General features: G+C 45.7%; 5 protein-coding genes and 1 long non-coding RNA gene across 10 annotated transcripts; 1 reads left to right on the top strand and 5 right to left on the bottom strand.

The window, feature by feature from the left end:
* Positions 1 to 219: 219 nt before the first annotated feature.
* Positions 220 to 19,869, bottom strand: LIF (LIF interleukin 6 family cytokine). The gene is made up of 6 exons (XM_087913463.1): positions 19,852 to 19,869; positions 19,045 to 19,081; positions 18,488 to 18,562; positions 8,880 to 8,969; positions 5,179 to 5,357; positions 220 to 3,865 (listed from the first exon to the last, which is right to left on the bottom strand). The coding sequence occupies exons 1-6, from the start codon at positions 19,867 to 19,869 to the stop codon at positions 3,425 to 3,427; spliced, it is 840 nt and encodes a 279-aa protein (XP_087769589.1). The 3' UTR covers positions 220 to 3,424.
* A 4,988-nt stretch (positions 19,870 to 24,857) lies between these two features.
* LOC113448097 (uncharacterized) lies at positions 24,858 to 31,214 on the bottom strand. The gene is made up of 3 exons (XM_026718676.2): positions 31,178 to 31,214; positions 29,886 to 30,040; positions 24,858 to 28,471 (listed from the first exon to the last, which is right to left on the bottom strand). The coding sequence occupies exons 1-3, from the start codon at positions 31,212 to 31,214 to the stop codon at positions 27,974 to 27,976; spliced, it is 690 nt and encodes a 229-aa protein (XP_026574461.1). The 3' UTR covers positions 24,858 to 27,973.
* Positions 31,215 to 35,645: 4,431 nt separating this feature from the next.
* On the bottom strand, positions 35,646 to 51,266 carry CASTOR1 (cytosolic arginine sensor for mTORC1 subunit 1). 3 transcript variants are annotated; one of them, XM_087913175.1, is made up of 9 exons: positions 51,003 to 51,266; positions 43,758 to 43,828; positions 42,392 to 42,582; positions 41,980 to 42,112; positions 40,906 to 41,029; positions 40,134 to 40,241; positions 38,876 to 38,958; positions 38,296 to 38,390; positions 35,646 to 37,645 (listed from the first exon to the last, which is right to left on the bottom strand). In XM_087913175.1, exons 1-9 carry the CDS (start codon positions 51,113 to 51,115, stop codon positions 37,580 to 37,582), a joined length of 984 nt encoding a protein of 327 aa, XP_087769301.1. In that variant the 5' UTR covers positions 51,116 to 51,266; the 3' UTR covers positions 35,646 to 37,579. The 3 variants fall into 3 exon arrangements, with proteins under 3 accessions (XP_087769301.1, XP_087769303.1, XP_087769302.1); XM_087913177.1 differs by lacking the exon at positions 51,003 to 51,266 and adding an exon at positions 47,289 to 47,701; XM_087913176.1 differs by lacking the exon at positions 51,003 to 51,266 and adding an exon at positions 45,953 to 45,975.
* A 5,574-nt stretch (positions 51,267 to 56,840) lies between these two features.
* On the bottom strand, positions 56,841 to 60,389 carry LOC148124631 (uncharacterized). Its single transcript, XR_015739608.1, has 2 exons — positions 57,638 to 60,389; positions 56,841 to 57,511 (listed from the first exon to the last, which is right to left on the bottom strand). It is a non-coding gene; the product is annotated as an uncharacterized LOC148124631 (long non-coding RNA).
* Positions 60,390 to 61,964: 1,575 nt separating this feature from the next.
* TBC1D10A (TBC1 domain family member 10A) lies at positions 61,965 to 82,485 on the bottom strand. Of its 3 annotated transcripts, XM_087913178.1 has the most exons (10): positions 82,233 to 82,485; positions 71,974 to 72,073; positions 71,449 to 71,556; positions 70,531 to 70,637; positions 68,715 to 68,829; positions 67,851 to 67,916; positions 66,509 to 66,698; positions 65,469 to 65,623; positions 64,187 to 64,281; positions 61,965 to 62,984 (listed from the first exon to the last, which is right to left on the bottom strand). In XM_087913178.1, the coding sequence occupies exons 1-10, from the start codon at positions 82,430 to 82,432 to the stop codon at positions 62,873 to 62,875; spliced, it is 1,248 nt and encodes a 415-aa protein (XP_087769304.1). In that variant the 5' UTR covers positions 82,433 to 82,485; the 3' UTR covers positions 61,965 to 62,872. The 3 variants fall into 3 exon arrangements, with proteins under 3 accessions (XP_087769304.1, XP_026574392.1, XP_087769305.1); XM_026718607.2 differs by having other exon boundaries at positions 61,965 to 64,281; XM_087913179.1 differs by lacking the exons at positions 71,449 to 71,556; positions 71,974 to 72,073; positions 82,233 to 82,485 and adding an exon at positions 71,162 to 71,359 and having other exon boundaries at positions 61,965 to 64,281.
* Positions 82,486 to 87,232: 4,747 nt separating this feature from the next.
* On the top strand, positions 87,233 to 106,505 carry TMEM233 (transmembrane protein 233). Its single transcript, XM_026718665.2, has 3 exons — positions 87,233 to 87,782; positions 96,142 to 96,276; positions 105,068 to 106,505. Exons 1-3 carry the CDS (start codon positions 87,558 to 87,560, stop codon positions 105,077 to 105,079), a joined length of 372 nt encoding a protein of 123 aa, XP_026574450.1. The 5' UTR covers positions 87,233 to 87,557; the 3' UTR covers positions 105,080 to 106,505.
* Positions 106,506 to 106,836: the final 331 nt, after the last annotated feature.

Consider the following 106,836-nt stretch of genomic DNA (forward strand, 5'->3'; position numbering starts at 1 on the left):
CTGTTTAACAACAGAAATTCTGTCCCAATAAAGATTATAAATTGAGATTACCATGTACAGGTAATTTTGGTTTCCAGCTCTGTTTAGCAACCCATTTGAAATGATGAAACATTGAAAAACTAATTTTACATCCGGAGGAGTTCAACTTGGCACAGCGGGGTGGGATGTGGGGGTTATAAATAGGATCTCAGAAGTCAAGAAATGGGTGAGACTGAGAAATCATAACAAGATTCTTTTATTTTTTTTTAAATACAACTTATTTTATAAAATACATATAAAATCCAAAGTATAAAAATATAAAAATGTATGCCATTGAAGCATCCGTAATTTTTCACACAGTCACAAAAAACATTGTGAGAGTTAGCACCAAACAGATCATTGCTTGGCGCTTCTTTCAGTCCAAACTGAAAATCCTGTTGCCTTGGCCCAAATAAATATATTATTAATTATTATTATTATTATTATTAATTATTATTATTATTAATTATTATTATCATCATCATCATGAAGAACAACAAACAACAGTCTTTAGAATATTCTAGTGCGGGAGCTCCCTAAAAGATAAGCCCCAAATTTTGGACAGGACATAAAATACATTCCATTCAAATTCTAAGGCACAATCATGATGCTTTAAGTTTAGGAAGTTGGTTGGAGACCTCTGCCCGTTCTCCTTGTGCTAGCTAGAGGTTGAATCTGACCTGGGTTCCTTCCTATAGATTTTCCTCCTCTCCGTGTCATCTCCAAAACTCCAAAGATGGGATATTTGGGGTGGGGGTTCCTCCATTTTTACAGCTGGCTCTTTCCAAGGAAGCTCTGGTCTTGTCAACCATTGGAAGCAGCCGCCTCAAGGCTGAGATAGAGAGAAGGTTGAAGAAGCTGAAGAATGGGACAGGTAAACCTCCTAGCAAATTAACTCCAGTTGGAGAGAAGGAGTTGGACCAGCAATGGGAGATAAACATTTTTTTTTAAAAAAAAAAATTGAAGTCTTCAAAGGACCCCTTATGATACAGAACTTGGATGGCTCAACCCAACCAAGATGCCACCTTTGAAAGACCTATGCAAATATTTATCTGTTTATATTTATTTTTAAAAAGTAGTCTCTTATCATTTGTCAGGGATATATCCTGAGAAGGTCCCAGGAGAGAACGCTTCAAGCAAACTAAATTCTCAGTAGCGAGAGACTGCAGGTAGCTGTGTCGCCACTACCTGATCAACCATGTCAGTTACGAATCCAGGGGCTACATTCATAGAAGATGCTAAACACAGTTGGGTTTTAAATCTTGGCTATTTGGGGCTTTCTCTGGTGGCCCACCATGCAGTGGGGTTTCAGTTTCAGTCTCAAGTCTTGTGCAAATCTAGAAAAATAGGGTGAATTTGGTCATGAAGGCCAAACATGGTTTGTGAATACATCCAATCTGTAGATTAGAAGATGCTTAAATACATACCCAACCAGTTTGCTGGCCTGCATAAAGGTGAATTGCATGGATTCAATGCATTCATTTTGTTCAGCATCCATCAGTTTGCTCGAAAAGAATACATTTTTCCATTACAGTTTTGTTCTGCGTACATTTTTCTAAGTTTTCCTTTTGAGTTGGGGCTGGGATGAGAATTAGGGTTAGTTGGGATTAATCTATTCCTCAAAAGTTGGAATTATTGCACCTTTTTTCTCCACCTCTTTCTCTCTCTCCCTCCCTATCAATTTTAGTGCACATTTATGCATAGTTTAAAACAAAATTCTTTACATAAAAATTTTCAGAAAAAGCAAGTGGCAAAATACTGAAAGACAAAACCCTCTTCAAACTGGAGAGAAGTCTCGGAATATTGCTTTAAAAAAAAAAGAGCGATAATAAATAATAGTAGAACATTCAAAACATTTTCAATCGTTTCCACAACAGTCCTGTGAGGTAGATCGGCACTGTTATTTATCGTACAAGATTGTGTGGTTGGGAAAGAGAGATCAAAGAAGGCACTTAGTGAATTGGAAACTAAGGCGGTTTGTACCAGGATGTGCCTCATTCATCTCGGCTCCTGGACCAGATATGTAATATTATATTATTATACGTAATATAATTTCCAAATATGCTGGACTCAGGTATCATGGCCGAGTGTCTCTGGAGATTCTCAGTCATCCAGGTCATGGTTGTCTCAAAAGTTCTTTTTCAAGAGGCCACTGGACTTTCTGTTTTTCCTTGAAGATATATCGCTTCTCAGCAAAGTTTACGTTCTGGACAGAGGGGACCGCTGGTTTGAAAGAAAAGTCAAAAAGGCCATCAACATTAAACAGCCTTCTCTCAACAGAGGGGGAAAGGATATGACACCGCCTCTCTCCTGTCCAGCAGTCCCAAGAAGGCTCCACACCCCTTTGCACTACTCAGGTGACCCTGAGGGCACAGGTAAACCTCCAAGTGGCCTCAACAGCTCTCAGAAAGAGTACTAACGACCAGATGGCCAATATAAATCCTTCCATTCTCCCACCATTCAATCAGAACTGAAGGAGCTTCTTGGAGAAGAAGTAAAACGTCTTCAAAGAAAAACGAAGCCCAGCGGCCTCTTGAAAAAGCCCCTTTGGAAGGAAGCTGAGGGCTACAAACTTTACAGTTCGAGAGCAAGGTCATATGAAAAGAGGACAGGGCTTCAAACGGATGTTGGTGATAATCATTTTGGACCCTTGTGGGCATGCTCATTCAGACAGCCCCAGAAGGGTTTTGAACCCCAAATAGTTCAAAAATTTCTTCTCACCTAACACTGAAAAAAATAATCTTTTTAAAGGGATGGATTCTGGCAGCCGAAATACTAGTTTTTCATACTAGCCAGCAGTAAACTATATATGTGATTGTGTGTTTATACACACACACACACACACACACACTCACACCAATATCTCCAATACAGCACAATAAAATAATAACATTAGATATTATCACAAAAATACATCCAATAAACTTATTATTAAACTATTATTAAATTAAGCTAGACATCGACTAAAAAAGGAATAGTCAAATTTCAAAAAATGCCTGAGGCTTTCAGAAGGTTTTTAGCCCTGCAAAAAAGAGCTACTATATTTGTTAAGGTGCTGGACTCTCTGGCTCTTTTTAAAAGAATAAAAAAAAAAAAATAGGAAAGCAGACAGAGAGGTTGAATTTTTTGTGTGTAACACACAGCCCTGAGATACAAATAAATAATCTGGTATTTCCACCTTCATACTGGTTGGAAAATTATTTCAAGGCAAGATAGTGGCCTAAAGATTGAAATTACAGAAGAAGCTCTCTGAATCCAGCAAGATTTCTTCTTCTCTGTATAAAAAGAGAAGATGGGAAGGGAGATCCAGAAGAAAGAGGACGAGTTAGGGATGACGGAGGAGGAAGAGGAAGAGGAGGAGGAGGAGGAGGAGGAGAGGGATCAGGCCAGGGTGGGCAGTTTAGCATCACGTCTGCTTGTGACGACAATGTCCCAAAGCTTGTGCAGCATGGCTGATGACTTTTGTGTATTTCCGGAGTATCTGGCAACCTTTCTGTTTTTTCTCAAAGCTGTCGGTGCTGGAATGGTTGCCGTAGGTCACATCCACGTGGTTGACTTTGTACTTGGAGCAGAGCAGGCACGTGAGATTGGACAGGAGGCCCCCCGTGTTGTTGGTGGTATTTCTGAGTCGCCGTAGCAAGTCTTCTTTGGACTCGACGTCGCCGAGGCTTTCTTGGTCTTTGGTGATATTGTCCAAGGAGGCATTGAAAAAGACAAAGATCTGGTAGAGGTTGATCACCCTCTCCTTGTCACTGAGTGAGCTGACGAAAGGAGGAAACGCCTGGTCAGGCTCACAAAACTCATCCAACTTCTTCTCCTCGGTGAAAGGGTAACCTTGGCTTCTTACCTGCCCCAGAGAAACAAGAGAACCAAATTTAGGGGCATAAACATTCATTTCAGAAGACAAAGCAAAAGAGCCTTCCTTTTACGCCAGAAGTGTCCAATCAGGGCCACTTTAAGACCTGTGGACTTCAACTCCCAGAATTCCCCAGTCAGCGTGATCTTAAAATGGCCACGGTTGGACAACCCCTCCCCCAACATTTACATCCATGTTTGGAGAGTGAAACATGTTGAGAAAGTTCAAAATCCACATGCTACTTTCACACACACACCCCAAAAGAAAAGAAAAGCAGTGACTTCCAATTCCCTTTGGTGCCGTAGAAGAAGGTAATAACCTACAAGAGAGTCATTGAGGCGACTTGGAGGTTTATCTGTGTCCTCAGGGTCGCCTGAGTAGTGCAAATGGGGGTGGGAGCCCTTCAGCAGTTCCAAGAAGACTCCACACCCATTTGCACTCAGGCAACTCTTAGGACACAGATAAACCTTCAGGTGGCCTCAACGACCCTCTAAAAGGATGCAAATGACCAGCTGTCTGCAAGGAACATAAATCTTTCTGTTCCCCACCATCCAGTCGGAGCTTCTTGGATGACATGTGAAATGTCTTGAAATTAAAAACAAGAAAGTCCAGTTCCCTCCTGAAAAAAAGCACCATCGACTTTTGAGGTCCATTGTGGGACTCAGAGTATCTATCCTTCCATTTCGGTGGACAAAATGGCATAAATTTACAACTACCATTCCGGTTAGAGTGGTAAGTCAAGGTCTACTTGTACTTAACAGATAACACATAAACAGAGTTGGAAGGGACCTTGTACGTCATCTAGTCCAACCTGTGCCCAACACCATTTCTGACAGATGGGAGTCCAATCTCTTCTTGAAAGTCTCAAGTGATGACGCTCCCACAACTTCCAAGGGCCAGCTGTTCCACGGGTTGATTGTTCTCACTATCAGAAAGTTTCTCCTTATTTCCAGGTTAAATCTCTCCTTGTTCAGTTTCCATCCATTATTCCTTGTCTGGCCTTCGGGTGCCTTGGAAAATAGCTTGACCCCCTCCTCCTCTCTGGGGCAGCCCCTCAAATATTGGAAGGCTGCTCTCCTGTCTCCCCTGGTCCTTCTCTTCCCTAGACTAGCCAGGCCCAGTTCCTGCAACCGTTCATCGCATGTTTTAGTCTCCAGTCCCCTAATCCTCCTGGTTGCTCTTCTCTGCACTCTTCCTAGAGTCTCAACTTCCTTTTTATAGCGTGTTGACCAAAACTGGATGCAGTACTCTAGGTGTGGCCGTACTAAGGATAACTACTTAGGATAGCAATGGAGATCACTTACATAACTCTCAAATAACACTGGAGCTGACATGTTCAGATGTGACACCAGGCACCGGACTTGATCAAAGACAGGATGCTTGCAAGGCCAAACGTCGTGACACATTGAATTGTTGCTGTTTTGGTGCACAGGTCTCCCAGATGAGAGTCTGCAGTGTGCGATCAGCAGCACGAAGATAACTCCTGTTTTGGAAAACAAAGCAGAGGTGGTGAATTTTAGTAAGAAAATAATAATAAAATAAAAAGCAGGTGAACCTCACAAGCTTTATCTCACTTCATTCTCATTTTCCCCACCTTGATTTTGCCACCGTTTTCGATTTTGTTTGCCTTTGCATTTTTTTTTACTTGTCACATACTTTGTAGAACTGTCAGTACATACAGTTCTAAAGTGAAACCAAATTTTTTTAGTCAGCAAAACTGCCTAGCTAAGGCAGACAGAGAAGCAGCAGCTTTGAACCACAGTTTTCTCCATTGCGCAAAAAAACTGTATGTCAGACATTAATACAATTGAGTGAGTCCAGAAGTATTTCACGAGAAGAGTACTTACACTCCTCTGCTTGCAACAGAATACCCTACACCACCAAGCTTGAGATTTTGGGCTTGGACAACCTTGAACTACGCTGCCTACTTAAGACTTAAGCGTAGTACACAAAATTATCCACTCTAATGGCCTACTAGTCAATGACTACTTCAGCTTCAACCGCAACAATACAAGAGCACACAACAGATACAAACTCAATGTAAACCACTCCAAACTTGATTGCAGGAAGTACGACTTCAGCAACAGAAATGCACTACCTGACTCTGTTGTTATATCCTCAAACCCCACTCCTTTAACCTCAAACTATCCACTATTGATCTCACCCCTTTCCAAAGAGGTCTGTAAGGGGCGTGCATAAGTGCAGAATCATGCCTACTATTCCTGTCCTATTGTCCCCATTTATTCGTACCTATTTCCTGTATTCTTACTCACCTATTATCTTGTAAGCTATTGACAAATCAAATAAATAAATAAACAATATGGAGCACGTATATGTCATCACAATCCTAAAATGGCCCAGTCATGTGACCAATTCAATTCCACCTTTCTTTTTTACCATGGTCATTAAGTGAACACGATGGTTGTAAAGCAAACCCCGCAATAAACGCAACCCTACTGCCAAACACCCAATGTTCATTGATGGAAGCAGCCCGACCGTTGGCATTTTGAACCTAGGTCTTAAGTCCCCCTTTTTTTTTTGGAGATTTGGTCATAACTTTTGCTAAGTTGCTAAGTGCACAGTCATAAATCAAGGACTGCCTCTACCCAATTGCCGACTATCCCTCCCTTTCCACTTGCATTTATCAGCCACTCTGCAAGTACGCAACCAGGCTGAATTAAGACTGAAATGCATTGCTATTAAGGATATGCTGGTTTTGATCCTATGACACCTTTCGTGGGCACGCGTTTTGGCTTGGATCTGATTCAGGATACAAAACTACACAATTACAGAGTTGGAAGAGAGACCTTGAAGGTCTTCTAGTCCACCCCCCACACACACACCCCGCCCTGCTGAAGCCAGAGACCCTATGCCATTTCAGACAAATGTCTGTCCAATTTCTTCTTGAAAACCTCTGTTGATGGAGCAATCACAACTTCTGGAGTGAAGCCTGATCAATTGTTGATTAACTCATTAACAGTTAAACACGTCAACCCTGACAAAACCAGTGAATTGTTCTCACTGTCAGGAAATGTCTCCTTAATTCTAGATTGGAATCTCCCTCTGACTAGCTTCCACCAATTAATTCTTGTCTTCCCTCTGGTGCTGTGGACAGCAAGTCAGTCTCCTATTCTTTGTACCAGTCCTTCAACTTGGCTCAAATATAGAACATAGAATAAAAGAGTTATTAGAATCAAAACCTTTGATTCTAGAACAGAGTTGGAAGGGACCTTGGAGGTCTTCTAGTCTAGCCAACCTCCCCTCGTTCCAGCAGGACAAATAGCTATCCTGTCTCTTCTTAAAAGCCTCCAGGGATAGACCTCCCACATTCTACTCAGACCTGCAGTTCAAATTCGTGTCGAAACAGCTGAGACAGCTCTAAGCATCACATCACTGATTTAATGCATCCAATCGTTTTGACAGACCACCACCAACAAATCAAAGAGGAGATTTAATCGGTTTGCCCTGGAAAAACCACCTCCTAATGGACACTTAGCACAGCTCTAGCCTCCAGCAACCCAGAAAGATGACGAAAAAAAAACAGAGATGGAAGAAGTCCGGAAGAAGAGGAGGTGTCAAAAGAAAAAAAGCAAGATTTATAGAGGACGAAAGAGAAGAGGAAAGAGGCCCCAGCACAGGAAATCTAGCAGAATCCTCAGCCTGGGCACGTCCACGTCAAAAACAGGCACACCTCTTTGGAGAAGAAGAATTGCACAAGACCCAAGGAATTCCGAACACTCAGAGTTGTGATCTAGAGGGGAAAAAAACACACACACAAAAGACTGGGAGAAAGGTTGCGTGGTGATGAAACCCAGGAGCTGGAAACTGCAGCCCAGCAAACGTTACATCACACAGCGCAATTTGGTTGCTTTGCTAAGGCTGCAAATACAAGGAGGGGAACGCAAAGCTGATAGAGCTGGCTGTTTAGTTTGGATCTTAAGGCAAAAATCGAGGGAGGAGCCTTCCCTGGACCCTCAGTCTGCTGAGAGGATGGCCATCGTTCACATTTTGACCATTAAACTTTGAAGTACAGCCCTCCGCTTGGTTCGGAAAGACCTGCTGGCATTGGCTAAAGCGCACAGGCCTGTTCTGTAAAAATAGATACCAAAGTATGCTCCTTCAATTAAAGTTGGCTTCTTTCGTAGCATTTGAAACTCCCCTCCCTCTTTTTTTAATGACCCTGTAATCCCTTAATTCATGGTAGATTTGGGGTGACTGGATGAAACTGAGAATTGACTGGCCAGATGCCCTTCCTGAATCCTACACGGAGTTCACAGCAGATATTTTCTCTTTGCGCCTTTTCTTTCACTTCTTTCATAGCATCGTAGCTAGCAAAATTAGGGAAGCATATAAATCCAATTAATAAATAAAGACCCTAGAGTTGGAAGAGGTCATCAAGTCCAACCTCCTGCTCTAGATGATGATCCAGCTCTGTCCACAACTTCCAGTGAAAGGAAAGGAAGCCGTGACATATTCTACTAGTCGACGGCTCCTAGTAGCCAGCAGTTCTTCCTGACGTCTAATCTGGGTTTGCATCCTTGAGGTTTCATCCCGTTGTTGGTTCCTAGAGTCAAGAAGAAGAAGGCCTGCCCCAAAGCCACCCAACTGGCTTTCTCCTTAAAGGTAACACTTGAACTCCCAACCCTTTCCGATTCTAACCTCTGATGCCTCTACACCAGACCGGCCCTCACCACATCCTTAGTTCTCCCTCCGTTTTCTTTGAAAAGCAACACTTGGTTTAGAAAAACAGCTCTTTGAACAGGGAACGAGGTATTTTCCAGCCAATCAGGAATAGATGAAAATAAAATATAAAACAAAACCTTTGGATTAAATGCCCACGTTTAGCAAAACCAGGTTTGTCCTCATCCGGGGATAAGACAAATAATGTGAAAGTTTGAAATTGGTTAATTCCAGCAGTATACCTTGACAGTGGGTCAACGGCAATCTTAAAACAAAAGTCAAAATTTGGGAAAAAAAATTGGATTCGTTATCTTTCTTTTTTTACCTGCCACGAGGCTTCTCGTTGAAAGTTGCATCCTAGAATGACGTAAGAGGAACAGCAGCTCACAGGAGAGTTCATTCATAAAAGTGATGCCTAGAAAGGAACATCGTGACTGATTATATACCGAATGAGACATGGGAGGGAAGCTGAGATCATTAATTACTTGGGGGGGGGATTTTTCTCTACACACCCCCCTTGCATTTTTTTAAATGCTCAAAAGCACACCACACTTCAAGCTTCATGCTTACATCACGGATGACTCAGCATAGGAAAAAAAGTCCCCCCCACACACAGAGAAACACACACACACACACACACACAAATTTGAACAATCATTTCACAACACCAGTGGGAAAATAGGGGTGACAGATCGCCCCCTGGTGGCTTTGCATGGTTATCCCTTTTATTCGTTAAACATGAAACTCAAGTCAACTGAACATTTAAAGATGTATCACAAATGCCAGGGACTGGTGTTAATGGTTGATACGGGTTGCTTCCAGCGTCCTAGGTATCAACCAAGTATCTTCCTAAAATGTACGATGTTCTGAGTCGCACTTTTTTTTTTTTTTGCAGTTCCAGCTGGTGTAATTGCAGGAAGCTGCAATTTCTTGATGCGTTTTGCAAAATTCTTGGACATGGTACCAAGTGCCCCGATGACAATGGGTACCACTGTTACATGTTTCATCCATAACTGTGTAGTTTTGATGGCCAGGTCATGATATTTTGTGGTTATGATTATGATTATTATAAAATTGTATTCATTAAACATGAAACTCAGTGAAATAATAATATTAATAATAATAATAATAATAGTAATAATAATAATAATTCCATAAGAATACTAATTTCTGTGCAATAAAATGATGGAGAAGGCAGACTATACAAGAACCATTCAGAGGTATAATGCTGCTCCACATTGGAAGTTCTGGGCTACATTTCTTCAATCAGAATAGAGTTGGAAGGTACCTTGGAGGTCTTCTAGTCCAACCCCCTGCTCAGACAAATGACAGTCCAATCTCTTTTTGAAAACCTCCAGTGATGGTGCACCCACACCTTCTGGAGGCAAACTGTTCCACTGCATAATTATTCTCACTTTTGGGTAGATATTATTGACTTATTCCAAAACCAAGGGTTGCAGACCTTGGGGGGGGGGCAGGGGGAGCTTCAAAGAGACCTTGACAATTATTTGAAAGGAAGGATTTTTTTTAAAAAAAGAAGACAGCTGAGGGGCTGATATGAAGAAAATCTCAGGTTTCAAATGGAAAGTTCTTGGAACAGATGATCATTGAGTGGAAGACTACCATATTCACTCTTCTATTTAGATGCAAGGGTAGCAGTTATAAAAAGAATATTCTACACTTGTGTTTCTCAACTCCAACAACTTTAAGACATGTAGATTTCAGCTCCCAGAATTCTCCAGCCAAAACTCTAGAAGTCTTTAGACAACAGCATGATAAATACCACTTCTAATGTAATGAGTCCAGCCAAAAGAACCCCGATTGGCTATTTGCTTTTCTATAACAACTCTTACCTTCCTGGAACAAAAAGTTAGCTTGGTTGGTGCTAAGAATTCCTCCCTCCCTTTCCCTCTCTCTCTTTCTCTCTTTCCCTCTCTCTCTCCCTCCCTCTCTGTCTTTCTTCCTCCGTCTCTGTCTTTCTTTCTCTCTCTGTCTTTCTCTCTTTTCCTCCCTCTCTCCCCCCCCTTTTCTCTGTGTGTCTGTCTCTCTCTTTTTCTCTCTCTCAAAAATTTGTGGCGCTTGTATGTGATGCAATACAGATATTTACAAAAGATGTTTAACTACATTAGATTAGGGGATTCACGGCGCACCCTTTTAGGTATATTTCTTAGCCATTAGTCAGCAGTTCTATATTTACACACAGAGAAAGAAACGGATCACTTTTCTTGAAAATTCATAGCCAGGAGTCTCTCTTCACTTTTTGCTTGTCAAATACGTTTCCAGTCTTAAAACATTCAAGCTGCATTCAGACAACCCACCTAATAAGTCAAGTTAAAGATTTAAAGCTGCAAAATTAACACGAACCAAGTCTAGCATGTGCAACATGCTAGATTTGGTTTGTGTTAAATTTGTTTGGCTGTCATGACCACAGGTAGTCCTTGACTTCTAACCAATCATTGAATGACTGCTCAAAGTTACGACGGGGCTGGAAGAAGTGACTTACAACTGGTCCTTGCACTAATAACGGTGATAGCGCCCTACGACCAGGTGATCAAAATTTGGTCACTTGGCAACCCTCGTGTACATATTTACAATGGCTGTAGATTTTGCCACCAGACTTCCTTGCTTATTCCCAGTTTCTCTTTTTGAAGCTTGGGTTGAAGGTTTGACATAAGCATTTCCTTTCACAACGTTGTTTTTTTATTTTTTCAGAAAAGAACGTCTCAAAATGAGCCATAAATGATTCTACTGAATTATGCGAAAGCTTGAGGTTAAAACGTTTAGATGGAAAACAGTTAAAAAAAAAAAACAAGCTGACCTTTCGGTCAAACTGATAAAGAAAATTATGAATAATTTCAAAATTTTCCCCAAATGTAAATTAGGAAAGGAGGCATCTTGGGTGGATATTGAAGCTGCTTGAAAAAATTCCCTCCACATAGGTGAACGGAAAAAAATGTGAAATTATCTGATGTGTTTTTGAGAAAACTTTCTTGTCTTTTAAAATTAATATATATTTATCAAAATGATGTATGTGTGTGTATGTATGTGTGTGTGAGAGAGAGATTGCAGTTGTGTTTGTAACTGACTTCAGCTTCTCTTTACTTTATAAGCCTGTGAAAGTCGTAAATATGAGGACTGTTTTTTTCATCACCATCATAACTGGGAACAGTCGCTAAATGAGGCAATGTTAAACAAAGCCTACTATAGACAGCAGATAGATAGAGATAGATGATGGATGATGATGATAGAGAGAGTGTGTGCGTGTGTGTTGTGGTTAGCCGGCAGCAGGTGCGGATGGCTGAGGATTCAGATGAGGGGCCAGGACCATCAGGGAGTGGACTGCTGCCTTCAGGGATTGTGGGGGCTGGCAGCAGCAATGAGGAGGTTCCTGAGGAGCCTGTGCCAAGTGCGCATGCACACAGGGTTGCTTGCAGGAAAGGGAGTAAGGCTGCAAGGTAATGGCCCCTCCTTCAACAAGATAAAAGCCAGCTGTGAAACGAATGTACTTTGCAGAAGGCAAAGACGTTTTGAAATTCCAGCCTCGTGGACATTCTAGTATCCTGAGTTTGTATTTGAGGATTCTTATTTTGCAAATTATTTCTTGTCTGTTATCTTTGGGCAAGTCTCACACAGTTTAGCAAGGCTTGTGCTTATCACAGCTAATTATTTTGTAAAAGCATTACAAGGTTTCTGTTCCTTTTGGATGGTGTTTGATTTGTTGGGCGTGTTTCAGAACAGAGAGACAGACAGACAGACAGAGATGAAAGATAATAATGATGGATGGATGGATCCACAGCAAGATCTATTGGATGAGAAGCAAAACATCTTCAGGCAAAAAAACAAGAAAGTCCAGTTGCTTCTTTAAAAAGCCCCTTTGGGACAACCGTGACCTGGATGACAGAAAATCTCCACGGACCACAGCGAATTAATTTCACCACTGAAGTCAACCGTTTCTGGATTCTTTCTTCAAGTTTTAGGAATCCCCCAAGCCGCTCTGTCATAGACAGCGCAATGAGCCATTAACTTTATGACCTTTTCATGTCCAGACAAGGAAAGATGCCAATGGCTTGGGGAGTCAGGAGATGAAGCTGGTTATTTGGCAACAGGACAAACATTGATTCCTCCAGGCCTGCTTCAGGCCGATCCCAACCCAGCCCTCTCCTGTCATCCGTGCACTTCCTCCCCATTTCCTCCTCTTCAGATTCCTTCCTCATCGTTCAGCCATGCAATAACAAAGCAACCGCTTCGGAGAAGCAAACGATGTGTCGGTGCAGAGTCTGTCTGTCTGTCTGTGGGTGTGAGTGAATGTGTAAGAGAAGAAGGAGGAGGAGGAGGAGAAGGAGGAAGGAAGGAATGAAGGAAGGAGAGGGAGGGGGAAATTCTATGGGGAGGAAGGAAGAAATGAAGGAAGGAAGGAATGAAGGAAGGAGAGGGAGGGGGGAATTCTATGGGGAGGAAGGAAGGAAGGAAGGAAGGAAGGAAGGAAGGAAGGAAGGAAGGAAGGAAGGAAGGAAGGAAGGAGGAAGGACAGAAGGAAGGAAGGAAGGAGGAAGGAAGGAAGGAAGGAAGGAAGGAAGGAAGGAAGGAAGGAAGGAAGGAAGGAAGGAGGAAGGACAGAAGGAAGGAAGGAAGGAAGGAAGGAAAGAAGTGAGCGGAGGAGTGGGCAGGAATTCCATGGTGAGAAAGGGAGGGAGGGAAGGAGGGAGGAAGGAATACCATGGTGAGGAAGGAAGGAAGGAAGGAAGGAAGGAAGGAAGGAAGGAAGGAAGGAATTCCATGGTGAAGAAGGAAGGAAATAATTCCATGGTGGGAAGGAAGGAAACGAGGGATTCCAAGGTGAGAAAGGATGGAAGGAAGGGAGAGAGGGAAGAAAGGAGAGTGGGAGGACCAAAAAATTAGGTTACTCAAGTTTAAAAAAATAGTGCATCACTAAAATAAAATCTACAATGATTTAGCTCATCTGCTACCTTTGATGTGTATGTAAAAAACGATGGAAATTCTTATAAACCTCTTCCTTCCTGGTGGTAAATAAGCAGGCAGGATGACCTATTCCTTCACCCAGATGAGCAACTACACTCAAAACTAGAAAACTGGAACTGACACTGAATTCCTTGAAAGTCCAACCACGGTTGCACAAAACCAAACTTTTCCTCTTCCTTGTGGGATCAAGCCAAAGTGGGCGGAGAAATGGATGAAACCCAGAGTGGAATTATGCATATCTCTCTCTCTATCTCTCCCCCTCCCTCTCTCTCCTTTTCCCTTTCTCCCCCTCCCTCTCTCCTTCTCTCTTTCTTCTCTCTCTTTTTTCTGTTTCCCTCCCTTTCTCCCTCTTTCTCTCTCTCCCCCTCCCTCCTTTTCTCTTTCTCCTTCTCCCTCTCCCTCCCTCTCTCTTTTTCTTCTCTCTCTTTTCTCTCCCCCTCCGTTTCTCCCTCTTTCTCTCTCCCCCTCCCTCCCTTTCTCTTTCTCTCTTCCCCCTCCCTCCCTCTTTCTTCTCTCTCTTCTCTCTCTCCCCCTCCCTTTCTCCCTCTTTCTCTCTCATGCCAGGAGCCACACATTCACAAAAAGATTCAGTGGAGAATTGTTCAAGCCCCGAACATCTGGCTGATTCAAAGGAAACATGAGATCAGCGAGAGTGCTGGGGGGCAGCGTAGATCTGTGGCTGCCCGCACAAGCTTTGTTTACCAACCCCTGACCAGAAGAATGATCTAAACTCAGCCCTTTCCCCAAACGGGGGGAAAAGGTAGGAAGGAAAGGAAAAGATTTGCATAAGGCAGGAAGCGGTGTGGGGTGTGGGGGAATAAGAACGCCTGTCTTATCGCAAGCCCTGGGGATGAGCAAGGAAACAAGGATGAGAGGGCCACACCTGGGGCCCCAAGCAGTGACTGCAAAGGCAGCCCTTGACTTAACAGTTGGGAGGGACTTCAGAGGTCATCTAGCCCGACCCCTTGCTCAAGCAGGTGGCCTTTACGGAATAACAGGAGTTGGAAGGGACCTTGGAGGTCTTCTAGTCCAGCCCCCTGCTCAAGCACCACAACGGAGCCAAAAGTTTATGTCGTTAAGTGAGAAATGAAACCATTAACATCTTAGATTAGGGCTTAATCTCTGGGACTCTGCGCATGCTGGCTTGGCCTTAATCCTACAATTGTGGTGCTGGAGGTCTCTTAATATTAAAACATAGCATAATAGAGTGGGAAGAGGCCTGGGAGTTTATTGAACTCGGCAAATGCACAAGTACGAAAGGCCAAACCCCTGTGAAGTGCAGGGAGTTCTCAACGGCCGCATTGAGGCCAAGATTTCTGTTGTTAAGTGAGTTTGCTCCATTTTATGACTTTTCTCACCCCGTTCGTTAAGTGAATCACCATTGTTAAATGAGCTACATGGTCGTTCAGTGAATCTGGCTTTTCCCGTTGACTTTGCTTGTCAGGAGGTCGCAAAAAGAGGATCACAGGGACACCGCGATCGTCATAAATGTGAGCCGGTAGCCGAGCATCCGAATGTAAATCACGTGACCATGGGGGATGCTGCAACGTTCGTTAAGTGTGAAAACCAATCCTAAGTCCCTTTTTTTCCCCTGGTGCCATTGTAACTTCGAATGGCCGTTAAGCAAACTGTTGTAAGTCAAGGAGGGCGACCTGTGATAGCCATGGAAGTAAATACAGGTAGCTCTCGACTTACAACTACTCATTTAGCGACCGTTCAAAGTGACAACGACACCGCAAAAAGGGGACTTGGGACTGATCTTAAACCGTGGTGGGATTCAAATAACTTAACGACCGGTTCTCTGCCCTAATGATTTTTTCCAACAACCAGTTCAGGAAGTTAACAACCGGTTCTCATGAATCAGTGCGAATCGGCTGAATTCCACCACTGATCTTAAAGTTGCCAAGTTTGTAGAGGTTCTCGAACCGGTTCTCCCGGCGCCTCTTGCCTTCCCTTAGCCAAAAAAAAGTTGGCCATTGAGTTTCAGTGACGTCCACCATAGCTCCTCAAACCCTGCTCCCTTGCGCTCCTCGACTTTTTCTCCCACCGTTTTCTTACACCTCCAAACTACTTTGGGGAAAAGCCTGCTGATCCATGGGTGGACTGGATCGATAGAAAACAGCTGCCTGTCAGATAAACCAGAGCAGAATCTACCAGCTGGAGATGAGACCCAATGGTTCGGCAGAGATAAATTCTCTCCTCCACGCCTACAAGGGGATTTGTGGTTGGCCTCATTTGGAAGACCCCGTTGATCCAAGGAGAGCCAGAGCACAGCCGGCATCTGTGTGGTCTCAGCCGGGAGGAAGGGACAACTCTGTGCAGAAGGAGGAGCAATGAAGTCATCAGCTGTCCTGTTATTGACACTCAACTAGATGTCAGAAGGGGAGTGGGGCAAGGTATGTGACCAGTGACCCCACCTTCTCCAAGGGCAGCACTGTTCTTCTTCTTCTTCTTCCGGTTCAAATTAGCCAAAAAAAAGGGGGGAATAATAAAAGAAATTGGAAGGAGGGAGGGAGCGTTATTGGTTATTAGTATACAGTATATAGTTATTAAGATTGTTAGTCTCTGGTCATTGCTTGGATGCTATGAATGCAGGTAAGTCTTGGGGTTGCCACTGAGAGGAAGCCTGCCCATCACAGTCGCAACTACTAATGGTTGTAAGATGGATTGGTTGAGGGGGAAAATTAGGGAGGGAGGGAAAGAGAAAGGGAAGGGAAAGGAAAGGGAAGGGAAAGGAGAAGGAGAAGGAGAAAGGAAAGGAAGGAAAGAAGGAGAAGGAGAAAGGAAGGTAGGAGAAGGGAAAGGAAGGGAGGAAGAAGGCAGGAAGAAGGAAGGAAGAAGAAAAAAAGAGAAAGAAAAGAAAGAAAGAAAGAAAGAAAGAAAGAAAGAAAGAAAGAAAGAAAGAAAGAAAGAAAGAAAGAAAGAAAGAAAGAAAGTCCATTTGATGGTTGAAGCAAGAAGTAATAGATCCTTTCTCTGGGAGGAAGAGATTCTGCTTCAATTTTGAAGAAAGGATTTTTTATTTTTTTTCCACAGAATTAGAAGCACAACACAAACAGCAATTAAGAGCATGGAAGAATCCATGGATCTTTGCAGATTTTCTGAATGTTGAGTGAGCAGGGATGGGTAGACACAATTCCCAAGACCGTATGCTCCATAATCGGAGACCAAGGCAGGAGAAGACCACCTCCCAACTGCCAGAAGTTGGACCCCTGCTGGCAGGGAACGTCTTTCAGAAGATCTCTCCTGCAGTGCAGTCCCTCCTGGGATTGGTTTGGATTCTATATCGTGCGCTTGGGGCAAATGTTTTCTTTCACACTCCACCTGCTAGTAAGGTGAAGCTAACTGCGCCGTTTCCGCAAAAGGCATGAATTAGTACTTGCCCTTGGTGGGCGCTGCATTTTTCAGACTTGGGGGGGGGGGGTTGAACTTCACGAATGGGGGCCCTTGAACAAAAAAAGTGCTCTTCCAATTTTGTGAAATAAAGCCATTTGTACAGAATGACGAACAGTGTCAGGAACTAGGTATGTCTAGCTTAGCAAAGACGAGGGATAGATAATCATCTTCCCAGAACTTGAGAGACTACCACAGAGAAGAGCCTATTCTCCGAGGCAGGACAAAAAATAACGGATGGAAACTAATCAAGGAGAGAAGCAAGTTAGAACTAAGGAGGAATTTCCTGACTGCGAGAACATTTAACCAGTGGAACAACTTGCCTCCTGAAGTTGTGAATGCTCCAACACTGGAAGTTTTTAAGAAGGGATTGGATAACGCTTTGTCTGGAATGGTATAGGGCCTCCTACTTGAGCAGTGGGTTGGACTAGAGGACCTTCAAGATCCCTTCCAACTCTGCTATTGATTGTGTATAAAGACCGGACTCTACCCTGGAGCAGTTGATATCTTGGAGTGAAGCATCTCTGCGCGTCATAGATTTTCGACCAGCTGAAAATCAACACCAGAACACCCACCTTCTCATCTGCCTCCTCACAACCAACACCCGAGCACTCCAGTTCCAAGGAATGGTTGATTCATGGGCCAAAGCGCTTCTTCATCACTCTTGCACACGCCTAAGGAAGATAGCAACTCACTTCTCACTCCTTCCAACCCCTGAAATGCTGAAAACCTTCGGAGGTCTCATTCTGCAGATCCACAGAGACTGTCATCAATGCCACACCGTCAGGTGCCTCGCAACGACAACAGTTCGTATCATCAAGAAAATGTCTTCCTTGCCGCACGGAAAAGAAATAAAACAGCCCTTCTCCCGATCCCATTTTCCAAGAGATTTTGTGCGCATATCCAGTCAGAAAATCTGAGCAGTTGAGAAAAGGAGGAGCTGCCAGGCTGACAAGCCACCGTTCCCCCAATGCATTTAAAAGTCCCTGGGTTCTAGATGCAGAAAGCATTGATGTCCTGAGCAAGCTGAAACTTTATGGGGTGGGGAAGAAAGAGAACTCAAGAGCCAGGAAGTAGGAGTAGAGCAAGAATTTCCAGCATCTCAGGGGCTGCCCCAAAGAAGAGCGAGTCAAGCTCTTCTCCAAAGCACCAGAAGGCAGGACAAGAAGCAACAGATGGAAACTAACCAAGGAGAGAAGCAACCTAGAACTAAGGAGGAATTTCCTGACAGTGAGAACGATTAACCAGTGGAACTGCTAGCCACCAGAAGCAGTGGGTGCTCCATCACTGGATGCATTTCAGAAGAGACTGGACAGAAATGGAATTTCCTGCTTGAGCAGGGGTTGGACTAGAAGACCTCCGAGGTCCCTTCTTCCAACTCAGTTAATTGATTGCTCACCCTGTTACAGGGCTCCAAAGTTGCCTAGCATCAACCTCCCTCCGACTGGGCACGAACCCCAATAAAGCCACCGACAATCGAAACCAAGAATCGAAACCACTCCAAGCCGCCTTTCGTGCGAATAACATTAGCAACGATAACACCAACACATTTCACTGTACCTTTTTTGGAGCTCTCATACTTTGCCACCAAACCCAGGCTTAAGAAACGCCGTTCTTCCACCCCAGTCTGGCCTCCTGGGGACAAGCGGAGAGATGTTATCTTACTGTCATGGTCCTTAATCTAAAACGTTCTCTTGCTTCAAACTTGGATTGGATGCAGAGAATATATTTTTTTTAAATAAAAAAAGAGGAGACACCCGATGAGACTCACTTCCACACCCCAGAATAGCTGGCCACAGCTGTTAAAAAGAAGGCAAGTTTTCTTGCAAAAAAAAAGAAGAAATAATTCTTATTTCCCTGCAGAAGACCATCAACAATCTTCTGGCTGTTTCTTTTCGAAGATTTCCTTTCTCTTGGTGTGACCTTCTGGAGATCCCACTTTGGGGACTGTTGGAGATGTCAAGGCACCAGAGAATGAAACTTCCGTTGTGGGCTCTTCCCCGAGAAAGACTTGGGTAGAGATTCAGGCAGGGGAGCGTCTCCAAGAGCGAATTGGAATTCACGTCCCCTTCAAGAGCTTCAGTCAAGAGTAAAACCTTCTTACCCAAATGACTCACCGTTCAGCTGATCTTGGCTACGCCTGGAGGTTTCATCCTGCAAGAGAGGGGAATAAATGACTGCTTTTATCTCATGATAGCAAGTGAACACCAAGGGGACTGTTTGACTCACCTGCTTGCTCTTCCGTGGATTAAGCAGAGGTCTCTTCCACCCCAAGACAATCCAGCTTTCACCAAGCTAAAAATTCCCCAAAGATTGTCTGTAGGGAATATGGCCAAAAGATAATTTGGAGTAGACCTACCCAACACCAACACCCTTCCAGAAGCTGTGCGTTCCCAATTCAAGCGGAGAGGCCAGTTACTTGAGGTTGATGGCCTTCAACTAGAAGGAACAAGGGATGGGAATGAAAAAGAAGGAAAGGGTTTTAGAAGCCCGGCGGAGCTACAATTTGCGGCTCTCATTCAGCCTCATGTTTTCTGACTCATCCCGTTAGCTAGATAACTCAGTAGTAAACTCCGACAGATGGCGAGTAGTGGTGATGACTACTAGTGGTTTAAGCAGAAGTTAGACCATTCTCTGGCCGGGATGCTTCAATGTGGATTCCTGAACAGGAGGGAGGAGTTGGTGTCTTCTGCAGCAGCTCCTTCCAATACTGTGATTTCAGGATCTTCTTGGATCTTCCCTGCCTCCAGTTGGTGAAGTAGATTGCTACTGGACGCAGATTGAATATCAGAAGATGGGAAAGGTCCGAAGTTCTTGGTTACCAAGAGAAAGACCTTCTTGGGGAGGAAAGATAGGTCAGGGTCAAACTGTGGGGTCCCTCATGCCCTCCGAGCTTGGTGGCTTTCTTGCAGACGTTTCGTTACCCAGCTAGGTAACGTCATCTGTGCAACATAGTCAAGTTTAGATAGATAAGCAAACGAGGTGGCCTTGCAGGCTGTTTTGTTGAGGCAAGGAAATTGCACCCTTTAGTACAGAGATCTCCACTCAAGAGCAACTCATGGCTGGAAACCATCTTCTAGATCTATCTGTGTGGCTTCCCTTGAACCTGATGGAGCATCAGATCACGCTAGCGTATCGGAGATCAATCTCTACTGTTGTCTGAACCTTGACTTTGGTTCTTGCCCTTGGTGACCTCAACAAGGAAGCTTAGCTTTGATGCCTGGATTGGTCTTCCCAATTATTCTTCTGGAATTAAGTCCTGGGCTTCACTTTGAGAGAGAAGACCATGTGCTGTTTTGTGATGGGGATTTGATTTCACTTTCCCGAAGTATCCAGAAACTCCCCTTCCTGTAAATGTGGACAATTTCTTTCTGAAGCAAGCACAGTGAGGGACTTTAATCGCATCTTGAGATAGCAGCCTGTTTTAACAGTGGCATATTTGTCTCCCAAGTGTGCTGGCCTCAGGGGAGGCATTCTTTCCTTACGGTCCTTTTAAAATATGTTAACCTGGGTGCTGTTTGGTATGTTATTCTTATTTTGATGGCCATTATCAGTCCCTGGAGCTATCTCTGCCTCGTTCTCTTTGCTTTTTTCAGGGGTTACCCCAAAGAAGAGGGAGTCAAGCTATTCTCCAAAGCCCCTGAAGGCAGGACAAGAAGCAAGAGGTGGAAACGAACCAAGGAGAGAAGCAACTTGGGACTAAGGAGGGATTCTCTTGACAGTTAGAACAATTAATCAGCGGAACAACCTGCCTCCAGAGGTGGTGGATGCTCCAACACTGGAAGTTTTTAAGAAGAGATTGGATAATCATTTATCTGAAATGGTCTAGGGTTGGTCTCTCGCTTGAGAATGGGGTTGCGCTAGAAGACCTCCAAGGGCCCTTCCAACTCTTATTCTATTCTATTCTATTCTATTCTATTCTATTCTATTCTATTCTATTCTATTCTCTTTTCCCTTCCCCTTCCTTCCTTCCTTCCTTTCTTTATTCTCTTCTCTTCTTCTCTTCTCCTATTTTATTCTCTCTTCCCTTCCCTTCCCTCTTTTTCTTTTCTTTTCTTGTCTTGTCTTCTCTTCGCTTTTCCTATTCTCCTCTACTATATTCTATTTTATTCTAAATTTCTATTCTATTCTATTCTATTCTATTCTATTCCATTCCATTCAATATTTTATTCTCTGTTCTATATTCTATTCTATTCTCTTTTCCCTTCCCCTTCCTTCCTTCCTTCCTTCCTTTATTCTCTTCTCTTCTTCTCTTCTCCTATTTTATTCTCTCTTCCCTTCCCTTCCCTCTTTTTCTTTTCTTTTCTTGTCTTGTCTTCTCTTCTCTTTTCCTATTCTCCTCTACTATATTCTATTTTATTCTAAATTTCTATTCTATTCTATTCTATTCTATTCTATTCTGTTCTGTTCTATTCTATTCTATTCTATTCTATTCTATTCTATTCCATTCCATTCAATATTTTATTCTCTGTTCTATATTCTATTCTATTCTATATTTTATTCTCTGTTCTATATTCTATTCTATTCTATTCAATTCTATATTTTATTCTCTGTTCTATAGTCTATTCTATTCTATTCTATTCTATTCTATTCTATTCTATTCTAAATTTGTTTTTCTCCCGTATCCCAGCGGGAAAAGCCATCCCTTTCAGATGCTTTGAACTACAAGCCCCATAATTGCTCATGGCTCATGCTGATTGAGGTTCCACCCAGGACTACATCTCCCATCATCACTCAGATGGCCAAAGGCTTCCCTTGTCTACCAAGCTCCAGGCTAAAGGGAGGTAAAACTCTAGGATGCCAAAGTCAAAAAGTCACTATTGACTCAGCTGATCGTCCCTTATGGACTGGAGAGCTGGCGCTTGGAGTTCCTACCAGACAGACATTGTTTGGGTCACTAAATTCCATTTCCCACTTCCTCCTTTCAAGAGTTAATCAGCTTGTTTCATTCTTGATTGAGTGTTTTGAGGATTTCCCCTCCTTGCCTCAAGGAGAGGTATTTTCCTTTCGGCATATATAAAAATGTACTGCTAATTTTGAGGTGCCCCCAAACCTTTGACCTTTCCCTCTATCACCAGAGTCAATAGTTAATTTTTAGACTTTGGTTTTCCATACTGGACTGGATGTTCAATATGCTGTGTGGCCCAGTGCAATATGATGTTTTTAGTAACAGATGAACAGAGTTGGAATGGGCCTTGTAGGTCATCTAGTCCAACCCTCCACCCAAACAGGAGACCCTACACCACTTCTGACAGATGGCAGTCCAGTCTCTTCTTGAAAGCCTCGGTAATGAAGCCCCCACAACGTCCGAAGGCACCTTCTATTCCATCGGTTGGTTGGTCTCCCTGTCAGAAAATTCCTCCTTATTTCCAGGCTGAATCTCTCCTTGTTCAGTTTCCACCCATAGTTCCTTGTCTGGCCTTCGGGTGCTTTGGAAAATAACAAACCAAAGATGAATGTCTTTTTCAGAAGTCTCATTCTAGAAAGAAAAAATGCATCAAGTTGCTTCTGGGATCGAACCAAATGTGGATATCAGTTGATTGACGGCAGGTGGAACTCATTTTTTCCAGTTAGAAATGAATGATCAAGGGGAGACTTCTAGATTCATATCTATCTACCCCCTCTCCAGAAAGTGTGATCCCTGGAGATGCGTCAAAACAGACAAGAGGACAACCAAAGTCAAGATACTAGTATCTCTAGACGTGACCCATGGCAAACTGGGGGGGCGGGGGGGATTTCCTGATTACGGTTAATTTGCCCATTCAACCAGAACTTTTACACTTCGTAATGGTTTATATCATTCATTTCACATTCACATTTGTGGGTTCTGTGATGCAGAGCAAACTGGGTGTTTTCCTCCAGGGGAAAAGTAAGACTGAACTAACTCAGTCTGAATTTCTCAGATCTGCAAAAGAATGAAACAAAAAAAAAAAGCCATATCTGCGTTTGCTCTTTGGGGAGAACAGAAGACGCAGGTATCTTAGCCCAGCAGAGAATCGAATTTTGCTCCATCCTTTTCTGCACCCCAGGGGTGTCTCCACACGCATGGCGAGCGCCTGGATCAGATCCCCTCTTCCCACCCGCCCCAAGCTGGGCCGTTCATTTCCTTCACTTTTGTCCAGAGCTGCTAAATTCACCTTTCACCTTCCTTTCTTAGCTGCAAGAAACGGATGAGGTTTGGAAATCGTGACAATGAGAGATATTCCACCAAAGACCATTGTGAAACACGAGTGAATTCATACCAAACGTCTCAATGCCTCTTGACATCACAGGAACTTAGAGAAAGGCGAAACTGAGGCAGAGCCGGGGGGAGGGTAGAGGAAAACATCTTTTTAAAAAACATTTATTGCAGGGAGATTATCTCAAAGTATGCATAGCTATGTTTGCATGCTTTCTTCCTTCCTTCCCGTTCCCTCGGATGTTCTCCCTTTGGCCAAATACTTTTACTAGTCAAGCTGAAAGCTCTTGGCTATCTTGAAAGTTTGAAGCCTTTATTTTGTGTGTGTGTGTGTGTGTGTGTGTGTGTGTTACAGGTGCATATTGTGATCTGCTCAAGAGGAATGCATCGCATCTCCATTCAATGAACATTGCTCTTCCCACAAGGACATCAGGGAAGGGGCGTCAAAAATTGGACAATGGCAACCATCAATCATCAAAGTCTCCTTTCTGTTTTATTTATTAGATCTGTTTATAACACAAAGTTGGAAGGGATCTTGGAGGTCTTCTAGTCCAACTCCCCCCCATTCCAGCACAAGACTATCATTCCAGACAAGTGGCTGTCCAGTCTCTTCTCGAAAGCCTCCAGTGATGAAGCACCCATTACTTATGGAGGCAAGTTATTCCCCTGAAGTTGGGAAGTTTCTCCTTAATTCCAGGTTGCGTCTCTCCTTGGTTAGTTCCCATTTATTGTTTCTTGTCTTGTCTTTTGATTCTTTGGAAAGTAGTTTAACCCCCTCACCTTTGTAGGAGCCCCTCAAATATTGAAAGACTGCTGTCATATCACCCATAGTTCTTCTCTTCCTTAGGCTGGACCTACCCAGTTCCTGCAACCATTTTTATCCTGCCTTATTACTTATATATAACTCAAGCCAGTAAACATACATATAATACACAATACTCCTTCCTCCCCCTGGAGGATTACAGGGAATAACTGCATTATCCTTCCTCATATCAAAGTTTCTACATTTCTCCTTGTCCCTCACTTCCGGTTCTTTGATGATTAGCTGTATCTACAACTATTTCCCCTCCCCTCCAACACCCACCTACATTCCAAGGGCCGGGGCAGTCCCATAATCTCGGTGCTTTAAATTTTAATTCTTTTGCAGCTGGAAGTGCCACATGGCTTGCGGGGTGCGTTCCCAAGGGACTAACACACATGGGATTATTGATGGATCAATTGACATCAGACATGAGCATGACCCACGGTAAAATACAATAAAAGGAGATAAGATAAGATACAATCAGGTAAGATAAAATAGCTACCGTGAGATAAAATGGAATAAAGTACAGGAGGTAAAGATGGAAGAGCAAGATAAAATAGGATGAAGATGAAGAAGAAGAAGAAGAAGAGGAGGAGGAGGAGGAGGAGGAGGAGGAGGAAACAGGAAGAAGAAGATAAAGACTATAAATTAACTCAATTGACTATCAAATATATAAAACCGATATAAAAATGCAAAAATGCAAATGGACATAAAGAATAAAAACCTTCATAATTTCCTTCCTTCCTTCCTCTCTCTTTCTTTCTCCTCTCTCCCTATTTTTCTCTCTCCTTCCTTCCTTCCTTCCATCTATCCACCCATCCATCCATCCTGTTTCAGACAAACGATAAATTATCTCCCCATTTGGGCGAATGAAAGCACTAAAGAACTGATGAAAAAAATGAAACACGCATTGTACACATTTTTTTTTAAAAAAACCACATATTTATGAAAATATCCAAAGGACGATAATTGTATTAGTTAATCAGGAACAGGATACAACTTTTTTCTTTGTTTGCCTAAAAGGATGTTCTTCCCAGCCAAGGAGACCCAGTCCTTGTGAGCATACAATTTTTTCATGCACCAGTTTCTTCTGCCAAAGTCATAAATATGCCAGACAAAATATCTCAGAGCTAAAACAGCCCAGGATAACAGAAGATTAAACAACCCCACCCCACACACAACATCAACAAAACAAAACACATACATCCATATAAATACCAATTGCAACATTTTAAATAGGCTTTTAGGCACGAAGATCTATGAAGTTCAATAAATAATGAAATCATATTATTACACATCTCAGAAAACAGCTGGGCGCAAATGAACTTTCGAAACAACCCATCCAATTTTAGCGGTGAGAGTTGTCTCCCATTTTGGAAAAAGGCAATAAAGAGGCTCTCCAGAACCTTCCTTTTGCTGGAAAAAACAGCAAACCACGACCAGTCTCGCAAAATTCTGTCACTTTATCCCATCTTGGACTTTGTGAGATTCAGCAACGTTGAGACAGGTGGACTTCAACTCCCAGAATTCCCCCAGCCAGCAGGATGTGTGCATTTCAAGAATTTCCAGAAATTGAAAAACCCATATCCCTTGAGTCAAAGTTACGCAACCTCAACAATTGAGGAGGGACGGACTTCAAATCCCAGAATTCCCATGCTGGCTAGGGAATTCTGGGAATGGAAGTCCACTGATCTTAAAGTAGCTCAGGCTGAGATATACCACTAATACTCTATCTCAGTATTTCCCAGAAAGAGGTGTGGATCAACTTCCCCCATCCTGGCTGGGGAATTCTGGGAGTTGAAGGCCACCTATCCGCTGAGATTTTTTTTTCAAGCATTGGCCTCTCTCAATAAAGTTGGTGACAGCTAATCTTGATTAATGGCCACCATCGAGCCCAACGTTTCTGCGGCTGAGTGAGACATTTTGCTAAGTGAATCTGACCCCATTTTATGATTTTTCTTGCCACCCGTTGTTAAGTGAATCACTGCAGTCTTTAAGTTAATAACGTGAAGTTAATAAGCAAATCTGGCTTCCCCATTGGCTTTGTTCACCAGAAGTCCCAAAAGGGGCCATCCGTCATAAATGTGAATCGATTGTCAAGCACCTGGACTTGGATTAGGTGACCACAGGGACGTAAGTGTGAAAACAGTCATAAGTCAGTTCTTTCAGTGCCACTGTAACTTGGAACGGGCACTAAATGAACTGTTGTAGGTCGAGACTACCTGTATGGGTTTTTTAATGTTATTTTGTGTGTGAGGCGGTCTATTTTGTAGGGTGACAGGAAGGCTACAAACCACGAAAGAGAGCATCGACAACAAACAACAACCTTCACACATCACACACCCCTGCACCAACTTCATGCAGGCACATGTTTACCTAGGTCAAGTATGTTTTCACAACACGAATAGCATGATTAGTGTTAATCTTAGTTTGCATTTAGTAACTCGGCTTGTTCGTACAGTACACCGCCTGTTTCCTTCATGGAGAGTCCCTCGTATTGTCTGAACCCACCAAAAAATGGGTAGGTCCAACTATCACATTGTGTGCAACCCTTAAGTGCAACCTTAACACACATTCTAAAAACACATCATCTTCTTCATTTAACGACACAATAATCCCTTGCAGGGTGGGGTCTGGGCAATTGAATGGAGCTAGCAGGGTGTATTAATGGCCAGATGCCCTTCCTGTCACCAACACAGAGTTATATTCAGCAGATATATTCTCATGGCGCCCAGAGAGAGAAATATCTGCCTCTACCTCGGATTGAACTCACAAGCCTACCAATTGTGAGGCAAGAGCTCCACCTCTGGGCCACCACACCACTCCTACTCCGAAAACATGACCTCTTATTCTCTTAACCCAATTGGATGAGAACTGTGGGGTGGGTAGGGGCAGAGCAGGATTTTTCCACCCCAGCAATGGACGGAGGCCTCTTGGGAGCAGAAACGGTCTTTGCAAACAGTGAAAAATCACATGCATCCAATCCAGTTGTGGATCATTGTGAGTTTTGTCGCATCAAGATGTTTAGTCAGGCAGGATCATTTGTTACTGAATCACTGGGGAAAAACGGCCTGGTTCCTACTGAAAACCATTTTTCTGCCACCCTGGGATAACCTTGGAAATGGACATTAACTTGAGTTCTAGTATATTTTTATTATTATTATTATTATTAAAAAGCGGGGAAAAAAAACCCTGCACAAATTCTTCTTGCTAACAAAAACCAGGCAATTCCCAGCCAAAAAAAACAAGCCCAGATAAGCTGGTTCTGTTTTCTTTGCTGGCAAACAAGGAAGAAGACTAGCTTTCAGTACAAGTCCCTTATGGCCCCCTCCCTCTGGGGGTAAGGATTATGAAGGAGGGGCTTGTACGGTGATGTCACTGTGGGGGGCGGAGTTTGTTTTGTCTGGGGTTCCCTAAATTTTAGTCGTTAAAATGCCGAGTCCTGAATCCGCCTTTCCTCGCTTCCAATTGCTACGAGAATGTAACATAGAACGTAGAATCGCAATTGGAAGGGATCTTGGAGGTTCTCAGGGAGAATACTAATGACCAGATGACTGCAAAGAAACGTGACCCTTCGATCACCCCAAACTCCTGCCAGAGAACTGATAAAGCTTCATGGATGAGAAGCGAAACGTCTTCATTTTTTTTCCTCAAGGGAAAAAAGAAAACCCAGTCCAGATGCCTTTTGAAAAAGCACCTTTGAGACAACTATGACTTGGATGGCTGAGAATCTCCACGCTTGGGGGCTCCAGACCCAAATTTCTGTCTCGAAAACCTTCTTCTTTTTCCTGACTCTCTGGGTTGCAGGATCCAAATTCTGGAGGTGTACGCCTCAACCTTTCAGACGATCCCAAAGACAGGCTGGATGAGTGACACCTGTCTGTCATGCTCTACAGCGGGGATCTCCAACCCGCCACAATCCGTGGACCGGACCGGACTGCGACAGGCCAGAAACCAGACCGCACAACCAAACGGAGTTCCGTCTGAAGGAAAAATGAAACCAGGCCTGCCCACCTGTCCACGGAAAAACACCTCTCCACGGAATCGGTCCCCGGACTAGTGAGGTCTACAGCCTCACTACTGACGAGTTATTGGAAAAGGAGCGCTGTGTTTCCCGCTTCTTTTTTTTCTGCCTCTCTGGCCTTTTGCTTTTCACGCTCTGCTTTTGGAAAACCTTGGCTAAACCCCGGATGAACCTGGAGAGATTCCAAAGGACCTGGCAACCTTCTATCTTTTGAGCGAAGGACGAGGAGTTTTGGCTCCTTTCTGAAGGCGCGACGGGGACTGGGCGAAGGCCCCTTCGGCACTGGGCACACTGGATGTTCGAAAGGAGGCCGGATAGCGAGAGGGACACTGTGGCCAGCTGGCGGGGCACCGGCCTCTCTTCCTCCGCCAGCTGATTGTCCAAGGCCTTCAGAGCCCTCTCCAAACGGACCACGACCCCGTAGAGTTCTTGCAGCAGGACCCCCTCCGGTTCCTTGGTGATGTTTCTCCTGGGGAGGAGCCAAGCGACGGGCACCTCGCAAAACTTGCGCAGCTCATCCTGCAGGTCCATGCCAGTCAGCTGGGTGCAAAATCAGAGGGGCGTAAAGTCAAAAAACCGTTGGCCTTCTGAGAAGAGATAATATCGCTGAACGCACAGCCAAAGCGAAACGTAATAAAATAGTATAAAGCCCAGTAGGTAAAGATGGAAGGGTAAGATAAATCAGTATGAGAGAGGAGGAGGAGTGAGGAGGAGAGGGAGAAGAAGAAGAAAGAAGAAAGAAGAGGAGGAGGAGGAAGAGGTGGAGGGGGGAGGAGAAGAAGAAGAAAAAGAAGAAGAGGTGGAAGAGGAGTGGGAAAGGAGGAGGAGGAAGAGGAGGAGAAGAAGAAGAAGAAGAGGGGGGAGGGGGAGGAGAAGAAGAAGAAGAAGAAGAAGAAGAAGAAGAAGAAGAAGAAGAAGAAGAAGAAGAAGAAGAAGAAGAGGAGGAGGAGAAGAAAAAGAAAAAGAAGAGGAGGAGGAGGAGGAGGAGGAGGAGGAGGAGGAGGAGGAAAGGATGTCTCGTGACATCTCTTGAGTCAACAGGCAGGAAGCCCAGCAAGAAGAACATCCCCCAAAGCCATTTCAGCTTGTGATGAAACCATCATTCACCCTTCAGTGTCCTCTGCCTGGAGGGCAACAGCGGAGATTGCTCAACGCACATGAAGGTTACCAACAGGTGGCCTTGCCCTCAGGTGTGAATGTCTGGAATCTGAGCCAGATCTTGGAGTCGAGGAATCCCCTGAAGCTCTTCTGTTTCCTCCAAAACAGCTTCCAAATCAGGGGGTCTCCAACCTTGGCAACTTCAGCAAAGCCGGCTGAGGAATTCTGGGCATTGAAGTCCACAAGGTTGGAGACCCCCGTCCTAGATGGTTGAATGTCCTAAGGACCAGCCCACCAAGAAGGCCTATCTTCTTCCTCCAGTCAAACAATTCTACAGGTGTCCAAGGATATGGCTCTCCTTTACCTCTAGATAAAGTGATATAAAAGTTGTCTAATCCAACCACAGCAACCACACAGGATGTCCTTGACTTACAACCGGTCGTTTAGCCATTTGTAGCATCCCCTGCAATCGTCATAACTATGAACCTGTTGCCAAGAGTCCGAATTTGTATCCACAGGGATGCTGCCGATGGTCATGAGTGTGGAAAAAAGTCCCTTTTATCAGGGCTGGTGTAACTTCGAGAAGTCACAAAAGGAATGGATCATAAGTCAAGGACTAGCTGCTGCAAAGCAGAAAATGGTCAGGCGCAAAGCTTCAAACGAAAACCGCCAGCAGTCCAATAAAAAGAAAAGGAAGGAAGGAAGGAAGGAAGGAAGGAAGGAAGGAAGGAAGGAAGGAAGGAAGAAAGAAAGAAAGAAAGAAAGAAAGAAAGAAAGAAAGAAAGAAAGAAAGAAAGAAAGAAAGAAAGAAAGAAAGAAAGAAAAGAAAGAAAGAAAGAAAGGCAATTTTACTCACGTAAGATTTGTATAATTCTCGAGTTGGTTGTTTCAACCACATGATCTGCAGCCGAATTTTCTGCAGAAATTCTGCATCTGCTGGGCACCTGGGGCAGATGCTGGAGGTGGAATCCACCAGAGTCGGACACAAAAGCCAAAAAATGGATGCCAAGACTGGACAGGAAGGTCGAAAAGGAGAAGAAAACACACTTGTGAGTTGTCATTGCTGAGAACGAAGTGCAATTTGACGCGATTCGCAGGCAGCGGTTTATTTATATGGAATTTGGTTCAACAAAAACTGCCTCGATTTTGAAAATTCACTTCTTTGGAAAGACAGCAATATCCATGCTGCCTTTTGCTGAGACTGAGCTGTTTGGGGCTCTAATATTCGCCTGTGGATGCTTGACTCCCAGAGCAATGAGGAGAAGGGGGTGTTAACACGATTTAAAATATTTTAAATTCATGTTTTGCCCTGAAGTTGCAATGAGGTAAACTGTCATTGTTCATGGATGGTTCTCCTCTTCTGACTAGCACTGTGCTGACTAGCACTGATGATGTTACCTACTTGGGTAATGAAATGTCTGCAAGAAAACAACCAAGTTCAGAAAGTACCAAGGACCCCACAGTTCTCTTTCCTCCTCCTCCTCCTCTTCCTCCTCCTCCTCCTCCCACTGCTGATGTTACCTAGTTGGGTAATGAAACATCTGCAAGAAAACAACCAAGTTCAGAGAGCACCAAGGACCCCACAGTCCTCTTTTCTCCTCCTCCTCCTCCTCCTCCTCCTCCTCCTCCTCCTCCTCCTCCTCCTCCTCCTCCTCCTCCTAGCACTGCTGATGTTACCTAGTTGGATAATGAAAGGAGCCAGGAGTCAAGATAGAACTCAAATGGAACTGAACCGACATGAAATGAAGTCAAATGGAATTAATGATGGTAGGATAATCAAGAAACGTTCTGCCTGGAACGAGTCATAGAATCATAGAGTCCTAGAGTTGGAAGGGACCTTGGAGGTCTTCAGGTCATCTTGAGGTTCGGCTAGTTGCCGCAGTTCAGGTTTTCTAGGTGGGATGCCATATCAACCTCAAAACCTCCAGCCGCTCAAGAGGCCAGCCTGAAGGATTAAAAATGGGTAGTTTCCTCTCTAGCTACGGTTTCTTGGTTCTCCAGGAAACTAATTTTTTGCTGAACACTCATCAACAGGGCAGAACATTGAAGAAAGAGAAGGAGAAAGTGGGGTTCAGGATCGGTCCTGCCGAAGGGCTGTCTCACACATACACACACACACAGAGAAGGAAATGTGGAGTCACCACCTACCGAGATGAACGGCGACCGCTAAAGACTTCTCCACCATTCTTCTGCAGTTGACTGACAAAAGGGGGAACCTTGGTTGCAGTCATCTCTTCGGGTTGGGCGTGGCTCTCCTCGCCCACACACAAAACCCACACTTGCAGACACACTCGAGAAAGAAGAAGCACTCACCAAGGCAGGGCACGAAGGGAAGCGCAACCCAGCCGAGCTTGGCATCAGGTTCCCTGAGGTCAACACGGGTCACAAGAGCAAGAAGCCCATGGTAACAGAGGCCGGATACTTCCCCTTCTGTGGGTGACCAGGGTCTTCGGTCTTGACAGTGATGCAATTGCAACCGTTGTTGACATCAAGGAATCCGAAAGGCTTCTCTCTCTGAAAGACGGATCATGAAATATGGAGAAGGGGAAGAACAGGAACCGTTGGGCAGATGCATTGGAGAAAGATGGAGAGCCAACCAGGTTTTGTTCTTATTGTCTATCGCTTTTTGTTGTTGTTGGCTTGTTTCTATGTGGTTGTGCCACCTAGAATTGTGTTTTTAAGGTGGGTGATCACCTAAAGTCTTTTCAGTGAATAAAGGTAAAGGTTGCCCTTGCACCTACGTGCTAGTTGTTTCTGGCTCTAGGGGGCGCTGCTCACCTCCGTTGCAAAGCCGAAGAGCCAGCGCTGTCCGAAGACGTCTCCGTGGTCATGTGGCCAGCATGATTAACCACCAAAGGCGCACGGAACGCTGTTCCCTTCCCACCAAAGTGGCCCCTATTTTTCTACTTGTATTTTTTTTTACGTGCTTTCGAACTGCTAAGTTGGCAGAAGCTGGGACAAGGAACGGGGGCTCCCTCCGTCACGCGGTGCTAGGGATTCGAACTGCCGAACTGCTGACCTTCTGATCAACAAGCTCAGTGTCTTAGCCACTGAGCCACCACGTCCCTCTTTTCAGTGAAGAGATACATTGAAATTCAGGGTGCCCAACTTGACTTAGACTAGAATAGCTTTGATCACGTGACTCCGTCATAAGTATGAGTCAGTTGCCAAACGTCTAAATTTTGATCACATGACCGTGGGGAGGCGGCAACGGTCGTAAGTGTGAAAAACGGTCGTAAGTCACTTTTTTCAGTGCTGTTGTGACTTTGAATAGTCACTAAATGAACTGTTGTATTTTAGTATATCATATAGCATCCCTGTTTTTAGGTATAGCATACTAGGTGAAGCTAGCAGATGGGCTTTGTCATCCAGGATGCAGGCAGTTTTAAAACATTGCCTCACCCTGACTGTTTTTACTTCACAGAATTATAATCCTCTCCATTTGCAAGGGAGAATTGCAGATTAGAAAATGCCTGTGTACAGATAAAGATTAGATAATCTGTTGACTTCCGTTTCTTTCTTTGTAGTTTCCAAGCCTCAAATATTCTGACCCTTTTACCAACAGGACTGTGTCTGGATATTGCAAATTCACATGAAAATGTCTTTATGCAATGCATAGATGAATGTGTGCTTGAGTGCTTGACCGACTACGATAAATACAGACCAAAATTTACATGTATTTTCAAGTTTTTCAAGTAATGTGATGTTCCGTAAATAATCCCCCCACCCCCCCCCGGCAAATTATTTTTGGAATATTTTGTCATTTTCCTCTTCTGAACTTTCCCCTACTGCCAAAATGCTGCAAAGTATGTTAACCATGAACCCTTATCTGTATTTGAGGATACCAGACCTTCAGCACGACTGTATTTTGAATAGCCTTACAAGTATCTCAGGGCTGAAAGGGACCTGGGAGGTCTTCTAGTCCAACCCCTTGCTCAAAGCAGAAGACTTTATACCACTCGGGGCAAGTGTCCGTGCAGTCTGTTTTTTTGAAACTGTCCAGTGATGGAGCATCCACAACTTCCAGAGGAATAAAATATTTTGAAGCCCAGGACAGAAATTTTGCAATGAAGGGTGGCCTCTGAGCTTGGTTGTTTTCTTGCAGGCCTTTCAAACTAGGTAACATCATCAGTACTAGAAGAGAGGGGTTTTTGCAAAGAAGAGGAGGAGGAGGAAGAAGAAGAATTGTGAAATGTTGGCGCTCTCTGAGCTTGGTTGTTTTTTTGCAGACATTTCATTACCAAACTAGCTAACATCATCAGCAGTAGAAGAGAATGGGGTTTGCAGAGAGGAGGAGGAGGAGGAGGAAGAGGAGGAGGAGGAGGAAGACTGTGGGATCCTTGGTGCTTTCCCAGTTTGGGTAATGAAACATCTGCAAGAAAACGACCAAGCCCAGAGAGTATGTGATATGATAATACATTCCCTTTTTTTTTTTTAAAGGAAAGATCTGCTCTCCATAATTTTTTTAGCTGCTGAGCCATCCGTTAGCCTCCCATTATAGGAGGATATAAGCGTGCAGGTCCTCCTCCCTGTGGGTAAAAATAAACATTATTTTCCTTCCCTTCCTCCCTTCCTCTAAGTCTGCAGATTCAGTTTTGCCAGTACATTCCTTGGAAGAAGATAAGGGAAGGAAAGGAGAACTTTCTACCCAGAACTGGGTATTAAAATAGGAGCTGCGGCTTTACTTAATCTTCGGGCCCTTTTCCTCGATGTCATCACTGCCTCGTGACTCAGTCGAAACACCAAAAGAACAGAAGAAAAAAGACAGAAGGAAGGGACCTCTTGAAGTTCCGGCCAAGATTTCTAATCCATGTGAAATTCAACAGCCAAGAGCCAAAATAATTTCCCAGGGTGCCATCGGCGAAGAAACTGGCAAAGAAGCTTCTCTAGCGAGGACAGGTAATGCCCTGGACTTAAACCCCAGTTCATCGTGTGTCTCTTCAAAGTTACAACGGCCCTTTAAAAAAGGAGCTTTGCACCTCCTCAGGCTCACGTGAATGAAATTCTACGGTGGGGTCTTTGGTGCTCTCTAAGCTGACCCAACCAGGTAAGATTACCAGTGCTAGTAAGGAGCGGAGTTTGCTGTCAGTTTATATTCTAGTGGCTTGCTGGTCTTTTGGGAATTTCTAGAAGCCCGGCAACTCTGACAAATCAGCCATCAACAGACACATAGACATGAACAACATCTATAGATTATGCAAAAGAGACAATTAACCATCCCCAAAGAGAAAAAGACCCCCCCCCTCACCTCTCCATCAGCAATCAGCACCCAGATCAGCTTCGATTAACTCCAAAGTGATATCAGTTATATATACCATCAATCAAGTAAACCCCACCCCAATCAAGAATCTGCCAACGAAGCCAAGAGAAAACAGCTCCACCAAAGAATCTCTAAGGCTGCCCCCACCAGCGCCGACAAGTCAAGCCACCAGAATATAAACTGTCAGCAAACCCCACTCCCTTACTAGCGCTGATGATGTTACCTGGTTGGGTTATGAAACGTCTGCAGGAAAACCAGAAAGCTCAGAAGAGTACCAAGGACCCCTTCATTGCATGCTTGTGCCCTGGGCTCCCCACAAAATATTTTATTCCTCTGCACATAGAAAAAATTAGTATTTCCAGCTTTCCACGGGTGCTTTTATAAAGCAAGAGGCCGTTGTGTATCCCAATTCCTAGCTAGAATTTGGCTCAGTCCAGACACCCCCATTTGTCCACTGGGATTCAAAAACAAGTCTCAGCCCAAACTGGATTGCTTGCAGCATTTCTCCCCGCCCCAAATTTCCAATATTGAAGACTTTTTATACGTGGAAAAAAAAAAACAACCACCAAACCAACCACTCCATCTTTAGGGGTGAACAAAAGAGAAATTACTTATGGGATGAGACACACATTTCTCAATATAAAAGTGGTCTCTAGCTCCCTCTGCTGGTGAAAATATATCAACCCCCTTGTTCCATTCCAGACAAATCTTTGCCAAAACTATCAAAACACGAACTAATATAAAGTAAGAAAAAGAGAGGTGCAAGAAAGGAAAAAGAAAAAAAAATAGAAATAAAAATAAAACGACAAAGTAGCGTGTTGATCTCTCTACAGAAGATAGTTATGTTCACCTCTTGCTGTATACTTATAACATCATTCTTCTATTTTCTGTAATCTGTCCTAATAATCAGAACAATAAATCATAACTTCATTATTTTTTTTTATAGTTAGCTTGATATAAGATAGAACATCCGAGCACCTTTTGAAGTCGCGATGCATTTATGTGGTTTGCAAAAACGCGCTTCAATCCAACTGCTTTATTTAGTTTTTTTAACAGTTGAAAGATTTCCTGCTTGAGTGCGAGAACGGCAAAGCTAAAACAATCCAGGCTACCAGAGGAATTACGGGAATTGAAGTCCAATGCCCTTTGGGTGGTATTATCTTGAGAAGGTCTCCCTATACAGAGAGATGACTTGGGTGTGGTTCAGGAAGGCCTTTTTGTACATCTAACTATCTTAAATACAGCTTTTCCCCCCCTGTTCATCTTTTAAAACACACACAGGCCGGCTTAAGTTTCACAACCCCCCCAAAACAGGTGCTACCAATGCATCAAGCCAAAACTTTGTGCCACAGATGAGAGATACACTGTTTTATTAGATGTTTGGAAAACAAAAAACATGTTTAAAATGACCTTTATTGAGAAAAATTTAAAACTATGCAAAAAACAAACCAACAAATTATACAGAACTTTATAAAGAAACCTGAATCCTAGCCACAGCTAAAAGAAAGGCTTCCATTTGAGGACTGCAGAGAAGGAGCACAACTTCTTAGCCTAGTTTAGCACCAACAAATACAAATTAAGATCAGGGTGGCTACAGGCCACCGATGTGAACAGTGCGCCCTGTGTCTTTCCTGAGCAACTCCACAAATCTATGTTTCAGGCCAGCTTTTGTTGTTCCCAATTTCTTCTCTTCTCTTAAAGAGAAGATGGTTGATGGTCCATGTTGGATCATGACTCTCAACTTTTGCAGAAGGCTCAAGGAACTTTCTAGAAAACCTAAAGTCTGGGAAGGCCCATCAATCTGTAGTGGTGAGAGGACACCTACGAAGGTCACCTTCTACCGATGCTTTTGAGAAGTCAACATTCAACTCAAGTCAACTCAAGGTTACAATCACGGGGACTTGGGCTGGCCGATGGGGTGGACAAACCCTCCCCCCTTTCATAGCAATCTAAGAAAACGGGAGAAGCAGAAAGACTAGGGTTGTTACGCAACGGCCATCCTTCTCTTTCGCGCAGGAGGAGTTTGGGGCGATATCTAAACTCAACCTTCTCACTGGTCCCCAAGAAGAGACCTCACAAGAGGTCCCCAATGGGGTGGGAAGACACCCTGGGTGTCGCCCAACACAAACCAGAGGACGTCTCGACTTCCATCCCACGTTCCGTGCAAATTTGTGAGTTCTTCATCCTTCAGGCCATTGTAATTTCGTACCAGATTAAGGCCGTAGCTTACAAGATTGTTTGTCCTTCAGAAAGGTTAGTCACAAGAAGGCACTTTTAAGGCATGAAGGCTTCAGAAAGGAGGGTGGGGGAGAGAGGGAGCTTTGTCAACCCACGTTTTCTCCCAACCTGTCCCTCCAAAATATTTGACAGCGAATGCTTCAAATCCATTCGTGTTGGTTGTATGTAATACTGCTCACCAACGGCATGAGAACAGAAGGAGGGGAAGTTGCAGGAGCAACCCACCCCCTCCACCAAAAAAAACACTGATTTATCTCCTTTTAGCAGTCATAGAACAAAGGACACTGAGGTCCAAAGTTCTTTCTTTCCTCCTTCTGATCATTCCTCCAGCCCTCCCTACAAACAGCTCCTGTTTTTTTTTTTAAATCCAGTGTTTTCTACTCTTGACATTGTGCACTGAAAAGGGACTGCACTGACTCTAAAGCTAGGGCTGTTTGGTCTCCAAATACGTTGGGGTTATCACCTTCTGAAGACCTTCAATCAATCATCAGGAGAACATTGTTTCTGGAGAACATCATCCTTTCCTTGCGGGGCATGGAATGCAATTCTAATTTAAGTTACATCGTCCCTGTCCCCAAGGACGCTTTTAGAAGTCTCAGAAGATGTGCAAAATTAGAGAGAGAAAGAGAAGAAAACCTCTCCTTCGTGACCAAGAAGCAAGTCCTCATGAATGGCAATTTGTCTCTGAGGGTCTCTCTAGAGACAGCAGATAATCAGGGACCACGAAGACGGCTGAGGAAACCAGGAGAAGCCGTAATACTGAAATCTACCTAGAGAATTCGAACCCCGTTGGTCAGTCTGGAGAATTGGGACAACAAGGCACACGTTTCTCCCCTGGGAGAAATGGAAGGTATCTTCAGGTGAAAAAGTTAGGCATGTCCTCCACACAAATACGAGTCCCCAGAAAGATAATTTGGCTTGCAGAGCAGCTGGGCTGCCCTGTTCTCTCTCTCTCTCTCTCTCGCCAGGAACATCCATGGGGAGTAAGGCTGGACCAGATCCATCAGTTTGGCTTCTGCAACCCACACCTGAGACAAAGGGAGCCCAGGTGGTTATCTCCCAGCCTCCTGGCGTTTCTGGAGCACTTCAATGACCTCGCCAATGCCATCTTCTGGAACCTGGAAGGAATGGCACGGAGAAGGTAAAAAGCTAGTTGCAAGGGCTCAAGCTATTTTTTGCAGGGAGGGAGGGTCGTCTTCAGATGTGTAACCAGTTCAATACTGCTATTAAGAACAACATTCTTGTCTTATTAAATTGGCCGCCATGTTATTCTGGTTGGGGGAAGGGAAGGGAAGGAAGAAGGGAAAGGAAAAGAAGGAAAGGGAAGGAAAGGAAAGGAAAGGAAAGGAAAGGAAAGGAAAGGAAAGGAAAGGAAAGGAAAGGAAAGGGGAAAGGAAAGGAAAGGAAAGGAAAGGGGTTTAATTTACACTCACAGTCACATCTTACATCTCAACACAACTCAGGACGATCAACGTTTGGTCTAATGGTCAAGACACCAAGCTAGAAACCAGGAGGTGGTGAGTTCTAGTCCCACACCCTTACCATGAAAGCCAATAGGTTGAATTTGAGCCAGTCCCTTTTCCTTCGCTCAACCCATTTCCCGGGGTAGTTGTGGGGAAAGGAGGAGGAGGAAGGCGTATTAGGTATGTTCGACACCTCAAGATGTTTATAAACAATAATCAAGGTGAAATAATATAAATTAAAAAAAAAAACCTCGAAACAACAAATGCTTCAAACTCAGGATGTCCTCAGGCCCTTCCTGGCTTACCAAAGCGTGGTCAAAGTTGAAGGTGCTGATGTAATAGGCAGAGATGTCTGCACTGGCCAGTGGTTCAGCGATCTGGGCCACGATCCCACATTCATCTGCAGAAGAGAAGGACCAGGAGAGACAACCACTTAATGTAAGGCCACCCTTCTCAGGTTTTGGAATTTGACCAAACAAGATGATCCTTTCTGGGGGAGAGAAACCCTTTTCCTCTAGGCAGGGCTCTCCAAACTCGGCAACTTTGAAGACTTGTGGACTTCAACTCCCGTGGCTGGCTTGGAGACTCTGCGAGTTGAAGTCCCCAAATTTGGAGGTTGCTGAATTTGGAGGGTCCTGCTCTAGGAGAACACGGGACACCATCTCAGATCCACGAAATCGCTCGTGCTGATGGTTAGAAATGAGAGTTGACTTCTTCCTGGAGATGGAACCCAAGTCAAGTGGACATGGACAATCTGCTCCCAGTGGTGGTCACAAGTCAAGGACTACCAACCCATATTCTGTTTACTTCCAAGGGGAACCTCTGATCTGCAACACCATCCTCATTGATAAAGCGCGGAAGAAAAGAAAGTATAACGCAACTCACCAAAGCCCAAGGGCTGTCCACCAATTCTCACCATCCTCCAGAGTTCTCCTGAGGAACTGGTCAAGAGCAGGTCGCTAGGGAACCTAGGAAAGGAGAGGAAAATCCGACATTTTCTCCACAACGTCACCCATTGGAGCAAAGCTAACCCAGATGGTTGCCGGACTCAACTAAGGAACCTCCAAGATGTCTTCTACTGTCTGCCCTTTCATCAGTGGACCCAGGAGGTTCTCTGCCCAACACCAGTCCTGTATGGATGATGTATGTGCAACTAGGCTCCGTCAGTCACCAAAATGCTGAGTTCAAGTTGACCATTCCAGAGAAAGAGGGTGGTTGTTTTTTTCTATCACTACTTGGGAGGTATCTGGGATTAAATCCTTTTGATATTAAAAAAAAAGAAATTGTATTTTGCTTCTAAATTTACAATTCTGTGAATCAATTTAAGCCAAATCAAATGATTCCGTCTCGCAGTCTTGGCCGCTTAAGTCCTCTCAAACTATAACCGGCCAATCCATCGCGACAGGTCAGGCATCAGACTTCACAAAGATTACTGGAATTCTCACTTATTGTAACGGGCATATAACGACAGAATTTTGAAAATCCAGCAGAATTTTTCTCTCCTGACTCTTACATGAAAGAGAATCAAGATGGGGTAATCTTGAGTTTCTTTCTCACCCTTTTCTCCTTTCCGTGGCTAGGTTGGGTTTATTAACTATTACAGAATAGCACAGGAAAACTGAGCTGGGAGGGAGGTTTGAGGTCTTCTAGTCCATTTCACCTCCCCAAGCAGGAGACCCTGTGCATCCTGGACAAATGGCTGTCCAGTCTCTTCTTGAACACCTCCAGCGATGGGGCTCTCACAACTTTTGGAGGGAAGTCAGTCTATTGATTGATTGTTCTCACTGTCCGGAAATTCCTCCTTAGTTCTGGGTTTATCTCTCCTTGGTTAGTTTCCATTCGTTGTTTCTTGTTCTTCCTTCAGAGGCTTTGGAGAGAGGTTGCCCCCACCACCACTTCTTTGTGGCAGCCCCTCAAATATTGGAACACTGTCAACATTTCACCCTTAGTCCTGTATTCCTCTTTCAAGATTATTTCCATAGACCTCTAAACAAGTCAAATGAGAATCCATCTTTCAACAAATCTATGGAACGTCCCTGCAGGGGTTGCAATTATTGCTCCTGGTGTAAATTACTCCCACTCAGGGGATTGCGTTCCTCTAAGCCACAGCAAAGCACAACACTCCCCTTTGTGTGGCACTCACTTTTTCTTGGTCTCTGCATCCATGACAATGGAGATGTAGCCCTCAATCAGTGAGAAGGCAAAGAAAGTAATGGACTCCTGGTTGTTAGCAGTTCCATCTTTGGGTGGGCTGAAAAAGCCAAAGAAAGAAATGACAACGTCAAATTTTGGACCGTAAATGTCTCCTATTATGGACACATAGGACTTTTCTACTGCTATAAAAGAAAGGACTTGCGGTCCTCCCACATTTGGAGCTTAGATCACACAACCTGATCACAGCAGAAAGATAAGATTAGGAAACATTCTGTAGGAGAAGAAGAGGCTGGGCTGGAAGGCGGCGTAAAAGGCGTCATCAGTTTAGAATCGTTGCGTTGCCACAAAAGAACCCAGTACAGCCCTGGGAATTCCACTGAGCCTTATCTATTGCCAATTTGGCTCTGACCATTAGTTGACCAGAGCCTCAGAGGTAGCAATGATATGGGCAGTCCTTGATTTACAATCATTCATTTTAATGACCATTCAAAGTTACAACGGCACCCAAAAAAGTCAGTTATGGTTGTTTTTCATGCTTACAACTATTGCAGCATCTCCATGGTCATGTGATTAAAAATCCAGGTGCTTGGCAGTGGACTCATATTTATGACTATTGCAATGCCCTGGGGTCACATGATCCCCTTTTGCGGCCTTCTGATAAGCAAAATAATGGAGAAGCTGGATTCACTTCACAACTATTTTACTAACTTAACAGTGCAATGGTTCACTTAACAACTGGGGGGTTGTAAAATGCCACTCACCTGGCTGAATAGAACAGGACATCGATAAGTTTCGTGGCGATGGCTGGCAAGGTTTCGGGGGCGATGCTGAGAATGCAGAATCTGTTTTGAGGAGTCTGAACGGGATGGACTGTGGCGTTGAACTCTGGGAAGCAGAGAGAGAGAGAGAGAGAGAGAGACGCTGTCAGTCTTGCCCCAATCTGATCCCTTAGGAAAGAAAAACCCTCGATTCCAGCTGTTCTGCTAATTAATTGTTCTCACTGTCAGGAAATTCCTCCTTCGTTCTAAGTTGGAGCTCTCTCTTTGTAATTTTCCACCCAGTATGTGATGACCCAGGGCGTGGCACAAAGGCAACACAGTCACATAAGTAAGAAAAGTCTTTTTAATACCTCTAACTTTGCCCCCAATGTCCAATTACCTTCGGCTGTAGAAAAAACTCTCCCCAAAACAGTCTTTAAGTGAAGGAAATTCAGTCCGAAAACAAAGTACATACAAGCTTGTAAATAAAAATCCACACTAACCACTCTGCAGTAATTAACTTGATGGGGCAGGATAAGGAATTGCAGACTTCAAAGGCCAGCAAAACACACACAGTTGGGAGTACCAGATGACGATACCAGATAATTCATGATTTGCTTGCAACAAGTTGCTGTGCGCACTTCTCCCTTTTTAAACACTGTGTTCCCAGGTATGGCTAATGAAGGGAATCAGGGCCCTCTCCTCCCCCGTAAGCCATGCAACCCATGTTGCTCCCTTCTCCATTCCTCACGGCGTGCCCTATGATGAAGAAGGGGTGGGCCTGGGTCTTCCTCTGAACTCCCTCTCCCTTCTTCTACCTCTGCCCTGCTCTGCCCATCTGGACATTGCCCTTCCCCAGTTTCTTCCCCAGCCACCAGAGCCACATTCCCACTCCCTGTCAGCTGCTCAGCCTCCCCCTTGGAATCAGTTTCCGACAGGGGCATGACCCATTACTTTTTGTCCTGCCCTCTGGTGCTTTGGAGCACAAGCCAATCCCTTCTTCTCAGTCTCTCAAATATTAGAAGTACTCAAGGACTAGAATTCATCTGTGTTGGTCTCACCAAGAGAAAATCCCACCTTGCTTTGCCTTGTGGAACCCGTTGCTGATGTCTTCACAGTTTGCAGGGGCCAGTTCTCCATTCTCCTCCTTATAAATTTCAAATTCGCTGGCCAAGGTGTGGATGACCACGGGCAGATCCTTCTCCCGGACCTGAAAGGCAGACCAAAGATCACCCAAATTACAGCATTGCATTGCAGCTTCCATTTTGAACGGCTTCCATTTCTCCTGCTGGAGTACGGGGTTGGACTAGAAGACCTTCAAAGTACCATCCAAACTCTCCGTTATTCCAAATCCTGACTTGATGCTGGTTGGCTAACTGCTCCCTCTCAGTGTCAGCCGTTATCACCTCCCATTTACTTGTTGAACCCAGCCCTTTATCGTACCACGGTAGCCACCCTGGCTCTGGAACCGTCTGCCCCAAAAGCTCACCAAAATAAAATCCGTCTGGTAGGTGGACAGCATTAAGACAGAGACATTATGCTCGGCCAAGGGTGCGATGACAGATTTCGCAATCTTGGTGACTCCTATAGGCTGGTTGAGGGAGGCGCTGCCGTTAGATGAGACGTTGAGCACCAGCCAGGTGGAATCCACCACTTGTAGGTACTCAGAGGCGTGAAGTTCTGGAAGAAATGTGAGAAAACCTCTTGGAGGTCACACTAGAGCATAGAAACATAGGAACAGAAGAAAACCACAGAGTGGGAGATTTTCTAATCCAACCTTCTGTGCAAGGCAGGAGACCTTATATGGTCACCGTAAAATAGCCGCCCAGTCTATTTTTGAAAACCTCCAATAATGGAGCACCCCAACTCCAGGAGGCAAACTATTCACTGATTCATTGTTCTGACTGTCAGGCAATTCCTCCTTAGTTCTAAGTTGCTTCTCTCCTTTATGAGTTTCCACTCGTTGCTTCTTGTCCTGCCTTCTGGTGCTTTGGAGAATAGCTTGACTCCCTCTTCTTTGGGGCAGCCCCTGAGATGCTGGAAGACTGCTATCCTGTCTCCCCTGGTCTTTCTCTTCTTTAAGCTGGGCATACCTAGTTCCCATAGCCTAGTTCCCATAGTCTTGTTATCGTGTTGTTTAACTTCTGTGTAAGCTTGAAGATTTTTTTTAACAATATACAGTATTATATCCTAGTAGTTCTATTATATATCTGCTGTAAAAGAAATTGTCAGAGGCTCCTTCCTCCTTCCCTTCCCTTCCCTTCTTTCCTTCCCTTCTCTTCCCTCCCTCTCTCATCTTTCTTTCCTTTCCTTCTCTTCCCTTTTCTTCCTTCCTTCCTTTCCTTTCCTTCTTCCCTTCCATTATCTCCCCTTCTCTTTCCTCCCTCTCTCTCTCATCTTTCTTCCTTTCCTTTCCTTTCCTTTCCTTTCCTTTCCTTTCCTTTCCTTTCCTTTCCTTTCCTTCCCTTCCCTTCCCTTCCCTTCCTTTCCCTTCCCTTCCCTTCCCTCACCCCTCCCTTCTTTTTCTTAACTCTTAACCCACTGGATGCTGTTCATGTAGTACACCCACAAGTCCCCATTCCAGGTTCCCAGCATGATGACATGTTCCTTCTGATCTGTATCTTTACTCTCTTGCAGTCCCTTTCTCTCCAACCAGTCTGTGCCGCAGGATAGAGAGAGGAAAACGAAACTGTGCCACCTATACCGACCTTAACGGCAGTCGCAAAACTGACGTAAGCAGTGAAGGTAGGAAATAGTCAGAAATCGGCTACAAATTTATTGTTTTCAGTCCTGGCCACAGCGGAACGAGCGGTCAGTAAATGAGGAAAGACCTGCACTCCAAAAGGTGCTCATACCTTTGAAGCCATCTTCATCCACCATGATGGTATAGTCTTCAGGAGTCTCTGTTAAGCTGAAAAACCGACACCTGGGAAAAGAGGAGAGCGTGAAGTCGAGCTTATGAACTGGTTCTGTGAAATTTTCCTCCCTTTGGACAGAAACTGGAAAAAAAAATCACCCTCAACCACCAAGCGCCACTAGGCTCAATTCGGATTAAGGCTCCACCCCAGGATGTTTTTCTGTATCCCTATCCGGGAACTGAGATAGACAGTTTGGTCTAGTGGTTAAGGCACCGGGCCATGACTTAACACTGTAATTCCTGCCTCACTTGGTTGTAAGTCAAGATCTACCTGCATTCTCGTCTAATGCAAATATTTCTGTATCTGTGTATATTCCTAACACGTTTATATCACTGACATTATTTTAAGCTACTGCATTGTCTATAAATGAGTCCCCTATTTTACTATACCACTCTATACAAAGTCTACATCTATAGGCCAACCAATCAAAGGCGGCGAATCCAATCAGGCCCTCATACCATTGAGTGAAATGTGGCAAGTCCTTTGGCCAGAGTAAGTCACCCTTACATTAAAAAAAAATCAAGATCCTTTAAAAGGCTTTGGAGCAGCAAAGCAAATCCCCAGAAGTGTTTAAACTAGGGGTCTCCAATCTTGGCAACTGTGGACTTCAATTCCCAGAATTCCCCAGCGAGCTGAAGTTCACAAGTCTTAAAGTTGCCAAGGTTGGACACCCTTGAATAAAACTCTACATTTTCCTCTCTAAAAGGTGGAGACACCCTGATTTTCAACTATTTAATCATCTTTCTTTCTTTCTTTCTTTCTTTCTTTCTTTCTTTCTTTCTTTCTTTCTTTTTCTTTCTTTCCTTTCTTTCTTTTCTTTTTTCTCTTTTTCTTTCCTCCTTCCCCTCTTTTCTTTTTTCTTTCTTTCTCTCTCTTCTTTCTCTTTCACTTGCACTCTTTTCTTTCTTTCTTTCTTGTTTGTTACTTTCTCTTTTCTTTCTTTTTTTCTTTCTCTTTTCTTTTTTCTCTTTCCTTTCTTTAATTTCTTTTTCTTCCTTCCTTCCTTTCCTCCCGCCCTCTCTGTTTCTTTCTCTTTCTTTCTTTCTTTCTTTCTTTCTTTCTTTCTTTCTTTCTTTCTTTCTTTCTTTCTTTCCTTCTTTCTTTTTCTTTCTTTCTCTCTCTTCCTCTCCCTCCCTCTCTCTCTCATGCAGACACACACAGACACACTCCAGCAAAATATTTCAGGCTACCCCTTCAAGCTTGGGAGAAAAAAAAAATATCCACCGATATTTTTACCCAGGGCCTCTTAAAACAACCAAAAGAAAATGATCCAGCTGCACTCGACCGCAGTCACACAACACAAGCCTGTTTAACCACGACAGGGAGATGCCCTGCCCTTTCAGTCAGACACACAACTTGTTTATTCCCTTGCCAGAGTTTGAGAAAGGGGGGAAAAAAAGATTGTTTGAGCAGACCAAATGGGCCGGAATGAAACGGATTGCTGATTCACGTGCTTGGAGTTGGTGCATGTAATGTCCAGCTCACTGGTGGCAAATCAGCCACAAATGCTGGTGTTTCCCCCCCTCCCCCCCAAAAAAAATTTGGCACCGCAAAAGGATTAAGCCAGATTTTTTGAAACTGTTTCAGGCTTTGATAGATGAGAATATCTGTAGCTCAGCGTTCAACTGTGAGGTCCTTGGTGTTTTCTGAGCTTAGCGGTTTTCTTGCAGACGTTTCATGACCAAACTGAGTAACATCATCAGTGCCATGGGGTTTTAAGGCTCGTTTATCATGCTGCTTTTTAAAACCACGATTTAAAAAAATCTGTTGTTTTTCTACAATTTTTAGCCACCACAGAAAGAACTGTAAATGTAAAGCAAACAACTTTAACCTAGGCAGGGCAGAGCAGAAACCTTAGCCTTTACTAATGAACAGTCCCTAAGTGAATCTGCAACTGTGTTTACGATCTGACTTCAGCTTGGCTGGTTGGGGAATTTGACCATTCGATGATACCCTTTAGCCGGAATGGTATAAGATCGCCTTATACCAGGGGACCAGGGGTTGGACTAGAAGACCTTTTGCGGTCCCTTTCAACCCTATGATTTTTTTAGCTGGCTGGGGAATTCTGGGAGTTGAAGTCCACCCATCTTGAAGTGGCTGAGTTTGAAAAAAAACAGTGAGCTAAATTTAACCAAATCATTTCGCTGGCTGACCAGATTTTGGGAGAAAAAGTCCAACAGGTGAGTTAAAATTCACCAAAGGCAGCCAGCAGAAATCAGGTGAGAAGGAAGGGAAGAGGAAAAGGCAAGGAGGAAGGGAAGAACGACAAAGGGGAATTTAAGGAAAAACAAGAGTGAAGAAATCTCATTAACAAATTACCTGGTTATCCCAGGTGATCGGAATGCCGTATGGGCGGTAAGCAAGCCTCAATATTTTTCTTCCATGTTTGCCAGAAATAAATAAATATATATATATAAAACCCGAACAACCAAAGATCCACATACAAATACCCGCAAGAACCTCAGAAAACATATATATATATATATATATATATATATATATATATATATATATATATATGTATGTATCGATATATATATATAATCAATCACTTTCAGGGTTATGAAAAGTGAAGCCATTTCACATCACCGAGGGGTAAAAAAACAAAATATATATATATTTTTTTCCTGGCTTCATGTTGATTTAAGTCCTGGGCCGTCCCTTTCACTGTACAAAGATTAAGGAAGACTTTTTTTTTTTCCCCTTTATTCTAACAGCCAAACTTTTAGTTTTTCAAATTGGAAACTGTTTCGGACTTGTTTACAGTGCAGCCTTAAGGCTTTTCAAAACAAGAACAGGAATTTGTTGTTTTTCTAGAACGTGTGTAGCTATCGCAGAAAGAAGTGTAAATGTAAAACAAACAAGAAAAGCAACAGCCCTTTGAAATGGAGCGAGGCAAAAGGTGAAAAATGCAAAGTATATTTTGCGGAATTATTTTGTTTTACATCCTACAATTAGACACGTTCTAGGTACCGTTTTGTGCCTCCGCAAAGGCACAATTTCAAACTCTGCTTTTTCAGAGAAAACCCTATATTTTTTTCTTTAAAAACCACTCGGTGGGGGAGGCGATTTGTACCTTTCGGAAGCTGCAGAGTTTAAAGAGTTAAGCAGCCAGATAAGACGCGGAGTAAGTAGCTAAAGGAAGTAGGAAACGGCTTGCAAAGCAGGAATTGGTGGAAAACAATAGGTAGTAATGCCAAGGAACTGTGCTGGAGAAAGACGCCCGTCTAAGAACAAAATAGAAAACAGAATTAGGCCATAAGGACCGCTAGGAAGGAAGTTTGGGAGAAAAAGAGGAAGGCAATTGCACAACTAGCTGACCTGGAAACGGTATCTCTAGTTTAGAAGGACTAGGGGAGACATGATAGCGGTCTTCCAGTATTTGAGGGGCTGCTATAAAGAAGAGGCAGTCAAGCTATTCTCCAAAGCACCAGGAGGCAGGACAAGAAGCAACGGATGGAAACTTACAAAGGAGAGAAGCCAACCTAGAATTAAGAAGAAATTTCCTGGCAGGGAGGCCTATTCACCGGTGGGACTGCTTGCCACAAGAAGTTGTGCGCGCTCCATCACTGGAGGTTTTCAAGAAGAGATTGGACCACCTCTTGTCTGGAATGGTATAGGTTTTCTTGCCTAAGCAGGGGGTTGGACTAGAAGACCTCCAAAGTCCCTTCCAACTCTGTTATTCTGTTTTTGTCTTCTGTTACAAATTTCACACTGATTGCAAATTCTGAGCTGGCGGGCTTCGTTTTTATCTCCAAGGGTGCAAAAGCAACTTGTGAAAGCAGAGAGAAATTGTGAGGCAAACAACCAACAACCTGCTTGGTGCTGATAGGGAGCCAGCTGTGCCCTCCAGATGTCCTGAACAGATGACTCTGAAAGTGCTCTTTCAAAACACACACACACACACACACACACACACACATTAGAAAAGTGAAGAGGGAATTTTCCACTGTCTGAGATTCTTTGCTATGGCGAAGATAAGCAAGGGAAACAATAACGACCTCCGAAAAAGCTTTAGCTAAGCTTAACTGGGATGGAAGCAGAATCCCTCACATCCCTACACAGGTAGTCCTTGACTTATGACAACCGAGCCCTAAACATCCGTTGCTCAGCGAGACGGGCGTTAAGGAAATTTCACCCCATTTTTCCTACCACCGTTGTTAAGTGAATCAATGCACATGTTTATGTTAGCCCCACGGTTGTTAAGCAAATCAGGCTTCCCCATTGACTTTGCTTGTCAGAAGTTTGCAAAATGGGATCGCGTGATTTCCCCCCCCAAAAAAACCTGCAACGGTCATAAATACGAAGCGATAGCCAAAGGTGTGGATTTTGATCCCCTGACTACGGGAATGCTGCAACGGTTGTTAAGTGTGAACAATGGTCTAAGTCAGTGCTGTGGTAGGTTCAAACGGTCACTAAACAAATGGCTGGACGTGGAAAACTACCTGTAGTAACTTGACTACCTGCTAATTCTATAAATGAAGTCAAGTAGCATTTTTATCAGTCGCAACTCTCCCACAAAAATAGAAGCCAGAACTAAGAATTGGAGCATTCGTGGATATAAAAACCCCAACGCTTCTTAATTAAAAGTGGCACAATAATCCAAGGCCGCTTAAAAACAGAGACAGCAACCAACAATCCTTATATTTGCAAAAACAAACAAACAAAAGTTTGAAAGACCAAAACAAATGCCAAAGACAGCAGGAATTTAGCAACAAGTCCCCCCTTTTGAAAACATTTTTAAAATTATTTCTGCAATTCCAAAGACACACACACACCCTGAAAAAAAAGAGCAAAACCTTAAGAAAGAGAGAGAGAGAAAGAGAGAGAGAGGAGAGAGAAGAGATGAGAGGAGAGAGAGGAGGGGGAGAGAGAGAGGAGAGAGAGATGGAGAAGAAAGAGAGGAGTGGGAGGAGAGAGAGAGATGGAGGAGAGAGAAGAGATGAGAAGAGAGAGAGCAGAGAGAGAGGAGACAGAGGGAGAAATGGAGGAGAGAAGAGATATGAGAGAAAGAGAGAGAGAGAGAAAGAGAGAGAGAGAGAGAGAGATGGAGAAGAAAGAGAGGAGGGGAGGAGAGAGAGAGATGGAGGAGAGAGAAGAGATGAGAAGAGAGAGAGCAGAGAGAGAGGAGACAGAGGGAGAAATGGAGGAGAGAAGAGATATGAGAGAAAGAGAGAGAGAGAGAAAGAGAGAGAGAGGAGAGAGAGATGGAGAAGAAAGAGAGGAGGGGGAGGAGAGAGAGAGATGGAGGAGAGAGAAGAGATGAGAAGAGAGAGAGCAGAGAGAGAGAGGAGACAGAGGGAGAAATGGAGGAGAGAAGAGATATGAGAGAAAGAGAGAGAGAGAGGCTGCCAACTCTTGCAAAAATGTGCAGGGGCGGGAAGAATTTAGGAAAAAATAAATTGCTTCAAGAAGGGAAAATAAACATAATTGGCTCCAAAGGGGGGAAAAAATAAATTGCTTCAAGAGAAATCAGCCCTTGGCTGGGGGAGGAGGGGAAAAAAAAAGGGGGGGGGGGAAGAGCTGTTTATTTTCCTTCAAGGCTTTCAAGACCAGCCTTGGGGGCGTCTCGTCCTGGTTATGTCAGGATCGCACCCGGGTGCCCAGAGCCAAAGTAAATATGGCATTTAAAGGGTACGGGAAAGGGAGGGGGAAAGGGATCCTCCTGAGCTAATTGGGGTCCAAGGAGCCCCTTTTCAAGAACTGGGGGAAAGTTTGGCCTCAGCTGTGCCCCCCTCCCCCCCCCAAAAAAACCCACAGGAGCAGTCAAAGCCCAGGTTCACGGGCCTCTTTTAAAAAAAGATTGTGCACCATTTACGGCATTTGGTTTTTGGGGTGGGGAAGCTGCGTTCCTGAATTTATGGGGCCACAACTCCAACCTCCCATCTGGGGACGATGGAAGATGTAGTCCAAGAGCTCTAGAAGAAGCCCAGGTTGGAAGAAAAGATTTTTTAAAGATGTTAAATTTAAAAAGACTGTGCAGAATTTACGGTATTTGGGTTTTGCCTGGGGAGGCTGGTGCAGTCTCCATTCCTGAAATTAAGGGATAGGAACTCCTCGGGGACGATGGGAAATGTAGTCCAAGTGCTCTAGAAGGGCGCAGGTTGGAGGAAATCTTTCTCTTTAAGAAGCACTCTCCCTCCCAGTTCCCAAATGGGTGTAATCTTACACACAACTCCTCTCTCTTTGGCTCAACCCTGCAATTTCTTTACAGATCTGGTAGGCCTCTTCTGGGTTTCTTATCCACACGGGTCGTTTTGAGTTTCCCCTGACTACAAGTCCCATCGTTCCCAGACCAATCCAGCCAGTCGGTCTGCATGGTGAGAGCCTAAGCAAAGCGAAAAAGGAAGCCAGATATTGCGGGAAAGGCCGGGGGACAGGTTCTCACATCACCTGGGCTAAAGTGAGGGCAACCAGGCTGCAATACTCCACAGGATCTCCAGATGGCAGTAGAAAGCGTCTTTGTCGCCATCTACAGGGCTTCTGGAGAACTGCAGTCCGCTTTTTGATGCCCAGAAAGATTTGTGGGCCTCTTCAGAGGCTACCAACAACCACGATATGGCAACAGACACAACTCTGCTCTATCCACCCTCTTGTATACACGCTTGTATGACACTTGTATACCCACCCAGACATGCACCCGTCATGCCTCCATCCTTAATTTGCAAGCACACAGCAGAGAAGTTATTTCCTCCAACCTGCCCCCCATACTGGTCAGAACAACAGAGTTGGCGGGTCCTTAGCCCCCCGCCCCCCAATTCGGAGCACTTGTGCAAACACCAGCTCTGATCCACGCCGGTGGTCACTCCGATAACACTCCCCCTGCACAGCTTCTCCAGCCCACCTTCCGCGACACGCGTGTCAGTGCCTTGCCAACTGCACCAACGCCCGGTGTCTGCCCGGTCTCCCCACCAGACGAGCCGCGGCGACACGCCCGTCTGCGGCGCCCTCCCGAGTGAACCAGCCTGGCTACCCTGACACGCGTGTTTGCGCCTTCCCGACTGCACCAACGTTTGCACGGTCTCTCCTCCACCGGGCTAGCCAACGGCGACACGCGCGTCCGTGCCCGCCGGCGTTGCCCCAACCCCGCCGGCCGCGCGGCCTCTCCAGCCCGCCCCGCCGACACGCGTGTCGGCGCCCTTCTCACGAGCGCGCCCAGGCGGCCCCGCCGCGCCGTCCCACCTGCTGCGCTGGGGCAGGAGCAGCATCTTGAGCAGCGGGTGGGTGTAGAGCCAGAGGCCGCGGCGGGCGAGGCTGAGGACCCGCACGCGAGGCTCCAGGATCCGCAGCTCCATGGCGCAGCCAGCAAGGCCGGCGCTCAGCCCCAGCGCTGGGCTTTACGCAAGCCGGGCCCGCGGCGCCGCCTTCTTCCCCAGGCCCGGCCCGGCCCGGCCCACGGGGTGGAGAGCGCCGGCCCCGACCCACCCCCGGCCCGCCTTCCCCTTTTGCTTTGGCTCGGCTCGGCTCGGGCCGCCTCTGAGCTCGTGCAGAGCGCTGGGGCAACGGCGCGCGCAAGGGGAGCGAGCGGCCCAGGCGCGCCTCTGGGTGTCCTCCGCTTTCCCTTCGCGGGTGCTGAAAGAGAGCCGGGGCTTCTCACGACCCCGCTCGGCCGCCTTGCGGGTTTCGTGGGTTGTTGGCTAAGCAGGTCGGGTGCACCCGCCCTTCGCCTTGAACTTTTAAGCTTTCCTTCCTTCCTTCCTTCCTCCTTTCCTTCCTTTCTTCTTTCCTTCCTCCCTTTCTTTCCTCCCTCCCTCCTTCTTTTCTTTCTTCCTTCATCCCTCCTTTCCTTCCTCCCTGTTTCTTTCCTTCCTCCCTTCTTCTCTCCCTCCTTCTTTCCTTCCTTCTCTCATCTTTCATTTTTTGTTTTTTTTAAAAATCCTTATTTCCTCCCTTTCTCCTAACTTCCCTTTCGTTTCATTCCTTCCTCCCTCCTGTTTTCCTTCCTGTTTTATAATCTCTCAACTTTCAATTTTTTTCTTTTAATCCTCCCTTCCCTTTCCTTCCTTCCTTCTTCCTCTCTCCTTCCTTCCTTCCTGTCATATAATCTTTATCTCTTTCAATTTTTCTCCTGCCTTGCTCTTAATTATATGACAGGAAGGAAGGAAGGAAGGAAGGATTATCTCTTTTAAAAAATTTTTTTTTCTGCCTTGCTCTTAATCCTTCCTTCCTCCTTCCCTCCCTCCCTCCTTTCCTTTCCTTCCTTCTTCCTCCCTCCTGCCTTCCCCTCCTCATCCTCGGTGCCATGCCCACATTTTTCTCCTCTACACGCCTTCAACTCGGGGTGTTTCTAACGTTTTCCGCTGCTCCCTTTGCATGTTCCATGCGGAGAATGTTCTCCTCCTTGTCTCCCGGCCTTTGATGGAAAAGCACAGATAATAGATCCAAAGACAGGCTGATTCGAGTTGCAACGGGCCTGCTCGGTGCCCACAGCAAATGTTTCCGCCACAGCTACGAAGACGCAAGGGGGAGTTTGCGCATAACAGGTCGGTTTTTCTGTTGTGGTTGCCCCCAGCCTGGCCTGGCCCAAAACTTGATTTAAAAAAAAAAAACAGACCTGCAAGAATCAGAATTCCTGGCCAGGTGAATTGAAGCCTGCAACTCCCTTAATGCCTCCGGAAGTTGTGAATAATCCAACACTGGAAGAGTTTTAAGAAGAGATTGGACAACCCTCGGTCTGAAATGGCGTTAGGGCAGAGGTCTCCAAACTTGGCAAGTTTAAGACTTGTGGATTTCAACTCCCAGAATTCCCCAGCCAGTCATGCCTGTTTTTCTCTCTTAATCTCCTAAAGTGGAGAGAGATTGCAGAGGAAGGGATTACAAGAGAGTCAGCTATGCTGGCTGGAGAACCCTGGGAGTTGAAGTCCAACAAGTCTTAAACTTGCCAAGGTTGGAGACGGCTGGATTAAAGTCACCCGTTAAATCCAAACCAAGTAAAGCCACATTCCAGTTTAAGAAAATAAGGGCAAACCAGCCCTGCCAACATGCTTTCCCCCCCCGAAGTCTTTTGCAAACTGCTTCACATCCCCCCCACCCAAAAAAAGCCGTTGGAAGGGCGGCAATGCGCCCGATTTCAGAACTGACATGTCATTTAAAAAGCACACGCATCCGTTAAAATTTTTCCCATGGCAAAAGGGAGGATCACAAGAATCGGAGCAGAGACTGTTGAAAAATCTTCCAAACTGGGGGAAAAAAAAATGAATTTGAGAGCAAGTGTCTATGGAAACCTGTGTAAAGTTGGGCTGCTTTCTTATAACCCATTTCCCTGACATTTTTTCCCCCTAGTTTACAGAACTTTAATAATGGCGTTTATACACTGAAGTGCCCGTTTGATTATTAAGAGGAAAGAAAATAAAAGAGATTTAAAATGCAGACGCCAAATACTGCAAGATAATTTTTTCCCTTCTCTCTCCCACTCATTGCCATGCTTAATGACAAGTAACAACTTACTATTCCAAAATATTTTACCAGGGTCAAGCCAAGTTAAGCCAAGCTTCCCTCTCATTTTCATGCTGGTCTGTTAGGTCCTATAGGTCAGGGGTCTCCAAGGTCGACCACTTTAAGACTTGTGGACTTCAACTCCCAGTTTTGCTGGCTGAGGAATTCTGGGAGTTGAAGTCCACAAGTCTTAAAGTGGCTAAGGTTGGAGACCCCTGAATAGTCCTTGACTTAGAACCATTCATTGAGTGACCGTTGGAAGTTACAGTGGCACTGGAAAAAAAGGGGGGGGGGACTTCAAAAGTGATGTTTTGCACACCTATAATCTTTGCAGGATCTTCAGGGTCACGTAATCAAAATTCTCATCCTTGGCCACTGTCACACATTTACGAACAGTTGAAAAGTCCTGGAATCCGCTTTTGCAATCTTCCGGCAAGCGAAGTTTGGGAGGAGGGAGCCAGATTAATTTAACAGCTGTCTCATTTAACAACGGTAGCAAGGGAAGTCATAGAATGGGACAAAATATATGTATCATCTCTCTTGTGTAGCAACAAATATTTTTTTTCTCAATGGTGGTCGCACAATGAGGACTACCTGTATAATGACTGAGGAATTCTGCTTCCATTGTCCAGGGGAATCACATACTCACCGTTTTGTGGCTTTCTCAGTCAGCTTTCCCCCAAAGTCCATGGGGGAAGCCAGATTCATTTAATGACTGCAAGATTCACTTAATAACTGCAACAAAAAGGGGCATAAAACGAGGTGCATGTCCTTTAATAACTGTCTCAGTAATGCAAATTTTGGGCTCAATTGCAATAGTTAAGTCAAGGACTACCTGTATTAAACACTTTTCTGAACAAAAAATCTCTTCTGAAAAAAACAAAACTTAAATCAGTCTGTCACCCACACAGCTCAGGGTGTCTGCCTCAGAGTTATTTCAAAAGGTATGTCAATTTACAACCCGGAGTAAAGGAGTTGTCTCGTTTCCACAACCCAACAGTGGAAAATTTCAGCCGAATTTTGTGGAAAATTACAGGTAGTTGCAAACTGGGAAACGGATAAAAAAGAAAATAACTCATTGAACGGAGTCTAAATTCCAGCAAATCTAGACTTTAGGCCAATGTTTTTCAATTTGAGCCACTTTAGGAAAGAACTTTAACTCCCAGAATTCCCCAGGCCTGGAAAAAATTAAAATTAAAAAATTAAATTCAAATAAAATTAAATTAAAAATTAAAGTGACCCTTTGAGAAATAGGAGTTTTGTCTATCCTTGATAGACAGATGCTGGATTTATCTCTGTGAGAATTGCAAAGTTTGAGGGAAATTAACATTTGTCTCCAAACCATCTTGGTTGATGAGAGTTTTAGAGAGGAAGGGAGAAGCAAAGGACTTTCCAGCCAGATTTAACTCTGATGTTATGGGGCAGAATTTGTCCCTTTAAGGGGTTTCAACCTTCCTGTTTCCAACTTTCCACCAAACCAAATTATTTAGGATGGTGACAAAAGCCTCTTTGTCACTTTAGAACCTGGGATGGAAAATAACCATTTCTCCTTTTTTTCCATCAGACAAAAACAACCCGAGTTCCAAGAAATTCTCTCTCTCTTTTTTAAGAAAAAAAAAATATATACTTAAAACCTTTGGGCAAATTGGAAGAAGCAATTGTATGAGCTGTTTGCCAGCCTTTTTAAAAAAAATCAGTTCTCTCACCAAAAATTAATTTATTAGTATCATACTATTACTAGTATACCATAAACTATTATTATTTTATACTATTAGGTAAGATATGGATTTCTGGCTGAAAATAAACTAATGTTCCATCTCCCTTTTTGGGGAATGATTTTCTTATACCACTAGTCCTTGATTTACAACAATTCATTGAGTGACCCTTCCAAGTTGGAAAAAAGGGGACTTATTTTTCACACTTACGACCATTGCAGTATCCCTATGGTCACGTGATCAAAATTCAGACGTTTGGCAACTGACTCATATTTATGACGGTTGCAGTGTTCCGTGATCCCCCGTTGCGACGTTCCAGCAAGCCAAGTCAACGAGGAAGCCAGATTAATGACCACGTCACTAAATTAACAACAGAAGCCGTTCCGTTTTAACAACGTGGCCAGAACGTTCATCAAAATGAGGACAGAGCTGTCTCGTTTAGCAACAGAAATACTGGGCTCCACTGTAGCCGTAAGACGAGGCCTACCTGTATCTACCTCCATTCCTAGAAAAGGGTCAAATAAATTCTCCAATCAGGAAACACCAGCCATTTGCAGGTTAATCAACACACCTGGTGCTAGAAAATATTTTGCTAGACTCTCAACCCCAGCCTCCCAATGATTAACCTCAATAGGACTGTTGGAGGAAGACACGTTCTCTGTTATAGTTTGATCAACTATTCAACTCTTGATTTTTTTTTTAAAAAAAACTTCCTTTCTATTGGCATAATTACTAAAGGAATCTCTACTCAGGAGTCACACAAGGCGGACCAAAACGGCCGAGCACAAACTGAATATTATATGACCTGGGAGCTACTGTACGGATGGCTGGAGATTAAAAAGAAAAAGTGAGAAAAAGGGAGCTCGGTGAAATAAAGAATATATGTTAAGATATACAACTGTTAGAAAATAAAACAAATTAAAATGGATTCGATGCATATATAAAGCAATAAGATTGTAAAATAGATACACTGGATATTACTAAACGTCATCAAAAAAGCACAACAAAGAAGGTTCTTCCTGCGCCAACTCGGGAAGCTCAAACTGCTCAAAAGGAGCTGCTGATCCAGTTCTACAGAGGAATGACGGAGTCCGTCATCTGCACCTCTAGAACTGTCTGGCTTGGTTCTGCAATCGGACAGGCACAGACTTCAGAGACTGAAAAAACAATGGCTACCAACCTGCCTTCCATGGAGGACCCGTATACTGCATGAGTCAAAAAGAGGGCTGTGAAAATATCTACAGACCCCTCACATCCTGGACATAAACTGTTTCAACTCCTTCCCTCAAAACGACACTATAGAGCCCTGCACACCAGAACAATTAGACACAAGGACGTTTTTTTCCCAAACGCCATCACTCTGCTAAAAAAATAAATCCCTCAACACTATCCAACTATTTACTAAGTCTGCATTACCATTACTGTTAATCTTCTCGTCACTCCTTATCACCCATCTCCTCCCACTTGCGACTGTATGACTGTAAACCTTGTTGCTTGTATCCTAACTATTTTTACTGTTTCCTAGTATGATTTGATTGCTTCTTGTACCCTATGACTATTATTGTACCTTATGATTCTTGACTCTCAATGAACGTGTCTTTTTTTTTATGTACACTAAGAGCATTTGCACCAAAGACAAATTCCTTGTGTGTCCAGTCACACTTAGCCAATAAAGAATTCTATTCTATTCCATTCCATTCTCCTTCCTTGTCCCCTTCTCTATTCTGTTCTGTTCTGTTCCGTTTTGTTCATTCTGTTCTGTTCCATTCCATTCCTCTTATATGAAAATGTGATTATTGTTATATTGTTATACTGATGAGTATTAATTATAAACTATAAGCACATGAAACATGTACCTAATCGACACACATTTGAAATGAAATGGATTTATTGTATATAAAAAATTAAAAAAAATACAATGGCTTTTATATAGGATTGTTAAAATGGGCATACCTAATATATTATATTTTCATTAGAAGACCCGTTAAGAGGGAGAAATGAATAGTTATAAAGCTGATTATTAATATTGTAAGATTAGAGAATTATGATCAAGGTAATGAATATTGTAAGTTTTGATTGTAATAGCACAGACATATTTGTTCCCAGACGACACACCATTTAATAGAAGATGATATGTTCAAGTTAAAAAATAAACAAACTTATTTTAAGAAATGGCTGAGGTAAGCCACAGACAAACTGAGATCTTTCTCATATTCTCATATTTGCTCTCTGGGGAATTCTGGGAGTTGAAATTCACACATTTCAAAATTGCTGAGTTTATGAGAAACACTGATCTAAACTATCTTCGAGGAAAGGTGGTTTATTAAAAGCTATGCAAGAGGAGAGAAGCTGCCAACATTTAGCCATGCTATTGAAAGAAACCCTTGTTTGAATATTAGATAGAAGAAGGTGTGAATCTGTTTCTTGCTTGTGAGTTTTCCTGGTTAACCACCCTTGGAAACAGGAAAAGAGCCTCCGGGATTGATCTGGTAGGACTTCAGTTGTACCTTTCTGATCTTCATCTGCAGGACAGTTGCTTTTCTACAAAAGATAAAATAAAATGGAGTTTCCTTGGGATGCACCTCCCTGAAGGCCGGCACATCCTTTCCCCTAATCCCTAACCGTTATTAATAACCTCAAGTAGGAGGTTAAACCAGGATGAGTTACTTATTGCTTTTGGATCCGTAGTAACTCTTCTCCTTCTATGATTAACTCGCTCTGCTTTCCAATCGCCCACATCCAGTCAACACAACATCTCAGCTACTGTAGCCCTCCCAATTGTGGCTGGCTTCACAGTTATGGATTTCAGCTCCCATTATCCCCAGCCAGCCCTGGCCAAAAAAAAAGGAGGATTGTAGCAATAGTCCAAGAATCTACCGAAGAACAAGCTGCTTGGCTCAATGTCTATGGAGATGCTTAGCCATCCAGGTCATGGTTGTCCCTAAGGTGCTTTTTCAAAAGGCAGCTGGACTGCCTTGTTTTCCCTTGGAGACTGTACGGGGCAGTGAGACATGTATAGATCTGTGCACTGGAGAGACAAGACAACCACTTCCCAAACACATGGCGCAACATAGGAGACGAAAGCCATGGGGACAAGATTCTGCCTTTGAAAGACAAAAGGCCACTCAGTGGAAGACAACAAAGTCCACATTTTGGACAGAGAGGACCGCTGGTTTGAAAGAAGGGTTCATTGAGGTCATCTATAGGTCAAAATCGAACAGCCTTCTCTCTCTCAAAAGACAGGGAGGGATATGACACCGTCTATCACTATTCAGGTGACCCTGAGGATGCAGGTAAACCTCCAAGTGGCCTCAATGACTCTTAGAAAGAGTACTAACAACCAGATGACCGCAAGGAATATGAATCCTTCCATCCTCCACCATTCAGTCAGAACAGAAGAAGCTTCTTGGATAGGAAGCAAAACATCTTCAAGCAAAACAAAGCCCAGCTGCCTTTTGGGAGGGGAAAAAAAACCACCTAAATTCTGCCTAACTTAACTTTAACTTTCTTTCTTTCACTTTCTCTGACTAATGAAGAAGCTACTTGGATGAGCAGGAGAAACGTCTCAGACCGGTAATAATAATAAGAAAAAAAAAGAGAGAAAAGAACACAGTACAGCTGCCAGGGTTCAAATTTTAAACAACTAACCAGGAACTTTTCCTGAGACACGCCACAAAGCCCATGGGGCAGATTGGACTACAAGCCTTAAATTTTCCCAGTCAGTGGGTGGAAAACCCTGGGAAATTTATGCCTGGGATTGCTTTCCGCAAACGCTGAGTTTTGTCCTTGAGTCCTTGGCGGAAAACCAAAGCCTTGATTGCGCTTGGCGCTAGAGATCCGTGCAGAAACAGACCGACCGACCAGCCCAAATCTCAACAGCGTTTTTTTTTTATCTTCCAAGCAGCCCTCTGATCTGGGGCATTTTGCCAGCCAGCTGCAAAACACAGCCCAGCAACGGAGAGATTGCAATGCCCGAAAAACTAAATACCGCCTAACCAAGGGCAGAATGAGGTTTTCCTACGGCGGAGAGGCGGCTGTAAAAACAAACAACTTGGGATGCTTTTGGGCCAAAGGCTACGGACACCAAACGGAGGGGAAGATAACTCCAAGGCTGCGTGCAGAGACGGTCTTGATCACTGATCGTGCTCAGAGAGAATGGGGCCACTGGGCACGTCATGCCAAGATCAACCACAGCTTTACACAAACACACAACCCACAACGCCCCCCAAAAGCCCAAGGTGTTGGAAGGGTGTAACAGCTAATCCAAGTCCGAGCAATAACACGAAGTCTTAGTGGAATCAGTACTCGGTTGTGGCAATTTAAGGGAGGGAAGAGACTGAATCAGCCCAGAATCAGAATACAGCTGGAAGGGGAGACCTTGGAGGTCTTCTAGTCCAACCCCACTACTGAAGCAGGAGACCCTGGCCTAGACCAGTTCAGACAAGCGGCTGTCCAGTTTCTTCCTAAAAACATCCAGTGATGAAGCATTTTTGAAGGCAAGCTATTCCATTGGTTAATTGTTCTATCACATCATTCCTCCTTAGTTCTAGGTTGCTTCTCTCCTGGATTAATTTTCATCCATTGCTTCTTGTCCTGCCTTGTGGTGCTTTGGAAAATAAATTGACCCCCTCTTCTTTGGGGCAGCCCCTCAAATACTGGAATGCCGCTATTGTGTCCTCCCTAACCCTTCTTCTCTCTAGACTAGCCCAACCCAAATCCTGCAATCGTTTTTCATATGTTTTAGTCTCCAGGCCTTTGATCATCTTAGTTGCTCTTCTTTGCACTTTTCCTCCGCAAAGTCTCAGGATCTTCTTTGTAATGTGGTGATCCAAACTGGATGCAGTATTCCAGATATGGCCTTAAAAAGGCTTTATAAATCAGTGCGAATACTTGACATGTCAGTATCAATAAGCACTTCAAATGCAATTCAGGCAGTCCATGGACTTATGACTTATGACCATGGGGAATGGAACTTCTAAATGAGGAGCTTGTTAAGTGAGTAAGACTAGATTTTACTGTCTTTTCCGCCCCCACAGTCATTAAGTGAATCATATAGTCGTTAAGTGGATCCAGCTTTTCCCATTGGCTTGGCTTGTTGAAAGCCAGCATGGGGGATTCTGGGAGTTGAAGTCTTAAAGTGGCTGAGGTTCAGAAACTATGGTGACTTTTTTGGGCGGTGTGTGTGTATGTGTGTGTGTGTGTGTGTGTGTGTGTGTGCGTTTAAAATTTGTCAGGGTGGCGAGAAGGCATCATCCAAATAAAAATAAAAAATAAATAAAAACAAGAAACGATAAAACAAAAAAAGATAAGATAAAAATTAGATAAATAAAAATGAAATGAAATAAAAAAAACAAAATAAAAAAATAAGAAAAGATAAAACAAAAAATAAAAGATAAAAAAAATTAAAGAGAAGATAAAATCAGATAAATAAAAGTAAAATAATAAAAATAAATAAAAATAAGAAAAGATACATAAGAAATAAAGATAAAATTAAGATAATATAAACAAAAGATAGAGATAAAAATAAAAATTAGACAATTAAAAATACAATAATAAAATGAAATAAAAAATAAGAAGAGGTAAAACAAAAGAAAAAAATAAAGATAAAAAAATTAAAGAGAAGATAAAAGCACTTTGGGGGAGCGTGTCGACGGAGGAATCGCGAATTTGCAAACTTGCTGTCCAGCAGACACCTGTCTCACACACACAAAAGCGGAAAAACACCCATCAGCATTCAAACACCTTCCTGGAAATCCGTCTTATTATAGGCAGCGTCTCACCCTGAAAAATCGGGGTGATTTTAGTTTAACAAATCATTTTTTGGGGGGGTCTCTGTTGGATGAGGGTTTGTTCGTTATGTTCGTTCATGGTTTTGTTCGTTTGTTGTTTCATTCGTTCATTTCTTTTTCTTTGTTCGTTCGTTGGTTGTTTCGTTAGTTTGCTTTTTCTTTCCTTTTCTTCCTTCCTTCCTTTTTTCTTTTTCTCTCTCCCCCTCTTTCTCATCACTTTTTATCTCCTCCCTTTCTCTCTTTCTCCCCCTCTCCCTCCCTCCTTTATTCAGGTCTGTGGATTTCTAGGGTCTAGGATCTATTCTGAAATTGGTTCAATGTGGATCAGGGTAGTAGATCTGTTTGATTGAGTTTTGAGGAAGGGGAGAATCAAGAAAGGGATGAGATTTTCCTTGAAAATATGTTCAGGTACCGGGGAGCAAAATGAAGAGCTGGACTGATTTCAGCTCTATCTTCAAATCCTGTTTCAAGAAACGGATCTTATTTAATCAAAATAAGGGACAGTTCTGAGAACAAGCTTGGATTTTTAGAACAGCTGTTCCCTCGAGCTTATTATTACGTTTTCACTTTTTTTTTTTTAATGTAGGGCACCCAAATTTAGCTGGAGCTGGGTGACCTTTAAATTCTATTAAATAAGTGTATAGTAGCAAGGATGAGCAAGAAAGAAGCACACAGTTTTCTCCTACACTGTGAAATCCACTGAGGAATTGTACTAGTTAATTAGCTAATGATTTAATTGCACTGAAATCTGCAACAGTTGGGAGTTGATTCCGTCCCACTGGTTTCTCACCCACCTCACTGTAGTTTTTCCTCTTTTAGCCATCTTAAAAATAAAGGGAAAAGAAATCGACGTTGGCTCTTGGTTGCATTAGGGTCTCCTGCTTGAGTGAGGGTTGGACTAGAAGACCTCCAAGGTCCCTTTCTTCAGTGGTGTTATAGCTTCAAACACACTAAATGTCAAGAACGGCCTGTATGTGAATTTTGCGATGTGTTCTTTGCTCAGTTATGCCAGCCAAGTTCATTTTTTTCCCCCCTCACAGGGCGACTTTGAGTCTGTGAATTGCTTCTCAGGAAGTGAACTGCAGCACCCCAAAAGGTAACACCCGTTAATTAGAAAAGAGGTTTTTTTGGATCCCTCATTTGGGTCTCCCCCAAAATTGACACCCCCTTTTCCCCCAGCGACCCAGTTTGAATCGCACGCAGGATTGACATAATTCCGGTTTATTTCGCCCTTGTACAAAACAAGTTTCAGCAATTGATTTTAAAAAATAATGATAATCCACATACATGGATCCCACCCATCAGCCATAATCTGGTACAGGAAAAGGAAACGAGAGATTAGCATCCTTGTTCCGTGCCAAATATACACTTTTGTTTCCAACAATATATATTTTTAAAGGGTTCCTTGGTGCCTCCCCCTAACAAACCAAGTTTATGCCACAAAAGGGGAGGGTGAAAAAGAAGGAAACGTCTTCCTGCACCTCCTTAATAAACCACTTAAGCTCCCATCACCGCAACGTTGCTTCCTGCAAAAATTAAAAAGTCTCTGCTTGCTGTCACCTGGGGAATACAGAAGACGGAAAGCCAGACAGCAACAGGCTAAAAATATAAACCCCCAGACATTAGTATTTTGCACGTGGGAACCTGTCATTTTAGGGTAAGTGCCTTAACATCATGGAGAGATGGAGAGATGGAAGCCAAAGGTTAGGAAAATACGTGTAACTCAGTTTTAACTCGGGGGGACGTCGCCTACGACAAAACGAGAGTCAACTCAGTTTGTTGCTGTTTTGGCTGAAGACAGGTGGGACAATAATAATAATAATAAAGGGGATTTTTAGTGTCCTGGAAAACGGAGCTGTTGTTTTTTTTAAAGAGAACAATCACAGCACTGGAATGCAAGAGGAGAAACTGACGTCCCAAAAACCGCTTGCAAAAAAAAAACGTCTACAAAGTTGGGATTTTTTTCCCAGCCAGCATTCCCTTTTGGTCCAGAACCCAGGATGGGGAAATCCAGCATTATCTGGTCCGTACAGCATATGGGTGAATTTGGTCAAGACAAAAAGACAGCGAGGCTACACAGGACAGGGTTTTTCCTTTTTAGCGCGCTGACTTTTTAGCGGGCCGAGGAAGAGAAGCAGCGGTTCGTGTCTTGGGAAAGCGCCGTCCCTGCGCGAGGAAAAACAGTCCGTGGCGAGAGGAAGAAACAGAACAGCCAAGCCACAATTCTTCCTGCGCAATGAGACAGAACGCAGGGAGTTAGGGTCCCCGCGTAACGCCATCCGCTCAACACAGAGCCCCCTCATCGGGGGGCGCTAAGGTGATCGTCCTGTCTGGAGACGCCTTTCCCTGGGAAGCTCCAGGCGGACTAGAGCACCCATCACAGGCTGGGTTGCGACAGAGCGGGTTGTGGGCGGGGGGAGAGAGAGAGAGAAAGAGAGAGAGAGAGAGAGAGAGAGAGAGAGAGGAAGAGGAAGAGGTAGTAGTATCCAAGAGAGAAGCCCGGCCGCTTCTCTGATCAAGGGTGGATCAAGGGTGGAATATACGACTCCAGGGCGTAGACAATTGCACGCACGGGAATTTTGGACACAGCCCCTCCCGGGACAGAATTCAAGAAACATCTTGCCCTTCGGCCCACCGAGGAGGGAGGGCGGGGTCTGAGTTAAGGGGACGGCCTCCATTTATTCCCACCTGAAAACGTGAGCCAACCCACACCTGCAACTGAGTGATCTATAGGTAGCTACGGTTCCTTCCTGTGTTTCTATACCTGAATGATTCCGGCCAACCTAACTTTTCCCCCCAAAACAAGGAGAGGGAGGGGGGGACACCTCAGTGCCCCTCAGCCTCAAGAATGTCTCCCTACCCCCACCACGCCCACCCCCAGAGCAGGGGGCAGGAGAGGCGCTAGCCCTTTCCAGCCAGGGCTGCCGAAGACGTAACGGGATTCCTTCCTTCGGCCACCGGAAGGCCTAATACTTACCCACTTGCCCTTTGACAAAGCTTTCTCCCCTCCTTACAAACCCAGCTGCCGTTTTTTCCTATGAAGGGCGCCTCTGGTTTGTGTGGCCTGGGAGAAAAGGGGGTGGGGGGTGGGGCGGGGTGGGGTGGGGTTGATCTGGAAAGTGCAATTCCCCACCCCTACAGGTAGGTGTCCTCGCTCTCCCGGGAACTAAGGCTCTCCTTGGACTGATGGAAAAGGGAAGAGTCGGGCTCCAGCAAAGATCCGTTTTCTTCGGGGATGGGGCCGTTGGCTTGGTCGCCCACGCTCGCGGGGCCTTGGGGGCTGTCCTTCCGCGACTTGCTCTTGCGGCCCTTGGGGAGGAGGGCGGCACCGGGGGGCAGGATGATGGAAGGAGAGGGCTCCAAGGCTCTGTGGGCATACGGCTCAGAGTCCCTGATAGCCTTGGCGCCGTGGAAGCGGGGAGGGGACTTGCATTGCAGCTCTCCGTGGGTCTCCTTCCACTTCTTCAACTGGATCAGGTGTTCCCGCTCAATGTGGCGCTCTGTCACCGGCAACTCTATGACCTAGGAGGAACAAAAGCATAGGTGGGGGCATCCAAGGGTTTCCCCAAACCTGGACAGACACCAGAAGCACTGAGGCCAACATAGAAATGATCCATCCAACCCCAGCTTCCTTCAGTCTCCCAAAATGGCTCCCATGCCCTATTCTTCTAAGGGTGTAGAATCATAGAATCCTAAGGCTGGAAGGGACCTTGGAGGTCTTCTAGTCCAACCCCCTGCTGAAGCAGGAGATCCTATACCATTTCAGAAAAGTGACTGTCCAGTCTCCTCTTAAAAACCTCCAGCGTTGGGAACATCCACAACTTCTGGTGGCAAACTGTTCCACTGGTTAATTGTTCTCACTCTCAAGAAAATTCCTCCTTAATTCCAAGTTGCTTCTCTCTTGTTTGAAGAAGTTTGGAGAATAAATCAACCTCCAATGTATTAAATTATTGTATTTTAACTTAAAATTATTGTATTTTACCCCTTCTCATTTTAAATTGTTTAGAATTTTATTGGTAATACGTGTTTGAACCTGTCCATTGATATAGTCTATAGGCTAATCTATCCATCTATCTATCCAATCTATCTATTTTATCTATCTATCCACCTACCTACCTACTTCATCTTATCTATCATCTTATCTACCTACCTACCATGTTTCCCCCAAAATAAGACCCTGTCTTTTATTTTGTCACCAAAAAAAAAGGCACCAGGTCTTATTTTCGAGGGACATCACCCACCGACTAACCCCGCTTGTGTGCGTGGCCCCCGGCCTCCTTTTCGCTGTCAGAGGCCTTCAGGAACTACTTCTTCTGTGGCTGGCGAGGCTTTCCTGAAGGCAACTCTGCAGCCGACAACAGAGCTTTGCCACCCTTGCAGAAGAAATGGGCTGGCAAGGCAGGGGTCGGGGGGGTGCGAGGCCTGGCTACAACCGTCCAAAGTTAAGTATAGTAGGGCAGCTCCACCCTCCCACGCCCACCCTAGCTTAATTTTTACTTGTGCACCCGAGTGGGTGGAATCTTAATTAAGGCTTATTTTGGGGGGTAGGGCTTACACTGGGCGCCCGTGTAAAAATCAAGCTAGGACTTACTTTCGGGGTAGGTCGTATTTTTGGGGGAAGCAGAGGGCATACCCTACCCCGGCTGTTTGCGCCTGACGTCTGCCTACAGGAGAGTAGGAGAGTGGCCTCCAGCTGAACTGGTTTTTACCTCTTGCACAAGGAAAGTCTCTTGCATGATTTTGGGGCTCAGGGTTCTCAGCTGTTCCATCGTCTCGTATTGCCCTTGGCAGGATCTCAGCTTCTCCGAGGAACCCAGTGTGTACTTCAGGAGGACCAGACCCACTCGAAAGATGATCTTGACGCCTGGGAGAAGAATTGGGAGGTAATGTTTAAATCCAATCCCTTTGCAGCTAGTCCTCTACCTACAACATGTTCATTTAGTGACCAAAGTTACAACAATGCTGGAAAAAAGGGACGTAGGGCCATTTTTTTCCCCACACTTAACGACTGTTGTAGCATCCCCAGGGACATGGGATCAGAACTGACTCGTATTTATGACGGTCACAGTGTCCCAGGGGTCACGCGATCCCCTTTTGCGACCTTCTGACAAGCAGCGCCAGTGGGGAAGCCAGTCTCGGTTAACAACCGTGTCGCTGACTTAACAACTGACCTACATTTGCTGCTCCCCGGGGATTGTGGCGCCTGCATGACCAGAGAGAAAAGCCACGGGGCAGAGACAGAAAAACCCAGCACTGCCACAAAGAAGGGCAGGGGCATCGCTGGAATCGATCCAGGCACCTAGGAGAGCCAAAGAGCTCAGGGAGGGGAGGATTGACTGGAAGAAACCGTAAGTCTCGAGCCAAACTTCCAAAACTTAAAGATGATTTATTGGGAGCAAACATGCCAGCACTGCCTGGGTGTAGCCGACTCTCATTCACTGTCACCCTTGATCCTGGTTTTCCCCCATCCCCTGGGTGTATCGTAATTCATATCCTCCAATGGGACACCTCCCTAGCCAAGAATCATCAATCACGTTCTCCAGTGGCAGAAACTTCAGTTACTATCTTTGAAAACATTTATGGAATGCACTTTTGGTTTCCAAGCTGCCGCACTGCTCTTTCCAAACCCCTTTCTGCTGCCAACTCTATAAAGACCGTAGAAATATTTTATGAGCTGACAGACGGCATGCATTCCCACCCCCCACCCCGCCGATCCCTCCACAAAGACCAGAAGCAGCCCCCGCAATACCTTCACAAAAGAACATATCCCAGACCCTCAGCACAGAACTCCAGGGCAGGGTCCTGGAGAAGGCGCACATAAACCACTCCGTCATGTACAAGATGGGGTCGATCTTCTGCTTGCTGAGATGCTTGAATGCCAGCGGGGAGACTCTCTGCAGCAGAGAGAAGAGAATCTCGCCGTCCAACTGGATGGCCTCCTGCAGGGAAGGAGAAGGAGGGAGGGGAGGAAAGGGAGAATGAGAGGGGTGGAAGATCTTGGATCAGGCTGAGCTGGAGAGCTAGCTCTGCCTTGGCCACTGGTCCGCCTTCGCTAGCTGTCAATCTGCCATGAAATATGGAAATGGGGGGGAGAGGGAGCTGGATGGGAGGGGAAAGTGAAACTAATGTTGATGGGAAGAAGCGTGCCTCTCAGAGGCAAAGCCTCAAGGTTGTAAACCTGGGAGAAGAAAGCAAGGCCGTTGCAAAAAAAAGTTTGCTCAAATATAGTACTAGCACTGATGATGTTACCTAGCTGGGTCATGAAACGTTTGCAAGAAAACAAGCAAGCTCAGACAGCACCAAGAATCCAACAATCCTTCTTCGTTTCTTTCTCCTTCTCCTCCTCCTCCTCCTACTACACTTCCTCTTTCCCTTTTCTTCTTCTCCTTTCTGCAACCCCTATTCCCTTCTAGCACTGACAATGTTAGCTAGTTGGGTTATGAAAAGTCTGCAAGAAAGCATCCAAGCTCAGAGAGCACCAAGGACCAACAGTCCCCTTTTTCCTCTTTCTGCTCCTCCTCCTCCTCTTTCCCTTTCCTTCTCTTCCTTTCTGCAACCCCTATTCCCTTCTAGCACTGACAATGTTACCTAGTTGGGTTATGAAATGTCTGCAAGAAAGCATCCAAGCTCAGAGAGCACCAAGCCCTCTATCGTTTCAACCCGGAGCTACGAATATTCTCCTTTATTGGTTACTCAAAGATTATTGGGCAATACGGGGCCAGGGGAGGAGAGGAACTGGATGGGGAAAGTTTAACTGAGCAAATTTTGGCGTGCCAACTCCAGTTCTGGCTTGGCTATACCGTGATCCACTTGGCTTTTAGTAAAAGTAGAGCTTTCACTACAAATGGGAGTCGAGGGTCTTTCTTTGCTAAGGGACCAAGTTTGGGGCAGGTCTGACACAATCCATTCCACCTGCCTGGGGGCTGCACTGTTCCCTTGCTCTCCTGAAAGCAGCCGATCTCCATCAGGATCTAAGGCAGGGGTCTCCCAGCTTGGCAACTTACAAGGCTGGTGGGGAATCCTGGGAGTTGAAGTCCACAAGTCTAAAAGCTGCCAAGATTGGAGACCCCTGGTCTAAAGGAAACACTCACCAGCTTCTCGCTGTAGTAGCCAGGAAGGTATTTCTCACATATTTGCACAAGACACCAGAAAGCTTGCTGAAGGAAGAAAAAAGAGACAAAGATATATTATTAAGTCCAACAGGGTTGATTTTGTCCTGGGGACGGGGAAGAGGAGCATTCTTCAAATTTGGCAACCTGAAATTGCGTGGACCCCAACAAACGTGTAAGTCTAACTTTGCTCAGCAACGCAACCCTTGGGCTCAGCTGTGGTTCTATGTCGAGGGCTACACTGGTGGATAGGGGAGGGGAGAGGAAGAAGAGAGGGGAGAGGAGAGGAGGAAAGAGGAGAGAGGAAAGAGAGAGAGAGAGATAGGAAGAAAGAGAGAGGAAAGAGGAGAGGAGGAAAGAGAGGAGAGGAAAAAGAGAGAGAGGAAGGAGAGAGGAGAGAGAGGAAAGAGAGAGAGAGGAAGAAAGAGAGAGGAAAGAGGAGAGGAGGAAAGAGAGGAGAGGAAAAAGAGAGAGAGGAAGGAAAGAGGAGAGAGGAAAGAGACAGAGAGAGAGAGAGGAGGAAAGAGAGAGAAGAGGAGAGGAAGAAAGAGAAAGGAAAGAGAGAGGAGAGGAAAGAGAGAGGATAACAGAGTTGGAAGGAACCTTGGAGGTCCTCTAGTCCAGCCCCCTGCTTAATCAAGGAGGAGACCCATTCCACCAACTTTTATTTTTACAGCAGGAAATCCAGTCCTGGCTGGAGAGAACGGGAGAGAACGTCTACTTGACAGAGACTACAGACTAGCCGAGCCAGAGGAAGCTGCCTCCGGAGCGCGAAGGGAAGGACACAGCCCCCTCCAGAGGGAGGAGGGACGGAATGGCGCGCCTGGAAGAGGAATTCTAGCGCACCTCGGCAGGCATGTGCATCAGCAGGACAGCGGCAATGGGAGCCTGGGCCTGGCAATATCCTTCCTCTGGCCGATACAGAGTGTAAGCTTTCAGGACCCGGAATAAATCTTGTTGCCTAGAGAGGACAAATTGGAAAAAAAAAAAAAGCAAATTGTTGAAGGAAAATGAGGGAATATCAGACATTTACAAGTTGAGTTCAGACTGTACGCCGGGAAGTTTGTGCTGAAGATTATAAGGCCTTGGCAATAAGGCCACTCTTGGGAGGCTGCATCCAGTTTGGGTCACCGTGATGTTAAAAAAAAGAAAAAAGAGCTGAGCCTCTAGCACAGGAGTTCCCCAAAACTTGGCCGCTTTAAGACTTGTTGGACTTCAACTCCCAGGATTCTCCAGCCAGCACAGCTGACTCTCTTGTAATCCCTTCCTCTGCAATCTCTCTCCACTTTATAGGAGATTAAGAGAGAGAAAAAAGCAGGCCTGGCTGGCTGGAGAATTCTGGGAATTGAAGTCCACCGGTCTTAAAAGTTGCTAAGTTTTGGAGACCTCTGCTCTAGAAAAAGTGCAGAGAAGAGCAAGCAAGATGATGAGGGGACTGGAGGCTAAAACCTATGATGGATGGTGGCAGGAACTGGGCCTGGCTAGTTTGATGAAAAGAAGGATATAGGGGGGAGAGGATAGCGGTCTTCCAGTATCTGAGGGCCTGCCCCAAAGAAGAGGGAGTCAAATTATTTTGCAAAGCACCTGAAGGCAAAAGAAGCAACGGGTGGAAACTAATCAAGGAGAGAAGCAACCTAGAACTAAGGAGGCAGAGTCCTCACGGTTAGAACAATTGATCAGTGGAAGGGGTTGCCTCCAGAAGCTGTGAATGCTCCAACCCTGGAGATAAGGTCTTCTGCCTTGGGCAGGGGTTGGACTAAGAAGACCTCCAAAGTCCCTCCCAACTCTGTTATTTTGTTAAGCAACAATTTGAACCAAGACGCGAGGAACACAACTGCACACCTTCGACGTGGTGCCGCCGGTCTTGGGAAGGAGATTAGGGACCGCAGACCGGTTGGCCAGCCAGGTGTTTGCATAAGCTGCCTTCTAAATCCTTGGCCTTGCCAGTTCCAGGTCTGGATTATAAACTGGGCAATGCCAACGCCCTTTTATCTGTCTTGAATCGGCCCCATCGAGAGAGGGAAGGAGGGAGGGGAAAAGGAAGGAAGGAAGGGAAAGAAAGGAGGAAAGGGAAGGAAGAGAAGACGGAAGGAGAACAGGAGGGAGGGAGGAAAAAAGGAGGGAGGGAGGGAGAAAGGAAGAAGAGAAGGGGGAAGAAAGAAGGAAGGAGATGAGAATGAGAATGGGAATGGGAGGAAGGAGAAAAGAAGGGAGGAAAGGGAAGGAAGAGAGGAAGGAAGGAGGTGGGAGGGACGGAGGAAAGGAGGAGGGAAGGAAGGAAAGAAGGGAGAGAGGGAGATGGGAATGGGAGGGAGGGGGAAAGAAGGAAGGAAAGGAGGAAAGAGAGGAAGGAAGGAGATGGGAGGGAGGGAGGAAGGAAGAGAGGGAGGGAGGAAGGAGGTAGGGAAGGAGGTGCGGATGGGAGGGAGGGGGAAAGAAGGAAGGAAGGAAGGAAGGAAGGAAGGAAGGAAGGAAGGAAGGAAGGAAGGAAGAAAAGGAGACAGCTCTCTTTGCCACATCATGCCGGTCTCATTGGCAGCCTTAACAGCTGCCTGCCACACAGTTCACGGTCCAGCCACAGCCCCCGTGGTCTCAGGAAACAGGCCACGAAGCGAGAGTGGAAAGGACCCAGAAAGGCAGAGGGGTGGGCAGGGCCTCTTACCCGTGGCCTCCCCGCGCAGCAAACATTTCGTGGAAGGGAAACTGGCGGTGGAGGTCTCGCTCAATCACATCCAGCCATTTGGGCTCTCCCACAGCCACGTCCAGCTCCTGTAAACCCAAAAGAAGTGCTTCCTTTACCTGCTTATGAAATGTATGGGCTGCCCTGCTCACTTTCAAGTGACTCTGGGAGGCCTGCCAGGCCATCAATAACAGTACGAAAGAATTAGAAGATTTACTAAAAAAACATTAGGCATGGGAAGGAAAACATTAACAGCAAAGTAAGTAAAACAATCCTGCAATTTTCGGGCGGGAAAATACAGAACAGAACACAGAAGAGAACAGAACAAAACAAACAATTGGAATGGAATGGAATGGAATAAGAATAGAATGGAATAAGAATAAAATAAGAATGGAATGGAATAGAAATAGGAAAGAACAGAACAGAATTATGAATAGAATTATGAAAAAATAGAAAGAAGAAAGAATAGAACAGAAATATGAAAGAATAGAATAACAGAACAGAACAGGAATAAACTTTATTGTCAGGCGGTCCTCAACTTACAACCACAACTGAGCCCAAGATTTCTGTTATTAAGTGAGGCATTTAAGTGAGTTTTGCCCTGTTTTACAACCTTTCTTGCCACATTTGTTAAGTGAACTACTGCAGTCAATACGTTACGAATCCCCCTGGGACACCACAACCGTCGTAAAGGCGAGTCAGTTGTGAAGCGTCCGAATTTCTGTCCAGGGTCAGAAGGGTGAAAAAAAAAAAAAAGAAAAAAGGAACGGCCTGGCGTCACTTTGTCCCGTGCCATTGTAACGTTTGAATAGTCACTCAGGGGAACCGTTGTAAATCGAGGACCACCTGTCCAACTTCCCCGCCCCCCCGCCTTCCTTCGCCGTTGCTGAAGCGTCTTACATCAAACTTGCCGGCGTTCTGTTCCAGCTTGACTTTGCCCCCCGAAAGGTACTGCCACGCCCGGCCACGCAGGGAAGGTGGGATGCCCTTCTGGCACCTCAGCCGGATCTGAAAAGGGGAGGAGGAGAGGAGGGGCCACGGATGAGACGCAAGGCTGGAACGCGCAAATGTCCCCCTCCCCCAAAAATATCAACCCCCTTTTTTTAAAGGTAAAACCCCGAGGGTGTTCGCTTGGGACAACCCAATGTGTGGATTTATTAAATTTATACGCCGGGTTACTTCACTCTCGACCACTCTGCCCTCGCGATGGAGAACGGGGGTGTCCGTAAGTCTCGGCAACGTTGAGACTTATGGACTTCGATTCCCAGAATTCCCCAGCCAGCTGGGGGGATCCTGGGACTTGCAAGGCCACAAAATCAGAGCAAGGATGAAGACGCCGAGAAGCGATTCGGGCGCAAAAGGGGAGAGAGAGGAAGGGAGGGAGGAAGCTGGCAGCTGTGGGACACGTCGCTGTTGTTGACTTGCCTTTTTGTGCTTTTTGGCCATCCACTTGTCCCAGTTGTTGAGCATGTCCAGCCATTTTGATTCCCTCTGCCTCAGCACGTCCAGCGGCACCTCCGCCAGCCTGTGGCACAACGGACAAAAAAAGTTACGCCTTGGATGGACAGCAAGGACTAAGCCAGGATATAGTTAGAACATAGTTTGTTGAAAATGTTCCACGCTGGCTCAGGAATTCTGGGAGTTGGAAGTCCACAAGTCAGAAAGGGACCATTGTTCAACACCTCTCTTCTAAATATACCAAGGTTTTAAGAAAGAAAAGGAAAAAAAAGGATTTTATTCCGCTAGTTATTGCTGACTTTTGGGGGGCACTGCTCATCCCCGTTTCAAGGCCATTCAACCAGCACGGTCGGAAAACATTTCCACAGTTGTGTGGCCAGCGTGATATCACAGAACGCTGTTCCCTTCCCACCGAAATGGTACCTATTTATCTACTCGCATTTGCACGCTTTCGAACTGCAGGAGCTGTGGCGCGGGGCCTCGAACCGTTCCAGCCAACGAGCCCAGAGCATCATATTAAATGCACCTAATCTTGAGCATCAAACTAGCAGTTAGCTTACATGCCCGCCTCTGTTCACACATACCAGGACTAAGACTGCAGCAGGTAACTCAGGGGAGCGAATTTGATTTTCTTAAGCTCAAGGTCACACACGTGTGCGCGCACACACCCCTAGGATTTATCAAATCATCACACCAAGTCACACACAGACAACTCTCTCACAGCAAGGCTGCCTTCAAACAGAACCAGCGCCAGCTCCACCGTGGTTGTTCCCCCCACCACCACTTCCCAAATACCACCAAAAAAGGAGATCTGAAAGCCAAGAATGCTGCCAAACCAGACCGAAGTAAGTGCGGGGCAGCCAGGGGTGTGCATTCCACAGTTTTTTTTTTTTGCGTTCGGTCCATTCTGATCAAGGGCGCGGCCGGGGTTAGGATGTAGCTTTCCAGTTCAGGGGCTCAGAGGAGTTCCTGGAAAAGCTACAGTACAAATCGAAACTGATACTCGATCGGTAAACAAGAGAGTTTTCTCCGGCTCAAACCTTGCCCGGGTTTGAGAGCCGGTTTTGGAAGTTCGGGGCTTGCAAAACGCCGGTTTGGTTTTGCCCCGCTGGTGGAATCACCCTTCCTGGGAATTCCTGCTGATGGAAAACGGACGGCGAGGTCTGAGTCATCTCCTCACCCCACCCAAAACCTCAGAGCCATCTGAAGTCAAAATGGAGAAGTTACACAGGATGCTTGAAGCAGCGGAGTGACGATTCAGCTCTTTAAAAAAAACAAAACAAAAACGGCAGCCTTGTTGTTGGACCGCCAAGTCCCTGGCCAGAGTGGCCCAAAGTGAGGGTTTCTGGGAGACGTAGTCCATCAACATGCAAAGTAAGAGCCAAATTGGTTACCACTACTGGAGGGGATTCGGTCAATGGCTCCGTCTGGTTGGGCTGTGGCGGAAGCACAGATGCAGCAGGACAGCCCAGAGGCTTCCGGTGGGGGAACTGCCTGCTGCACCTGATCCAAACCACGTAGGGCAGAGAACAGGCAGGAGCAGAGGCCAGCCAGATTACTCACGAGGAGGCAGCCTCGCCTCTCTTGATCTGCTGCACCCGAAGCTGGCTATTTAGCACAGCAGACAGATGGAGGCGATGCTGGGCACATGTTTGTTTCCTGGCTGTGTGTTGTTCCGGCTGTTGTGACTCTTGCCTTGTTTTGGATTGACACCTTGACTTGGATCATGCCTCGGGAAACCACTTTTGTACTGTGGATTTAATTTTGCCTGGTGGGTTTCTCAAGACGGGGAAGCTTTCGAGTGCCTTGTGTAGACTCCTTGGCCGTTGCTCTGGGGACTAGCATCGGTCTGCTGGTGGCTGGACTTATGTGGGACAGTTCTGGGGGGGTTGGTGAAGGGAGTGGCTGGGAGAATATTAATAAACCCACTAAACTAGTGGTTGCCAACCAGTGGGCCAGGGACCATTGGTGGTCTGCAAGAAAATTTTGGTGGTCTGCAGAGAAATGTCACCCCACCAAAGCAATTAATCCAATTAATTGTGCGAGAACACAAGGCTTGCGTTGCTAGCATTGTGAACAACAGGAGGTAGTGAGGGGAGGGGGGAAAGGGCAGAGGGGGGGAACTTGCCCCACTCACCCCACACGCCTGGCCTGGCCACCAGGCTGCTTCTTTCCTCTTCTTTCTTCTTCTGCTTCTGGCTGCACTCAAGGAAAGCAGCCAAAGTCTTTCTTTCTCTCCCCCAAACTCCACCAGAAATGAGTCTTTGGGACCCTGCAAGACCTCCTGCTCCAAGAGGCTGCGCCAGCGCAACAAGTCTCACAAGACTCATTTCTGGCGGAGTTTGGGGGAGAGAAAGAAAGACTTCTGCTGCTTCTGCTGCTTTCCTTGCATGAAGCCAAAAGTCTCTCTTTCTCTCTCTCTCTCTCCCTGCGATCCCAAATAAAGAACGATCAATCGACAGGAAAACGGGGTGGGGGATTTTCCCAGGGTCTCTGGTTGGCAGGATTTAAAATGATGAGTTTGGTGGTCCCTGAGGTCCAAAAGGTTGGCGACCCCTGCACTAAACCACAGTCACGTGTCTGAGTGGGAGAGCACAGTACGTGGCGAAGACATAATCAGTTTGGTGGCAAATTTGCTTAGAGGAAGGAGGCAGGGGAAAAGATCAAAGTTGCTTTCTCCAGAAAACCCCTGCCAAATTGCCGTTAAACGCGATGAAACCCTAGCCAAGAAAGAAAGAAAGAAAGAAAGAAAGAAAGAAAGAAAGAAAGAAAGAAAAATCAATCGATACCCCTGGATAGAAGCAAGACAAAAGACATTCTGGGACTTGGAGAGCCCCCAAGAAGCAGCTTAATTTCCCACTGAACCGATGACGCAGCAGGTTCAACTCCGGTGGGTCCCTCAGTTTTCCCTCCTCTGCTTGGCCGCGTTCCCATCCTGGCTGGCTGGCAGGAGGCGCTTAGAAAGGCCAGATCTCCTTGGCTCGATGGCCGTGGCCGGCTCGCATTTCATGGTGCCCCGGTGGGCAAACAAGGTTGAAGTTTTGCAGGGATTATTGAAGGGAAGAAGGGAATCTCCCACATAGCGACGGTAAGCCTCAACTTGCTCAGCTACGCTTGGGCTCCGTGGCGTGGCCTTGCCATCTGGGGCACCATGAATTTAGCCTCCCGAGAGTTGTGTTTAGCCAAACGTGCCCCATTCTACTGGGGAATTACCAGGCTGCTGCCAAAATCGCAGGTAATAATCCTTGACTTGCAACAGTTGGTTTAGGGACCGTTTCGAAGCTACGACGGCGCTGAAAAAAAGGGACTTATGACCGTTTTTCACACTTAACGAGTGTTGTAGCAATCCCCGTGGTCATGTGATTTATAGTCAGACACTGGCTCATATTTACGACGGTTGCAGTGTCCCCCTGACAAGCAAAGTCCACAGGGAAGCCGGGTTCGCTTAACAACCATGGGACTAATGTAAGAACTGCAGTTATTTGCTTAACAGGAATTGTGCTGTTGTGCCTAGAGGTGGTGCTCTCACCTCACAATGAGGCGGCTGTGAGTTTGATCCTAGGTAGAGGCGGGTATTTCTCTCTCTGGGCGCACTGAGAGAATATATATCTGCTGAACAAAACTCCGCCTCGGTGACAGGAAGGGCATCCAGCCATTAAAACACTCTGCTAGCTCCATTCAGTTGACCAGTCTCCACCCCGCAAGGGATTAGAGGGTCGTTAAATGAAGACGAGGAGTGATTCACTTCACAAACGTGGAGAGAGAAGTCGTAAAATGGAGCAAACTCACTTAACAACATAGATCTTGGTCTCGATGGTGGCTGTTGAGAACTGCCTGCACTTCACAGGGGTTTGGCCTTTCGTACTTGTGCATTTGCCGAGTTCAATAAACTCCCAGGCCTCTTCCCACTCTATTATGCTATGTTTTAATATTAAGAGACCTCCAGCGCCACAATTGTAGGATTAAGGCCAAGCCAGCATGCGCAGAGTCCCAGAGATTAAGCCCTAATCTAAAATGTTAACGGGTTTTTTTTTGCCTGCCGGGAATTATGAATTGGCTCTTCTACAAAACTTCAGCATTCAAGCTTGTGACACGCTAATCTTTGTTCTGTCTCTTATGATCTGCTGGACCAGCCGCATAGCCGATTCTTTGTTTTGATTTTTATTTTTTAAAAAAGAAGGGAAATGAAGACATCAAGTCACACGGCGAATTTCTCTTTCAGATTAAATGTTCAGAGTTGAAAAGCGGAGAGTCCTTCCCCTATTTTTAAAGGGGATCTTCCTTGCAACCAAACCGTAATCCCATTAATAGATCCTGTCCTCTTGAACCTTATTTCAAGAGGCAGATGGGTGCCCTGATTTTACGTTTTAAGCCTCTTGTTCACCGGCCCTTTCACGTAGGCAACTAATGGCTCGACGGTCATAATCCTCCTTTAAAAGGTTGTGTGTGTGTGATTGTTTACCGCCCCGCCGGCTGTCAATAAGGAACCCAGGAAAAGAGGCTGATGATAGATCCCGTTTCTAAAAAAACAACAAAACACATTATTTACATGAGAAACTATGCAAGCGCTGACAAAGCTCGCGGGAAGGATCCCAGGGTAACAATTAAAATGACAGGTGCCCAGCTAGGTGAGGTCCCACCTTGCTCCGTCTGCCTCCAGGCCCAGTAAGGAGGGGTGTCCCTAAAACCGGGGCCTGCATCTATCATAAACAAACCATTCCCTGAGTCATTTGACTTGACCTGGATATTTTGCGAGAAACAGATTTTTGTTATGACCGGGGCAGAGTTTTGCTTCCTGATTCTCAGATCCGTTTTTAAGAAGAACAATGATAAACTCCTAACCGTTTTGCTAGAGGCGCCCTTTGAAGAGAGGAATTAGAAACGAGGCGTGGCTGGCTGGGGATAACCGGCTGCAAAATGGACTCGTAGAATCCTAGGGCTGGGAGGGGAGCTTGGAGGTCCTCTAGTCTAGCCCCCTGCTTAAGCAGGAGATCCTATAATCGTTCCGGTCTTCTCTTGAAAACCTCCAGTGATGGAGCAACCCACAGCTTATGGTGGCAAGCCGTTCTACAGGTTAATTGTCCTCCCTGTTAGAATTTCTCCTTATATTTCTAGGTTGGTCGACTCCCTTCCATCCGTTGCTTCTTGTCCTGCCTTCTGGTGCTTTGGGGAATTAAGTTGACCCCTTCTTCTTTGAGGCAGCCCCTCTACTATTGGAACACGGCTCTCATGTCGCCCCTAGTCCTTCTTTTCATTAAACCCAGTTCCTGCAAGGAAGGCCGTAAAACGGGACAAAAAATTCCATTAACCAACGTTTCGCTTAACCCCCAATGTTCTGGGCTCAGTGGTGCCTGCAAATTCTTCTCTACAACCACCGCAACAAAAATATCTTGGACTTTCCCCCCTTAGTCCAGCAAGACGAAGACATGTCCGTATTCGCTCTTTTCCTCTTCCCTAATCCTGTCCTAATCCGTTCAGGCGTTCAAAAGTCTCCCAAACTCCAGGCAGCTCTCCAAGCAGGATGCATTTATCCTCCGCTCGTCCCCATCGTCTTTTTTGTTTTGCTTGCTCTCTCTGGCCCTTTTGTCACTCTCTTTCCTGGAAACAAAATACACACCGGAGCCAAACCGGATTTCAAGGGGAGATGCCAAAGCATCTGGAATGGAATCCCTTCCGGTTTAAGGAACGGGAAGCAGCAGCAGCTGTAAACCTCTGGCCTTCTTCAGCAGACGGGAAAGGGATAAATTTGGTGCGTGGTGCCCCAGGAATGCAAAAGCAACCAATTAAGGTCAGGAGGAGGAACACTGAATTTCTCTCGGGCACAAGAGAGGCACGGCCGAACTACCCGGCAATGCGCTTTTGAGCTTCGAATTTGAAAACGAAAAATAATGAGCCGTTAAAGGGAAGAAATATCTCGGATGCAGCTTTGCAAATTTCATCCCGTTGGCCCAAAGTTGCTTTTTTTAACAAGAGGCGACTAGACTGGTTTCGTTTTTGTTTTGAAGACGTTTTACTCCTCTCCCGAAGAAGCTTCTTCGGCTCTGACTTGGATGGTGGGGAATGGGAAGGATTTATATTCCTTGCAGACAGCTGGCCATTTGAAAAAAAAAAAAAGAGAAAACCCAGAAATTCAAGAGTTGCCTCTTGAAAAAGCATCTTTGGGGGCAACTGTGACATGGATGACTGAGATTCTCCATAAACATTCCCCCAGTTGGGGGTGGTTGGTTTTCGAAGCCTGCATTTGCAACTAGAGTGGCTAGAAATTCAATTGCAAGTAGACCTCGAATTATGACCACAATGGAGCCCCAAACTTCTGTCGCTCACCGAGACCGCATTATAACCTTTCTTGACGCCGGTTGCTGAGTATCTGAATTTTAACCACGGGGATGGCTGAAATGGCTGTGTGATGAGGAAGCTATGGGTTCGATCCTAGATAAAGGCAGATATTTCTCTCTCCGGCCACATGAGAATATACCTGCGGAACAAAACTCCGCATTGGCAACAGGAAGGGCATCCGGCCAGCAAAACACACAGCTCCATTCAGGTGCCCAGACTCCACCCCGGAAGGGATTATGGGGTCGTTAGGATGCTGATGCTGAAATGGCTGTGTGAAAAATGATTATAAGGTATTATAATCATTTTTCATTATGGTTTTTCCACTGTTGTTGTAACTTCGAATGGTCACTCAACGAAAGAGTGGGAGTTGCAAATACTGCTTGTATTTGTGGGTGGGGGGAAGAGACTGGCCCCTCTCTATCCTGGACTTGGGCTTCAATAGAGAAAACAGTCACAATCTGGGTTAGCCTTTAAACCTGAGCTCTAATTGCAGCTGAGTTGTTGCCTTGTCAGCACTCAGTTGAAGGAAACACTATGATTAATTTTTGTTTGCGTTTGTTTGTTTCCAGGGTATTTAAATGGAGCACTAAGGGAAATTTGCCTTGCTAGCAGGTGAGAGGGAAGAAGAAAAATAAATAAATATCTAGAAGACAGCATGAAAACACACAACCTTTAATCCGATAATACAAGAGGCTCCTGAAAGCCAGCCATGCTGTTGGCACCTGGGCGGGTTTTCATAAAAGCTTCCAAAACACGCCAGAAGTGTTTTCCCCTTTCCCTAATTCCTTCCTTCCTTCCTTCCCTGTTTTCTTCTTAAACTTCAGGCCTGCCTTCCTTCCTTCCGCTTACAACCACAAACAAACCCAGAATTAACGTTGCTAAGTGAGACAACCGGGAAGTGACTTTCGCCCCGTCTTACAACTCTTCTCGCCACAGTTGTTAAATGAATCACTGCAGTTGTTAAATTAGTTCCACGGTTGTTAAGTGAATCTGGCTTCCCCATAGAAGGTCGCAGAAGTGGATCCCATGATACTGCAACCGTTATAAATACAAGTCAGTTGCCAAATGCCTGAATTTTGATCAAGTCAGCGTGGGAATGCTGGAAGGGGTTGTAAGAGCAAGGAAAAAAACAGTCCTAAACCACTTTTCAGCGTCGTTGACTTCGAATGGTCACTAAATGAACGGATGCAAGTCAAGGACCAGTTCTGACTTCTGTTTCACACAATTTTCAAGAAGAGATTGGACTGCCCTTTGTCAGAAATGGTGCAGGGTCTCCCGCCTGGGTGGGGACTAGATGACCTACAAGGTCCCTTCCAACTCTGATAATCTGTTATATCTGTTAATCCACACCACTGTTTCTTCTCTTCCTTTTTTTTACTTTCAGCCAGCTGGACAAAACCTTGCCACGTCCTGAAAATGATTTTTATTCATTTTCTTCGCCTGGAAAATTGCTGTTTTAACATCACAACCTGTTCCTCTTCCTGAAAAGCATCATTAACAAAACACACAGCCAGATAACAGCTGGAACCTTCAATTTCCCTCCCAAAGCAAGTCATCCAGAACTTAGGATAACAGCAGACAGGGAACCAAAAAATAAAATAAAATCACCTTATTTTATTATTAAGGAGGAAAGCAGTCCTAAACCAACCGAATTCCTTAATTCTCCATTCCAACAGCCAGCCCCAAAGGATTTACACCCCCATATGCCCAGCCTACCAAACCAGAGAGTTGGTTTTAAAGGGAGGAAGGGCTAGAAAGAAAGTTGAACGCACAACTGTTTTTGCACAATTGCACAAGGGCTCCACAGAACAGGTATACCTAGTTCCTCGTGTGATTAATCTTTAAAAAAAAAAATACATATGTCAGTGGAATATTAATCATTTCCCATGCCTGCCTCTCCAGGTTCTCTTAGCATGTTTGGTGCCAGCCCAGGAATTGGTACTGCCAAAAAAGCAGGTTTACAGCAAGGTTTACTCAAGAGTAAGTCCTTTTTTTCCCCCCCAATATGGAAAGGCCGGAAAAGAAACAGAAAGCAACGAAGGCCCACTTTTTCCCACCGGGGCACAGCTCCATATGTTTCAAAATCACAGCTTGCAAACCAAGTCCCGAAACGAAAACTTACTCAAAATGTTTTGAGTGAGTTTCATAAATCAACAAGCAGTTCAAACTCAACCTCTTGCTCTGTCACATAATCCCCAACACACACACACACACGTGTGAACATATACACAAATAAAGCCTTGCTAAGCAAGGCAACCTTTTTCTCCCTTCCCCCATTAAGACCACACTAAAACTTCCTTTATTGGCCATCTCTTATTAAAAGTAACTTTGTTTTTCTCTCTTCGGTGTTTTTGTTGGTTGAGATCTTTTTTTCCCTTCTCTATTTTTCAGTTCTTTAACTAAAAACAAAACTCAGTGTTTTTTACGTACCGCATTTCACATTTGTGGAGTTGCTGTTAGAAATAAAATAAACAAACCGGCTAACTTTGGAAAGGCTAAAAGAAGGCCAAGCCAAGATGTAATCGTCTGACCGCCTTAGCTTAGTTACTGCTTTTTATAACCAGGTTACCAAATTCACCCATTCGCACAACACGCTTGAATCTGTTGAGTTTGATGTCACGCGATCTAAGTTTCCTTGCTTTTCTTGAGTTCAGGAAATAGCAAAGCACTTTAAATCGGGGCTCAGAGAGAACAGAATACAAGCTTGGGAAAGGAGAATGCGCCTGAGCATGGGAAGAGTGCCTTCGCCCTAGGTCTAAGCCAGGGCTGTCTGACCTTCGGCCACTTGAAGACTGTTCAAGTCCCAGAATTCCCGAGCCAGCATGTGGATTTGTGGCTGGTTGGCTGGGGAATTCTGGGAGTTGAAGTCCACCCTTTTCTTCAAGTTGCAGAAGTCGGAGGCCCCTGATCTAAACTACACGATGGTTTAAAGCTGGCTTGTTAAAGAGAAGTGGGATTCTAGGCAAGGGGAGAGAGAGCCGCCCCCAAGGCCAGACTAAGCCGGCTTAGGCAGAGTCTGGAGAAAAGGTGGCCAAAGTCCATGGCAAGAGTGCCCTCCGGACCCCTCGGGCTCTTGCAAAATGTTCTCTCTTACAAGAGGGCCCCTGCCCATATATGGAGAGCCCACTATCCCCCCATTTTTTTTCTCTCTCTCTCTCTCAACAGTGCCCCTGCCCACGGCTAGAGTGCCCCTCCAACCCCCATGAGTACTTCTGCCCATGGCAAGAGTGCCACTTGATGCTCACCAAGGAGCAGCCCAGATAGCGAGAGTGCCCATGGCAAAAGTGCCTCTCCAATGCCCAGGAGTGCTTCTGCCCATGCCAAGAGTGCCTTTCCAAACCCCTTCAGCACTTCTGCCCATGGCCAGAGTGCCACCGTCACCAGTCTTGATAGTGAGCGTGCCCCTGCCCATGGCCAGAGTGCCACTCACTGAACAGCAGCCCTGCCCATGGGAAGAGCGCCCCCCCCAGCACTTCTCCCCCTGGCGAGAGTGCCCCTGCCCATGGCCAGAGTGCCACTCACTGAAGAGCAGCCCTGTTCATGGCAGGAGTGCCCCCCCCAGCCTCCAAGAGCGCTCCTGCCCATGGCCAGAGTGCCACTCACTGAATTGCAGCCCTGCCCATGGCAAGAGCGCCCCTCCAGCCCCCACCCAAGCACTTCTCCCCTGGCGAGAGTGCCCCTGCCCATGGCCAGAGTGCCACCCACCGAAGAGCAGCCCTGCCCATGGCCGGAGTGTCCCTCCACCAGCGCCCCACCACCACCGCCGCCGCCGAGAGGGCTTCTGCCCGCGTCAAGAGCGCCGCCCTCCCCGCCCCGAAGGGCAGCCCCGCTGAGGGCGAGAGGGCCCCTGCCCATGGGCAGAGCGCCCAGCTCCCCGCCCGGCCACTCACGGCGCCTCCGGAGGGTCCCCGGCGTCCTGCCCGTCGGCCACCAGGAAGCCGAACTTGTCGACCCGCCGCTCGCCGCCGCCGCCGCCCGCGTCGCCCGCCGAGCTCCGCGAGTCCAGCTCGCCTCCTTCGTGCTCCGCCGCCTCGGCCGCCTCGTCGTCGTCCTGGGCGGCCAGCGGGGCGCGGGGTTCCGGCGAGCCCATCCCGTCGGCGCGCAGCCTCCGCCCGCCAGCCCCGCCGCCGCCGCCGCGGCTCTGAGCCCTGGCCGCCCCCTCAGGGACGACGGCGGCGGCGGCGGCGGCGCTCCGGACGCGCCCATTGGACGAGCCGCCGCCGCGCCCGCCCTCCGCCGCCAACATTGGGACGCCGCGCCTGGGACGCCGCCGCCGCGCCTTAGGTCGCCCGCGCTGCCAATCCGGCCCTTCGTCCCGCCCTCTCGCTGAATGGCGGGGGCCGCCGGCCAATGGCGCCTTCTCCCCTCTGCCCCTCCCCCTCTGGAACTTCTGGACTGCGCAAAAGTTGGCAGAAAGAGTCCAGATTTCCAGGGGGCGCTAAACTAGCCTCACCTTAACCCTGGCTTATTGAATAAACCATGAACAAGCTATGATTCGTGGTTGGCAAGCCGTATTGTCCGGGTTCGCCCAATATGCCGAGCCAAAGCAAGCCAGCCAAACTGCAGATTGGATGAGAGGCTTGTTTCCTGCTAGACTTGATGCAACTTGTTGACTTAATCATGATTTGTCAGAAAAAGGCCCTAGTGGCAGAGTGTGCACTCGACTACTTGGTAGTTGGTGAGCTTGCAACCCTTTATGTCATCGATTTCATTAGCCATGTTCTTACAAACCAAGATTAAAGCAGGTTTTCATAATTAACCTTGCATTATGTACTCTGGTGTAACACACATTTCTGAAAAAAGTGCAGGAATTTCTGTAATATTTTAATTTCTTTAGTTTAATAATTACTGTACTGAGTGAGGCAAAAAATAGGCATGTTTGCACAACACATTAAACCACAAACAAGTCAGGATTGAAACCCGTTACCTACAATTTATTATACAATATCAATTTATATTAATTATAACTGAAACCAGTTATTAGTTATGTTAATATTAATCTACTTTCCAAATGAGACTCCAGGCAGTGCAACTAGCCAAATCAGTAGACACACACACACACACACACACACACACACACACACACACAAATAAGAATTAATGATGGCTAAACCACACCCAACTTCAATCATTAAAACAAGAAACTCATACTGATGATCTCACTAACTTCCAGACCTCAGGACTGATGGCCAGATTACACTTTACTCTGCGAATCTACAAAGTGTGGTTCTGTAAATCATAGATTAAGCCAGAATAGGTTTAATAATATCATTCTTTCTATCACAAATAGCTTTTAGCTGATCTCGACTGAAAAGTTTGCCTTGTTTTGTCTAAGCTTGATGGCACAAATCCGTATTTTTCAAATCTGGCAACTTTTAAGATGTGTGGATGTTGTTAACTCCTAGAACACATGCTGGCTGGGGAAATTCTAGGAATTGAAATCCACACAAATCTTAAATTTGACAAGTTAAAAAAAATAGCGACGTAGAACCACTTCGATTGTGCTGGCTGTGGATGATTGAAGATTTCTGGAGGGAGTGTGTTGAATTTATAATGGCAATTTACAATCTACCCCGATACACTGCAGCCCCACCCAAAGCAGATGATGGCAAAATGCATAAATCAGTTAAAATCCCATTTTAAAACATGGGAAAAACACTAAGAATTGCACTCAAAAAAAGGCTTAATTGAACAGAAAAGGCTTAGCTCTTAATAAACACAGAATCGGAACAATGGGCAAGAGAAATCATTGCATCGCTTTGCTTTTGGGGTTCCCTTTTATGGGGCAGGTGAAAAATTTTGGGGGTGCTTTTCATTTCAAGCCAGGCTCTATTCTTTTAAATGCAATTTTTTGCTTTGCAATTTTAACAAAAGAAAAGCTTGCAGATGCTGCCACCTGCTAACCAATGCAGTCCTTCAAACTGGCAAAAGTTACAATAAGCTAGCTCGATACCGGTGCTTCTCTACAGAACTATGTGATAGGGCTTAGTTTTGGGGGAGGAAAATAAGGAGGAGGAAATGGTGCCTCTGCCCACCAGCATCCATCATTATCGTCCTGTCAGTATGTGAGAGAGTTGAGGGCTGTTTGGAAACTGAAACATGGAAACTGAAGCAGCATTTGCTGCGTGAGCAAGAAGGAGACAGCGAGGAGCCTGGGCGTGCTTAGCTCAACTGTCCTGTACTAAAGCTGCTTGGTGCTGTGAAATGAAACTGAAACTCCTCTCCTCTGCTTGTGTTTTGCCTTTGGAAGAGATTTCTTTCCAGGTGGGGAGGGGGAGTAGAACTCCTTAGCATCAGAGCGTGTTAATAATAATAATATAGGAAATACTAAATGCTCTGATGGTCATTTCGAAAAATCCTTTCTTAGTGAGCCCCTAGAAGCCAAGAGGAACATAGGTGCCAGATTTCAAGTTTGTAGGCTTGACGGTTCTGGAGACTTTGTGATGATGCATGAGTGGTATTTCGCAGATAGATAGATAAGATGGATGGATGGATGGATGGATGGATGGATGGATAGGTAGGTAGGTAGATAGATAGATAGATAGATAGATAGATAGATAGATAGATAGATAGATAGATAGATAGATAGATAGATACCATGGATGGATGGGTGGATCCTAGTGAGAGAGAGAAGATAGATAGATAGATAGATAGATAGATAGATAGATAGATAGATAGATAGATAGATAGATAGATAGATAGATAGGGTTGGGGGCCATTTCCCTAAACTGTAGTTTATTTAGGGTATCCTCCTTCTCCTTCTCTTCTTCTTCTTTGCAAACCCCATTCCCTTCTAGCACTGATGTTGTTATCTAGTTTGGTAATGAAACGTCTGCAAGAAAACAACCAAGTTCAGAACATCAACAACCCCATATTCTCCTCCTCCTCCTCTTTCTCCTTCTTCTCCTCCTTTTCCTCCTCCTCCTCCTCCTTTTTCCCTTTCCTTTTCCCTTCTGCAACCCCCATTCCCTTCTAGCACTGATGTTGTTATCTAGTTTGGTAATGAAACGTCTGCAAGAAAACAATCAAGCTCAGAGAGCACCAAGGGCCCCACAGTCCTCTTTCTTCGTCTCCTTCTTTCTCCTCCTCTCTTCCTCCTCCTCTTTCCCTTTCCTTCTCCTCCTCTCCACAATCCCCATTCTCTTGTAACACTGATGTTGTTACCTAGTTTGGATGATGAAACGTCTGCAAGAAAACCACCAAGCTCAGAGAGCACCAAGGACCGCTCCTTTCGATATTCTCCTTCTGAGTCAGTAAGTGCTCGAAAAAGGCATTCAAACATCCCGAAGGCCCTTCCAGCTTGCATTCTTCGCTTGGCCACGGAGGGTTATATAAACCTTTTGGAAAGGCACGCATCTAACAGCAAAATGGAGATGACTCGGCAGAGTGGGACCCAGTGAGAATCCAGCCAAGGGTTTCTACCGTGGGAGAAAGCACATTAATGGAATTTTCTCTGCAGATTGATTTATGAGTCTGTCTTTGGGGGGGATTCTAAAAAGCCTCCATTGCTGAATCGGAATATTTACAGCCCGGGATGAGATTCTGAGATTCTTTGCAAGGGAAGGGCTCCATCTAACTCAGCTTCAACTTTTTATTTTTACTCATTTTCTATTTTATTATGAAATTTATACGCCCACCCATCTCACTAAGAGGCATCGTCCGGACCTGGAGAGCTACCATTTACATGATTTCCTGGCATTTCCTTAATGGAGTTGCCTTGCCAATCCTTAGGTATAAAGATTAAATCCAAGAAATAATTAAAGGTATAATTCACAAGTATTGTTGACCAGGAATTGAAGCTTGACCCTTGGATGTTATTCTCCTTCTCTTCTTCCTCCCCCCCCCCACCTCCATTATTGTGGAATTAATATTCTAATTTCCTGTTTATGCAAACAAAGCCCTTATCAATAATAAAGGACTGCAACCATCATTATTAATACCAGCCGGTTGCCAAGCCTCTGAATTTGGATTGTGTGACCAGAGAGATGCTGCAACCTCGTAAGTGGGAGAAATGGTCATATAAGTCACTTTTTGCAGAACTGTTGTGACTTGGAAGACTGCATCTAGGTCTCCCCTGGTCCTTCTTTTCATTAAACTAGACACCCCCAGTTCTTGCCACCGTTCTTTAGCCTCTGGTCTCCTCATTCTCTTTCTTGCTCTTTCTAGAGTCTCAGTATCTTTTTCTTGTCATTCCCAGCCTCCCCAAGCCAAAAACAAGCCAAAAGAAAAAGGCTTGCCTAAAAGTTACACATCACTTGGAGGGTGGCCCCTAGTCTAGAGGACCTCTGAGGTGCCCTCCTCTAAGTGGTGTAGGGTTTCCTGCCTAAGCAAGGGGTTGGACTAGAAGACCTCCAAGGCCCCTTCCAACTCTGCTATTCTATTCTGTTCTATGCCATTCCATTCTACTGTTATTCTATTCTATTCTATTCTATTCTATTCTATTCTATTCTATTCTATTCTATTCTATTCTATTCTATTCTATTCCATTCTACTGTTATTCTATTCTATTCTATTCTATTCTATTCTATCCCATTCCATTCCATTCCATTCTACTGTTATTCTATTCTATTCTATTCTATTCTATTCTATTCTATTCTATTTTTCCTTCCTTCCTTCCTTCCTTCCTTCCTTCCTTCCTTCCTTCCTTCCTTCCTTCCTTCCTTCCTTCCTTCCTCTCCTCTCCTCTCCTCTCCTCTCCTCTCCTCCATTCCATTCCATTCCATTCAAGTTTTCCATTCGGGGTCGTCCCCGTCCCCCCCCAGCCTCCCCGGGTGGTCTCCCCGCCTTTCCCCAACGTTGATTGGGTCGAAGAGGGCTTTCTTCGGCCAATCAGGTCTGTCTCTCTCTACAACCCCCACCCCCCCAAAGCCTCTGCTGGTGCGGGGTGGGGTCGGGTGGGGGCTCCAGGCAGCGCGGAGCTCCAGGCGCGCCTTGGCACAGACCGGCGGGCGCGTCTTCTCTTCGCTCCGGGTTAGAAACCTGAGCGGTTGTCCGGAGCGAGCTGGTCTCCGCTGGGGTTTACGGTTTTTTTTTGACCAGCAGCAACGCCGTCGTTCCCGAGGCGAAGGCAGAGGAAGGAGCCCGGACCGAACCAGTTCCCTCGCTTCTTCTCCTTCTCCTCCTCCTCCTCCTCCCGCCTGCCTTGCGCGCTCTCTCCGCCGTCCAACTTTCGCCTCCTCGCCCGTCTTCTCCGGCTTCCCCACGACCCCCACCCCATGGCGGGCTCGTCGCCTCCCCCGGCTTACTCGGACCTCAAGCGGGGCTTGGAGAAGAGCGGCAGCGGCGCCGAGCTCCAGCTGAACGGCGCCGAGGAGATCCCGGGCCCCGAGGAGGAAGAGGAGCAGCGCCCCCCGCCCAAAAACTATTTGTGGCTGAGCATTCTGTCCTGCTTCTGCCCCGCGTACCCCGTCAACATCGCCGCCTTCGTTTTTTCGGTCATGGTGAGCCGGGGGAGCGGGCGGGGAAGCCAGGGACCCCTCCCCACCTCCCGACACCCCGCGCCCTGCCCAACGTTGCCAGGACCCATCCTGGCTGTCGGGGAGACACCCCATGCGCCTGGGCACCCCTGCAAACCGAGGCCGGGGGTGGAGACCCCACCGGAGTCCCCCCCACCCGTGTTCCCTTGGTCCCTTTCTCAAACGCCCCCCTGCCTCGCCTCGCCTCCTTGGTCACCCTCTCTCTCTTCTTCCCTTTGGGTCAAAGGCGCTTGTGCGCTTTTACGCACGAATCGCTCCATCTGCGTCTTGGGGGCCTAAAGCCGAGGGGCAAACGGCAGGGAAAAGGGGTTTGGGGGCGCGGGGTCTGGGGAGGGGGCTCGGCCTCTCGGGGATCAAGGAGACGGGCTCTCCAGGTGCTTTGGCGTCGGGATAGTAAGGGGGCAACCAAAAGGCGCGACGGAAGGGACCTGTTTCAGGCTCAGGCGGCTGCGTCTTCCCGTTTGGGAGGCGACGGACGCCGGTAGCCGCTGCGCGGATTCTGCCGGGCGTTGCTTAGGAATTGGTGGAGGTGCGGATCCCGCGAGCGGCAGCTCGGTCCGGGCTCTAGTTGTCGCAAACGTGCAACGGTTAACCCGGATCGCGTCTCTAAAGACTTCCTTCCAAGTCTCCTTTCCAAAATATGCCAGCTTGGTTTGCTTGGTGGCACTTTAACAGCGGGGGTGGGGTGGGGTGGAGTTGGGCGGTGGGGGGCTTTTACCCTAAATGGCCTCCCAGCTCAAGTCTGGAAGTGGAGTAGGAGTATTAAACACTGCAAAGGTGGGGAATTTAAAGAAGAGATCCTGAGGAATTCCAGGGGACAGGAATTCTCAAATCCCCTGGTTGCCACCAACAGTTGAAATACTTCCCATAAGCCAGTTGTGTACCTGAAAGCCCCACCCACCCCCAATCTATGTCCATTTGGCCTAAACTCCTGGCAAGGGATGACTATTATATTCATATTTTTAAAAATGCAAAGCATGGAAAAATGTAACGGGCCTCTCCATTCGCCCTCCAAAATATAACTTTTGAGATAAGCAGAACTGGATAGTCCCTACAGATGTTGCTGCAGTCCAGCCTCTGCTATCAACGAAGGATAATATGTGTAGCAAGGGGTGGGGTGACATGAGGGGTCCTTGGTGCTCTCTGAGCTGGGTGGTTTTCTTGCAGACGTTTCATGACCCAACTAGGGAACATCATCAGTGCTAGAAGGGAATGGGGTTTGCAGGGAGGAGGAGGAGGAGAAGAGAAGAATTATTGGGTCCTTGGTGCTCTCTGAGCTTGGTGGTTTTCTTGCAGATGTTTATCAGTGTTAGCACTGATAAAGTTACTTACTTTGGATGATGAAACGTTACACTAAGGGTCCCTAACTCCCCTTATCCCAGCCAATAGTGGGGCAAGGCAGGATGGAGGATGAAAAATCCCATGGCTGTTATCACCGCAGCCGAGAAATCTGGACCTCCAATTTCCACTTGCTAATGGATGCTCTTCAGTGTTCACAAACCCCGGCAAGCGGGCATATCCTGTTATGCAATTACTGCGTTTATTATTTATTAGACAATCCCCGCGGCCTGTTGGGTCACCGTTTTCAGAAATATTTCCTGATCAGATTCCTCAGCGCCTTCGACCACGGCAGAGCTAAGAGCATCCCAGAACAATTCTTGAAAATTCATGGCTCCTCTTTGGAAAGGGAGAGGCGGTTTCTCCACTGGGTAAATAAATAAATACACCCAGGGATGGGCCTGCTTTGAAAAATAGTCCGCCTTTTTTAGCCCGGTTTCAGGAAGCGTCCTACGGCATCTTATATTATGTCCTAAAATGTTTTGTAAAAATTTTTTTTGCCAAACTTCAACATCCTGGGAGGAGTCATGGACCGCAGATTTTGGATGCTTTCTGTCAGTCAGCCCGTTTAAGGAATCTGGGTTCAAAAGTTGTGGTTGGATGATGGGCTGTTTTGTCCAGTTAAAGGTTATAAAAATAACCACCATTTTATGGTATAGGTAGTCTTGGAGTTACAATGGTTCATTTAGTGACCGTTCCAAGCTGCAACGGCGTGGAAAAAAGTGACATGACCATTTTTAATAGTTACCATCTTGGTAGCATCTCCATCCGAGGTGGGTATTCAGCTGGTTTGGACCAGTAGCGGGCATTTTGAGTAGTTCAGAGAAGCGACAAATCCCGCCTCTGACTGGCCCCGCCAACCCCATCTATTCTCCGCCTCCTGAGTCCCAGCTGATCAGCTGGGTCTTCATTTGTTGCCCACCACAGGAGAACGGAGCTGGAAAGCAGGTTAGTGGGGTAGTGGGGAGGGAATGGAGATTTTGCAGTATCCTTCCCCTGCCCCGCTCACCAAGCCATGCCCACCAAGCCACACCACGCCCACCAAGTCAATACCACGCCCATCAAGCCACGCCCACAGAACCAGTAGTAATTTTTGCCCAATTTTTTTTTATTTTTAAAACAAACACAAAACATAAAAAAACATAAAACCATCTTCCAGTTATATACATACAGTGTGTCAGTTGGTTACAAATCTTTTGTGCTATCCTCTCATAGTCCTTACAATTTTTATAGATTCTCACATTATCAATCCAACATATGTTATTTATACACTGTCAGTTATTAATCGTTCATTTGACTAAACTATTATTCCATCATTTTATACAGAATATTCTAAATTTTATATGAATGTATATTATGCATTCATCCAATGGTTATATATTTTTATATTATATTCTATATCATTCTACTAGTCTTATGTTATGAAATTTCCTAATATATTTCATTACCGTGTCTTTTTGTCTAACCATTGATAAAATAGAACCGGTAGGAAAACATTTTTTGAATCCCACCACTGATCCATGTGATCAACATTCAACTGCTTGCAAACCTGTGATTCCCCTTTCGAGACCTTCTGACAAAGCAAAATCCACGAGATAGCCATAATTTCACTTAACAACCAGGTTACTAACTTATCCAATGCAGTGATTCACAAAAAACGGTGGCCAGGAAGATAGTAAAATGGGGCAAAATGTCACTTAACAAATGTCTCATTGAACCACAGAAGCGTTGGGCTCAATTGTAACTCACAAGTTGAGAACTACCTGTATATAGATCTATTTTTTTTCTTTCTTTCCTCTTACGTTACTTTTTCCTGGATTCACCGCGAGGTGGACCTTCTGTCTGTCTGACGGTCCTCTTGAGGTCTAACTTGAATCTGAATAATTAGAATTAAGCTATAAAGGTGTATATGGGAACTGGAGATGGCTTGAAGCTCACTTTTAATGGCTATTATCTGTCTCTCTTAGCCCTTCTTTTGCTATTTACACTGGAAGATTCAGAAATGTCAGTCTCTGTTCCACGCAAGCACATTTGAACTGTTTGCAAATTTAAAGGATGTCACCCCCACGGATCTTAAAAGTTTGCTCTTCCACCCTAGAGGTCTAGAAATAGCCGATGAGTACGATTATTTTTAAAACTGAAAAATAAAAGAAATAATTTCAGATCACCTAGAAGCCATTTAATGTTCTTCATTCTCTCAAGTAACGTCACTTGGAAGCCAAAAAACCAGGCTTTGCAATTTCTTGCAAAAAAAAAAAACATTAAGTAGTTTAAATTGTCTGCTTCTCTTTTGCTGGGGTTTAGTTCTCAGTCTATCACTCTGGTTTGAATATATTCCAGTTCTAAAGACAGATCGTTGAATCTCCTTTTGAGTGTATATTTTTGTTGTTGTGCAGTTTGGTGGAAAGGAAGAAAGATTGGTTCATTGACGTGGCTATTTTGGGAGATGCGGGGATTAAAGAGAAAGATTCGGGGATAAAAAAAATGTTTGAAGATCAAAGTCGTACTTAGGGAAAAGGTGATCTTTGATGTGCCAATCGTGATTGAAGCCCTCAGAGAGATACCTCAACGTTTTCCTCCATATCTAGAAATATTGAATTTAAGAAATATTGAATTTATCAGGCCTGTACCCCCTAAGTTTATCCCCTTTTCGAACTGCCTAGATTCTTAGATGCTACCTCGATAATTTTCTGGTCTTTACTTGAGGGTTTAGTTTAGTTTAGCTTGAGAAGGGGGTTGGACTATATGACCCCCCCAAATCCCTTCCAACTGTGTTATTCTGTTATTCTTGCAAGGAGTTGAATTGATAAGTTTCCACCCCTCTCAGACTGTGAATCCAGCTGTTGTTTCCCTTCTCCTACAAAAAATAATCCAAGATTCTTGGAAGGAAGATCTTGATATATGTAAAGGCCAATGCCAGCTAAAGAACGAACAGCGGTGACATCACACTGTGGTGAATAGATAATAATGAGGTTGCAAATACAAACGGGGAAATTCGGAACAGACAGATGTCGGGTAACCACCTGCCTTTTCCAGTATCCAACACAACGCTCCTGAGCTGGAAAATGTTTGAGCCACATTACACCTTTCTATTTTCCCACCTCCACTTTGGCATTCTCCAAATAGTCAACTGCGGTTCCCAGAATTCGCAACCAGTTGGCCTACATGCCACCTCTGGCATCCCCACCTCTGTCATTCCTGAGGCTGCCCTTCGCCAAAAGGAACGGGTTCGAAATGCTGGGGATCTGGGGGAGGTTGGGAACAGAATGCCTTCAGTGCTTAAAGGATGTATTTGATCCTTGAACACCAGGCGCCAGGTGAGGACTACTTCTAATGACAGCAGTCTTTCAAGGAATTGAGGGGCTGCCACAGAGAAGAGGGGATTCGCTGACTTGTTTTCCAAAACACCAGAGGACGGGAAAAGAAGTAATGGAAGTTTGTTAAAGAGAGGTCCAAGCTAGAAGGAGAAATTTCCTGACAGTCAGAACAATTAATCACTGGAATAGCCTGCTTCCTGGAGTTTTAGACTGATAGATTAACAGAGTTGGAAGGGACCTTGTAGGTCATCTAGTCCAACCCCCCACCCCACCCAAGCAGGAGACCCTACACCATTTCTGACAGATGGCAGTCCAGTCTCTTCTTGAAAGCTTCCAGGGATGAAGATCCCACCACTTCCAAAGGCAACTTCTGTTCCATGGGTTAATTGTTCTCCCTGTCAGAAAATTCCCCCTTATTTCCAGGCTGAATCTCTCCTTGGTCAGTTTCCATCCATTATTCCTTGTCTGACCTTCAGGTGCCTTGGAAAATAGCTTGACCCCCTCCTCCTCTCTGGGGCAGCCCCTCAACTATTGGAAGGCTGCTCTCCCGTCTCCCCTGGTCCTTCTCTCCACTAGACTAGCCAGGCCCAGTTCTTGCAACCGTTCTTTGTATGTTTTAGCCTCCAGTCCTCTCATCCTCCTGGTTGCTCTTCTCTGGCAGACTGACTCGTATTTATGACGGTGGCTCAATGAGGAAATCATATACCATTTCAGACAAATGACTGTCCAGTCTCTTCTTAAAGCCTTCAATGATGGAGCATCCACAAGTTCTAGAGGCAAGCCGTTCCACCGGTTAATTGTTCTCACTGTTAGGAAATTCCTCCTTAGTTCTAGGTGGCTTCTCTCTTTGATTACTTTCCATCCGTTGCCACTTGTCCTGTCTTCAGGTGCTTTGGAGAATAGCAGAGCTGGAAGGGACCTTGGAGGTCTTCTAGTCCAGCCCCCTGCTTAGGCAGGAGACCCTACACCCCTTCAGACAAATGGCTGTCCAGTCTCTTCTTTAAAAACCTCCAGCGTGGGAGAATCCACAACTTCTGGAGGCCAGTTGTTCCACTGGTTAATTGTTCTGACTTTCAGGAAATTTCCTCCTTAGTTCCAGGTTGCTTCTCTCCTTGGTCAGTCTCCACCCACTACTTCTTGTCGTGCCTGCTGGTGCTTTGGAGAAGAGATGGACCCCGTCTTCTCTGTAGAGCTGGAGGGTCTTCAAACTTGACAGCTTTAAGACTTGTGGACTTCAACTCCCAGAATTCCACCTCCGGTCATGTCAGCTCAGGAATTCTGGGAGTTGAAGTCCACAAGTCTTGAACTTCGCCAAGTTTGAAGACCCTTGATCTATTCTATCTATCTGTCTGTCTGTCTGCCCGTCTATCTATCTATCCTCTCTCTTTATCCCTTTTATCTATTCTATCTCTTTCTATCTATTCTACCTCTTTATTCTATTCTATTCTATTCTATTCTATTCTATTCTATTCTATTCTATCTTTCTCTCTCCCTCTATCTATCTATTCTATCTCTATTCTACCTCTCTTAGTCTATTCTATCTATTCTCTCTTTCTTTCTATCTATTCTACCTCTCTTTATCTATTCCATCCATCCACCTATCTCTTTCTATTCCATCCATCCATCCATCCATCCATCTTTCTATCCTATCCTATTCTCTCTCTCTCTCTCCCCCCCTCCCTCTATATCTATCTATCTTTCTCTCTATCTATTCTACCTCTCTTTCTCCATCTATCTATTCCAGGGGTCTTCAAACTTGACCGCTTTAAGATTTGTGGACTTCCAACTCCCAGAATCCCTCCTCCTCCAGCCATGTTAGCTCAGGAATTCTGGGAGTTGAAGTCCACAAGTCTTGAACTTGTCACGTTTGAGGACCCTTTGCTGTAGAGGCAGAAGCTGCTTGGGGGGTGGGGGGGGGACCAGCAGAAGTTCAGGCTGTGCTCTCCTGCCCTCTGCAGCAGAAGTCACACCCTTTTTCTATCGATCCCAGACAGGGAGGAGGATTCTGGGCCAAGACCCAGACTAAGGCATTTAGCAGCCTTAATGGACTGCAGTGCATTACTTAGGGAAAAAAAAAAAAGGCCAACCGTCTCTTCTTGAAGCTCCAGGAGATACAGGGAGCCTGGCCAAATCCGCTGAGATATGAGGAAGGCTCCTTCAGCCAACAGGATGTGGAAGGAGGGAGGCAAGATTGGGGAGACCGGGGTGGGGAGGAACTCTTGCACCGCCACCCCCCTCACTCGCTTTCTGACTGCAACAGCTCCAAAGATTTGGGAAACCCTCCCGGGTGGATAGACAATACCCATCGTGCTTTTCCCAGGATGGGGTTTAAAAGTGAGTGGTGCAAGTGGTTCCTGTAGGACAGAGACAAACCTCTCCAAGTGGCCTCAACCACCCTCTCAAAGGATGCAAATGACCAGCTGTCTGCAAGGAGTATCAATTCTTTCCTTCCCCACCATCCGGTCAGAAGGCTCCACACGCATTTGCACCACGCAGGTGACCCTGAGGACACAGAGAAACCTCCAAGTGGCCTCAACCACCCTCTCAAAGGATGCAAATGACCAGCTGTCTACAAGGAGTATCAATCCTTCGCTTCCCCACCATCCGGTCGGATCTGAAGAAGCTTCTCGGAGGAGAAGCGAAACGTCTTCAAAACAAAATGGCCTCCTGAAAAAAACAACAAACCCACATCCCACCTTTGGGACAGCCGTGACCTGGAGGACTGAGAACCTCCACAGACTTTTAGCTCCCTCACGGCTATTTCTCCTCAGGCTCATCTTACCCGTGACATCAGAGAGGTCCAAGATTTCAGGCCTGGCCCCTGAGACTCGAGTTGTTGCCTGCGTCGGCTTCGGTGTCTCCTTGCTGTAACGGGATCTGTTTGTGTCGTGGGACACCTTCACGTTTGAGAGAGAGAGCGAGGAAAGGTCGCCCTCAAAGGCCTGGATTTAACTGGCGGCCTTTGTGCCTTTTTAACTGGGGCGTTAATTGTCTCTCGTACACGGCTGGTTACGTGCCATTTTATTTCCCCCTTCCCCCCTCCCGAATCGACCTCAACGGAGCCCCAAAAGTTCCGTTGCTAAGCGAGGCAATGGCGAAGTACGTTTTACCCTGGTTTGGTTTGGTTTGGTTTGGTTTGGACAAACTTTCCTTGCCACCGTTTTTCAAGTGAAACCCCTGCATTTGTTAAACGAGTCACGCTGTCGTTGAGTGAATCGACGCCATTTTGAAAGTTAGTCACGCCGCCGTTGAGTGAATCTGGTGTCTCCCCGTCGACTCTGCTGGTCAGAAGATGGCATGATTTCCCCACCCCCCGCGACGCCGCCACCGAGTCATAAATATGAGTCAAGCGTCCAAATTATTATTTTTTTAAAATACGTTTTATGAATTTGCTGTGAATTACATTCCTGGGTGCTTAATAAACATCGTGTTGTCAGGGTATTTCATTCACTTAACAATACAAATGCCCTTCGTACTCTCTCCCCCCTGACCCAAAAGGGAGGCCGATTCCAAAGAAGACCGACGGCCTCCCCAGCCAAGCCTTTTCAGGAAAAAGCTCTCCCAGGCAGGAGTGCCTTATGGGTCTTGACGCCCTCGGGAACAAAATGGGAGCAGAGTTCACGTCGGGATTTTTAACTGGGGCTGCCTCCTCCTCTTTCTTCCCGCAGGCGCTAAATAGCTACAATCAAGGAGACATCGAAGGGTCGAGGCGGCTGGGCCACACGGCTTTGCTGGTTGCCATCGCGTCCATCCTCATTGGCCTCCTGATGATTGCAATCCTCTGTATTGTCCACTATACTACGGTGAGCCCACCTGGGGTTGCGACGTGGCTTGTATTTAATTGTAGAGGGACTACAATGCCCATCCCCTACATCCAGCCCAGAGGAGGGATGGGCCGTGGAGTCCCAGGGCAGATGACAAGTCCTAGATCCACAAAGAACCGTCTCGGGTTTTCCAGAGGTAGAGAATTTAAACGTTGACGCTCTTTCGTGAGGCCTCCTGGGTTTTGCCAACAAGCCTGCCCACCCCCCCCAGAGTGGGGTGGAGCCCATCGAGTGGCTTATTTGATTAATTGATTGTGGTCCCCAGAGTAGGGTGGGGTGTTATTGGTTTTTATTGGTTGTTTATGTGGGGTTTTTATTTTGGTAAGCCATATAAATTTTGATGGATGGATGGATGGATGGATGGGAAGTGTGTGAAGGGTAAAAGGAAAGATTATTTGTAAGGAGGAAGGGAGGGAGGGAGAGGGAGAGAGAGAGAGAAAGAGGGAGAGAGAGAGAAAGAGAGAGGGGGAGGGAAGGGGAGAGAAGGGGGAGAGAGAGAGAGGAAGGAAGAGAGAGGGGGAGAGAGAGAGGGAACTATACTGAAAGATGAATGTTGAATGAATGGACTGCCTTTAGAGGACTATCTTGCTGATCCCACTCTATGGTTAGGTAGATGCTGCCTTCACTAAAGCTTCTTCTGCCAAATGGACTGGAGACAGCGTAGGCCAGTGCTCCTCAACCTTCAACATGTTGGCTATGGAATTCTGGGAGTTGAAGTCCACACATCTGAAAGTTGTCAAGATGGGAGAAACACCATCCAGGCCAAAGGAAGCAGTTCAGATTGTAGGCCACCCAAAGTCACTTGTTTATGTGATGGGCAGCTATGTAAATTGAATGAAGGGATGGAACGATAGAACGATGGAGTAGTCAATAGATGGATGGATGGATGGATAGCTAGAGAGAGAGAGGATGGATGGAATGATGAAAGAAGCAATGGATGGATGGATGGGTGGGTGGATAGATAGATGTAGATATAGATGACATAGTTATAGATGATACAGTTATAGATAGACGGATGAACAAAGCAGGATTTAGGAAGGATGTTCAGTACCCTGGATAGCGATAACAAATAGACCAGAGTAGTAGAAAGTTTATGGGCTGGACAAGTGCTGAGAAGAACCAAATCAGGCGCTCAAGGGTGCAACCTTTGAGCCCATCTCCTCCAACTGAGAGAAGGAGTAACTCCCATATAACTACCTCAATCTCTCCAGAGGAAAAGCAAAATACAGCGCAATTAATGGGTCGTCTCCCAACCTGATGTCCTTCAGAGGGGTTGGATTCCCCCTATCATAAAGGACAACCCCGGCCTTCCCAAACTGGTCCACCCCGCCCCATGGAGACGGGGACAATATAAGATTTGCCCACCTCAAATAGTATGGATTATTTCTCTGTCTGTCTCCCTTTCCCTCTCTTAAGACTGTGCTCTAGAGATGGGTATCTTTTGTGATGGCTTTAATCTTTTGTGCGTTTCCCCAAGTCACTGCTAGGAGATAGAACAGAATAACAGAGTTGGAAGGGACCTTGGAGGTCTTCTAGTCCAACCCCCTGCCTAGGCAGGAAACCCTACGCCACTTCAGACAAATGGATATCCAACATCTTTTTAAAAACTCCCAGTGTTGGAACATCACAATTTCTGGAGGCAAGTTGTTCCACAGATTAATTGTTCAGGAAATTTCTCCTTAGTTCTAGGTTGTTTCTCTCCTTGATTAGTTTCCACCCGTTGCTTCTTGTCCTGCCTTCTCTGGTGCTTTGGAGTATAGCTTGACTGCCTCTTCTTTGGGGCAGCCCCTGAGATATCGAAACACTGTTATCCTGTCTCCCCTAGTCCTTCTTTTCATTAAACCAGACATATCCAGTGGACCACTATATACAGGGCACTGAATCCATCAATCAGGCCATCAGTAATGGGACTAGAACTCACAATCTCCTGGTAATTGGCCCGGGAAATTGCCAGTTTTCACCCAGGCGGTTTTCATGGCTAATGCAGAATACAGAATAACAAAGTTGAAAGGGGCTGTGGAGGTCTTCCATTCCAACCCCTTGCTTAGCCAGGACACCCTATTGCCATTCTGGACAAATGGCTAATGCAGGATTAGAAGTCACTGTCTCCTGGTTTCTAAGCTAGCACCTTAGTCCACTAGACCAAACTGGCTCTCCTATGGTTAGAGATCAGGGATGGTGGAAGTTGTAATTCAACAGCCATAGAGAAGCTTTTAAGATTTCCCTCTTATTTTCTCTTCTTTCGTTCCCGTTATCTCTTCTTTCAAAAAAGGACGGGAGGCAATTATTGTCTGTGGAAAGCTAACACCTCTGGCAAAGACGGCATGGTTTAGGATCAGGGGAGAAATGAAATTAACATTATTTTTCCATTAAGCTGGACTGGGCCTGATGATTAATGCAAAATTTCAACAGCCAAGGGAATTGAAAGAACAGCTAAAAACCTTACAGCTTGAGCCAGAGAGTTTTTTTGAGTGCCCTTCTATCAAATTATCGCTGTCTTAAAGCAAAAAGCCTTCGTTCACCTATAAACATCACAACAGAAAGAATGGAAGAGGAATGCAATATTTTAGGAAGTTAAAAAAAAAAACAGAAACAAGGCTATCGGGGGATGGACAATTCCTTTGCCATAACCGTCCACAATTCTTCCACCTGATCTTGATTCTATCCTTCTTTTGCATTGGCAGAGGTATAAAATCAATACCACGTGAAGTATTAGTACCACTTTATAAAGCCTTAGTATGATCACCCTTGGTGTCAGCACTCCAGCAAACCTCCATTCCAAGCAGTAACTCTGAGACAGTCATTATCTATCAGTCATTAGAATAGCACCTGGCACATCTGTGGAATCCCAAATCTAAAAGCTTTCGGGCTTCCCACAATTTCCCAAACTACAAATCCACCCTTATTTCCTCCAGCGCCATACTCAACGACCTTGAATTAACAAAAGCATTTTATTTTGTCTACTGAGAGCTACTCCATAGAAATCCACCCCCTCTCGCTTTCTCAGGCGATGTGGCAGCGTGGAATATAGCTTCCAAAGCTGGCACTTGGGATACGGGATCCAGTTTTGGTCGCCGTATTATCAAAAAGATGTTGAGACTTTGGAAAAAGTGCCAGAGAAGAGAAATAAAGAGGATTAGGGGACTGGAGGCTAAAGAAGATGAAGAACGGTGGCAGGGACTGGGTATGTCTAGTTTGATGAAAAGAAGGACTAAGGGGTGACAGGATAGCAGTCTTCCAGCATCTCAGGGGCTGCCCCAAAGAAGAGGGAGTCAAGCTATTCTCCAAAGCACCTGAAGGCAGGACAAGAAGCAATGGGTGGAAACTAACCAAGGAGAGAAGCAACCTAGAACTAAGATGAAATTTCCTGACAGTGAGAGCAATTAACCAGTGGAACAATTTGCCTCCAGAACTTGTGAATGCTCCAACACTGGAAGTTTTTAAAAAGATGTTGGATTCCATTTGTCTGAAGTGGTGCGTAGGGTTTCCTAACTAAGCAGGGGGTTGGACTAGAAGACCTCCAAGGTCCCTTCCAACTCCTATTCCTATTCCTATTCCTATTCCTAATCCTATCCTATCCTATCCTATCCTATCCTATCCTATCCTATCCTATCCTATCCTATCCTATCCTATCCTATCCTATCCTATCCTTCTTTCTTTCTTTCTTTCTTTCTTTCTTTCTTTCTTTCTTTCTTTCTTTCTTTCTTTCTTTCTTTCTTTCTTTTCTTTCTTTCATCCAGAGTTCGTTGCACATCTTGTGTTTTGCACTTTTAAGGGTTTTGCTAGCTTTGCAATCCACCTGGTGAATTTCTGAGGCAAATTAGAAGAGCGGAAATGAATAATAAATGAGAACGTTAGAGGGATGTGATTACATTTCTTGGCTGGCTTGTGCTGTTGTATTTTTATTTGGGACTTTTTACTGCTTATGGCATTTTATTCAATATTCCCCTTACTCTGGCTTTAAGTCTACTCTTCTAAGTTTTGTATAACTGTTATCCTTCCTTCCTTCCCTTCCTTCCCTTCCTCCCTTCTTCCTTCCTTCCTTCCTTCCTTCCTTCCTTCCTTCCTTCCCCATCTTCTTCCTTCCTTCCTTTTTCACTTTCCTTTTTCCTTTCCCATCTTCCTTCCTTCCTTCCTTCTTTCCTTCCATCCATCCATCCATCCTTCCATCAAAATTTAGCCCAACATTTCTGTTGCCACGTGAGACAACCGTTAAGTGACTTTTCTCTCATTTTACCACCTTTCTTGCCAGAGCTCTTAAGTTGAATCACTGCACCTATTAAATTAGCCCCACTGTTGCTCAGGGAATCTGGCTTCCCCACTGACTTGGCTCATCCAGAAGGGGATCATGTGACCCCGGGACGCTGCCACCATCATCAATACGAGCCAGTTGCCAAGTGTCTGAATTGTCATCGCCCGATCATGGAGATGCTGCAACGGTCGTAAGGGCGAAACATGCCCGTACGTCGCTTTTTACAGTGCCATTTCAACTTCGAACGGTCCCTAAACTGGACTGTTTTAAGTCAGGGATTGCCTGTACCTGCTTCGCATCACTTAATAGCAGCGGTAGGGTTCAAATATCCCAGCAACCGGTTCTCTGCTCGGTTGCTGAGTGGGCGTGGCCATGGTGGGCGTGGCCGACCAGAACTTCCGGGAGGGCCATTTTTTTGCCTTCCCCAGTGTCTGAAGGCTTCTCTTGGGCCTCTGGGAGGGCGAAAATGGCCTTCCCTGGGCTCCGGAGGTCCTCCAGAAGCCAGAAACAGGCCCATTTCCAGACTTCCAGGAGGGCCATTTTTCGCCTTCCCAGAGTCCGGAGGCTTCCCTCAGATCTCTGGGAGGGTGAAAACGGCCTTCCCCGGGCTCCGGAGGTCCTCCGGAAGCCGGAAACAGGCCTATTTCTGGACTTCTGGAACTTCCAGGAGGGCCATTTTTCACTCTCCCAGAGCCTTCGCACAGACCCTGCACTTTCCTGCATCCAAAATGGGCTGCGTGGAGACTTCTGGGAGGGGAGGGGAGGGGAGGGGAGGGGAGGGGTGTCAGCTTCGGAAGCCATATTGAGACCAGATGCTCCCACGCTGCCACATTTTGAGCCTGGGAAAGAGGGAGGGGGGAATTTCTTGGGAGTGTATGTAGTTAAGACATAACAACATTCTTTTTCTCATTCAAGGTCAGGTTGCGTTGCGCATAAGTGAGAGGAAGTCTTAAGTTGGGATGGATGTTGATTGGGCCAAGGGATGCGATGATGGATTTGTCATTTCACTTTATTTATTTATTTATTTATATTTGTCAATTGCTTACAAGATAATAGGTAGAAGTAAAAACATAGTTATGAATACAGGGATGCATATAAGAAAAATATAAAAGAAACAACAGGACAGGGACGGTAGGCACGTTGGTGTGCTTATGCACGCCCCCTACAGACCTCTTAGGAAAGGGGTGAGGTCAATAGTAGACAGTCTAAGGGGAAAGTTTTGGGGAATTTGGAGGGAAACCCGGAACTTTCAGATTCGGGATTCCCCAGTTGTGCCAGTTTACTATCCGAATAAAAAGGAACCTTTGAGAAGATGCCTGTCTCGGAGTTACTGGGTGGAGTGGAGGATTATCCTGAACCTGACATCTTCTCAAAAGGTTCCTTTTTATTCGGATAGTAAACTGGCACAACTAGGGCCGGCCAGTTGGTTCAACTACTGGTTAGGCCAAACGGATGTTAAATTTAACATCCGGTTTGCTTGAACCGGCCCAAACCGGCTGAATCCCAGCCCTGCTTAATAGCAGATGGAGAATTCGGTTCAGCTCTGGGGGAATGAATTAGCAGCCAATTCTGGTTGCTTTTCCCTCTCAGGCCCGGGGAGAGGCAGGTCCATCTGGCCGTCGTCTGCAGCTTTCGCCCACAGGCAACAGCTGTCCCCGCCAAAGGATTGGGTTACCGGATGCCCCCGGCAGGTTGAAAAAGCCACCCGGGCATGTGGGGGCAGAGGGACCTGTCCTAAGATGTCTCCAAACACATGGAGAGGAGCACAAACTGGCAGAAGTTCCCCCCAAAAAATCCCCCCCAAACCCCCCACAATGGGAGCCTTGATTTTTCGATTCCTATAAAAATTGAGGTCCCTTCCGACTCTTGTTATTCTCTGCGCCAAAAGATTCAACTGCTTGGCCCACGACTCCCAACTGGCCCCGATAGGCATTTTCTCTTAGCTGTTCTGTCATGTGAGCGCTTCCCCTGTTCCTTCGGGTTCTTCACCTTGGCAGGTTTTAAGAAGAAGGTGAAGCTCTTCTCTCCGAAGGACAATTAAATTGATTTTCCTGCACATTCCAGAAGGTTAAAATAGATTGGCGTTTTTCAAACTTGGAGACTTTAAGATGTGTGGGTTTCAACTTGCAGGATTCTGGGAGCTGGAGTCCATCCATGCTGGTTAGGGAATTCTGGGAGCTGGAGTCCAGCCATGCTGGCTAGGGAATTCTGGGAGCTGGAGTCCAGCCATGCTGGCTAGGGAATTCTGGGAGCTGGAGTCCAGCCATGCTGACTAGGGAATTCTGGGAGTTGAAATCTACCTATGCTACCTAGGGGATTCTGGGAGCTGGAGTCCAGCCATGCTGACTAGGGAATTCTGGGAGCTGGAGTCCAGCCATGCTGGCTAGGGAATTCTGGGAGATGAAGTCAACCCGTAACTTGGCTAGGAAATTCTGCAAGTTGAAGTCTACACATATTACCAAGTGGCCACGCTTGCAAACGACTAGACTGGATGACCCCTTAGGGTCCCCTCCAGCTCTTCAGAGCTACGTTTTTTGCTTTGTTTTTTTAATGTTCCAAACGGGAACCGTGGCGTTTCCCATTGGCAGCGGTTGGATTAATTGCTTCCATTAACTCAAAGAGCGCCTTTAATTAAGGGAGCAGGAGATTGCACGTGTCTGAAGGATTATAGCTAAACACGGGGGCCAACACAGAGGCAGGAGGCAAACCCAAAGCATTTCACCAGGGAGTGAGATTCTTGCAAACAAAAACCCGTGTTTTTTTTTTCTTCTGTGTCTGAAGTTCCTTAGCTTAGACAACGGGCAAAGGAATTGCATGGGGGGGGCGCGCAGGGAGGTGTAGAGCCATGAGACCAGCGTACAAAACGATGCGTGCAATTTCCCATCAAGCCGGCATCGAGTTACCAAGAAAGCTGACAGTTGGGAGATGACAGACAAGACTCCAAAGCGATAATTCAGCCTTGCTTGGAAGAATCCCGGCTCGAAGCCGATCGTGATTTACCAGAATAGCTTGTAAATGAAAATGGGCAGCTGTGAGGCAAAAACTATCTTTTGCGGGCGGGGCGAAAGCCCATTTGCAAAGAGAGAAAAAAAATATGAAAGCTAGAAGTAGCTAATAGACCAGGGGTGGGCAAACTACGGCCCGCGGGCCACAACCGGCCCATTGGTCATTTTAATACGGCCCGCCTCTGAAAAAAAAATTCCCCTCTGAAAAAAAATTGGGGGCCGGCCAAAAGAGACCCCACGTCGCGCGCCATAAAATCGCACACACAACACGGAGCTGGGCAGCCGCTTCCCTGGTGGCGGGGCCGAGGTCGCCGCCCAGGGAACGCCCACTGCTTTCCCTCCGCCCGGGCTCCGCTCAGGTATCCGGCTGGGGCTGTCAGGAGTTGCTACCGTGGGCGCAGCTCCGCGCGGCTCCAGTCCCGCGTTGCCTTGGGAAGGGAAAGGCCGAACCAGGAGCCGCTGAACCTGAGCCTCCGGTGCCGCTGCTGCCGTTGCAAAGCACCAACGCGGCTCTTCCTTTTTTGCCTTTCCCTTCCTGAGGCAACGCCCCGCGGAGCTGCGCCGGCGATAGCAACTCCTGACTCAGGGGGCCTCAAAGGGGAGGGGAAGGAGGAGAAGAAGGGTGGGGAGGGTGGGGGGGCAATTCCCCAAAAAACTTGTGCTGACCCGGCCTGTCTGTCAAATTTTAAAAGTCAATGTGGCCCCCGAGCCAAAAAGTTTTTTAAAAAGATGTTGCATAACTATTTGTCTGAAGGGGTGTTAGGGTTTCCTGCCTAGGCAGAGGGTTGGACTAGAAGACCTCCAAAGTCCCTTCCAACTCTGTTATTCTATTCTACTAGTGAAATATAGAAAAGACGTTAATAGAATTCAATATGTCTAGAAGAGGAGTGTTATAGTAATAGAGATATTATGTATATTAACAAGATAAAAATGAGATAAGAATAGAGAATGAATACTAAAGTAAGGAACATGGATGTAAACTTTGTTTGAACCCAGGCGACACAGCGATAAACGGAAGATGAATTGCATGTGCTCTAAGTGAAAATTTTAAAAAAATATATTTTAAAAAAACGGCCTAAGGAGAGCTTGGTGGCACATTCCCATGTTCAGGGCTCCAAGCTTCGAGTCATTTCCTGACAAGTGGGCTGGCTATTGATTCTTTTAGATTGCCCTGATGCATAATTCAGCGTTGAGTGTTGCGGAGGTGACATCTGTCGATGGCAACTTAAATGCTTTTGAATTCAAAAGGGCACCGAGCTGCTAATGCAACGGATTGTTTGTTTAATGGGAACACGGACCATTAAATAATGTGTCCATTAGGCCCGGTGGATGAATAATTTACTATGTCAAACTTTCTCAATTTCTCTGCCTCTCTCTCTCTCTCTCTCTCTCTCTCTCTCTCTCTCTCTCTCTCTCTCTCTCTTTTTCTCCCCTCCCTTCCTTTTCCTTCTTCTGGATTTTCCCCACCTTAATTCGTTTTCTTTTTTCTTTCCCTCCTTCCCCTGCAACGCAGCACACCATCTGAATTCAGAGACGCGGGATGTGAACGCTTCCCATTCTTCAAACCCGTGACACGGGGGTTCTGTCCCACGGAGAAATGAAAACCCACGGATGCTCAACAAACCAGATCCGGCTTGTTCGTTATTTTTTTAATCCTACAAAACCTGGATCGAGGCGTCCGGTTGAAAATCTCCATGGGATGTTTGCTGGTTGTGGTGGGGCTGTGCGTCCAGATTTTCACATCCCTCCCCCTCAAGAACCGAAAACAGGAAAAATAATAATAATAATAATAATAATTACCAGTCTTTCTTAAAGAATGCGTTTAGGGAGCTCTCTTTTTGCAACCCGCGACTCCTTTTTCACGCACCGCCAGAAGTGTAACGTGTAGCTTGCCTGCCTTGCTTTCGTGCCCAACTCATCCGTTGGCTGTCTTCCAAGCTGGAGATCGTTGCTGGCTTCTGAACTCTCCCAACCGGGGAGAGATCACGTAAGGCCTGATTCACAAAGGAGGTTGAGAGGAAATGGGAGTTTCCTTGGACTTCTGACTTCCGTCCGTGGACCTGACGTAGCACCTCAGGGCACCAGGGATGAAGGCGCACAGGAGGCACATCCTCACTGAGTCCTCAAACTCCAGATCGACTTCTCTGCTGGTCGCCCCCGGAGAAGTTTTCACCCCGGGGAGGAAAAACAACCACAGCCTGACAATGTTGTACTTTGCAGGTCTGGTGGGTTGCCGAGAGTCCGTCCTAGAATGAAGCTTTTTCTCCTTGCATTATACCTTCTCCCTCCTCCTCCGACAAGAAGGATGTCCTGTTTTCTCCTCTTCAAAACTTTTTCCACGATATTCCCTTTTTTTCTCCTCTCTCCGGGAAGGAATGACTCCGACCTTCCTTGCAATGTCTTGTAATGCATCTGTTTTGACCGTGCCTCTTTCCGCTGGCTGTTACCCCTCTGTCTGCGAGTTGCATAAAGCATGCATTATCCAGAGAAACCACGACTCTTGAAGGAACGAGGGTGGGAAATGGGGATAAACCCACCGCTTTCTGTGTATTTGGGGAGGACTTGCTCCTCAGAAAGAAGAAAACGCTGGGAAATCAAAAGTTACTGCCTGCTCCTTGGGCTTCTGAGAAAGACCGAGTTGTGGGAGGAAGTGGAGAAATCCAAATAACAAAAAGCTGAAATTGAGCATGTTGTTACCATGATAAGAAATATTAAATCTTTGCTATGCCGGATCCAGAAATCCTCGTGCGTGGTGGCAGCCAGGAATGTAATTTTAGTCTCTTCGTTGTGGAGCAGGGGTATGATAGGAAAAGATTCAGCTACTCCACCTAATTATTTTTTTTTTAAAGGGGGGGTCTGGTGGAATTCAAGGCCCCTGGTCAGGTTGCAGAATTCAAAGGAAAGCCCTGCTTGTTAAGGAAAATCAAAGAATAAACTCACATTGGTTTGTACGTGCTTTTCCTTCCGTCATTTCGGCACAGATGTGGACATCAGCTAGGAAGAGAGCAAAAGGGGGGGGGTTCTTATAGGAGAGATTCCCCCCCAAAAAAGCTGCAGGAATCAGGGAAACAATTAGGGGGGAAGCAGTAAAAGCAATGCCAGGTCTCTGGGTTTGCTTTCTGTTGTTAAGCGAGAAATTCATTAGGGGAAGTTTCCTCCATCGTACGACGTTTCTCGCACTCATGTGTTAAGCGAGTCACTGCAGTTCTATTACTTGGTCGCCCAGTGAACTTGCCATGAGCTTGGCCTGTGTCAGAAGGTCACAAAATCAGACCACGTGAT

This window comes from Pseudonaja textilis, chromosome 15 (genome assembly GCF_049901715.1).
Source record: "Pseudonaja textilis isolate UNSWEBS1 chromosome 15, rPseTex1.2, whole genome shotgun sequence".
Lineage (NCBI taxonomy): Eukaryota > Metazoa > Chordata > Lepidosauria > Squamata > Elapidae > Pseudonaja > Pseudonaja textilis.

Excerpts from the sequence above, each read along its gene's own strand:
- LIF (XM_087913463.1), bottom strand. Across the intron at positions 18,563-19,044 it reads TAGCCAAGATCAGCTGAACG|GAGGCCAGACTGGGGTGGAA; the intron begins GTGAGTCATTTG and ends GCTTGTCCCCAG. Across the intron at positions 8,970-18,487 it reads GTATGAGAGCTCCAAAAAAG|GCATCACTTTTATGAATGAA; the intron begins GTACAGTGAAAT and ends GTTCCTTTCTAG.
- LOC113448097 (XM_026718676.2), bottom strand. The coding sequence starts at position 31,214 with ATGGTGGAGAAGTCTTTAGCGGTCGCCGTTCATCTCG. Across the intron at positions 30,041-31,177 it reads AGCGGTCGCCGTTCATCTCG|TCTTGGCATCCATTTTTTGG; the intron begins GTAGGTGGTGAC and ends CTTCCTGTCCAG. Across the intron at positions 28,472-29,885 it reads GAGAATTATACAAATCTTAC|CTGACTGGCATGGACCTGCA; the intron begins GTGAGTAAAATT and ends TTTTGCACCCAG.
- CASTOR1 (XM_087913175.1), bottom strand. The coding sequence starts at position 51,115 with ATGGAGCTGCGGATCCTGGAGCCTCGCGTGCGGGTCCTCAGCCTCGCC. Across the intron at positions 41,030-41,979 it reads GTTCCACAAGGCAAAGCAAG|AGTTCAACGCCACAGTCCAT; the intron begins GTGGGATTTTCT and ends TCTGCTTCCCAG. Across the intron at positions 40,242-40,905 it reads GTCCTGTTCTATTCAGCCAG|CCCACCCAAAGATGGAACTG; the intron begins GTGAGTGGCATT and ends TGGCTTTTTCAG.
- TBC1D10A (XM_026718607.2), bottom strand. The coding sequence starts at position 82,432 with ATGGGCTCGCCGGAACCCCGCGCCCCGCTGGCCGCCCAGGACGACGAC. Across the intron at positions 71,557-71,973 it reads TGGCCAAAAAGCACAAAAAG|ATCCGGCTGAGGTGCCAGAA; the intron begins GCAAGTCAACAA and ends TCCCCTTTTCAG. Across the intron at positions 64,282-65,468 it reads AGACTTTCCTTGTGCAAGAG|GTCATAGAGTTGCCGGTGAC; the intron begins GTAAAAACCAGT and ends TGTTCCTCCTAG.
- TMEM233 (XM_026718665.2), top strand. The coding sequence starts at position 87,558 with ATGGCGGGCTCGTCGCCTCCCCCGGCTTACTCGGACCTCAAGCGGGGC. Across the intron at positions 87,783-96,141 it reads CCTTCGTTTTTTCGGTCATG|GCGCTAAATAGCTACAATCA; the intron begins GTGAGCCGGGGG and ends TTCTTCCCGCAG.